The 109,559-nt window shown below is 36.5% G+C and overlaps 3 protein-coding genes and 1 long non-coding RNA gene across 7 annotated transcripts; 3 read left to right on the top strand and 1 right to left on the bottom strand.

Moving 5' to 3' along the window:
• Positions 1-1,404: 1,404 nt before the first annotated feature.
• On the bottom strand, positions 1,405-92,375 carry ttv (exostosin glycosyltransferase 1 ttv). 2 transcript variants are annotated; one of them, XM_018010617.2, is made up of 10 exons: positions 90,511-92,375; positions 52,546-52,698; positions 38,028-38,102; positions 37,717-37,843; positions 35,124-35,243; positions 7,316-7,419; positions 6,982-7,132; positions 6,279-6,608; positions 5,890-6,206; positions 1,405-5,761 (listed from the first exon to the last, which is right to left on the bottom strand). In XM_018010617.2, the coding sequence occupies exons 1-10, from the start codon at positions 91,308-91,310 to the stop codon at positions 5,653-5,655; spliced, it is 2,286 nt and encodes a 761-aa protein (XP_017866106.1). In that variant the 5' UTR covers positions 91,311-92,375; the 3' UTR covers positions 1,405-5,652. The 2 variants fall into 2 exon arrangements, with proteins under 2 accessions (XP_017866106.1, XP_089327290.1); XM_089471164.1 differs by lacking the exons at positions 35,124-35,243; positions 37,717-37,843; positions 38,028-38,102; positions 52,546-52,698; positions 90,511-92,375 and adding an exon at positions 14,960-14,978.
• Positions 17,787-23,005, top strand: LamC (Lamin C). Of its 2 annotated transcripts, none has more exons than XM_018010620.2 (4): positions 17,787-18,424; positions 20,890-21,484; positions 21,552-22,274; positions 22,431-23,005. In XM_018010620.2, exons 1-4 carry the CDS (start codon positions 18,021-18,023, stop codon positions 22,575-22,577), a joined length of 1,869 nt encoding a protein of 622 aa, XP_017866109.1. In that variant the 5' UTR covers positions 17,787-18,020; the 3' UTR covers positions 22,578-23,005. The 2 variants fall into 2 exon arrangements, with proteins under 2 accessions (XP_017866109.1, XP_017866108.1); XM_018010619.2 differs by having other exon boundaries at positions 21,552-22,357.
• On the top strand, positions 59,708-64,723 carry LOC108615820 (uncharacterized). Of its 2 annotated transcripts, XM_018010622.2 has the most exons (3): positions 59,709-60,745; positions 60,806-60,885; positions 61,805-64,721. In XM_018010622.2, the coding sequence occupies exons 1-3, from the start codon at positions 60,731-60,733 to the stop codon at positions 63,285-63,287; spliced, it is 1,578 nt and encodes a 525-aa protein (XP_017866111.1). In that variant the 5' UTR covers positions 59,709-60,730; the 3' UTR covers positions 63,288-64,721. The 2 variants fall into 2 exon arrangements, with proteins under 2 accessions (XP_017866110.1, XP_017866111.1); XM_018010621.2 differs by having other exon boundaries at positions 59,708-60,885; positions 61,805-64,723.
• Positions 88,924-90,887, top strand: LOC149268587 (uncharacterized). The gene is made up of 2 exons (XR_016270475.1): positions 88,924-89,620; positions 89,692-90,887. It is a non-coding gene; the product is annotated as an uncharacterized LOC149268587 (long non-coding RNA).
• Positions 92,376-109,559: the final 17,184 nt, after the last annotated feature.

The raw sequence follows: 109,559 nt of genomic DNA, 5'->3' as shown, positions 1-109,559 counted from the left end.
ATAAAAAACCTTATCGAAACCCAGTTATAAAATTATATCTTCTACACCTTTATTGCTAGAGTCTCCAAATTTTTAATGTATGCTTATATGCAATTTATACAATTTCGGTTTTTGTTAAAATTTACCCCCCACCTCTAAATTCACCCCCTCACCCTCACTTTTGTAAAAAGCGTATTTCAAATACTAGAGACTTGTGCTTTGGCAATTACATGTATATTCATGTTATAATCATAATCTGAAAGTTTCATGAAGATCGTACGTCCATAAAAAAAGTTATTAAGCAATTAAGTTCTCATAGTAAGCGCACACTGCAGCCCATGCGTGTTTATGCGTGGGTGCTTGTGTGTGTATGTGTTTGTGTATGTGTGTGAGTATGTGTGTGTGTATGTGTGTGTGTGTATGTGTGTGTGTGTATGTGTGTGTGTATGCGTTTGTGTGTGTATGCGTGTGTGTGTATGTATGTGTGTCTGTATGCGTGTGTGTGTATGTGTGCCTGTGTGTGCGTACGTGCCTGTGTGTGCGTGTTTCTTGTGTAAGCTGAAAGACGCGAAAAATTATTGAAATATCTATTGCTCCAAGGGTTCAGGGGATCTCGTAGTCGAGCAGTCTCGACTAGAGCTTTCTTACTTGTTTACTATTAATTTAAAACAAAACAATACAAAATTTAAAGAAATGAAATACTAAAAAATATTCAATTTATGCATATCAAAAACATTTTTATCCCACCAAGGCATCGTCTTCAAGTTTGCGATTCCACCTTTGCCATGTCAAAGGTCTAATTAATATTCACGAAACGTATGCATATTTTGTTGGCATGTGTAATTAGCTGCACCGCGACGAATGTTGTGAATGTATTTAAAATGCATGTGCAAATTGATATGCTTCTCTGCAGGCGCCATTTAATGTTATTAATGAAGTTCATTGCATGTCATGCCATCTCGCTTCAGCTCGTTCGCTGCACGGGCAAAGCCATACGAAAACCACAAAATTTTATTGCATGCTTTTAGGCGCCGCCATTTTGCGAGTGTCGCAGCGGCAGAGGCAGCGGCAGCGGCAGAGGGAGCAGCAGCCGCAGCAATGCAATTTATTAATTTGCAGGTGCAGAAATTGTTGGGCAAAAAGTTTCAGCTGTTTATTTATGTACATGTACATGGGTGTGTGTGTGTATGTGTGTGTGTGAGTACATGTGTACTTACATTGGGCATGTCTGGAAACTGCTTGAAAAACAATTTTGTGTCGAGGATGAGGGAGGACATGTTTTGTTGCTCAAAACTTTGCTAATTCCTTTCGCAAACTTTTTCTAAGGTGTTGAGTTTGTCATCTAGTTGTTCCAGTTGTTGTTGTTGTTATTGTTTACCCGAATGTAGTTGCTATGCGTGTGAGGGAATAAAATTGCATTGAAAGTCTCATTTTCATTTAATTTTTATTCAAAAATCACATTTTTGTTTATTTATTTTTTGTTTTGTTTTGTTGTTTTTGTTTTGGTTTTCGTTTGCTGTTTCGGCGCGAGCTGCTGTTCAATAATATAATATTAATTATCATTTTATATTTATATGTTATGCTTACTAGATTGAAGTTTCCATTTATGTAATTTACATTCTGTTTATGTTTCTGCTCTGTTTTGTTTATATATATATATTGTTTTTTTGTTTTTTGTTTTGGTTTTCTTTTTTTCTTCTAGTATGACCTTCCACTGCGTTTCTCTGTTTTGCCTTAAGCTTTAACAACTTTTAACTATGCAATAAGCACATCCACATTAAATATTCTTATTCTTTCTTTCTTTTAGCAGCTGAACATTTATTACAAGTATTTCAAATGTGTGTGTGTGAGTGTGTACAAAAGTTGCATTAATTAAAAGTAAATATTAAATAAAATAAAAGTTGCATCAATGGAGATTTGTCACCTCAAATTGCAGATGCATTCAGGGCAATATAAAGTTTAAAAAAATTTAAAAAAAAAATTGTCAAATTGTAATTAAATCAATTTTTACAAGTGACGCAAACATGTTGTGTGCACAAAACTTAATTGAAGCCGCACAATCGATGGCCAAGTGAATAGGTTCAATTGCGGCCAAAGTATATATGTATATTTCCCTTATTAATAATAAATTATTATGTATTAGACTTTCTTTGCACTTGGAAATAAATGGTTTGCAAAGCATTGGATTTTATGCCTGATCAAGTTATTGTCTGCTGTCTCTCTTTCTCCCTCTCCCTCCCTTTCTCTATCTCTCTGCATTTAATAAACTCTAATAAATTAAATAAATTAAAATTTTTTTACACTTTTTTTTAACCCTATTTAACCAAAAATACAATTTGAGCCTCAATACTTATATAACTAAAAATAATTGTTATTAAACATCAGAAAATATTTTTATTTTTTTATTTATTTTTTTTTCCTTTTTAGAAAATCGAACTCTGACTCTTAATGAAATAAAAGTAAGAATATATATTTTCTTTCTAATTAATAGATATATATTTATAATAGCAATTATTTATTCAAAATGGATTGCAAAAATTAATTACCAAAACAATTTTAGCAAAAATAAATATTGTTTGATCTAGGTTGGCATAAGTGAACCTATTCACATGTGCATTATTGTGCAAATATTTATAAAAAAAATTAAATTATATATATTTGTATTGAATGTTTTTCTCTTCGTTAAACACAGGCGCTGATTCAATTTAAATCTGAAAATGCAGATAGCGGCAAAAAAATGGAGAGAGTGAATAAAAAATTGAAAAGCTTTTTGCATCTGTTAAATGTGGCAAAATAATTGATTATGCTCAATTATCTTTAAAATGCGAAAAGAGAAAAAAAGGAGAGAACTGAAAATATGTACACTTTACGAATATACGAGGAGTATTTGCTATATGCTATGCTATGTTGTTGTTGTTGCTGTTGCTTATAGCAATTTACTATGTCAATTGTATCACAACATTTAAATTTCGCATTTAATTTAGTTTTTCTTCATATTTTTTAATGGCATTCAATATTGATTAAGATTGTGTTCTTTTTGTTTTTTTTAGTAGCTGCGTATGTAATAATTTTTTATGAGTATTATTTATTTTCTTGTATTTTTTTTATTCATTAAATTTTTTATTTTTTGGCTTTTCAACAATTTTTTGTGTGTTTCGTTTGTATGTTGTGTAAATGTTGGATTGTAGAGTTGTTTTGCTGTTGGTCAATTTGTTTGTTATTTGTTTTGGTTTTATTTTGTTTTGTTTCATTTCGTTTTCAAACATTATTAGTTAAATATGTATAAAAAGTGACATAGTCTGTTGCTTGTTTGTGTCAAATACAAATGCACAAAATACGAGTATAATACAAATAGTTTTACACACAGATACAAAAAGTAAACACACTGTACAAAAGTGGAATAGAAATTTATGTTATATTTTCTATGTATGCTTGTTCCATTTATAGTATATTTCTCTCAATCTTTGTATGCAAGTGTATGAGTGTGTCTGCGTGTGTGGGTGTGTGTGTGTGCATGTTGTCAGACGGGAATTTTTGATTATTATTTAGTCGTAAACGCAGAAAATATTTGAAATATTTGATTTATGTGCATGCTGATGTCTGATAGGGCGCATTCATTGCATTCGAGTCTGCCCAAGTCAGACATTTGGAATTTACATACAAGTTTAGAATATTGCATACGTGTTTGTATTTCTCTCCCTCTCTCTCTCTCTCTTTCTCTTTATGTATATGTATTGTATTGCAGATAAGCATTTGGAATGATAAATGCTAAACAATTGGCATGGCAGTCCAGAGTTGAGGCAACGTTCCAACCAGATGCATAGCTCTTCAGTAAGTGTCTTCGCTTCACAGTCGCAATTCTGACTTCGTCGTTGCCAGCTAAATCCATTTGATATGTTCAGGCTAAACATTATTGCTACAATTTATTTATATTTCGCATTTCATTTTCATTTTATATTGTTGTTGTTGCTACATTTTACGTAGTTAGTTGCGTGTGTTTTCTACTCTTATTGCCCTATGCACTTGGTTACCAAAAGAAATAACAAAATATATGAAAAGTAACCCAATGTTATACCAAAATAAAATTTCATAAAAATTAAACAGAATGTTTGTTTTATTCTTTTTTTTCAATATTTTTCGTGTATATTTTTGTAAAAATATGTATATTTACGTAATATGTAATATAATTTTTGTTTCTTTTTTTATTTTATTTTATTTTTGAACACATCTATTGTAAATTAAAATTAAATATAAAAAAGTAAGAAATCTGTCATATGTATGCATTTGATATGCGAGCGTATAGCTTATAGAATTGCATATGCATTATTCATATATATATATATATATTCATAATCGATTGCTAGACTTTACATATGTATATTAAATGGCTGCCATAAAAGCTAAAGCTAAAGCCGAATTACACTCTTTTTTCAAATTTCTCTTGTTGTAAAAACACATGTTGAAATGTAAAATGGAAATTGCACATTTAATATAACAGAGTCTAGAAGTAGTTGATTGTTAAGAAATAATTAGGAATACACAATTATACGAATGAAATGAAGACATTTACTAGTTTATATATAATTCATTTGATATCCTTGCAGCATCCTTGACTTGACTTGAGTACATTTACATAGAATTTATGGAGCAATCGGAATAGCTTTACAATGTGATATATGACATATCTGCAAGGGTATTAAATATTCGGCACACCGAATACTCTTACTCTTACTCCTGCTCTATCTATCTCGCTTTCTGCATTGTTTGTGCACATTGTACGATGGCTGTTGAGTTCGTAGTTCACTTGTAGCTTCCTTTGTTTTGTATTGTTATTGCAAAATAATGGCCACAGTTTTCAATTAACTTCTTTAATTATTATAGATAAGGAATATCTTTGCAAGCTTAAGCCTAACTAACTGCCATTAAATAGTTAAACATAAGAATGGCTACAGACACACACACATCAATAATAATAACACTAACTAACTATACACATATAGACTTATTTATCATAGCGATTCCATATCATATCATATATCATATATCATATAATCATGTAGAGTTATAACAATTACAGTTCCTATGCGGCAGACATACATACATATACAAAACATTTACACACATACAAAAATCAAACGCGTACAAAATCAGCTACTTATGCACATATAGGTATGTATATGTAATTATGTGTATATATATATCTATATATCGTATATATGTATATCGAAAACTTGCAGCGCTAATTTGAAATTAGCAAAAAATGGCATTCCGCTCGCTCACTGCGCCCGGGGCAGGTCGCACAACTTAACTAGGCCTAATCAGAGTTCTTCTATTTATGTACATATACAAATCTGCTGTGTGGGTGTGTGTGTGAGTGTATACAATATGCATTATAAATATATATATAATTGCAACGCTGAATGCTATTTTGTTACATATACATAAATATATACGCTTCATAAATCCTAACTAATTTTTGCTACTAATAATAATTAACATAGTTTTTGCGGCGCTTCGCAGCGTCAATAAACAGCAGTTTATGAAGTCCGTATGTATGTGTGGGTGTTTGTGTGTGTAGGCGCGTTTTTGTTTGCTTGTGTTGGTGTGTACACGTGCGGGTAGGGAATCTCAGTACTCTTAACGCTTGTAGCTATTGCCAATTTGCATATACCGCTAGCTGCCAACCAACTCGATCTGGCGATACTTTTTACGCAAATTGGAGACTGGATCACGATATAGCATGGGATCCATGCGCAAGTTGGAACGTATGAGCGGCATGTAGCTGTGAATAGAAAGAGAAAGAAGACAGGGAATATATAAAACTGCTTAATACAAATCTTAGATCTAAAATGGAAATTCTTAGATGAATTGAGTTGAGCAAAGAGAGAGCCAGATAACGATTCTACTCACCCAAATACCGCTGCGAATGTGTTGAGGCAGCTCTGTCGCTGTATGAAATGATCGGGATCATTCCAGGGCGAGCGAGCCGTCTCATGATCCTTGTAACCCTTGCGCTGTGTCACTTTGATCGGCGGTTTTCTGGTCACGTGCGAGACCAGCAGGTTCATTAGGATATCCTCGCAGTTGGAGGACTGCTGTACAGTCTTTAATAACAGCAACGACAGCCAATTGGTGTACAAGTAGTTGTAGTAGCGATGATAAAACGCCGCACCCGTCAGTACAATCGAATAGTAGTTCGTCCACTTGGACGTATAGCCCCAGGCATTCTGCAAATTCCCAAATCCAATTTGATTATTGAAAAATCCAATCGCCATCAATCGTGCTGCCACACAGCTCACCTTGGAGTCATCCCAGAAATGCGCTCGAGCCGGATAGCCTACAATGCGTTCCGGAAAGTCACGCCAGACCGTGTAGGCAAAGTCCAGTTCATCCGTGTTGAGTATTGCATCCTCGTCGAGTGAGAGCACAGCATCCGTTTGGATTTCCTCGTAGGGCAGAAATCGCTGCGATATGCTCGGTCGTGCCTCCGGCCCCGTTTGCCCCGTGGGCGACGCTGCCGCCCCTCGACTACTGCCCCCCAGGGCAATCACGTGCAGAGGTATGTGATAGGTGGGCGGCCAACGTTTCTTAAGTGGAAGCGGCCGATCGGCTGCCCACAGGATAAGTATCTAGAGGTGAGAAAGTAAATGGATTGATTAATTAGTGGTAATTAATATTTCCGATTTAGCAGCAGCAAACAATTTACTTCAAGTTTTAAATAACAGCGCAATATCGATAGCTCGATTTGCTTTAACAGTGTTAGCGCTGTCGATTTGCTTAATTTATTCAATTTAAATTCGTGAAGAAATTATCGATAAGTGTAATTGAATTGGTTTGTCGAATTAGTTCTTAAGGAATGAACTAATTTAAGCAGCAGATCAAGCGATAACAATGATAGCAGCTATCGATGAACCAATTTGCAGTTCACTCATCTCTATGCGCTCCACTTGAGATTGGCTTGAAGTTTTCCATTATGTTGCGTGTTACCATGTTGATACTTACTCTATCCACAAATTGGCTCTTCGTAATGGTCCTGACTAGTTTGTAGAGCGCCGCATTGGGGCCGAGGGCGGCGCCAATTTGCACATAGATAACGGCCGTGTAGTTGTGACGCGGCTCCACGCCCATCGCATTCAACAGAAAGGGCATAAATCTGAAACGGGAAAGGCAATTAGGTTAATGGCGAAACACTTCAATGCACGCCCCCGCTCCCGTCTTCGTCTACAACGACCCTTTGCCCCAAAATGGTTGGGGAATGTAAATTTAATTAGGCACACTTTGCCGGCCCAACGCAATGGCCACCACCATGGTGCTCAAAGCATCGCTGGCATCTTACCTCGAACTATCGGCGAATGTGGGCAGCGTGAGGAGGGCGCCGGGCGCCGAGTTCCAGACGAGGCTGCTGCGCACCGGATAATCGGGAAGTCGTTCGCGAATGATCTGCAAAGAGGCACAGAAAATAAAGCGGGATATTCAAACGGTTGTTTAATGGCCAAAAAGAACTCAAGTGGCAAGCCGATTGCCGATTGCCAATTGATTGCTTAATGAACGGTTCTGCACATCAATTGGCATCCAAATTGCGTTTTCAATGGCACTCGACGCTAGCCGCTTAAGCTGTCAGTCAGTTTGTCAGTCGGTGCGCCGTGTCAGTCCGTCCATCCGTCTGTCAGTTCCTCACTGGGATTTTGTGTGCATTAATTCAAAGGCCGCCGCCCAAGCTGTTGCCTAATTTTCCGCTTGACGCAGCTGCCAGGCAGTCTCCCAGCGGAGCCGCTGGCCGCAGCATCCGTTGCGCAGAACACAGGAAGCTCAGCTAACCCACCAAAGCCCCATTTTACACCACACAAGTGTTAGACAAAGCAGCAGCTGGCTATTGGCTGAGTCTGTGCGGGAGTTAGTCTGGGCCGGAGGGTGTTGTGTGTGCTGGCAGCATTAACGCCCATTAATTTGTCGCTCAAAGTGAAAATTATGTATATAACGCCTAAAAGTATGCCACGCTAAATTAGTCCTACAAATCTCAGAGCAACAGAGAGAGAGAGAGAGAAAGTAGGAGTTAGAGTGAGAGCGAGCAAGTTGCGAAATGCTGGCCGAGCTCAGTATTTAGTTAGGTTGGCCATGTGCCACTATAATTGCTAGTCCCGACTTGGACCAACAGCGAGTTACGAGTGCGACGTGCACGCCATGACGAGCTGCACCTGCTGAAGCTCGAAGGTAAAAGGTGAAAGGAAATGCAGTTTGCAGTTGCGGAAAATCACAATATTCTGGCACGCGCCACGCTCCCTCTGTGTGTGTTTGTGTGGGGCAGGAAAATGCGGATAAAACATATTTGAACGGAAGAAAGGTTGCGCTTAAATGTCGAGGATTTGGAACGCAATCTAAATAACAGATGCGCTTCTATAGATAGTTGATGAAGGAATTAAATGTATACATATGTATATAATATATATAATATATATGTATATTATATAAGGTATATTAAAAACTTTGAAGAAGCTACTTAAATTAATTAATAAATTAATAGTTCTTACTAATAATATTTTTAAATAATTCGAATGTCAGGAATAATTTAAAAGAGAATACTAGTAATATATTATTTTATATATATATATATTTTTTTTTATTATTAATACTTATATTTTTAATTAATTTATTTTTTTATTATTAATAAGGTTTATTGTATCCATTCCAGGTACTCCAGTAATATCGAGAAAAATAAATTTAAATAAATTTATAAAAATAAGATAGGCTTGCAATAATAATTAATAATTTTCCGATTGCCTAAATCCAACAAAAGTTTCTTGGAAACATTCGACTTACTATTGACATCAAAGCTTCGAAATTTATGCAAATCGTAAAGCCTTAAAGTCAACATATTTTTGCCTAGGCAAGCCCTTAATGAGAAACATATTTAACAGAAGCTGTCAGGCTTATCAGCATAGTTAACATCAAAACTAACATCAAAAGCCGATACTCAAACAATTTAACAGCCGATGACAAGACAAATTTCTCGCCCCAGCCCAGTGCGATTGTTGAAATGTAAACTGTAAAAATGATTATAATTAGAATTTTGCTCTGCATGTGATGAGCGTGTGTCCTCGCCAGCTATACAACTTCGACTCTTGTCGAGCGCCTGCTCATTAGGCCACGTTGTCGGCCAACTTCTCACATGGGCCAACGCAGCTTGCATTGCTGCAGTCGCAACTGCACGCGTCTCAAGTGCCTGTTTTATTTAGTAATTATAATTTCTGCACTATTCTGTCTCTCGCTCCATCTTCGTTTCTTTCCTCTCTTTCGCATTTATTCTGGGTTTTGTTTAAGTTTTATCTCGTTGCTTGGCATAATCAGAGGCAGCGAGCTGAGTTAGTCGCCTAAAAGTCTGCGAGGCGCGTGTTTGTTTACTTTTCAGCTCGAGTGGGGTTGGATGAGGATGGGAGAGGGGTTGGGCATGTGTGAGGCGGGTGTGTGTGAGTGTGAGTGTGTGTGTGTGGCTGACATAATTAAGTCAATCTGGCCGCTGTTGACGTTGCAGCATAATTGAGAGCGACTGAGAGCAAGCAAACAGGTAACAAAGAGCGAGCAGGCCAGCAGGTGCATAGCTCGACTCGACTCAACTCGACTCGACTTGCAGCGACTCGACTCGTTTTGTCTATGATTCAATTATGCAATGTGCATATATGCGCAGGCTTAGGCTCCCATGCCCGGGTCGTTTGGGCTCGGTTGGGGTCCTGCCCGGTCAGGGAGCTCATACAGCAAATGTTGGCGTGCCATTTTAATTGGCTAACAAAGTGCTTTAATTGGCTTTAAGCTCGCTGACTTTTGGTAGACTCAACGAATTTTCCATCATTACATATATGCCGGAGGGGGGCGTGGCGAAAAAAAAACAAGAAGTTTGCAGCCAACTCATTTCCTTACACATGTCAAGCAACTTAACTCCTGCTCCTACTGCTGCTGCTGCTGCTGCTCCTACTCCTACTGCTCCTGCTGCTGCTGCTGCTGCAACTTGGGAAACGTTTGCTTGAGGGGCAGCGCGTCGACTTCAATTTTTCCAGCATTTTGTTTTTCGTTTTTTATTTTTCTTTATTATGCTGCAACTACTTAAGCAACTGAGCGACAGTCTTTGGCCAGCAGGCACAGGCAGCAGGCGCCCTCACCGACCGACTGTCTGATTAAGCCCGTCTGGCAGCAGGAGGCGTCTCTTTGGGGCCAAGTGGGCGGAGCCAGCAGCCTGGGCGCAAGAACTCAATAGAGCGCATAATGTGTGCAAATAAAACAGGTGAATGCATTTTGGGCATGGGCCGTTGGAATGGGCGTGGCAGCAGCTTATGCAAATACACATACACACACTCACACAGAGATACTCGCATACATGTTTTACAGTAGCTGTTGCTATAAGGCCGGCTCATCCCTTTTAGCCAAGTAAATTTCATTTGCGCCAGCCTTAAAAGCAGGCCATAGAAATTTACAAACTCTGCATGCTAAGCTAAAAGGAAATTTACTTAAATTAATTGCACACTTGCATACATATGCACATGTACACCCACATAGCTGATGAATTTTTGGCCAAAAAAATTCTTTGCTAAATTTAATTTTTTTTTTTTGTCTATGCCAATGCATTTAACTAAAGCTGATTAGAGTAGATTCAATAAAGTTACATTTTAAGTTATTAGTTACATGGTGAATGTTTTAAGTTTATAAATAAACTAAAATATGTATAATTTATATTTTTTGTTTTTTATTTCATTTTTTTTAAATTATATTAATTAATTAATAATTGTCAAAGCTGAATAATAACTATATATAATATATAAACTTTATTATTTTAATTAAATTTGTTTATATTATTTTATAAATAATTAGTTATTTTATTATTTTATTTATAATTATTTTTATTTAATTAATTAATTCATAATTGCCAAAGGGGAATATAACTGTATATAATATATACAATTTATACAATTGTATATTATATTATATTATTTGCAATTCATTTTATTTTATTTTTATTTTATTAGTCAATTAATAATCTTCAAAGTGAGTGATTGATAATAATGTGTAAAATCTAATGTTTGTTGGGTAGTCAGAAATTAAATTAAATCGAAGTCTAAAGCAAGGTAAGTTGGCATTAATACGTAAAGGGAACAAAATGTAAAGTTACTGTTAATTAATTTAGCCTTGCTTAAAATAGACAATGTCCTATAAATAATCTATTTGTATACAGTGAAGCTGCGCCTGACTTCAATGATTGCTGAGCTGTCAATGAGAAAAACTGACTAGTAGATTAATAGGAAATGATTAATAGAGAATGCTTTCTTTGGAATCATTTTTCATTTTTGCAATAAAAACTGTTAATAAACTTTTCATGGCAGACATTGAAAACTGCGCATTAAAATCTAAAGCAAATATCCTGGCTTAAATATAATACTTTCGCAATGTTTGAGCACATTTTGGCATCATTTATGCTCTGCTGTCTCTCTCAGCCTCTGTCTCCCTCCCTCTCTCTGTTTGTTTGCTATGCCATAATTCACCAACATTTAACCCTTGTTCGTGAAGCTGCATTTTTGAAGCTGTTATCGCGCTTTAAGTGGCACGCATAAACGCAAATCGCATTCACGTTCGCATTTGAATTCGCGTAAACACGCAAAAAGAGAGAGAGGGAGAGAAAAAGGGATAGAGAAAGAGCAAAAGCGTATTTACTGATGTTTTGCAGCATAGTTTTTGGGGCGCAAAGTTCAAAGCGTCGACAGCTGCATACATAAAATGCCAAATGTAAAATGTAAAATGTAAAATGCAAAATGCAAAATGTGCATGAAGCAAACATACAACTTCCAGCAGTTGCAGTTGCAGTTGCACTCGCAGTCAACGACACCAAATAGCAAATCTAAAACTTGCACGAGTTGCTGCTGCTGCTGCTGTCCTTTCAGCTACCACCCACACATATACATACACCCACACACACACACAACAGCAACAGCAAGAAAATCGGAGGCAGAAGACAAACATTAAATTAACTTATGCTGAGTAGCTTGAGGAGAAAACAGGAGCAGAAGAAAGAAAAAGTAGAAGAGGAAGAAATGTAAATGCTGTCAACTTTTGCCAGCTGCCGATGCCAATGCCCATGCAGTTGCAGCAGAAGTTGCACTTGCACTTCCAGTTGCAGTTGCTAAAACAAAACACCAAACACTCAAATTGTGCACAACTTGCAGCTGCTTTGCTTCTGCTGCTGAAATTAACAAAATCCAAACGAAAACTTAATGCCAACACAACGTGGCGTATGCGTAATGCGCTGCCCTTTGCACAAATTTACATGCAAAAGCCAAACATGAGACAGAGATAGAGAGAGTGTGAGAGAGAGGGAGGAAATAAGCAACGAAAGAGCGTGCTGTATATATAATTTTAATTATAAAATAAATACTGAACTAAATATATATAAATAGTAAATCCTTTAAATGGAAATGCGAGTGGGAGTGGGAGTGTATATGTGTGTGAGTGTATATGTGTATATATGTATGCTGGCATTACAGCAACTCTACATACATGTAATATTAACGCGTATCAAATGATTTTCAATAGCAATTGTTATACCCCAAACGGAACTTAAGTAAGGTTTAACCAAACTAAATTAATTATATGCATATATTTAGAAAAATAAATATATATGAATATAATATTGAAATGATAATATGTTTATAATATTGAAGTATTCACCATGAATGGAATATTCCATATTGTAATATTCGGATAAATTTGCTTGAAATAAATATTCAAAAATTAAAATATTGTTCAAGCTGATTAAAAATTAGAGCAATGATTTATCAAAAATCAATCAATCACCCTAGTAAATTTAAAACTATATATATTTTTAAATAATTTTATTAATTTTATTAGTGAACATTTTACAGGGTACTTTCTAGTCAATTTCTCAATATATTTGTCATCCAATATTTTTTATCAATATTGCATACAGAGTATCTTATAGTCGTGTCACTACAGCTACAACTCCAGCTATTTTATTTATTGTTTATTTATTTGCAAAGCGTTTTTGGTAGATGCCAAAAACATTTAAATACCGAAATAAAAACTTACCAACAAAATGAGAATAAATAAAACGATAAAATAGTACAAACCAAATGCCAAACGCATTTGTGCACGATTGCTTTTTTTTTATGTTTATTGCTTTGCAAGTGATACCCTGCAAGAGAGTCGCTGCGCTCTAATGTGAACTATGGAACGCAGTGAAGGAATATATAAAACATTTTCTATTGAAATGAAATACAAAATAAATTAGTAAAAGTAAAAATGAGACCAGAAGTAAAATATATTTCAATTATGGAACATCGATAAACTAAAGTTAGGGCATTTGCACAACAGATCTCTGTGAATTTTTCATTCGTTTTTCATTTCATTTTCATATTAGAAGTTTCGTATAAATTCCATTGAATTGAACGCAATGTTAATTAAGTGTGCTATCTATCTATATAACGATGTGTAAATGGCAGTTGCATAGCCAAAATCGATAATCCCCAATTTGCAATTTTAACTTTGTTCATTTTCGTATAACATATTGCTTAGCTTTTCTTTATTTTTTTTTTTTTTTATTATTTTTGTTTTTGTTTTGTAGTTTCGCAAACATTTTTATCTAACGCTTTGCCACTGCCATTCACTGTGGATGCGGCTTATAGAATGAAGTAAACGTCATTTGCCATGAATTCCTAAAGTTTAAGCTTGCGATGATGTCATTATTGTTGGCCGAAAGTCGCGACCGGCAAACTTCGCTGTTGTTTGACTTCAGCAACAACAATAACAACAACAACAACAGCAGCAGCAGCAGCAACAACAACAGCAACAGAGAGAGACACTGAAGTTATGGAAACTGCTTTGACAAATTCGTTTAAAGACGACAAACAAGTTTCGCAGAGATACAAACTGACAAACTGTGAACTTGACAAACTGACAGAATCGCTGAATGAGCGCATAGAAGACGGCAAAGCAGAAGAAGAACTTGGCTTAAATGCGCTGCTGCTGCTTCTGAGTCCAGACAGTTTCTTTCTCTTTTTATTGACTGTTGATACAAATGACAAATTGACATAAATCATCTGGATAACACGAAGACAATGCATTCAAATTTATGCATAAATATTTGGAAAACTAACTGTACCGAATATGATTTCATTATTCTTTACATATTTCGTTTGTGAAGCGAGCGACAAACAAGTTGAAATGCTCTAGCTGGGGGAGTACTCGACTTAGAGTTACCCAGCAAGGGTAAAGCTACGTTTAATAATAAATTACATTGAAGGGAAATTAATGATTGTAGTGATTATTATTGTCATGATTAGCTTGATCAACATGAACATATTTATAGATTCATACACTCAATCTTTCACAAATTAATTTTTCTAGCCTTTTGTACCAAGGAATATTATATATATAATAAAACTAATTATCAGCATCATTAACACTATAGTTTTTATATTTAAATGATCATTAACATAATGAATATTATAACTACATTTTAAATGATTTAATAATTGTTTTCATAATGCTTTTTTTAATGATATTGTTTAATTAATGATTGTTTCTTAAATGATCAATTAGTGATAATGATGTTGACAGCTATTATGATTATTATGCTTAAACTTAAAAAAAGTAATCCTGTCAAAATATTTACGATAAGAGGATAAGCGAGCGCTGGAGGATGAGCAATCACACAAATCAATTAAATCCCGCTCGCCAATAAATTCAATTCTAAATGCTGCTCATATTTTAAATATTTAAAATCTGTTAAAGCACTATACCAACGAGTACTTATCAATTTATTATTCAAGGGCAATTTATTTTACCTTTACATTAGCTCAAAAACTCAATAAACAATGTTCAACAATTATTAGCTTTTATAATTATTATTAAAACATTTTACTTAAAGTTATAACTAAATATATGCTACAATTAATCAAATAATATGAACTATTGAAATATTTACCATTCCACGAAGAAGAAGAAGAGCCCTGCACTGCACTGCTCCACACTGGACGACTACCACAGAGGAAATCGAAAATGCAACTGAAGAGACGTTGCAATTGGCTGCCCTTTATATAGGGTGAGCTCAGTGCTCACAACATCGAACTTGAAATAGTCGGACATTTCGGTTGAGCTCGATCAGTGGGTGGCCAATGAGAGTGATACTTGCTGCCTATTTAGGTATTCTAGTTTAAGTTTCTCTTGACACCTATACATACATAGGGATAGGATGAGCGCAAGACTTAGAGACACGAACAGCTCATAATCTATATATGTATTTATCTACATATATATGTATGTATACATTGTCAATGCTAAATGTACGAAATGCAAACATTCGGACAGACGGATAGACAGACAGAAAGCTAGGCGGGTAAATAAGCAAATATACATACATAGTTAGATCTGCTCATCACCCTATATAAACTATAAATATACATAGTTCAAAGAGACCTTGAGTTAACTCTTCTTAAGAATGTTTTTGTCAAAAAACAAAGTTGGCTTTGAAATATTTCTCAATAAATTAACTTTTTAGCATTGTCTTAGTTTTTAAAGTTACATTGAGCTTATAATTAATTACTAAAAAATATACTGTAAATTAAGTTATAGCACTCAAAATATTTATAATCTTTCTATGGGAATTTTATACATTTTTTATAAAAATTATAAATACCTACACATAAAATATTCATACCTTTTGTTAACTTATAATTGTATTAAATAATAGAGAACTTATAAAAGCCTAGTCAAAACGTGTTTCTATGTTGCTAAGGCATTTAATATGCAAAATAAGTTTTTAGTATTATTGCCTTCGATACAATAAAATTGTGATAAAAACATTGTACAAATGCTAGCTGATTGAATACAATCACGTCTATTTCAAACCCTAATGTAATTATATTTATGTATAATGTAATGTAATAAATGCTTATCAGTAAATGGCCTTAATTTTTACAATTAATCAAGCTAAACGGCATATAGACGCCGCACATCAAAAAAAGAAAAGCTTGAGTAAAAGCGTAGACGGAAACACAAAAAAATTGTGAGCACAAAACCTGACAACAAATGATAAGTACAAAGCAAAATAAACAAGAGCACATTAAGTGAGGCGGCATAACAAGAATAAGTATATTCCAACAACAATTTAACACCGGTTTCGCTTAACGTTAATTAAACTTAATTAGCCGAACTGTACCCGCATTATGCACACTCCAACTGAATTATAATTTGGCAAGACAGAACATAAAATATGTTAATAAGTATTTCTGAAGCTCCTCTCAGAGCAAAGACAACGGCGACGCAATAATTAAAAATAATTTGATGACGTCACGCCAAGCGCGCATACGTGCGAGCGAGCCAAACAGCAAGGCGTCCCACATTGTCGAGGTTCGCGTCATTTTTATATTGGAGGTCAGTTGTTGCTACTTTTGCTTTTGCTTTTGCTTTTGTATTTATTTTGTTTCCACTTTAAGTTGATGACGTCACATAAGGCGGGCACATACGCGATAAGCCCTTCTGTTGCACTCGATCCAACAGCTGGCTCTAACGGTTTGCAACAAAAACAACAATGGGTAAAGAGAAACAGCATGACACAGGCAATGCCGATGTGTGAATGCCAAGAGCATGAGAGAGGCGGCATGCTCTTTTCTACATGAGTACACAGACGCACACACACACATATGCATGCATATTCGCATTAGCCAGTGTGCCTCGCAGGTGTATCTGTATGCGTCTAGATTGTGTGCAAAAAGTTTGCCGGCTATAAAATTTTTGCGGCCGCTGAAAACAACAGAAACGACGAAAATATAGACATAGAAAAGGGGAAGAAGAGAGCGAGCAAGAGAGAGAGACAGTCCTATGGAAATACAGAAAGTTATTCTTCAAAGCATGCAATAACTGTTATTGTTGTTCTTGCTGTTATTTATTGTTATTGCTGCTGGCATTCCCTACGAAAACTAATGGGTGGGCGAGCAGCTCTAACCTACAACAACAACACAATCCTGGCACATATCAATAAATATTTCATTTTTGACAAGTTGACATTGTGCTAAGCACTTTCTGCCCAACGTTTTCCCAATGGGTGGGAAATTGACAGAGCTTGCCAAGCGGATGGCTTCATCATAACTGCGGCAACTAATTGAGTAACCGCTTTGGTGAATAAGCGAGCGCAATGTGTACGTGCGAGCAGGGCAGCAACAGTCCGAGTTCTTGTAATTGTATCGTTTATCGATTTGCCCTACTTTATATGCATTTGCATTTGCTTTCTTTAACACCTCGACGAGTGCGTACATTAGCCCAAACTCCCCAAGAAGAAAACTTTTCAATTCTATGTATAATCGGGCATGCCAGCCCACACGCACACATGCACACACGCACGCATACACGCATTAACATATGCTAATATGAATGTTTGGTGAACGAGTTTTACGCTTTGACATTGATTGCTTTGGATTTTCGTTTCGTTTTCTATTTGTAGCTCTCGTTCTCCAACAACAACAACTGCTACGCTGCAAATACAACGGCGTTCTGAACAACAGCGAAAAGAAAGCAGCAACTAACCGGGCAGCCGCGGCAGTGACAGTGAGAACTCTGGCAGCGCTGTCGCCATTTGAACATGTGAGCGAGAAGAGAGTGAGTGTGAGAGAGTCAAACGCTGGTTCTCAAACTGACGTTTTGTTATTGTGGCGGTTGGGTTTTCTTCTTCTTTTTTTTATGACTGGCTGAGACGCTGACTGCGACTACTACTAATTTCGTCGATGATGACGTACGGCGCTTTCGTGTGAGCGGCTAGCATGCTGCCACTTACAGTAATTTTTCAGCAGTCGAAGCAATCGGACGTGTTCAGCCAGCAAGCAAGGAAATAAAAAAGTTTCAAAAAAGTTTTAAACCAGTCGTAGCAAATACAATTTAAAAGACTAAGAAAAACAAGCTGCGTACTTAAAACGTTCCTCAGTTTGTTGAATATTTATATTAAATAACTTAATAAAAATAATAAAAATAATAATTAAATAAAATAATAAAAAATGGCAACACGCCGCGTTACTGTTAACACACGCGTCTCACGCGCTTCCACGTCGACTCCTGTCGGCGGGGCTTCTACGTCCGGTCGTTTGGGTGGCGCTACCAGCCCCACCAGTCCCACACGCACCACACGCTTGCAGGAGAAGGAAGAGTTGCAGCATCTGAATGACCGTCTCGCCTGTTACATTGATCGCATGCGTCATCTGGAAAATGAGAACGCACGCCTAACACAGGAGGTGCATATGGCACAAGAAACCGTTAATCGCGAAACCTCCAACCTGAAGGCTGTGTACGAAAAGGAATTGGCTGCCGCACGTAAGCTGCTCGATGAAACAGCCAAGGAGAAGGCCAAACTGGAGATCGATATAAAGCGTTTGTGGGAGGAAAATGATGATTTGAAGCAAAGGTAATAACGAATCGGGAAAATGAAAACACGAAAACAAACTCGAAGCTCACTAATCAGCGCACGCAGTGCGAGCGAGACCCACAGACACACAGACTACAGACATTGACAGAGAGAGAGCGAGAGAGAGGGTGAGTGCGAGAGAGCAGTGCAGGTATTTGTACTGGATTTGGCTGATGTCATCGCACATGGCAGAGTTGCTCTCTCTCTCTCATACACACACACACACGCGCTCTCTTCTTGGTTTGCTTTTGTTTATTTTTTGCATTTACGTTTCGAGAAACCTCCAATGCGAAACCGAAATAACAACTAAAGCAACACCAAAGAGAGCGAAGGCAAGAGCAACAGCAACAAAAGCAACAACAACTGTATTTAAAAACTTGGAATCACATTTTTTACATTTTCGACAATTGGCCAGATTTGAATTTATTTTTTGCGTCGTGTTGCTAATAGCCAAAGCAAATGTCACTAAACTTCCAGAGTTTAATGCTTGGCATATTGCGTATACGTAATGCCTAAGCCCTCTTCCAAGGTTGCTATGAAAACAAAAGCGAATATCATATACCTATGTATACATATATAAATATATGTGTACATATATATGATGTCATTCCGAACCAAAAATAACACACACATTTGATTGTAATGCCGCCATCAGGCCGAGAGCAGCTCAACATGTAATACCAGTTTTGGAGTTATCGAGGGTGATATCTCAGGAGGCCCACCTCTTCCTCTTCTCTATGATGTCAACAAATTCCAATTGTTGCGTATTTCAAATTATTGTGTTTGCTGTTATCATCAAAGACAATATTTATTTTTTGGGTTATTCATTGGGTTCAGGGTATTAGGCAAAGTATGGAAACTATTTGGGAGCTCGTAATGTTTGCATATGCGTGCTGTAGGCACGAGCTCCGGTAAGGTATTTAGGCCCGGTTGTTGATATGAGTTTGCTTTGGATAAGGTTGAAAATGCTGTTTAAAGATTTAATTTATGTTTTGATTATGAATAGATTTCGTTGCGATGCAAGACATTTTCAGTTGAAGCTGGGGCAGTTGTTGAATAGTTGTGAACAGTTGTTGAATAGCTGGGAACAGTTTTGAAATCCACTTGTACTACGAGTGGGCGTTAGGGAACGACATTTCAATTAAGAGTTTGAGCTGATTGGGAACAGTTAGGGAAAAAATCGTTAGGAATTAGCGGGGCAACATTTTTCATATATTTTGGCTAAATGAGTTTTCAATTAAGAGTTGTTGCTGAGAACGCATTTTGAAATTCATAAACTAATTCCCAATTCCATTTAGCGCCATTTCCTTAGCTTCTTTGCTACTAGGCCAGGCCTTCAATTTCTTTGAACAATTAACCCAGTGCCTGCCTGACGTTTAAATTCATAATAAAACATAGAATTCGCTTTCATAAATTAGGTCGCTTGGTAGCATATTCATTTATTTTCCCTCCAAGTGGAGAGGCGCAGCACGAGGTATACGAGTCACGCATGCCATAGAACCGAAAGAGAACCTTGGGATTTCGTCTATTTCTGTGAGACGTTGTTGATTAGCTACACACAAATTGTTTATTTACTTATATACATTTTTTTTTTTGTTTTTTGTGTAATGGAAATACATAAAAAGGCAGCAAAAGACATAAAAATTATGTTAGCTGATGGCAGTTAAATTTTGTAAAAAGGAAAGCATTTAATTGGGCCATGAAGAACTACAGAGATCTTTGCCTCAGATGCTGCCTAATTGTAGCTACTTAAGAGAAGGTTAAATAGCATAATTAGTACTAAATTTGTTTGCCTATGAATAAGTACACTGAAATATCGCTCTAGTTGATATTGGCGCTAAATTTAGTACAGCTCAAAGTATAGACGGAAAGAAACGTGCACGAGAAAACCACGAGAGTCGACGTTGACGACATTTTTAATGATTTTTTTTTTTTTTCGAATAGATTGCGGAATTTTTGTTAGGCAAATAAACAAGTTTGTTTTTAGCCACATAGAGAATATAAAAAACAAAAAAACGTTTGAAGTAGCTTGGTGAACATAAATTATGTGTGTGAGGGAGAGAGGGAGAGAGAGAGAGTGTGTTTGTGTGAGAAGAGATAAATAGATAGATATGTATTGGGCGGAAAATAGCTTGGCTACTTTATGCTAATGACATCTGAAGATTTCAAGGCAGCAACCAAAAGAAACTCAAGCGATGAATAATAAATTATAGAAGAGTGAAAGGGAGAGGGAGAGGCGGTGAGAGGGCGGTTGAGTAAGAGAGTAAAGCAGCAAAGCTTTGATATGCATGAGATATTCTAAGCAAGAAAGAGAGAGAGAGAGAGAGAGAGAGAGAGAGAGAGGCATGTATGACTGCATGACGTCATCAATTGGTGTGCACATGTCTAGTGATAAGCATTGCGCCATATTATTATTAGTAATCCCTTACAACATTCTAAAACATCTCGTTTCATGCCGTTCGCAGACTTGACAAAAAAATTAAGGAGGCCAACGTGGCTGAGAACAATGCACGTCTTTATGAATCTCGCTACACCGAAGTCAATGGCAAATACAATCAGGCCTTGGCCGATCGTAAGAAGGCCGAGGATCAGGTGAACGAACTGTCGCTGGAGAACGAGCGTCTGCGCCGCCAGCTGGATGATCTGCGCAAGCAGCTCGAGGCCGAGACATTGGCACGCGTCGATCTGGAGAACCAGAATCAGAGCCTGCGTGAGGAGCTGGCCTTCAAGGACCAGGTGCACTCGCAGGAGCTGACCGAGACGCGCTCGCGTCGCCAGATCGAGATCAACGAAATCGATGGCCGTCTCTCGCGCCAATACGAGGCCAAGTTGCAGCAATCTCTGCAGGAGCTGCGCGATCAGTACGAGGCTCAGATGCGCGCCAATCGGGAGGAGGTCGAGTTGCTCTACGACACCGAGATTCAGAATCTGAAGGCCGCAGCAAATCGCGCCGCACAGGGCTCACTCCATGCCTCCGAAGAGGTGCGCATGATGCGCACCAAGATCGATGGACTCAACAACAAGCTGCAGGAGCTGGAGAACACCAATGCCAATCTGAATGTAAGCAACGGAGATTAGCTCTTGGCAAATTTCTTTTCTATTAATTTGGGTTCCTCTTGATCATTAGGCACGCATTCGCGAGCTGGAGAATCAGTTGGATTCGGAGCGTCTGCGTCATAACCAGTATATTGCCTCGCTGGAGGCGGATCTGCAGCGCATGCGCGATGAGATGACACAGCAGCTGCAGGAGTATAAGGATTTGATGGACATCAAGGTCTCGCTGGATCTGGAGTTGGCTGCCTATGACAAGCTGTTGTGCGGCGAGGAGCGTCGCCTCAACATCACCTCGCCCGGTCGCCCCGGCACCGATTCCGGCATCTCCAGCAATGGCACCAATCTGACTGCCAGCGGTGGCTCCCGTTCGGGCCGTGTGACGCCCAGCGGACGTCGCTCTGCCACGCCCGGCATTTCCGGCTCGAGCGCCGTGAAGCGTCGCCGCACCGTTATCGATGAGAGCGAGGATCGCACCCTGTCCGAGTACTCGGTCAATGCGGCCGCCAAGGGCGATCTAGAGATTATCGAAGCCGACACCGAGGGCCGCTTCATCAAGCTGCACAACAAGGGCACCGAGGAGATCAACCTCACCGGCTGGCAGCTGACCCGCATTGCGGGCGATGAGGAGCTCGCCTTTAAGTTCTCGCGCGGCTCGAAGGTGTCGGGCGGTGCCAGCGTGACCATTTGGTCTGCTGATACTGGCGCGTCTCACGATCCGCCAAACAATTTGCTGATGAAAAAGAAATGGCCGGTGGCTAATTCAATGCGCTCGATCCTAACCAATGCCGACAAAGAGGTGAGAGTCGTGTCGCTCTATAACATGTGCGGCACATGCGATCCCTGTTCCAACTGCAAGCAACTCGAGTTCGTGCTTGACCAGTACGCTATATTCTAATGAAAATGCCGTTAAATTTAAAGAAAAAAATTAATTGTTCCCAACCTTCCCTTACAGGATGTTGCCAGCTACGATCGTATCCGTGAGAACACTTCCAGCCATATCTCCCGGCATCGAAGCAGCGGCACGCCCTCCACCGGATTTGCCCTCGGTTCCGGAGCTGGGTCCACTGGCGTAAGAAGTCTCTTCTCGATACTCTTCTAAAAGGACAATACTACTCAACACACACACATACACACACACACTGACATACACAGCAACACTCACACACACACATACATACACTCACCCACTCATAGAGACTTAAAGGAAGGAAGACAGGATGGAGTATTTAAGGAGCTGAACAAGAACTGCAACACGCGCAACATTCACACATCCAAACGGATTTTGATGCATATCAAACTTAACAAAAAACAAAAACAAATGCAACTATTTAATGTACAACAACAGCAACCAGATTATTGGCTGGCTCTATAGATGGTCAAGATGCTTAGCAGAGATGTTAAATGAAACTTGATTTGTAAACTTTGTTTATAAATGGCGAGAATGCATTTTATAAAAATATTTAAAAATAAAAAACACTCAAGAGTTGAAAATAAAGAACAAAAAAAAGAAACAGACAAACAAAAATACATATTTAGTTTATATGGGAACGTGGCTAAAACTTAATAGTAAATTCTCGCAGACATGGCCAGAATTCAATTAATGGCTCAGCCAGCATTTGGCCAAGTTTTGGCGAGCAAACTTAGCCAGCGCCCCAGAAAATCAGCTTAGTGCGCGCTTGCCAAGATTTGCAGAAACTTCTTTAGTTGCTGCTCCTGCTGCTTCTTCGTCTTTCTTTTTCGCGGCATTTACCCCACTCGAGCAAAATGGACAGTAAGCAGGTGAAATTAACTACAAGCAGCTAGCAAAGAGAGCGAGCGAGAGAGAGAGAAGCACTGCAGACAATGCCGCCAGCCACGTGCACCGTGCGAAAAAGCATCCGCAAGGAATTGGGTCAAGCGGCTTAAGCCAACGGAATTTGCTGTTGATAAACCATTAATGGATAGCTCACTGTACTCGTCGAGTGTTGGCCAAATAACGTTAAGCTAAGGGCGTAAGCCATATGCAATATCCATATGTTTTTCCTTCATTCTCTCTTAAGCAAGTTTAACATTTCATTCAAATAGATTGCTCAACAAAATTAATTTAAGGTTTTCCCTTATTTTCTATCTAATAGTATTTTCTACTGTCCATCTTCAATCTATCATCTATCAGCTTCTATTTTCTATATTTTATACGTAGCTAAATTAAAATAAATATATTTTATATTATATGTACATACATATGTATGTTTTATATTATATATACATATATGACATCATGATGGCCAACTGCAGTGGTATTAGAGAGAAAGTAACAGCTCGTAATATTCGAGTAAGTTGTCATCTTTGTGACAATTGAAGGAAGTATTGTCACCGAGATAGACAACGAGAGAGAGAGAGAGAGAGAGAGAGAGAGAGAGAGAGAGAGAGAGAGACAACTATAGCCGGTTATTGTTGAGTCAGAGCATAGGGTTGCTTTCGATATTCAAGAGAAATGCAACCAGGAAGAAGGAGATTGACAGAAAAACTCAGAAAATAGACTTGGACGCGACTAAGAATACTAAAATTACGACATACAGTGAGTAACATTAATATTCGGCTTTTTTAGATTTCAACTATTTTTTCCGGTATTTGTATAATCTTTGTTAGTTATTTTAAATATACTATGTTGATATATAGCTCATCGGAAAGGTTTTTTTTTTTTTTGCAATCTACTGAGCATTTACCCTATTTTAATTTTAATTATGTTTTATAGACATTTCAAAATGAAAAATAAAAAACCGAGTATTATTGTTACTCACTGTATATGTTGAAATTAATTAAAAAAAAAAAAAAATAAAATAAAATAAAATAAATAATATATAAATATATAAATATATATATACTTTGGTATTTTTATATATTTATATTTTTGTAAACAATGACTTGTAAGTTACAAGTTGTAACCTTATTACTATTATAAACAAAAATAATGTGAACGTGAACTTTAAAATTTAATTTTTTTTTTTTTTTACATATACAAATATTTATTTCTAAAAATATACTTTAATATTTTATGTGTACATTAATTTTGTAAAAATATAATAGAATATATATATATATTTAAATATCTTAAATATATAATTTATACTTATACTTTGCGTATTAAAATCGAAATAAATTTGTTTCTTAATTTCTTTGCGCGAAACAATTTGTACATATAAATAAATATGTATACATACTTTTTATAGTTCGCTAATTAAAAATCTAATGAATGTGTAGTTATTTTCGTTTGAATTTGTTGTCAAACCAACAAAAAGCATACATCAATAGAATTGGCACAAAAAATTTACTAAATATTTCCTTTTTTTTTTTTTTAAATAAATTGACACAACTATTCTTACTCTATGTCTCTTTTCCCCTTTCTCTCTCTCTCTCTCTCTCTCTCTCTCTCTGTATATATGGCTGTCTTAAATTCAAAATTCAATTTCAATATTAATTTTAGCGCACACATATTACGACATAACTGTGAATTTATCAAATGAATTTAAATTATTTTTTTTTGGCTTTTTATTTCAACGAAATTTATGCGATTTTAATCTATTTGTGCTGCTAATACAAAAATAATGTGTATTTATATACATACGTCTGTATATATACAGTAAAAACATTAGCATTATTAGTTTTAACTCAATAGCTTCACTGAGAGCATTTATACGGCTGCTGCTGCATCAACACCTTCTGAGCCCCAGATAGGTTCCAACTATGGAATTCGACTAACAAGAGAGGCCAGGGATCTTTTGTTGCAAAAAAGAAGACTTCGTAGACGCGCAATCAGAACGCAGGACCCATGGGACCGAATCTTATGGAACCGGGCTGCTAGGCAACTACGAAATGTATTGAGAGAACTTCGAAGCAACTTCTTTGAGCAGAAGCTGGCTTCTTTGGATTATACAGTTGATGCTGGATACTCGCTTTGGAAGTGTACCAAGTCACTTAAGAGACAACCGTTTAGGCAGGTACCAATCCGGTGTCCTAGCGGTGATCTAGCTAAGAACGAAGAGGAGCAAGCGAATTCGTTTGCGAAGCATCTAGAAGCCAGGTTCACACCCTATGAATTTGCCACTGCTGATCAGATCGAAGAGACCACTGATAGTCTACAGACACCTCTACAAATGTCCTTACCCATTAGGGCAGTTAGGGTTGAGGAAATTGCTGAAGTCATAAAGTCCTTGCCGAATAAGAAAGCACCTGGTTATGACAGACTGAGCAATGCAACGCTAAAAGCCCTCCCTACTCGGGCGATCATCTTCATAGCTTTAATATTTAATGCTATGCTGAGGGTGGAATTCTTTCCTAAGCAATGGAAGATGGCAGCGATTGTAATGATCCACAAACCAGGAAAGCCAGAGGATGACCCAGAATCGTACCGCCCAATAAGTCTGCTGTCGTCACTTTCCAAAGTATGGGAGAGACTTATTGCCAATCGACTTGGCAATATCATCAGTGAACGTCATATCTTACCGGACCATCAGTTTGGCTTTAGAGAAGGACACGGAACTGTGGAGCAGGTTCACCGGTTGACGAGGCACATCCTTCATGCATTTGATGACATGGAATACTGCAACGCAGTTTTTGTCGATATGCAGCAAGCATTTGATAGGGTCTGGCATACAGGGCTTCTCAGCAAAATCAAAAACCTCTTCCCAGCACCTTACTTCGGGATTCTACGATCGTATCTGGAGGGACGGCAATTTATTGTCAGAGTACGGAACACATACTCGACTCCTTGCCAAATGAGAGCTGGAGTTCCTCAGGGCAGCGTATTAGGGCCGCTGCTTTACTCCATTTACACGGCCGACCTACCCTCCCCTAGCGTGCGCCACATGGAGAATCCTGGCAAAGCCCTTCTCGCTACTTACGCAGACGATATAGCGGTGCTCTACAGCTCAAAATGTCCCACTGAGGCTTCGAATGGAGTGGAGAGCTACCTAAACACACTAGTAGCATGGTGCAAAAGATGGAACATGAAAATCAACCCACGCAAGACCACCAACACTTGCTTCACCCTAAAAACCTTCATCAGCCACACCCCGCCTATACGTTTAGATGGCGAAACACTTGATCAACCTTCGCAGGCAAAGTACCTTGGCATCACCCTTGACAAGCGTCTAACATTTGGTCCTCATCTTAAGGCAGTGGCTAGGAGATGTGGGCAACGCATGCAACAACTGCGGTGGCTGCTCAACAGACGCAGCACCATGTCACTCAGAGCTAAGAGAGCGGTTTATGTCCACTGTGTAGCCCCAATTTGGCTCTACGGTGTGCAGATTTGGGGAATATGCGCAAAAACAAACTATAAACGCATACAGGTCCTGCAAAATCGTGTATTGCGGCAAATTACAAACTGCCCATGGTATGTGCGCGGCTCAACTCTACATCGAGATCTGAAACTGTTTACTGTGGAGGAACAGATTGGGAGACACACTAGCCGATATAATGACAGACTGGCTAGACACCGGAGCAGACTAGCGAGAAGATTGCTTCCTGCGAGACCACTAAGGCGATTAAAACGCTTGGGTTTTGCCAAAAATATGAGATAAGTCGTTTAGGGATACTTGTAAATATATATTTGTAAGTCCTCCTGAATACATCAGAAGGTTAGGTGTTATATAAAAATTCTAATTGTGTTGTTAAGGTACTAAACTTGCATTGTACAGATTCAGCGCTTAAAATATATATACAAACAAAAAAAAAAAAAAAAAAAAAAAAAAAAAAAAAAAAAAAAGTTTTAACTCAAACTCTAGCTGAGCTTTGTTTTTTTTTTTGCAGTGTAGCAGCAGAAACTGCTAAGACAACTTAGCGACGCTTGAGTGAGCGCACGATTCAATAGAATGAATGGACAGGCAGGTGGACAAACAGACAGTGAGAGCGAGAGAGAGAGAGAGAGAGAGAGAGAAAGAGACAGTAGGAGACAGTTAGAGTGAGTAAAGTAAAGCTGAGTAAAGTAGGTGGATAGTGACAGTCACTGAGGCGTTCAACTTCAAAGTAGTCGTTGCAGGAAAAGTTCTGGCTTGTCGCACGTTTGCATGCGCATAATAGGATTAGTCAAAGTAATAAGTTGTTGCCTCTGTGCAGGTGTAGTACATACATACACCTCATACACCTCATGCACCTGCTGAACTACATATTTCGCTTGCAGCTGGGCGTGACAGCACGCCCACGATGCTTTGAAATGCAAATCTCGGTGACACACAAAACTTCAGCCTGTGTGTGTGTGAAAGTCGAAAAAGGCGAAGCAACACATAGACATTGATACATATACATATATATAAATCTATATATGTGTGTGTGTATAAAACTCTCGGCATGAACTTTTCGACAGCTGCCTAGAAGTATGCAACATATTTTTGTGCAAACTAACTTAACCCGCAGCTGGACCCGGACATTGGGCGTTGCCCATAAACACAATACCAACAACAACAATGTCAACAACAACAACAACAACAATTTCAGTTTCGTATCTGGAGATGTTTGAAGTGGGACGTAATCTTTGGCTTATTGTGGTTTTCTGACCAGTTTCGAACTTTAACATTCGGCTGCGTCCCACTGGCCTGGTGACTGTGCAACTTAAGTGCACACCACACGCTTATCGGTCACATCCACACACACTCTGCAGCAACAACAACAACAATACACACACACAGACTGCCAGCAATCCAACTCAATAGCGACTTTTAGGCTTAGGCAAAGATTTTGGGCATGAGGAGCGAGCGAACGAGCGAGCGTCTGGCTAACTAAGTTGGTAAGTGGACTTTGAGTGACCTCTCTGTGGTGGGCAACATTGCGGCTATGTGTGGGTGCCATCACATATATATATATATATATCTATGGGTGTGTGTGTGTGTATCTGCTCGAGGCTATTGTGTATTCAGCTTTCTGCTGCGCCACCAAAAGTTCAACACACAATAAAATTATGCAAATCTACAGATCAGCCGCACAAAACGGACGTCACTTCGAAGCCATTTCGCACAAGTTTCTATGGGGTTTTTTAGCCATCGCACATAATTCGATAAGCCTATATGTTAATCACATAATCAAATAAAATTGAGCTCGAATTCAGCTGTAATAACAATGCATATCAAATTCTCTTCTAATACGGCTCTGGAATAACTGTGCTAGTTACTGCATTTAAATGAGTCTGTGCACTTAGTTTAGTGTAAATGGTCAAATTATATCAAATAAAAATAAGAAATAAATAAAGTACAAAAAATTAAAATGTATAAATTAATACTTTTGTTTATTATTGAATTTTTAGAATCTTATTAATAAATAAATAATAAAAAATATATTTAATTAATAATTCAATATTTAAAATTAATAAATTTGCAGCCATATACCTCAACTGCAAATTATCAATTTTTGAATATTTAATTATGAATCAGTTTATATTTTATTTCGTATTTTTTTTTAGTTTATACTAAACTTTAAACTTTATTTAAAATTTATAATAAATTAACTGTTTGTTTTTTAATATTTATTTATTAATTAGACTCATTAAAACTAAATTCTAACTATTTAGATTAGATTTATTTTTATTATTTATTTATTAGACTCTAACAAAAATCTAAATATTTATATATATATATATTAATTAGACTGTTTAAAAATTCAATAATAAACAAAGATTTAATTTATACATTGTTTTAAATTTTTTTTTAAATTTAATTTTTTTTTTATATATACAACTTTTATAATTTTATTTAGGGCTTCGTCTTAATAAGACCAAAGTTATGTGAAACTGATTAGAATTTCTATAAATCAATTAAATTAATATTTTTTTATTCTCCATTTTCCTCACAAAAAGAGAAAACTTCTCTCAAGTAAAAAGCCTACATGAAAATTGCTCAAAGACAATTCCGAAAATAGCTTAATTATGTCTAGTTTTAATGACTCGAGGACAACTCGTATAAAATACGGCCAACTCATGCGGTATTATCAGTCGAGTCTTTAATGAACGACGCCTTAATTCCCCAAACCAAATAGCAAGGCTAACTGCCAAAATGGGTGTGTAAGCTCATAAAGTGTGTGTGCGTGTGTGTGTGTGGGTGTACGTGTGTGTGAGTGTGACGACCAAAAACCCCAAATAACTGCTTAATTTGTTTTTCGTCCAGATGTTGGGCATCCACTCAAAGCGACCCCAAGCATTGGGCAACCCTTTGCGGCACCTTTTGCCATTCCGTTGTTGCTATTGTTGTTGTTGTTGGTGTTTGCTTAGCCAGCAGTAGAAGCAGCAGCCTCAGATGTTGTTGTCCTTGCACTTGTTGTTGTTAGTTTGTTGACTTAAATGTGTGTGGGGAGAGAGAGGTGAGACGTGAAAGCTGTGATCCCTAACCCAAATCGAAATCGTGCCGCCAGCTGCGGTTCAACGCCCACGGAAAAAGAGTTGGACTCCCAAATATTACAACAATATTGGCAAACGGATGCTGATTGAGGCGCCGTGCGATGGCCCCGACCCAAACAATATCAAATTCGGGCAGCAAAAATTATATGGCACTCTCATATTTTCATGGGCCGGCAGCTTGTTTATGCCTAAATCAATTTGCCGCATGAATGAGTCTTAGGCGTAAAGGATTTGCCGTGAAATGTAAGGCCGGTCACACTGGGACGTCCTCTGTCCCTCTCACTCTCCCACTCTCTCACGCTCTCTCTCGGTCTGTGTGTGTGTTTTGGGTTAAGCTATTAGACTAAAAGGTTATTAGCCGTCGCCCGACTGTCTGCTGGCTGTCGACGTGATTTGCCTGTCTAAAGCGAACTGCGAGCTGCACGTCGCGTCGCCTCAAGGACGCCAACCTCCTGCTGGAGTCGCAAAAGTTGCCCGAGTGGATTTTGCACTTTGATATGCGTTTTATTAATAAAACAAATTGCCAGGCATATGACTATAATTTTAGCGCGCGCCCCCAATGTTTAAATTGAGTTTATGTTCATTTGGGTGACGTTTGGAGCGGGCTGAACGGACGTGATGCTCCGGCGGGCATCCTGCCAAGCCACAGCCAGCAGACAGCGGACGGCGGACAAGAGACAGCAGGCAGCAGACGGCAGGCGGGCAACACACGTCAACTATTTTTCAACAAATATGCGCAAAAGTTTTTTCATATTAAAGCCACAAAGGACGAGAGTGAGAGAGAGCAAGAGAGAGAGAGAGAGCGTGAGATAGATGGGGCAACGTGTGGGTGCATGCGGTGGCAGCTGACCATAAGCTGGCACAGCTTGCATTTTTGGCATATGCAAAGAGGGGCTGAGGCTGAGCATTACGTGCCGCACGTGCTGCATGCAACAACAAAATGATGGGCGGGGCGTGACCATTTTCCCTGTCGAAAGTGCCACAATTCATTTTTTAATCGCGACGCATAAATCAAAGGTGCAAGGGATGCCGCGGGCAGCCCAGAGCCCGGGCTGGGGTTCGGGTGGCTGCCAAAAGGTGCCACAGCAGCGCAAACAAAAAGTGTTGCATGCTTTGCGTGTGGCATTAGCTGTAGCTGCTGCGGCTGCCACTGCCACTGCTGTCGTTGCATTCGACATTATGGCTACACAGCGCACATTCCTCAAGCTAAATAAATGCGTAAAAAACTTATCAAAATTTATGAAATCGTTTTTCAGCTGAGCTGCGCTCGGAATTGTTGTGTCACATTAGTTTTGGAATATGAATTTAAGTTTTAGCTTTTACTTTGTTTAATGAACAAAGCAATAAAAGTTATGGCTAGGCAAAGGCAGGGCTAAAGAGCTCGACAAAAAGTTGATTAGAACTGGGGCACAAATATTTTCTAGAGAATGCATCATGGGGAAAAAAGTAAAAAAAGAAAATATTGACTCTAAACTTATAAACACTTTTTGATAGAGGAAGCATAGATGAGATAGAGAATGGTTAGAAAAAATAGGTGAATCATAGAATAGAAGAGCAGAGTTGGAAATGCTTGAAGTGATGCAGCGGCTGTTGACATACGGAAGCACAAGGGGATTTATTCTCTGCTTTTACTTCCGACGATAACGAGTTAATTTTCTGCAAAGGCAAATGTAGTTCTGTGCCTGGACTCGGCTATGTCAAAAAAGTAGGAAAAGATTGCGTTGAATATTGAACTATTAGAGAGGTGGAAAACATAGAGAGGGGAACAGAGAGATAGAGAGAGGGAAAGGAAGAGCGAGAGAGAGAGAGAGAGAGAGGGAGAGAGAGAGAGAAGGATAGATATAGAGTGACATAGACGGCATGAGAGTGAGAGAGTAGAATCCGATTATAAGGAAGCTCAAGAAACGGTCGTTATACTCGGATGACGGTATAACCATATATTTTCGTCACAATAAAAAAAAACTCTTTTAAATATATCAATATATACATACATATATATTATATTGCCTCCACTGCTGCAGCAGTTCTTCGCTCTATTGAATGTCTAATGCCTTTATTGTGCTTCTTCCGTATTTCCAACTTTATTTTTATAGAGCTTTACAAGTTTCAGAGAGCCACAAGAAAGATTCTTTTAAATATTTATTAAGAAGAATGGAATGGATTGCCAGGCACAGAGAGAGTTTCAGCACCTGCCCTTGCTTCCACAATATTATATCATCATGGGCATTACTCACATTTCCCATAAATCACATTGCTCTACTTTATAATAAAATAAACAATGCGAATCAGCTCAATAAATGAAATACGCCTTAATCTTTCAGCTGTTCGAAAAACAATTCATAACTTGTTCTTTTCCTGCCCCACATTGCAAGTCTTTCAAGAATAAAAACACGTTGGTTGCCGCCAATTAACGCATAGTTGATAAAAGGTCAAGATAATACAAATAATGGAGTACAAATGAGTTGGCCATAAATCAAAGCTCTGGGCTCACCTGTGCGAGTGCGTGACGCCAGCTGCCAATTAGAGAGCCGATGACCTGATGGCCCGTTGGCCCATTGGCTCGTTGGCCAGTTGGCCAGTTGGCCAGTTGGCCATATCATAAGCCTCAGCAGAGAAGCAACAGCTGTAGCTGTTGCCTGACATGTTAACAATATGTTCTCCTAGCCGGTCTGGATGCGTGCTTGGGCCACTTTTTGGGGATTATCCTATTGTTGTTGCGGTGCCATTGGATGGTCACGTTACATGGCAAATATTTGCTTTTCATTTGGCTAACACACACACGCACATACACACCGATACAAATATATGTGTATATGTACATATATATAGAGGAACACACACACTCACACAGGTGTAAGCTGTAAATTGATTATTGTCAGAGTGAGAATGGAGAAAAAAAAGAGAAAAAAAAATAGTAGCTGAACTGCAACCACACAACAGCATCCAATCTCTCTCTCAGTGCTGCTGCGGTTGCTGCACGAAGCTGCTGAAGTTTTTGGGCAACAGCAGCCACATGCAGCATCCTGTCATGCCATCGTCTGTTAATGTGTCTGTCAACGCAAAGAGATTCGACACATCGCGACCTATAGTGCCAGCCTCTGGCTTCCTCTACATGCCTTCCTCTCCCCTTCCCCTCCTGTCAGCCGCTAGCCTTCTCTATCTCGCTACAGCTTCAGCTGCTGTTGCGTTGCCTGCACGATGATTACACAAAATTGAATGCTCCACACACTCGCATTGAATGTAAATGCCTGGGTGTGTGTGTGTGTGTCAATTTGAGTGTTGAAAAGTGGTCTCCAGTGTCGGCGGTTTGGTTGAGTTTGGTTTGGTTTGCTTCTCGGCTTCATCATCAACGTCGTCGCATGTCGCGTTTGCTGCTTGCCATTTCATTGTGTATAAACAACTTTTGTTTGACTGTCTGTGTGTGTGTCCGTGTGTGTGTGTGTGTGTGGGCTATGCGCATGTATTATTTATAGGAGTCATCCTCGTTATTGTCTGTATCCCCAACCTGATCATCGCCGTCATCGTCTATTTAGTTTTCCTGCTCCCCGGCTCTATCCACGCAAAGCCCTCTAAATTCCTCTTTTGTCGCATAGCCAATGCTCCGCCTCCTGCGTCATATTCAAATTCAATAGTCAGCAACCGCTGCAAGTAGCTAGCAGATACATTTCGGCCTCCGGCACAGGCGGCGATAAACAGGCGACCAGGCAACGGCAACCTACAGCACTTTTGCTTCTTCTTCTTTCTTTTTTGTTGCCCACGAAATCAGAGCGAATTTTGACAACGTGCATAGACGGTGGAATGAGCTACAATTTGACTGAGTGATAACTTTTAAAGTTACTACTGTACTAACTATGTGTATCAAAAACTGTAGACTAGATATTAGTTTTTATTATTATTGTAAAAATTATATTTTAACTATATTCATTTTAATTTTCAGAGCAGCTAAAAGATTTAGCTAAACCATATATAGTATATAAGTCCTTGATAGGTAAGCAAATGGTGTATTGGCTTTAGTTGTTTTTATACATTTTATAATGAATGGACAAATCTTACATTCACATTAGCATAAAGTTAAATGCTTTAACAATGCCATGGAGCACATTTAGGGCAGTAGATAGGCTAAGGGCTAATGCTTATGAATTAAGAGCACAGTTATTCATTCTCTTTGTTCCACAAGCTCTCATTCATTTTCCCTTTATCTCCAGTTTCTGGTTCTTTATTTTGTTGGCCTTTCCTCGTTCCCCTTCGCCTTTAATTTCCTCTACTTCTTTTTCGTCTTCCCCTCTTCTCATCTTCTTCTTCTTCTTATTTATATATTCTTCGCATTCACCTTCCTCTTCTCCATATCCCCTTCGCTTTTTACCCTACTCCATATCCTCTTCCCACATTACCCTTCTCCATATCAGAGGATCTCTTCTCTTCCTTTATATTTTCTTGCCTTTCGCTTTCTCTACCTAAGTTTTCTTATACTTCTTATTCTTCTCTTTCAATTTCTTGTACTTCTCTTTCTTCGCTACAATTTTCTTGTTGTTCCCCTCCATCATCTTCAGCTTTCTTCTTCCCTTTTCCTCAGTTTCAATTTCTTCCACTTTCTTCCGCTTTCTTCTCCTTCTATCTCTCTCTTATTTCTCTTTCTCCGAGACATTCTCTATTTTACTCTCCCAGTATATTTTGAGTTCTCAGTTTTCTTATTCAGTTCAACTTCATCTTCATCTTCACTATCCTCCTTTTCTCTCAGCAAATTCAAATAATTCAAATTCATACTTAAAGCTGAGCAGGAGCAGCTATGCAGGAGCCCAAATATAACGGTTTGTCAAACGAATGCAAATAGTAAATGACGAAGCTGAGCTGACGTAGAACCTTAGCTCTTCGACATGCTCGATGAGGACAAAAGTGTTGTCAATTACGTAAGAAACTTCGCATATTTATAGAACTGTGCAGCTGGCGTTCCGTAAAAAGTTCGCGACAAACTTTGAGGGCGGAGGAAGTGCGGAGTGGGGAGCAGCGAGCATGGAAGTGGAGGTAAGCTGCTGCCTACTTAAGTATTGCAACTAGTTCAGTTTCGTGCGTCAGATCCAACATGTGCACGTTTTTTCCTTGTTAAAGAGTTTCTGGATAATTTTCTTCTTGTCATTTCTTTTTTCTCATTTTATCCATTTTTTATTTTTTTTTTTTTTGGTTGATGAAGCTTGTCGTCTAAAGTCTAAAGTATGTGGGCGTGTCAGCTTATGGCAGCTGAGCAACTCGAGAGCATGCAAATAAAATCAAATCCGGCAAACTCACCTCGAATGTTGTGAAGACGATTTTCTCTATGGAGCCAAAGTAGCGCTCCCACAGGACCTGCGTCTGTTGTCGCAGGGCAAAGATGCGTTCCGCTGAAATTGAGCGAACAATATCGGGTACCTGCAAGCAGAGAGGGAGAGACAGAGAAAGCGAGAGTTGTGTAAGTAAGAGATGCATGTAACAGATTATGTGTGGCAGCCGCAGCAGCAGCAGCAGCCGCAGCAGCAGCAAATCCCAGGCACAATGCATTAATTACAAGACTGGCCAAAACCAAGTTGGCTGCCGGCAGAGCAGAGCAGCGCAGAGCTGGTAATTAGTTGGGGAATTGGCCTGCAGGATATACATCATAATTATGCCAGCCAAGCACACGCACACACACACAGATGCACCCAAGTCGACATTCAATAAATGCAGCAAATTGAAACAATTTAAAGAGTCTCGTGGCCAAGTTTCCTGCTCAAGTTAACTTAATTAATTGCATTTCCTGCCAATAAACTACAAAAGCAAACATGCCAGCGATGAAGTCGCAGGGCGGACGTGGCTGAAAGGCAGACAATGCAATTGGCAAACAATGCGACAAGACTTTGTCGCGAATGAAGACGAACAGAAGCCAACGCCAGCAGCAGCTGGAGACATAGAAATTGCAGCAGTAGCAGCAGGAGCAGGAGAAGGACAAGGAGCACAACTTTGCGTGCAAACAAATGCCAGAGAGCGAGCACAGGGCAGACCCAGACACAGTGAGCCACCCAAGTGGGCGGGCAGGTGGGCGGCCAGGTGGACAGTCGCACAGACAAGCCCGGGCACAAAAAGTGTTTTATGTTTCTGAAACCAGGTGAACATCTGCACAGGACATTCAGATCCAGACCCAATCGCAGCGCACAAACGTTGCCATTTTTCATGCATCGCTTGCAAATGGCAGGCAATTTTTGTGACCAATGCTTCAGCATCGAACTGTCAAAAGGACCAATTATTGTGCTTGTCAATAATTTTGAAACGCATTTTTCAGCTCAAACTAGATTCGAAACAGAGTTTCGTAAGATTTGGGGTAAACTTGAAATGTATTGAAAATTAGATTTAGTAAAAGAACTTTTAAATAAAATATAAATACATTGAAGTATCTAAAATATATAAAATATGTAAATATATTTGTTTTTCGCATAACAAAAAAAAAATAAAAATAAAAAATAAAAAATTAAATAATAATAATAACAGCAATATCAATAATATTAATAAAACATAAGTATTTTTCAATATATATAAACAATGAAAAATTTAAATATTTCAAAATGTTTGGCACTTAAAAAAAAAAAAATAAATAAATAAATAAAATACACTAATACTGAAATACAATAAGTATATGAATATGTAAATGAAAAATTAATTAACGATTTATTAATATAAATTAATAAAAATAAAATATTAAAATTTGCACATAAAAAAATAATAACAATTTTATTTTTATCTACTTTGAAATATTTTTTTAAAATTAAAAATAGTTATTTTCGCTTTAAAATATTTACATTTTTCTTTTATAATTTTAATCTAAATCAAAAATTTTAATTTAATAAAAAAAAAAAAATATTTTATACATTTTATATATCAGCGAAAGATATAAAATATATATACTGTAGACAATAAGTAAAATATATTTTATCATATAAAATGATTCATAGAAGGAAAAATCATGAATATGAAATATAACATGATGAATCAACTGTACAACAACATAGCGTAGAATTATTGGAGTTGTCTTGGAGTTGCTACTCAAGTTGGCAGCACGCTTCTTAGTATACTCAAATTGGCAGTCCATGAGAGTGAGTCAAATATAACTGCTGCCGAATGTGATGTCGGGTGTTGCTGAGAGAGACTGAGATGGCATGTAGGCCTCATGTCGAAAATCAGTGTATGTGTGTGTTGTCTGTCGAAGAAGAAGCTGCCAGAAGCAGCTATTTTGTGGTGATATTAACTGAATTGTAGAACAGCTACACATCAGTCGCTCTTAATAGAGCATATTTATACATTGGAATAAATATGGAAAGTGAACATCGTGAGCATTCCATATATTTGCTTACTCTACATAGACTACGAAATTCCAGCCGTTGACATTTTCATAAAGCCCCAACAAATATCAATACTCAGTTGTGCCAAAAGTTGAATTTAAATTTATATTTCTGGCTCGCAGCGTGAATTCCTGAATTCCTGAGCACAGTTTCACTGCCAGAGGCAATATGAGCAGCACAAAAAATGATTATGCAACGCGTTTTGTTTGTTCCTTAGCTTGTGCAGCTTTAATGAACATTAAAGCGTCAATAAATGACAATGTTCCACTGACAGCGGACAGGACATCGCACAGGATTCCCATTACGGATGCTGGTTAGTTGGCAAAATAACAAAAACTTTTAGCCAGACGATTCGGGTCACATTTGAGAAGAACCCAAAAAAAAAAAAAAAAGAAAACTCACCATGCGTTTTCATATTTTATGACAACATACAAAAAAGAAACTGATGTGCCAATATCTCTCTATATGCATATATAGATTTATATATATATATACACATATATGTATATAGTTAACGCTTTTGGCCAACTCACCTGGAGCAGCAGCCGTTCATCGGCCCAAATGGCGGCCTGTTTCCAATCGATTTTCGATTCAAATGGCAATACCCAGGCATTGGACAATAGCACCGGGATGCAGCCCGCCTGCAACGCTTCGAGAAATCTACGAAAAAAAAAAAAAACAAATGATATAAAAAACACAATTTATATATACATATACATATGTGTGCAAGACAGAGAGAGAGAGAGAGTGAGATGCAGAGCGAGGGACACAGATTAAAATGAAATGGGCATGAACTGCGAAATGAAAATTGTTTTTCATTTTGTTTTCCTCCCGCTTGTCTCACCTGAAGGAGCCCAGGCGTCGTCCCCGTGGCACCAAGCAAAACGTCGAATTCTGGAGCAGCGTCCCATAGTCGTATCTGAAATGAACAAGGCGAGAAAAAGGTCAGTAAGGAATGGAATGAGAAAAGCGAGAGAGGGAGAGACAGAGAGCGGGCGAATACGGGCCGAAGACAAGTGGAAGAAGAGTGAGGATGTAAATTAGTGCGAGTCCAGGAGTTGTACATATAATACCATTGTGCAGCAATTAATTGAACAATGAGCTTGTCGCTTTTGTGTGGCACGTTAAATGGATGGTAAGCGAATGGGGGCAGCTGTTGAGGAGCTGCATTCATTTAAATAGTCAAGTGAGCATGCAGAATGCTTCTTGAAACCAAAGAGAGGCGGGTGGCCAGGAATATGCAAATATTCACGAAAGACCAGACGCTGAATACCCTTCAAAAGGGTTTTTCTTTTAATTTTATTTCACTACATTTTTTTAAAATAAAAATAATTACTAAATATTTTATATTTTTATTATTTAGTTTTATAATATTTTATCAAGAACAATATTTTAATACAAATAATTATAAAATATTTTATATTTTAATTTTAAAAAATTTTAATGTTTTAGTTTTTTAATTTTATATAAATTCAATATTATAATAAAAATAATAATTAATTAATAGCTAATTTTTTATTTTTCAAAAAATTTAAATGTTTCAGTTTTTAAGTTATTATTATAATTAAGTATTATATTAATATATAACTACAATTTTGTAATTAAAATAATTATTTAGCATTTTATATTTTACTTTTTTAGCATTTAATATATTTTTATTTATAAACATAAATTTCACATTGAAACAAAATTCCCTTTCATTAAATAAAATTCTTATTTAAAGGTAACAAAATCAATATTTTATTTTAATTACAATATTGTAATATATATTATGTATTTCATTCTTTAATTTCTTCGCCCTAAGCTTCTTAGTTTCTGCACGAAAAATTGAATAAATACCTATTAAATATTGTAACAACATTTGAGTTTATATAATACCTCAATACCATTTATCAACAATTGAAATTAAGAACATGAGCTCTTTTGGGCCTTACATCTCAATGCTTTAACTATCAGTTAAGCATCTAGCATTAATTTGCATAAATTCAAACGTATTTACTTCTGTCATTATATTTGCCAATTAACTAGCTTAATATATATGTATAAATGCAATGCAATTAAGTCGCATTAAGATAGACTCTGCTATGGACATATTATAAGCCATTTGCAAGTCTGGCAGCGCGCTATCAATAAAGCACAGTTATATGTATACATTATAATCTGAATTGAGTACAATAGTATTGCGTGACTTATGAGCTGCAGTGTGAGTATTTATTTATAAGGGCGTATGCTTAACCTTTGCCCCAATAACTCATGCTCTCGGCACAAAACACAATTTCAACATCGAATTCAAGTGGACAATGGCGCAATCCCTGCTTGCTGCTGATTTCAGCTTTAATTCCAAATCAAAGCAGCAAAGCTGCATATTAAGCATACGCCATGTAGCTCAAACAGTGCGGCAGGTACTGTGCGTGTGTACGAGAGTGTGTGTGCCGATGGATAGACCACCGCAGTTGTTGCTCTTCCCCGTAGGCCCCCTCTGGCCCAGCCAGCGCGCTTCCCCTTTCATCCGTTAACAAGTTAAGTTGCGCGTAAAATTACATGTAGTGAGGCATGTTGCCACGCCCACTCTAGCCCACCGGCCAACAATTGAAAGCAGTCCAACTGGTCAGCAATTTGAGCTTCTCCATTGGCGTTGCCGTTCCTGCTACTGCCGTTGCTCCAGCTCCAGCTACAATTTTAAAGCGAATTCAGCAGAAAGTTTATTTAGAAAAGTGCAGGCGCAGCGTATTCGTATTGCATTGACAACAGCAAACATAATGGAAGGTTAGGGTAACTGTTCGTACCATCGCCACCAAGGATGGCCGCAATCAGCAGCACTCGTGCTTGGTGGCCCGGAGCGGGGCGAGGGCGAGAAATAATGCACAGCCTGTGACCTGGCCACGGCTTATGAATAATCTTGAGTAAACAACATAAATTGCATGCTGCCTCTGTTTTTACGCTAAAAAATTACATAGCCAAATGCATAGGCGGTCCGTTGCCCAGCTGCCCGGCCAGCCAAGCGCCTAGCCACCCAACCACCCAACCACCCATTGGGCAAAAGTCATTTGTAAGCAACAGACATTGGCTACAGCAACAGGAATAGAAAACCAACCGGGAATTGCAGAAGATGGAATGCTCTTAAAACGTAAAAAACAAAAAAGGTGAAAACCATTTTAAGAAAAATAAAAAATACCATAAAGAAAACTTGAATATAATATTTAATATTAAATTGCTTTAAATTATTAAAAAAAAAATAAGTAAATAATAAAATAGTATAAAATAATTATTATTTTTATTCAGAAAAAGGAATACCTTAAAATAATTAATTACTTTAATTGACATTTATGACATTTTATTACTTAAATATTATTAGTTAATATTATAAACAAATTGAAAAATAATAATTTTTAGTGATGAAAAATAAATACCCTTCTTTTAATATATAAATTAAATTAAGTAAGAAAGTTGAGCCTTTGTAACGTTATATTTTATATTTATATTTATAATATTTTAATTAATTAAATTGATATTTACGACAAATTATTAAATTAGTTAAATATTATATATATTTCACGACACGATAGTTAATATAACGAAGTAGTTAGTCTAATTAACAATTTGGCGTTAAAAAGAAAAAACACATAACACTGTTGACTCTTCTCTTGGTATGTATATTATAAAAAGTTTTAGCTGATAGCAAATAATTTGAAATTCTTTTGGATCATTTTTCCATTTCTTGAACATCAAATCAAATGGCAAATCCCCGCACATCTTATACATATTTTGTTAGGCTCTGTGGAATAGAGCGTGTTGTTAGAGTATTCCACGCATATTTCTATTTACATATTCCCTTGGCTTTACTCACGTTTTCTGGCTGAAAATAATATTTCATCAGGCTGCTGCGTTGTGAATCACGAATCATTTGTGAAAATTGCGTGCATTCGTTAAGTTAACTTGAATAATATTTAAGATATTTTTGCTCAAAAGTCATGCACAGCATGCGGATGCCCCTGAGGGAATACACTTGCTCTCACGTTTTCCGTGCTTGCTGTGACTGATATATACATACATACATATATATATGAATGTGTATATATGGCATCTCTGCCTATGGTGCACAGGTCACTGCATCTCCCTGGCAGCCAAACCATCAGCTGCCATCGAATTCCCCATCTACAGATCCTTCTTGTTTGGCTCTGCACTTGTTAGCTACTTGTTTAAGCAATTAGCAGCCGCTAACAGTGCCTCATGTTGCACAGTGTTCATGTTGCTGTTGCTGTTGTTGTTGTTGTTTTGTTGATGCTCGCCGAGCTGAACTTTAATTAAATGATTTTTAGCTTCGCCAAGTTGAACGAATTGTTTAGTTCAGCTCTGTCCATGTTGGACACCATACGAGCTAAACTTTTGCTATTTACACGCATTGTTGTTGTCGTTGTCGTTGTTGTTGTTGCTGCAGCCAAAGTTCGCTGAACGTTCGTTCGTTTTGGCCCCACAGTGGCGGCCACTTCATTAGCCGTTGTGGCGCCAAGCCTTATGCTAAGGCAAACTGCATCAAATTAAATTCACTGCAGTTCTTTGAGTTAGGCAACTGCTGCTCATAAGCTTCAACTCTAATTTATAGCTTCAGGTTATCGAATAGTTGAAATTAAACAATGTATTGAGTATAAAGTGAATGTTGATGGTGACTGATTTAATTTGATGGCATTATGCAAAATAAAACCGGAAAGAACTGTGATTAAATGTAAAAATATTATTGAATATATGTAGATATTGATGTAGTCATTCGATATTTAGCTTTTATACTGGACTCACTCTCTATGTGGTATGTATGTATGTATATATAGTATATAATAAGTGAAAAGTGCATCAGTAAAAATTCAATTATATATTAATTTATTTATTAAAATTATCGCAAAGCGAAGTATTTGAAAAAGAATTTTATGTAAATATATTTAAAATATATTTTAGAAACAATTGCAAATATACGTTTTATAAATAAATTTATAAATATAAGCTCAAGATTTACTGTATTTTATATAGAATTAATACTTTAATTAATTGGAGTTAATACACTAATTATTTGCATATAAAGGACAGGGAATCTTGAGCTTATATATATATACATATATGTTTATTTTAAATATATATATCTGGCATTGTTTTTATTAAAATATTGTATGTATCAAGCTCGTTTATCATACTCGCATTGCTATTTTCATAAACACAGCTATACATAATCGCAACGATGAGAGCTCCCCTCGATAGAGTCAACATCTATAACAGCTAAAGGTGTTAAACATATACATATATGTATATACATATATATGAAGCACAATATTTCGTCTTTGGTTTTCTTTTCAGCTTTAGCTTTTCAAATGCTGCAGCTGGTTGCATGAGTTAGGGTGTATCACCCAGTGGGCAATGCCCGCCCAGAGCCACTCTTAAAAGTTTTATGAGAAAATATGAATGCGCATAGGTGAAAAATCTGAATGGGCGCACGCCTGCATACACGAAATAAATATTTATTTGCATTCATGTTGATATATGTATATACTTTAAAGTCAAATAAAACGAAATAAAAGCGAATATTTCAAGCAACACTTTCTATAGTTGAATTTGGAGTTGAAAATAAATTAAGATATTTGACATTTCAATTGAAAATCTGAATACTTGACATGAATATGAATAGTGCATAAAATCTGATAACAGTTATTTGCAATAAAAACGTCCCTCACACATTTATATTTCATTCTCAGACACCGTTCCCTTTATTTATTTTATTTAAATTTCCTGACATTAGCTCTAACTTTTGTTTATTTAAATATTTGTCTTCAAACAACAAACATCTTGCAAATCCTATTTCAATAAAGAGAAAGAGAGAGTGAGAGAGAGAGAGAGAGAGGGAGAGAAAAAAGCGAGAGCTGTTCACACAAAACACGTAACCTTTATTACTTTCTCCACTCACCTTGACTGACACGCTCACACACATTCTAACTTCTAATTAATTTGCCAACACTTTGCATAGCATTTCATAATTTAAAAGCCAGCCCACAAACACATAAAGCTCACAACATATTCAAACACTCATACACACATACACTCCCACACACACACACACACACATACAAATGTAGCACGAGCTGGGCGCTCAGTCTCTTCATGTCAATTGCTTTACTTTGCTGCTGTCAAGGCCAACAAAATTAACATAACGAATGACAGGGAGTAGCAGCAGCAACAGCAGGAGGAGGAGCAGGAGGAGCACCTCTTCGAGCTGTGAGTCCAGTCCAGTTGCCAACTGCACAGCGGGCACATAATTTGAGTGGTTTCCAGCTGTCAAAGCTGGCTCTGGCCAGCGCCAGGTATGATAATTTTCCGCTACTCCTTACCTATATATATAGGTATATATACATTTGTTTGTTTTTGCTGTTTGCAAAAAACCAGGTAAAAGCCCATTGACTGACAGACCGATCCACTGACTGGCATTATGATTTTAGCATTGGCCAACAAAAAAAGGTCGAGACACTTGATCTTTGACAGCTGAGCGCTTAGATTTTAGCCATGAAAAAAATTACAATATATATAGCTAAAAATCAAAGTTGAACACAGAAAGAAAAGTAAAACGAAATTGTAGCAAATATATTCATAGCAGTTTTAGAGGCTGACCAAATAACAGCAATAGGAAATAAATTTACAATAAGATTAAGTTGGTTTAATACATTAAATTGTTTTTTTTTTTTTTTTATTTATTTATTTTTTTTTTTTTTTTGTTTTATTTTGAAGCTACATCTATGCCATTATGTAAATTAATCTTTAGCTTTTTATTTTTATATGACCCATCTCAATATGTGAAGTGTCTTTTCAGCCTTAGCCACGTGAATTGTGGAATCAAGATTTTTAGCTTAACTTAAGCTTTAGCTAAAGAACTTACGCCGGACTTGCGCCAAAGAAAGTAATCGAAGTGTGTCAGATATCAAGCCAATTGATAAGCCCACTTTAAGAAAGCTAAGCTAATAAATTATACCTTTCAGCGCTGTTTTGTTTGTGGAGCCTTAATTTCACTCAAGTTACTTTCATTTATCAAGTCATTTGCTTATGCTTCATGTAATTTATAATTAAGGGCAAAATTCGTTTTCTTTTAAAAATAAAACTATTTTTTTTTTCATTAGGATTTACCAGCATTTAAAGATATAAAGAATGCAACATAGAATTGCTAAATAATGATTTACTAAAATATAGTAAATGACAATCAAATTCACCTTAATTAATCTTGACATATAAAATATATATTTGCACAGGCAAAAATGCATAAGAAACTAATTTTAAATGCCGATAGTAAATAATAATTATAAAATCTCTGCAAATGCCAGCCAAGACTTTTATTTAATAAAATTTCCTTAAGCAGCATATATTTCAAAGCAATTTGATACATTTATTTAATGAATTTTCTTTAAGCGAAATCTATTTCCCTCACTGTGTGCTTTGTCAAGCCCAGGCATCACTTACATCGCCAATTGCTATGATAGGTTTCTCAATTTTTCGCTCCTGCCTCACCTAGCTGAACGTGAGTGTTCATTGCTTTTTGGTCTGTCAACAGCTCAGTCAAAGTGCGTGTTCGTTCAGGTTTGCATCGCAATTCCTTGATTGCAATGCGAGCTCTAGGCCGATTGCTTGTCAGCTGCAGCAGCAGCAGCGGCAACGAATGCAAAATTAATTAAAAACAAAACAAAGAGAAAACCTATATCCAGCAAAAGGAAAAATTCACACACACATACACCCACACAACTAAAGTGAGTTCAGTGTAACTTGAAGCCGAAGCTTCACGCGCTTTAACTGATGAAAAATAAGTGAGTGGCAAATGCATGCGCGAGAGGGAGATAACCGAGCGCAAGGAAATTGCGATGAATTTCAATGAAAATTGCATTTTTAAAAGCAGCGTTTGAAATAAAGACAATTTTGTCGCACAGCTTGGGAAGTGGCGGGCAAACCTTAAAAACAAACGAACGCGAAACAAACAAACAGCCCAGACAAAAAACCCAAACACAATGGCCCACAGCAGTGAGTGCAAGGGAGCTGCAAATACGGGAGGGAAAGCGCTGCAAAAGCAGCTGTAAAAAGTTACAAATGCCATTGTTTGTGCAAGGAGCAGCAGCAGCAGCAGCAGGAGTAGCAGCAGCAGCAGCAGAACAAGCGCTGCCATTAAATATGGCGCATTAGTTACAAGAGCAAAGCGCAGGAAGGCAGCTCTCTCTCTTTCTCTCTCCCTCTCTCAGTCGCTATTCAACTCTATAGCCATTGCTTGGCCGCCTGCCTGCTCTTGTCGCCAGCTTGTGATAATGGCTCATAATGAATACAGTAGACCGCACTAAGACGTTTTTTGGGCCAGGCTACAAACTAAAGACCAAGTCAAGGCATTAAAATGCAGCACACAGTGCGTATGAGCAATGCTCGCAGAGCTGCGAAGGGCTGAAGGAAATTTGTGAAAATTCGCAAGGCACGAACATGCTCAACTTGACACAGTGAATATTTATTAAAATAAATAAATAAACAAGGGAAATTGAATAATAAAAGGAAATTAGTTGTAAAGAAAATAATTGAAAATTGGTGTTTAAATATATAACAAAAATATATATTTATATTATTTCATTACACTTAATATTTATACATTAATTATTATACATTTTTAAATATAATAAAATATATTTTTTTTAAATTAATTAATTGCAAAAAATGTAAGTCAAATAATATTTTAATTTTTTTTATTAATATACTTAAATTCATAAACAAATATATCAAAACTATTTATTTTTAATAAAATATTCAAAAATTATTATTTTACCATATTATTTTACATTAGTATTTATTAAGTATTAAATAATATATTCAATCATTTCGTTTTTAAATATAAGCCAATATGTATATTTAAAAAAATAATAAAAGAAAAATGAATTTAAATTATTTTTTTGTTTTTCTTATTATTATTGAAAACAATAATTTCATTTTATTGTGTACAGGGTATCACAGCACACAATACTTCTTCATTATTGTAGTTCATGAATTTTTAAGATAAAAACTTTCTTGGTTTTCATTTATTATTAAACATATTTAAAATTTGTTGTTTTGATCCTAGCAACGAGTTCCTTGAAAATTACTTGAATCCCAACTTAAACGTCTCGGGCAACTGAACATTTGGACAACAACATGACCAGCGATTTCCAGGAATATTTTATGGTCGACTGCGAGCACAACTTGGCGACATCCAAAAAGGTAGAGCCGTATATACATACATACACATATACATATATATGCTATAGTTGAGAGCGAAAGCGGCGCCAAAGCGAAGAGTGTAAAAAATGGAATTGCCACTCAAAGAAATTGCAATGGGCCACTAGCACAACGTGCTGCTACCTGGACCCCATTCTGGAGCTGAACTACCTGCCTACCTACCTTGCCTGGCTGGCCTGCCCGGCAAGTGTGTCGCCTTTAAAGTGATTTATGTGGAAATCTGAGATTAACGTGTAAAGTGCCGGGGGTAAGAAGCAAACGCGCAGATGGCAAAGGCAAACGGGCGCCAAAAGTTTGCCAGGACCAAGCCGAAGCCCAAGCCTGGCCTGCCTCTAGGTCTACCACTGCACCCTGTTGATAATGATGATAGTGCTGCGTACAAAAATTTATTACTCTGGAAATTGCATTATGAAAAATGCATAAAATATCCAGGCAGCTCACGAGCCGGCTTGGCACTTGTAATTATGTGAAATGCCCATATTTAAATTAAATTAAATGAAAATCAAGTGCTTTGGCCATTTAGCAATGCATTTTTTTTTTTATGTTTGTCATAAATCAAGCAATAAACATTAGAGATTTATGAGAATTTTTAGTTTTTTTGTTGTATAAAGTTTAACAATTTAAAATATTTATTCATAATTTTATATAACATTTATTAGTAAACATAAATGTAAACCAAATTATGACTGATTTTGTTCTATATTTTTATATATGTGTGTGTTAATGCTATATAAAGCTTTATTTCTTCTGTCCATTCTCTCGTGTTATACTCTCATAACTTTAATATATAGTAGTTATTACAAACTTTCGCAATTATTTATTAAACTTATGCTTGCTGGGATAAGCTTTTAGGATCTGAGCAAACGCAACACGGTCTGGAAAAGAGCACACATTACAGAGGCGCTTAAAATGTAGTTACTACTACAGTTCAGGCATGATATTAACTAAATAAGAAATTTTAAATATAAATACATACTTATTTACATACATAATATGTGTATATTTATTATATTTACATAAGTATATATGAATGTAGAATGAATTTCATTTTCTTGCAAACTCAATTGGCATCACAGAGTCATTCAATTTTCTCTTATTTAATTATGCTCTGAATGCAGAGAGTCACAAATTACTTTTATCGTTTCTCTTTTCATAAGCAGATTAAAAGTTTTTGTCTCTCGCTCTGCCCCTACGCTCCTGCTTTAGGTTCGGTTCGATCTAATTTTGATTGCGCCACATTCCACCGAAGTCTCTCACTCACTCACGATCTTCGCTCTCTGCACGACTTTTACGATTACCATTTGCCGTTGTCATTGGCTCCTTCATTCGCTCTCCCACGAAACTCGCTGCGAGCACGATTGGCTGTTGCTCTGAGCCTCTCTTCCTTCTGCACATCATGCTACTTTACAGAGGCTCAAGCTAATGTTATGATAACATTTAATGTTAATCAGTCTTCGTCCTCTGCAAATGGCATGTTAAGCTACTCAATCAACGATGCTGCTGTCCGAATGGCCTAAGCAGCCGTCTCGTTCTCACTCAGTAACAACCGAACATATGTTCGGTAAGAGAAAGCACTGACTCTCTCTCTCTCTCTAACTCTCTAGACGCAAACGTAGTCAGATTATGTTATCTTACTTATTTGCTACAGCTGCAACTAGGTATTGGCAAACTTAGAGAATAAATACTTTTTACAATGCAACATATACTAAATTATAAATATATAAATAAAATATATCTACTCTAGTCACATTGACCATTTTCATAAATAAACAGCAGGGTATTATAATCAATTCAATGCGCAACAATCTTGAAAAACGGCATTAAAAAGTCTGTAAAATTAAAAACTTGGCAAATTGTTCGGTCAAATTAAAGAAACGAAAAGCCAAAAAAAAAAGAGCGAAAAACTTTTTGTGTATGACCTTGTTAGGGTTGCAAGCTGGGCGTAAGCCGTTAAGACATACTCACACACACACAGAGAGAGAAACGTCTTACATGCTGCAACACGTTGCCAGCGTCGCGTCGTCGCCTGCTGCTTCCAGTGGCAGTGCCAACATGTCGTATACGTAATGGCAGCGGAAACGTTTCATCGCGTTGCAATTCGCTACGCTGCGCTGCGTTGCGTTGCGCCTGCTGTCAAATTGTGTGCGAAAATAAAATGAGGCAAAAGAGCAAAGGAGAGAACAAACTCAACTTTTGTCAAGGACATTTTCGCCATAGTGTCTCATTATTTTTCATATTTCCTTTTAGCGGCCAAACACCGAAATAGCTGCCTGAGACATGCGCCCAAAAGACGCATAGTATCAAAGCGCCCCAAACTTGTTTCAGTTGCCAGCCACGCCCACCCTCATCATTGGAATGATGCACGCCTTTGCCATATTAGTAGCCAAGAGGCGTCTCCCAACACCAACAACAGAAACATGACAACTTTCGTCATGCCATAAGCGAACCCAATCCTAAGCCCAGCTGCAGTGATGTGCTCCGCGCCCGCCACATCTGCCTCGGGCGCCAGTGTTGCATGGAGTTTTTTTTTTTATTTTTATGTTCTTGTATTTGCTTTGTGGTCGTAGTTGCCTGACTTGCTGTTGCCATATGCTGCACGGCAAAAATATCAGCGCTTACCATTGACGCCTTAGGCTTATTATAGCAACAGAGGGGCAAAGCTGCGCTGCAACGTCACATAAATATAACAACAATAAAAAAAACCAAAAAAAAATGGTAAAATTTCATTAAAAGCAGCTCAAGGTCTGTGAATGCAGTTGTCAAAGTTTTTTCGTTTATTTTCTTTTTATAAATTTTTTCTGCGTTACCAGCGACAAAACTTTTTAATGGATTTTGCGATAATATAGAAAACCAAAACTTGAAAATTGTTCAAAAGCTTTAACGAAGTTCAAATACACTTAAGCAATTTTGGGTCCTGGCATATTTGATTTTAAATTATCAATTATAAGTTGCTTAGTGAATAAATGAAATATTTATTGTGCTCTATAATTTAAATGTCTCAATTTTCGAATATTCTTTGGCTGTCTATTTTTCATTTAATAAATATTAAGTTTTAATTATAAATAAATTATAATAAATTTCTTATTACAACTAACTAGGAAATTAAAGTTTATATTCTCAATTCAAGTGAATTGTAATAAAAATATTTATGTAATAGCTTTATACTAAATACCATATCTCTTAAAAAAAAAAAAAAAAAAAACAAGCATAGAGACATATATATTTTCACAATGTGCGCTGTAGCACTTTTCCCATTTTGTGGCAATTTATATGAATGTGTAAAAAATGTGTGAATTATGTGACTGCTGAGTACACAATGTCAATAAACAAATAAATCAATTCAATTTCATTATAATTCCATTTATTTTGCGCTGCTAGCAAATTTATTGAATTGCTAACTCCTTTATCGGGCCATAGAATAAATTTAAATTTGCGCGCCCAGTGGAAAGGGCATAAATTTATTTATCAGTCTGCAGTCAGTTCAATCAGACGACAATTTGTAGCTTTTAGGCGCGAGCTGAGGCAGACTTTGATATGATTGTTATGGGAAAGGTCTCACCTACATCAAGTCTACTTCAGGGCAAGCCAAATGGAGAGCCAACTAAGCAGAGTTTTGCATATTAATGCCGTTGCCAGCAGCATAATCACAGAAAACAGAAGCATCAGCTCAGCTCAGCCCAGCTCTGGCCTGCTGAGGGGAGATGTGCGAAATATGCGAAAAATCTTTGCAGGCAGCTAAGGTATTATGCAATTTTCTCGACATTTATAAATATGCGCCATATTTGACAGGTGCATTAACGAAGTTTCAGACAGGCGCCCAGACAAAGGGCGTCTGGATAAAAAATGATGTGAGTAGGAAAGCAATTTGCTTGATTATGTAGAACAGTTGACTGATGGCATGGCGTGGCCGGGCCATAGAGAAGGGATAAAGAGATAGCACGCCTCGCTTGGTTGAGGAGCGTAAGAAACCGGGAGCTTCGAACTGGGAATTGCGAACTGGGAGCTGGTAGCTGGTAGCTGGGTAGCTCGAATTGGGTGCGCCCTGGGAGCAGGCGGAACGGAACCGCATCGAATGAGCAGTGGGCTGCATAAATCGCTGACGCTTGACGTTCCACAGCTGATCTGTCGCATAAGTCATGTCAAATTACACGAGCATCAGACAGTTAGGGGCCGCCAGGGGTCAGGCACTGTAATGCGCGGCACTTCACTAAACCTCACAAGAGAAAAATGCTGAAAAATCAATGGAAACCAAGGAAAAATCACAATCAATTAAAGGTAACAGGTAAATGTTGCGTTGAATTTCTTTAAACTGTTATGCACTAACAGTAAATTGGAGTCTGTTGAACTAAGACGAGGCAACATCAATTTATGTGTATGTATGGGAGTATAAAGATATGGGAGTATATATATGAGACTACATATATATATGAGTAGATATATGGGAGTATTCATATGGGACCATCTGTATGGAGTATATATATTGGAATATGGAAGTATTTCATACATTAGTTATTAAACACAAATTGTCAGTGTTGGAAGAGAAAAAGAGAGAGATAGATCTAGATATAGAGAAATTAATATATATTATTATAATATTAAATTATTTTTACATTAAATTATTTCTAAAAAAAATATTTTAAATCATTAAAAAATTTTTTAAAATTTTATATTGGTATTGAATGTTATTACCATTATATATTATAATTTGAATATTCGATGTAAAAAACATATATTAGTTACTTCATTAATTGATAAATCTCTCATTCATTACTTTTCTATTTATTTTTTGCATTTTCTTCCCACAAATTGCAAACAAATATCTCACATATGCGAGTATGAATCTATAAATAATATATACATATATGTCAAAATATATAATATAGATACGTTCACACTCATACTCAAAGTGGATATCGACACAATTCTATTATATATTCTACTGTATATAGACAAAAGTTAAAATTAACTCTTTGACACTATATACATATACACATATGTAAATAGAAATCTATCTAACAAGAATACATACAAAAGGCTAAGATTATACAGCTAATCTACATGTGTCAAAGGCTGACTCTGGCATTCTTGACATCTTTTGTGTCGAAAGTGTTTTATTTCATTAATCAGCTGAAATAACGCATCAGTTGAAAGTGAAAAGTGAAGTGTAATGTTGTGAAAACGTGAAAAATGTCAAATGCCACGGCTGAATGCCAAAATACAATGTATTTATTGTAAAGCCTTGTTTCGCTATGACAATTTGATATATAACCTTAAAATACGACTGACGAAGCGAAAAGCTAATTATGTATTTACCATGCAAATGTTATTTACATATATATAAATAAATAAATATAATATAAAAAATTATATAAAATAATAATAATAATATAAAATAATATAATATAATATAAATTTATATATATATATTTAATAATAATATAATTATATATAAAATATATTGAACGATTATTTTTGCTACTTAATTCTGTTTATCCTTAAATATATTTATTCATTAATTTTACTTTGCTCATTTTTCAGTTTCAATTAAGTTTAATTGTAAATATTTAGTATACACATAAACCAATCTCTCTTGATTAAAAGTTTTCATAATTCGAGCTAGTGTTAAATATAATTATATTTATATTAATTACTCTCAAAATAATTTTACATATTATATTATCTTTGCCAATTTATTCCACTTTCAATTCAGATTAATTTCTGTTGTCATTTGATAAATATTTCGAAATAAAGCAATCGGCTTGATTAAAATGTTTAGCCGTGTTAAACCTTAAAGTTCACGCAACTGGACAGATGCTACATAAAAGGCAATCGTTCGCGCTGTAAATGCTGCCAGCCGACTGAGGTGTCGTGCCATTTAAATGAGCTTGTCAAGTTGGATTTTTGAACATTAATCACATGGCTGGAGGGGAGGTGGGGAATGGGAAGGAAGCTACTCGCTGGCTGTTTGGGGCGGGTTTTTCGATGGGTGTGGCAACTGCTATTAGCACGCAGCAACTAAACAAATTACATTTGGACCCAATGACAGCTGGAAAACAATTTTTGGTCGACGCATTTATGCTAATGATGTGCCCACTTACCTATCATACTCGCGATTATCCTCGTCACAGCGATTATCCTGCAGTTCGCGCCAGCTCTTGCCGTGCTTGCATGTGGTCACCATAACCATATCGCGTCCATTATGCAAATGGAAGAGCGAGTTGCGCGTTTCCGAGCCAATGCCATGGACGTAGCTGCAATGATATCGAAATAAAATAGAGAAAAACAGTTAAAGATTAAATTCAAGAGAGAATCTGAAAAAACGAAATGAAAAGAAAATGGATAAAAGCATATCTTGGACTTATCGATGTGGCACATGTACACGATGCTTAGGTCATATTAAGCTGGCAGATTGCGGCGCACATAAAGAGCGGTGTCAAAATCAATTGCAATAAAGCAGCTTCAAATGGGGGGCACAACTGTGGGTCCGCTGGGAGCAGCTATGGCTGAAATGCCTGGCGATGGCGATGGCGCTGGCCAACGAGAGTTGAGCTCAAATCTGCGCTGGGCCGCAAGCAAAGCAATTGAAACAAAAGATACTTACAACAATGGACGCGCACAAACACACACACACACACACATACACACACACTCACTGATATATGTATAGCTAACGCTCTCAAGTGTATGGCCCAAAACAAAATGGCAGCTGCTAGAGCCAGCAAAACAACAATAACAATCGCAGCAGCAGTCGAGCAGAAAAAATGCTAAGGCAATGCCAGTCGCCTTAGAAATACACGCATACATGTATACATAGATATCCCCATCTGTGTGTTTGTGTGTGTGTGTGAGCAATTTCCTTCTGCTTGGCTTGCAGTTGAGCAAATTTCATAGACAATGAAGTACCCGCCACAGCAGCAGCAACCGACTGGCCACAGATTGGGCAACGCTGATTTCCTGCGCTGAATGCTGACCAGCAGCAGCAGCAGCAACAACAACAACAATAGCAGCAGCAACAGCAACAGCAACAGTCACATAGCGAGTTCACTTTAGTTTGCTGACTGCTGCCATTTGGGGGGCTTTAAGTGAGCCAAAGCCATAAGTTATTTGATTTAATCAGCGTGTCATTGAGGTTAGCTATGGATTTGGAAATGATACAAATGTTGCGCCTGGCCTAACCCACACAAGGTACAAAATTGTTTTCCTTTCACAAAATATTTTGCCATTTTAGTCAGCTAAATGCTAGCCATAAACCAAGAATTTTCAGTTGGTCTAGCCGCAAGCTAAAACTTTTCATTTCACATGAAATTTATCATCGGGATTTTTGTCGAAACTAGAAATTCTCTTTGCATAAGCCACATATGTATGGAAATCTTTAAAAGCCTAAAAGAGCAATCAAATATCTATTGAGCGGCAAGCCTATTAAAATGGCTTAAAATATCTAGCCAAACAGCTTATAAATTAAGAGAGCGAGAGACAGAGGGAGAGAGAGAGAGAGAGAGAGAGAGAGAGAGAGAGAGAGAGAGAGAGAGCGAAAAGAAATTTGCAAAAATTTGTTCTAATCAAACTGTCAATTTGTACTGTCAATTCATTTGCATAAACAGCAAACTGATTGAATGGCCATAAAGACAGCAGCTAAACGGCTCATCATAATCATGTAGCATGGTCCGTCCGTCTGGCTGGATGGCTGGCTGGCTGGCCCGTTGTAAACGCGTCAATTTAATGGCATAACATTTTTATTAGGCATCTGGGATTTCGTGCAGTGTAAATTAATTTGTGCCCGCTCCACAAACAACGCAGATGAGCCAGCTAAACAGTTGCAGTTCTGGTTTATGGGGGAGACACACAGAGAGAAAGAGAGAGAGAGAGAGAGAGAGGGATAGGGGGTAGGGGGAGTGAGTGAACGGGCCACTGACGATGACAACATTAATATAAATTAAACGCATAGGCTGACATCACAAGGACTTCGCCCGGGACACATTGTGGATAAATAACGAATGCTTTTAGCAGCGACAAGAAACCAACGCCGACTGCTTAAATGTTATTTATGCTCCTCCTGATGGCTAAATGGGTCAATTAAACATTGATTGGAGCCACCGTTGTCGCTCGCCCCACCAATCGAACTCGAATAACTGAGAGCATTGGAATTGAGTGACGCACTAGCAAGATACCTCTTGAATAAACACATATATTAATCATGTTTAGTTTCAGTGTATTTGGTCTTTTATGAGATATAGATTATGGGAAGTGATTTAGAGCATAATCTGTGTGATTTCTGTTCGATATTTAGGAAATGAAGTAGAGACTAGAGGGAATAGCACTGTGATCAACTATTTGTATATCTATCGACACTTAGCCATATCGATGGCTTTGATACTGTCGATAGTTGGCGTGAGCGCGATAGCTTAAGCAGAAGAGGAAGAAGCGAAGCGAAATTTTAATTAGAAATCGAAGAAGTTTATAAGCATTAGCTGCCGAAATAATTTAAGTGAAGCCTCCTACAAATATTATAATCAGGTTCATCATCATCTCTGCTTAAGCTCATCATCATTATTACTTTTAGTTTTATTCACAATTCACAGCTTTTGCTCTCTGGGAGCAGAAGCAAAACACGACCAATCGTCTCGAGTTTCAATTTCAAAGTTTTTCTATTCTTTCTCCGTGATTAGAGAGTATAGAGTGCGCTAATATGCTCGCTCTGTCAAATTAAAAATGAGCTCAAATACAAGTGCCGCTCTTCTTGATCGCATGGCCACAATTCGCTCAGATGCCTCAACAATCTTTATGCCTAATACTGTCAAGCTCAACCCACAAACCCATATACCCACATTTATCCCATTTATAATAAACGTAACGTTGTACAAAAACTAAAAGCCAGAACTCGGTTCGCGGTATTGTTTCAGCGGGCACATAAAGTGCAATAACCAGGCGTACATTGAACCAAGCGGCGAGTCATATGGCCAAAAGCTCGGCTACACTTGGCTAACATACACTGACCACTAATCCAAACCTAATCTAAAATAATTGAGTATTGCACAGCGTGGAGTCCTGGCTTTTTCAGCGGCACTCTGAATAATTTATGCGCGCATTAAATGCGCTTAAAATGTAAGTGTATGTGTGTGTGCGTGCGTGTGACCATTTGTGAGTGTGTGTGGGATAGTCAAATATAGTTTGAGGACATCCCATGGACCAGGGCTGTCGGATATAAAATCTAATTCTGTCATTTCAGCTCAAAGAGGAAACATTCAAATGCGAAACTCTTTGTTTAATATTAAAGAAAGGAAAAACGAGTCCTTGAAATAATAGTATTAAAGGATAATTCATAAAAACTCTAGAACATTATATAAAAAAATCGTTTTTATTATTATTATGCTTCGCACAGCCATGTGTGGCGCAACCCTGGAGTTAGAAGCGTATATCCCATGGATTGCGCTGCTGGCTTACAGCATCTTGCCACAGTCACTGGGGCATCTTATGACATAAGTTTATGGACCGTTTCTTGCAATGCCTTTTAGCGGCGCGCATTGTCCAGTAGGCGGCCATTAGCCTCAAGTTATGCAGCACAACTGCAGCAGCAGCAGCAGCAGGAGGAAGAGGAGGAGGAGCAGCAGCAGCAGCAGCAGCAGCAGGAGGAGGAAGAGCAGCAACAACGTGGCAACAACGAGACGGCAAAACTCTGCCCGGCTTATCTATGGAACTTCAAAGCTTTTGTGACGGCGCCAACATGACAGACAGACAGACATTGGACATAAAGCTGCAACGTGGCGTATGCGCAATATCTTTGCCTTTATATCGTCACTAACTATGTGTGTGTGTGTGTGTGTGTATGTGTCTGTGTGTTTGTATAAAGAGCGAGTATAAAGCAAAAATTGTGTCGTCAACAGTTGCACAATGCAACAGCCAGTGCGCCCCAGGCATTAAATCACTAAGGACAACAAGAACAACACCAGCTGCGCTATAAAACAGGTAGTAGTACTTCTGCTTTACAAAATATACATAAGTAAATATATATTTTAAGAGCAGCACAACAATAGCTGCTGTATAAGGAAAACAGCAACAAAATGGTCTGTGAAATATGTGCAAAAGAAAAACAAAAGCAATAAAGAGTTATGGATCTGTTGGCTGATGAAAAGATATCCTATACGAAATTGACCTAGGGTTGAGTTGGTAAAGTTGTTGCTTTATGGACAATACTGTAAAAGCTACAGCTAGAGACGAGTAGATACACTTGGCTAAATCCTTATAGCAACCAAATATACCCTTTGCACATTTCGTACTCCTTCCAGGGTATTCAAATATGTTTTCAAAGTAAACAATGGCTGGATGGTATTTATGGCTTGCCAATAATTAAATATCCTTGAAAGTATGCAGCTCAAAAGAAATTTTATCATCTATTCCATAGCCACACATCAATTTAGAGCAAACAATAGCTCAAATGTCTATTGTGGCATTTCTTTATTAAGATTTCAATTCAAAAGGAATTCAATTAGAAATACATATAAAAGATTTAACTCAAGTTGCCCAAGCCAAATGATTATTGCAACAAAAAAAGAAGTCAAAGAAAAGAATTTAAAAATGTGCGTTTGGATTTATATTTCACATATAAACAATATAAAAAAATTTTTTTATGATAAAATAGCAAAAATTTATTTTAAATAAAATTAGTTATAATGCAAATTCATTTAAATTCATCATTTAAATTAAAGAAAAATAATAATAAAACAAATTATAAGAAAATAACAAAAATAAATTAATAATTAAAATAAAAGGATAAAAACCAAATAATAAATAATAAAATACCATAAAATAATAAATGAATAATAATAAAAAAATAAATAAATAAAACACAAAATTAATAATAAAAATAATAAAATATTAATAAGCCGTTGCTTGAAAAATAATACAAAAATAAGCAGTAAAGCTCTTTACGAAATTTCATCTTTTTTATATAAAAAAATCAAATCAAAAGCACATAACAAAAGTTTATAATTTCATCAATTTATTTAATAAGTAAAATCAGCATTGCCAACCAAAAATAAGCGAACTTTTTTTTAACGCATCTTTTACAAGCAAAACTAATACCACACAAGTATTCGCGCAGCCCTCGCTGCACATATTTATTAAGCGACGGCTGTCACAGCAAATTCAAAAAAACCTGAAATGCAAATCCCAACGTTGTTGCAACATTCAAATGGTCAACAGTCAACAGAGGCTGCATTTCGCATAACTCAAATATCACATGCCCCAGTGCCAGCCCAGAGCACATCGATCCGCATTGTCAGGCTGCCTGACTAGCTGCATGTTGCCCGGCTGCCAATGTTGTCAATGTTATTGTAGCTAATGCTCAGCCTTTGTGTGCGCTGCGATAGGCAGCTGAGTAAGTGAGGCGAAATCTGTGCCACAAATGCGATGTTATCAACATTTTAGATACAATTTGCAGCGCTCTGTTGAGGCTCCTGCTGCCTGCTGCCTGCTGCCGGCTTTGGGTCGACATCGCTTCTTACGTCTCGTTGGCTGCTGGCTCGCTGGCTGGCTGGCTGGGCTGGCTTACAGGCAAATTTGAGCTCATACAATTTGCAGTTAGCCGCCTGCTGCCTTACGCTTGACTAACTGCCTGACTTGACTGCCTTTGCGTCAGTGGCCTCGCCTAGGATTCTCCAACAGCCCTACCCGCCCCTCGCTCCTCGCCCCCTGCTGAGCAACAACCGACTGGGGAAGTGCCTTTCTGCTAGCAACTTGTAACTTGGCGCCCTCTGACTGCTGTTGCTCATTGTTGTTGCGGCTTGTTTGGTTTTATTGTGTTTATATTTGGCTTAAGGCATCAATTTGCTTTTACTTATATACATATCGAGCGCGACGACTACCAGCGCCGAGCTGAATGCCAATGTTGAAGCAGCAGTAGCAGCAGCAGCAGCAGCAGCAACAACAGCAACAGCAACAACTGCGTATCGTTATCAGCCAACCATGCTTGCCAGCAATAATACAAATATGCATTTAGTATATATGAATGTGTGTGTGTTTGTGTGTGTACATAGGGGGTCACACACGCACATAAGAGCACATCCAATGGCAAATGCATCGATTACATAATCCATTTACACAAATGGCATTTTAAATACATTATATTGACAACAGAATGGTATTGAGTGCAGCCACGCGGCGTATGCGCAATATTTGTATCCTGCACAGGCTCTTGACAAATACGCAAACGCCTACAAACACTCACACACATAGGCCAACCCCCACACAAAGGGCAGTACTTATGTGTATGTATGTGTGTGCTAAAGTGCATTTGCGTGCAAATTAGTTTTCATTGTGTTCTACTTAAACTCTGTTTAATCAGTGCGTCTAGCAAGTTTTCAACCTTATGTGGGGATAAGGGAATTACAATCGCTTTAGGCTCCGATAAGAGCCTTGACCTATGAGTTAATGAATGTGTATATGCGTATAAATAAATATGCATATAAATATATATATGTATAAATGATTATTTGCAAGAATTATTGAAACCTCTTCTCTTAAGTTCTTCGGTCGTCATAATTTTTCTAAAAAAATGTTGTTAAAATAAATATTTTAAGTATAAGTAAATCTAAGAAATTTTTTAAAATAACAAAATTAATATAAAGAAAGCCCTCAAAACACAGAACAGAAATTGAGAAGAGTCAAAGTAAATTGATAATTTATATATATAGATTACAGATTATAAATTAGATATCAACGGAACTAAGATACGTAAGTAAATATATTTTGATTTCAATCTACTGAATTTATCTACCTATATTTAATTTATTATTTACCTATATTTAATTAAATTCTCTGCAAGATATTTACTGAAAACTCTTTCAATTAAATTGGTAATATTTATTTGAAATAAAAATAAATTTATTTGTTTTATGCTTATTGTAATTTAATTGATTTTCTTTGTGTATTTGATTGTATTCTCTGCATGAAGTTTAATTAACAAGCCTTTAAATAAGCTGATAATATTTATTTAAAAACATTTTCATTAAACCTCATGCAGAGAATGCAATTAAATAAATTTACTATAATATTTATTCACTTACATTCTGAATATGAAACATGCTGAGTGCAAATCAAATAAAATCAAAATGCACGCTTCACATGCAGTTTGTATTTGGTATTAAATGTCATGGCAAATAGATCTCATTACAGTCAAATAGACGTCAACGACACACACACAACGAGCCATTCTAAAGCGTTTGCCAAGTGGCGCCACCTGTCGCATTTCCAGTGCAAACAGCAATCATCAAGTGGATGCACAATGTGCAAACAAAATACTTGAACGCCATCAACTTCATAATCATCACAGTCATGAACATTACTTATACCATCATCATTATCATCATTACTATCATCATCATCATCATCATCATTATTATTGATTGCTATCTGGCACCGCACGCCACAAAGTCATTTGCCCAAAGCCCATGGACCAGACTCATTTGCCGATTGGCCGGCCAGTGCACGTTTCGCTCGCCAGATGGCGCTGCTGCTGCCCATCAATTTTATGATACAATTGCCGATGAGCCGTTAATTAATAAAAATAGCGCAAAAAAAAAAAAAAAATGAAAAGAAAAGAGTAAGTAAAATGATGCAAAAAGAAAAGCCTCTCCTCCTCATTAATAAATATTAACTCATAATTGGGCACGAATCGCGTATTGAATATGTTGCAATCTTGTGTTCAGTGATTTAACGAAATTTAATAAAAATTTTAACCATGCTCAAGTGCCGCACGCCAGGGCAGGTGCAAAAATCAGCCAGCAAGAAAATAAAATGCATACGGAAACAACCAGCTAAAGGAAGGAAAAGCCAATAACAAAGAAAACAACAAGCAAAAAAATATATATAAATTACAATAACAACAAATATGTTGTAAAAGCCACAAAACCAGTCAGAAACTAATGGAACTAATTGTTCGACGAAAGGCGGCCACATGAATATGCATAGCAGGAGGCGGGGGACGTGCTGTTAACAGGAGTGTGTGCGAGAGAGAGAGAGGGAGAGTGAGAAAGAGTGCGAACCATTCATTGTTTAGCCGAAAGTGAAATGCCAATGCCAAGCGCAGGCCGCCGCTGCGCTCCATAATTGGAGCAACTGCAGCGCTTGCCACGAGATCGTGTGAAGTGTATAAAATCATGTGCTTGGCGCGCAGGCGCCGGCAGTCAATAGTGGCGATCGCAAGGCAACTGACGACGATTGCCAGCGTACAGCGAATAAAGCAGCTCTAACTTGGAATACCTGAGCACAGACCCAACTACTCTCGACATGAGGAAGCATTGCGTAAGTAAGCCAGAAACCAATTCAATGCAAATGCCATTCAAGTCCCGCCCTGGCCTACAGATCTCCGGATGCTGCATTTCGTTGCTGCTGCTGCTGTTGCTGCAGCTGGTGAGCGGCGAGCAACAGGCGGAAGATCACAGGTAAGTGAAGTGACCAGGAAGTGATTATAAAGTATAGAAAATAAAATGAGAATTATTGCTTCTGTTTGCCAAGGTTGTTAAGAAGAAAACGTAGCAAGATTCAATTTGAATTTCAATTTGCAAATAAAAAATCTAATAGAAATTTAAAAAAAAATTTGAAATTTACATTAAAAACTTAATCAAATATTGAAATTTATATAAAAGCTCATATTTAATTGCAAAATTCAAGGTTTAAAAATACAAAAATCAAATTTAAATAAAAATTGAAAATACAATAAAATAAAAAATAAAATAATAATTAAAAATAAAAAATATTAAATCTAATTTAAATAAAAAATATATAGTTAAGTAAAATAAAATAAAAAAATATTCATTCGCTCCAAAAATGTATGATAAAAATTTTTAATTTGAATGAGAACTCATATATTAACGTAAAAAGTTAAAATTTTAAAACAAATTTATACCTTGATATAAATTTAGTGTTAAATTTATAAAATCAAATCAAAATAATAAATTAAATAATAAGATAATAAATAATAATAATAACGAATAAATTACAATTTTAAATTTTAATAAAAATGACGATTAAATAGTCAAGTTTAAATACAAAACTCCTATCTAAAAAGTAAAAAATAAAGAATACAATTAACACAATTATACAGCACTGAGCAATCAAATCAAAAGAGGTTTCCATATAAAATGATTCAGGAAAAACTCTAAGAGCAAACTCAGATATTTTATAAATAAATAAATCAATGCCAAGCACAGAGATAAGGTGAGATGAGGAAGGAGAGAAAACTCTGAGAGCAAACATAGAACTATCAACTATAATACAGAAAAAAAAGATTAATAAATAAATAAAATAAAACTAAGAAAATTAAAAATTAAAAATCTAGACATTCCTCCCATTTATTTGCAGAATTCAAAGACGTTTCATGTGGCAGCAAATGGACATGGGCGGCCTTATGGGCCGCATGTTCGGTGGGGCACGGATAATGAAGACCATGTTCGGTGACTTTATGCCCAGCACAGCGAGCTATAGCAAGAACATGATGGACTATATGCCAACGGAGACGACGCGCGTCAAGTACATCATCCGAGATCCGCATACGAACAAGCCAGTGAAGATAATCAAGATGCGTGGCTCGCCGAAGAAGGTGGTGAAGCTGATAAGGCCACTGCCCAAGCCGAAGCCCATGGTCACAGAGTCGACGAAGCTGCAGTACGAGAATCGCATGCGGCAGCTGGAGAAGGAGCAGGAGCTGATTGCTGAGGGCAAAGTGCCCGCTAGCAGCGATGAGGCGCTCATGGATAAATATTTTAAGTACAAGCCGCGCACCAACAGCAACGAGATTGTCTCTGGCCAGATTATGGAATACCAGAGCTGGAAGCCAGTTTACAAGTCGGGTGAACAGCCCACGTCTTATGTCACGCTGCGTCCTCAGGCCATGACACAGCTGCACACACAAATTACGGCCAGTCACGACAACAAGGACTATGCGCCTTCTGGCGAAATGCTGCCCAAGCCCGAGAAACTGGTGGGCCGACGTCCAGAGCTGGACGAGGAGGACGACGATTTCGAGCAAGTCGATGACGATAATGAAAATGAGCTAGCCAAACCGCCGGGCGGCCATCAATACGAGGTGACCGAGCACACGGGCGAGGCAAGCGGCGAGGTGCAATCGCTGGCGCCCATGGAGGGCGGCTTTGTGCCCTCCAAGCTGTATCACAGCCAGCCAAGCGAGCAGGCCGATAGCCAGCCAAGCAGTCACTCCAGCAGTCACTCGAGCAGTCACTCCCACAGCCAGCCAAGCAGTCACTCCAACAGCCCGCCCGACAGCCATGCCAATAGCCAGCACAGCCACAGCGGCAGCCACGCGCACCGTCCACGTAATCGTAGCAACAACCTTGCACCATCGACCACCACAACCACCGAGGTGCCCAATTATCCGCCAGCGTTTCTGAAAAAGTATCGCGAGCGCGAGGCCGCCGCAGCCAACGCAAGGCCCAGCAGCAGCAGTAGCAGCAGTAAAGCCCGACCGAAGCACCACAAAGAGCTGGTTCTCGCCGAGCCGCAGAACAGCCAAGCCCAATCCAATATTAGCTTTGCGATGAGCAGCCTACGCGCACGCCTCCAGGAGCAGCAGCGTCAGAGCAATCAGCAGGAGCGCGACGCCGAGATGGAGGCGGCCCTGGTGGAGGCCATGCATGGCGACAAATGGCCAGCGGAGGTGCAGCACGGCGGCAGCTATCTGACCAGTCCCATTGGACCCAGTGCGGTGGCCTTCGACCAGGCGGTGCAGCCCTCGAAGAAGCAGCGCAGCGAGTACAAAAGACAGCGGGCCAATCTGCGACAGCGCGGATCCGTCAAGTTTAGCGATAATCCAATCGAGGAGGTATAGCCCAGTAGCAAGCGGAGCAGCGGAGCAGTAACCAAAGCATAGCCAAAGCGTCAGTTAAGCGTTTTAATTGCCTAGCTGTTAACATAGTTTTTAAAAGGCCTGAGTAAAAGCAAGAGTTTAACACACCCACACACACGCACACATACACACACACACACACACACACACGCAAATACTTTGCGCAACAAAACAATTTCATTTGGGACTGACTGAAGTCATTGGACCGAGCGCACGCAACGCAAATGCAACTTCATTATCGCGTTGCTGTTCGTTATGCCGAATGCACTTTAATTATTGTAAAATATCCCAAGCTCTTCCCCGCCCCTGCAAGTCGTTGGCACTTATCACATTCCCTCGTTTCATTTGACAACCAATTTAAAGCTTTGAACTGCCTTCAAGTTGACCCCAAAAATACAAAAAAAAAAAAAAAAACCAACACACAAGCGCAGCTAAAAGTGGGTTAAACCTGCTATAAATTCCAGTGACAAACCAGAACAAAAGACAGCCATAAGACATTCTAAGCTTTAACATTCCCAGAGACGGCCGCAAGGCCACTTCTTCTCTTCACAAAACAGCTAAAATAGTAGAAGGAAAAAAAAACACACACACACAGCAACAACAACAACAACAACAATAAAGAAATGCAACAAATGCGGTTTTTAATTAAGTACCTAAAGCAATGGCGACAACAGCTGAATTAAGAGCCAAACTGGCCAGAGCGAATGGCAATGGAAAATGTAAGCACAAGGCAGAGTGAATGAAAGTAGAGGAAAAGCATGCAGCACACAGCGGGAAACCAATTTTCCTCCATTTCGTCCAATGACTGCCATCCATTCGATTCACTGAAAAACTTCTGACAAAGCCACAATTACTTTAAGCAAAGCAGGATTTTAATAAGAGATAAATACAAATTTCAAATGGCTCAATTTGTGTATTTAATTTATTGTTTAATAATAAATTTGTAATATTTTTATTCTATTAACCCAACAAATTTTAAATTTAAATTTTACTTTAAACTCTGCTTTCACATTTAATAAAAATGATTATCTATTTTTTAGAGATTATATATAAAATAAATTTCACAAAAACGTAAGCCAATATATTTTTTAAATGAAATTGAAACTCACTTTCAGTAAAACAAATATTTTGATAAAATTATGTTGAGCTTGATAATGGAATAATATGAATTTAATTAATTTAATATTGATTTATTAGCAAAATATAATAGAAATATGTTTGAGAAAACTGATCTATGAAAAGTGAATGAATAACGAAAATTAATATTGTTGACCGTTTCTCGTCTGTCTGCAAATTGTGTTTCATTCCCACTTTGAGAAAAAACTTATTTATTTATATTATATTAGTATTTTATTTTTAAATAAATTTCAAGCATTTATTATTTGATGCTAAAACAACGTATTAAATTGTAGCCGTAATTATTTTACTACTTTTTTTTCAAAGCAAATATACAAAAATAAACTGAATAAAATTGTAAACAAATAAAAACAATAAATGTAAAAAATTAAAATCAATGAAAATATAATACATTACTTTAAATATTTCAACTTTATAGCAATTAATTGTAAAATATACAAACTTTTAAATCAAGACTGCATTGCTTGCACAAGTTATACATAAACAGTCCTAATCACTCTATTTAACCTACTCATTAGTCTATGAATCATTTACTCGCTTCTAATCTGTCTGACTAAATGCTGCTATACCCGATAATCAGTCAGATCAAATTAAAGTGCTACTACTTATAAAACTATCGAAAAATATTCTTATTCTTATATTATATATATATTCTTTTGTGGTCTGTATCAGAAGTGCCAACCAAATATGAATCATTCGATCAATTCTGCAAATTCAGCGAAGTTACCCACATGAAACCAACAAAATTTCACTTTAAGCTACTAATTAGTCATGTTCGATTCCGGTTCATTCACAGCCCTATTAAAGGACGTCAAGCGGCCATTTCCCGACACCTGTGAAAGGTTGTGCTTATCGAGCCACTACAAATGATTTCTAATCGTTTCGTTGGTAATGTAGCAAGCGAATGACACTTTGCTGGGGCTCCTGCGGCCTTGGCGTTCCATTGTTCAATGGCCACCATTTACACGTCTTCTTCTGCTTCGCTTCTGGCTGGAGTCATTAAAAGCGCCAATTGAGTGGGCTATGCAAAGCGTCACCAAAAAACGCGATTAGGATTGCAGCACCTAACTAAGGCAACAATAACAAATCGCTGGGACACGCCCCAAAAGTTTCAAGGACATTATTGGGCACGTGGCTTAATGCTGGAGGAGAGGGGAAATGGGGAGGGGGGTTAGGCCAAAGAGCTGAAGCGAAGCAACCCTTGTACCTGTCCAAGTGCCCGCTGGCAGGAAGCGTGCTCACCATGTCCCCAGGTCCTGCTGTCCTCGACTCTCTCATTGTCGAGTGCGGCAAATACAAATTAGAATTTAAATGAACAATGCAACCAGAGCGGAAGTGTGTGTGTGTGAGTGAGTGTTTGTGTGTGTAGGTGGGTGACATTCCACGTAACGAACATTGGACAGCGACAGCAACAACAACAACAACAACAACAGCTGACTGGCAATAATGTCATGCAGCAATTTTTTTTCTACTTGTTTCAACTTCTTTAGCGCTCTTTGGGGTTATTTTGCACACAGAGCAGCAGCAAAAAAAAAGTCTGGAGATATTTACGCTGTATGGCAAACTAGGTCGCTAACTCAACTGCAAAATGTCAAAGGGATAATGGAATTTCGCATAGAAAATTTGTTAAAGTGCGTTTGAGCACAACAACAACAACAACTGCAACAACGAGACGAATATAGCCAAGCTGAGAGCTATCCATCTAAAGTGCAGTGCATGTAGCTTCAAATTACATAAGAGAAGCTGGAGTTGGCAAAGAAAGTTGGCTAACAATAAATTAAAATCATTAAAAGCTATTTAATTTGAGAATTTAAAAGAGACTGGAAATTTGCAGAGAGAAAGATGATTTATGTAATAGGTTATCTAGAGACTCAAATATGGTAATAAAAATAAAAGGAAACAAATTAAATTAATAATAATAAAATAAACAAATAAAAATAATAATAATAATAATATAAAAAATTAAAAAAAGGAACTAAAAATAATTTAAAAAAATTTTTAAAAATAATAATAATAAATAATAAATCATAATATTAAAAATGATGAATTAAATAAATAATAAAAACAAAATAAAAACAAGTAAGAACGTTGCAGTCGGGCGTTACCGACTGCGGAATACTCATTCACATCCCATCAACAATTTAGTAGTTAAGTTTCGTTCTAATACTGTAGAATATACAGGTTTTTCCGATTTGCCACGCCCCAACTGGGCGTAGACACCTCATTTTTGGTCAGTTTTTAGAAAGAGATAACGTTACCCTAACTGCAAAGTTTGAATGCTTACCCTAAAAAAATGTGAAAATTACAGGGTATTTTTCGGTATGCCACGCCCCTAAAGAGGCGTAAAAATTATTTTTGGGGAATCGATAGAGGAGGCTACCAGTAACTCAACTATCCAAATTTGAAGCTTCTAGCTATTATACTTTAGGAGATATAAACTTTTGCGGTTTGCCACGCCCCCTGTGGGCGGACATATATCCGACAAAACTTTTTGGTCTTGGGTGATCAGTCCGAGTATATATACAAAATTTGAGGTCTCTGCCATCAATAGTGTCCAAAATATAGGAGAATTTAAAAAATCACTATATCTTCAGGTCCGATTTGCCACGCCCCCAACGGGCGTAGACTTATAATTTATCTTCAGACTTTATAGAATCATACCATTAGCTGACGTGCAAAATTTCAGCATTCTAGGTTTACAACTTTAGGAGATACAGTTTTATCCGATTTGCCACGCCCCCAATGGGCGTAGATATATCCGCCATAGCTCGTGATCTTGGGTGGTCAACGCGGACCTACATACCAAGTTTCAGCTTTCTAGCTCTTCAACAAACATGATTTCTGGTATATCGGAAAATGCATTTTCCGATTTGCCACGCCCCTAGTGGGCGGATCGGGAAAATTTTAACACTTTATAAATCGGAGATATACACGAGTATGTGTTCCAAATTTCAAGTCTCTAGCTTCAATAGCGCCGAAATAGATTGCGTTCATACGGACAGACGGACAGACGGACAGACGGACAGACGGACGGACAGCAAGACGGACATTGCACAAAACCAATATACTGATTCACTTTCGTGAATGAGTATAATAATAATAATAAATTATATTAAAATATTAGAATATTAATATTAAAATAATAATAATAAATAATAATGATGACAATTTTAATAAGCAGATAATATTATTAAAATTAAAACAATAATAATAATACAATAGTATTAATAAAATTACAATAATAATAAAAGACAAAAATTTATTAAAATAATAATAATAAAAGAAAAATTTTAATAACAACATTAAAATAATTATAATAAAATAAAGATAATAATAATGATAATAAATTAGGCAGGTCACCTGTATAGCTGTATATGAACAAAATCCTTGTTCTATTATCAGCAGACATTATCTATCGACGAGTGGTCTTTCTTTTACGAGAAGTGAATACCACAAAAGTGTGATTTAGAAATTTAAAACATACAACCAAGCTTCTTAGCTCTAATGCGAATATTAAATTTTATACATATTACAAAATTAATAGCTCTTATAGCTCTATTAGGAACTGTCTTAACCATTAACATCTCTTTCAATTTCCAAGCAAGTGCAGTAGAATCTCCCACACCAAGAACACATGAAAACCCATTTCCAACTCATAATATGAACATTTTGAGCATTTATCATGGAAGCTTTGCTGCTCAGCGAAAGGAATGAATATTAACGACGGAAATATTTGGCTCTATGACGACTCAATTATATATTTAAGGCCAGGTAATTGTTGCGTGATAAATGCCGAACTGCCTTTTGCTTTGTCGCTGTCAAAGTGAAATTTATGAAAGTGAAATTCATTTAATTATAAGTGACAGCCTGCCCAAAGACAGTTAGGCAAAGGAAGGAGAGGACCAAAAATGGCGCCTCTGCTGCAAATGGATGGTGGGCGACAGCTGGTGGAAGGCAGGGGCGTGGAATGTCAGCCCACGTTGTGCCAAAAATGATATTAATTATGGCTTGCGACGCGACGAGCGAAAAAACAAACCAAATTGCAAAGATGACATCGGAAAAGCCAATTTGGAGTGTTTTTTTTTTTTCTTTATTTAGTAACTTTGAAAAGCTTGTGGAGCGCATTGAACTCACAATCAACGCGAGAAAGAGAGGGAGAGAGCGCGAAACGGAAAGGGACTGCTGCTGCCCATTTAGCAGAGAAAACATTTTGTTTGCTTAATAAAACACACACACAGCTCGCAGACACACACACACACAAAACATACACACGACAATCCTGGAAAATCCAGACGGGAACACAGGGCGAAGCTGGCGGAAATGCAGGCAGCGATGAACGTTTAGCATCAGTTTAGAAGTGCGAAATGTGCGCTGCATGCTAAAAAATTAAATATTCAAATACAGCTGAAAGTGTGCTAGGAAGAGGGAGGGCACGGAAGGTAGGGTGGGGCAACGCTCTATAGAGATGAAGCCAGCCGAAGCACTCGAACTTGAAGAGAAACTCCGACAAATTTATGGGAATGCATATGCAAAAGCCTGCACAGGCGACAAAATCTAAATATTTTGCTAAATGAACTGAATTTATACAAGGACTTATGCTTGAATCAAAACAAATAAAAATATTTCGAATTCAAATATTGCTTTAATGATTAAGATGTTAATGTTATTGTTGACTTTTGAAATGCTAATGTTAATGTTGATTCAAAATTTTAGTATTTCAAATATTAATGCGAATAGTGAATTAAAATATTCTGTTACTGTCGGAAATGTTTATTTAATTCTTAGTGTAAATATTCTATTAACATTTAAAATGTTAATATTATTTTTAATATTATATATAATGTTAGTTTCAATGACTAACATAATTATGTTTATGTAGAGTCACATATTCTGTTAAATAGATTTAAAATGTTAATGTTAATGTTGAGTCATAATATTCTGTTAGCGATTTCGGAATCAGCACATTATGTGAATTGTTAATTCTTCATAAAATATTCTGCAAATGCTTAAACTGTTAATGTTAAATTTCAATCAAAACATCCTGTTATTGTATAACAATTTTTTTATGCTAATGTGCAATTAAAGCATTTTGGTAATAATTATAAATGTTTAATTCAAATTTTCTCTTCATAGTTAAAATGTTATTTTCCACCAAAATATTCAGTTATTTCTAAACATTCTGTTAATGCGTCAAAATGTGTACATTTGTTGAAAAAGTTAAAAATCCATAAAAGGTACTTAAAGCGAATATCTAAATTTTTAAATGAATATTTTCAAAGTCTTAATTCAATTCATTTCAATTTAAAACAGTCATTTTATAACAAAGTTTCGCAACTATTGAAGCAGTTCATAAAACACAAACATACTAATAAATCAATCATAAGCGATTCATAATTTCTAAACTAATTATCCCTTTGCAGACAGCTGAAGAGCTCGATGAAACTCAGCGCTTAACAACAAAAACCACTCAACAGTTCAATAGAATCAATTAATCGTTCAATAGTTCAATTGAATGAACTCAATGTAAACATTGGCGATTGAACTCAAATTGAAATTACTTTAAATTACTGTTCTAATATTTGTTATGCTCTATTGTTTATGGTACAATTTGCCTGGTCCCATGTGGAAATATCTGGCCTACTTTACTTTAGTTGCGCTATGTTTATAATGAAATCTTCTAACGAATCATATTTATAAAGCAATCAATTTTTGTTATAAACAAATTAATGAGAACAAAAATACTTAAACAAATTTAGAAACCATGGGAATATAGAAAACTTATTTTGTATACTTAAAATTGCTGGAATTTTTATATTAATTATCTAAATTGCAGAGCTCATATTATTTTGATATTCACATTAAGATATTAATGCACAGTGTCATGTTTGTCGGTTGACTGTTTACTTATGCATGTGTATGCAAGTATTTGTGGCTGTTTTAGCTGAATCTAGAACAGTTAAAAGCCCAGCGGTCCTATTGCCCGAATGCCGAGTGCGGCTGCATAAGCCAGTGCCACAGCCGCAGTCAGAGCCAGATCTGATGCCAAAACAGAATCTAAGGCTATAGCTAAAGCTGGCTACGATGTAAATCTCTCTCTGTCTGTGTGAGTGTGTGTGTGTGCTGCTTTGAAGGCGGCACAAGTTGTTGGTCGTTCATCTGCGTCTGTATGTGGCGGCTGTTGAAGTGTAATCAGCGGCACGGCGGCAATTACTGCAGCATATGCATGGAGTACTCACAGTTTGTAGTTTGCACTTGGGCTGCCGCTGCATGTCTGCTGTAAGTGTATGTATGTGGGTGTGTGTGTCTGTGCATAAAAGTTGGCAAAACGCAGCGCAATTTGCAGCACTGAGCGGATTTTGAAAATGCTAAATGCAGCAGCTGCACCAGGAATAGCAACAACAACAACAGCAACGACGACGACGACAACGATGAGTACAACACAGCTCAGTTCAGCTGCAGTGCATCATCAGTGGATTGCGTCGCTGTGCCGCTGTGGCAGCCACCGCGGCGGCGGTTGCAGCTGCGGCTGTTGTTGACTTTGATGCACTTGTACCTACGGCGGTTCGGGCAACATCATTTTAATGAATATTACGCTTAACGCGTTTAAATTGAATTTGTTTAGCCGAGCAGCGCTTAAAAGTGCCAAGTGCGATCCACTCACCAGCGGGGCAGGGAGGAGGGGTATCAGGGAGGTAGGCGTGGTGAAACTAGAGTTGGCTAACCGCAAGCCACAAGCGCGAACGGCACTGAGATAATAAACACGCTTTATCGAAAAATGTTACGAGCATAAATCAAAAACTAATATTTAAATTTATGAATTATCTAGCTAGATTAAGAAAACCAATTCAATTATTATATAAATTTTATTAAAAAAGCATTAGAAAATTGCCCATAGATATTTTCTGCAATAAACTAAATGAAAATTATATCATCAAATCTTATCGAATGTTTCAGCAAATAGATGTTATCGATAACTTAAAAAGCTGCCGAAATAGACTGAGCAGATAGCGTATCACTCGTGTTTGTTATCAAAAGGCGAATCTTTTTGAATGTTTTCACAAATTAATGTTATCTATAAATGAAATAGCTGCTGAAATATATAGAAGGAAATCGTATCAGTTTTATCTGGTCACCCAAAAATAAAGCATGTCAATAATTATTGACTTACTTATTTGTGATATGTATAAATAAAAATAAAATTGAAAATAAAATAACTAAACTAGTCGGCCTCATTTCTGACTTTATACAGTTAAAATTCACCTATTTACTTATGCTGAAACCACTCCATTCGCCTTTCGATTTTCATTATTTAATTTAGATCTGATTTGACGTCATATGCACACATAATTTCGATTTCCAATATATATGTATAGTAAGCAGTTCATAAAATAAGCGGCTCTGCTGAGTTCCTTCTTCGTCACTCGCTGCAATCGCAAGAATTTGTTCGCCAGAAGCAATTCAATTTTTATTTTATTGAATAACTTCGTGCATGCCAAATGTTTGGCTCTCTCTATAGCGAAGCAAGCGAACAGTTGAGAGCTGTTGGACAAGAACGACCTGTCGTCTCGTACTGCAGCAATTGCACTGTCAATAGCAGCAACAGCAGCAGGAGCAGGAGCAGGAGCAGCATCAGCAGAAGCAGCGAAACGATTTTTATAGATATGCCCGGGCAGCAAATCGCATATTATCGCATCATGTTGCACCGGGTCCGGGCCAATGGCTGGTCCAACGGCTGCGCTGATCATTAATCTTTACAAGCTGCCAATGTGTGCGCCTTTTTCGGACTTCAATTGCCGCTGCACGAGCATTGGCCGTGCAGGATGCTATGTACTTCAGTTTATGCCACATGTGTATGTGACCATCTGACTGTGAGTGTGTGAGAGTGTGTGTATGTGCGAGAGTGTATGTGTGCATTAAATAGCGGATGGAGTCCATTAGAAAGCCATTGAAGCACATTCTGTCGATTGCAGCCAGTCCATATCCTGCTCATACGGATGTGCAGCTGCCAAAATGTTGTTTAAGTTCTTTTTGCTTTAAAGCACACACACATACACACGCACACTTACACAGTTACACTTACAGGCACGAGCAACCGCATTTTGACTGCTTTGTGCATTAAATAAAATTGAAATAACATAATGAAAAGAGATTGCCTTTTCTTTCAGCCAGAATTTTACCCTTTTTGCTACCCGTTGGTATTTTGTTTAATTATCCACATGAAGAGTCCCCAACAAAAAAAAAAACGAAAAAAAAAACCTCCGCATACCGGCCACAGAGACTTGACCCCACACACACACACACACCACAAACAACAACAAATGGAATCAAATTAACAGTGAAATAAAAGCAAAAATGCGTTAGAAATGCTTTTCGAGTCCGAGCGAATGCGAAGTGCCAAAATAAAGCCAACTTTTAGAGGATAGCGAAAGCGCGCAAAAAAGAAATAATAAATATAAAATAAAAGCTAAAAATAAAACAAAATAAAGTGGTATAGAAGCAAAGATAGCGAACTCTGGTATTTGAAGTGTCATACCAAAGTTGCAGCACATTTCTCAGCTAAGGAGTCTTGACTGGAGCCAAACCTCACTGAGCTCTCAACAGCTTCAACAGCTTTGCGGTATTTTTAAAGGAATATTATTTACTTTGCTACGGTTCATTTATTTTGTATAGCTTGGAGCAATTTAATGAAATTGTATTCAAGTATGAGCGTTTTGGTAGATAAGACAGATATAAATATAAAATATATATGTATATATACTCCTATATATATTCTAGAGCTCAACTTTATTTCTTATCGATAAGCATCTTCGCATTCATATATCAATTACATGCATTAAGCTATGTTTAGCCCGAATAAGGAGCATTAATGAAATTTTTGATTAAAAAGGGTTATCAAAGGATATTCTTAGAATGCGTGCTCAAGCTGTTTCTCAGAAGGCAATCCTAATGGAATATATTAAATAAATACATACATAATTCATGATTATTAAAGATACAAAAAGGAAGCCGCCGGTTGAGTTTTGTAATTTTAGATCATTTTAAATTTATTAAACATTTACTATTTATATATGTTAAATATTTTATAAAATAAAAATTTATTTATCTTGTAATTATTGGTTTTAAAGAATGTATATATTTATTTATACATATTTATGTATATTTGAATAATAATAAATTATTTATTTTAATTTGAATAAACACATATATTTCTCATTTATTATCAATCAATTTAATGTTTTAAGTTAATTATTCTAATTCTTTTTAATATAAAAAGTAAGTAAATAAAGTTTATTTATTGTTGGTTTAAACTGAAAATAAATTATCATAATATAATTATTATTAATAAAATATTTTTTTTATTATTCATTTTTAAATTTTATTTTTATTATTAAAATTTTTATTATTATTAATTATATTTTATGAGTTTTTACTAATTTTTATATTTTGAATGCAATTTTCGTTAAATATTTTTGACCCCCAAAATTGATCAAATATTTTAGTATATATATATATTTTTTATTTTTTTACTGATATTTATTAAAAAGAATTTAAATTTCCGGATTTATTTTTTAATTTTAATTAAATATTTATTGAGTATGGTTTAAATATTTTATCGTGCTTTAATAATATTGGCATCAACGTTTCTTCCAGTCGACTTAATTATTCTGCATAAGCTGAAGACAGGCATTAAACTTTATTTTTGGTAATTGTATAAATACGATGCATAACTATTCCAGTAATACGTTTTTTAGCATCTACTGTGCACTCCTTTGCCCTGCCCTTATCGCACTCCAAGCCACAAAGCTAAAATATTTTCACAACAGAAAACAGCAACAAAATAAAAAGCGAAGAGCAAAACAACCAACCACATCTTTTTAATCCTTACTTTTTTGTTGTTCGCTTGCATCTCTTTACGTCTATTGACAGAGATATATAAATTTTACTTTTTTTTGTTTTTTGTTTTTTTTTTTTTTTTTTTTTTTTTTCTGGCTTTTGCTTTTGGCTTTCTGCTTCCTTACGGTTCATTTGCTAAACGAGCAATCCGGCAAAAAAAAAAAAAGCAAATAGAGGGAAAATTTAATTAAATCGACTCGCGTATGTCTGCCCCGTATTTGCATAATACAAAAAGTACTTATTTATGCAATTATTTATGTACTTAAAAAAGTGTGCCTTGAGTTGCTTTTTAATTTGATTGCAGAATCCTTTGGCATATGGTTTCTGTTGCTGTTGTTGTTGTTGTTGTTCGACTAGCAGCAACAAGAAAAATGTTAATGAGATTGAAGAAAGCAAAGAGAAAATTCAATTAAAAAGCGCTTCTCAAATATTCATTACGCATGTTCTAATGTTGTACTCGCAGTGGGGCTTTCGCTTGAACTGTGGCGAATCTGTTAATTAGCGCACAAAAATCAACTGCGGTTTTTTGTGTCTTGGGAGGGCAAATGCTTGTGTTTTGGCTTTTATGAGTTTTGTATGCATAATAATAATCATATCAAGGAGACCAAACAGGAATAAAACTTGCCAAATGCCGCAGCTGTTGTCGCAAATGCCACAAGCGTTCAGCTTTACAGATAGTAGTTAGCGTAAAAGAGATAGATAGAGGAAGAGCGAGAGTGAGAGAGAGAGGTGGGGAGAGAGGAGCAACAACAGCAGCTTAGAGCAAGACAGAGAGATTGGCAAAGTTCTGCCATGTTTTATGAGCAAAGTTGTTGCTCAAAAACCACTTGAAACAGCTCACAAATTGTGGTTGCTATTGTTGCTGTTGTTGCTGTTGTTGTTGTTGCTGTTGTTGCTGCCTTTTGTGGCATGATGAATTGTCATGAAATTTAATCAATTTATTTGAAACGTGCGACGACACGAGACGTTTTAGCCCATAAATAACGCTGGCTAAACTAAAAATGTGACAATGCCAAAGTGCCAAAGTAAATAACAAACAATGAAAATGCAATAACAACAATAATATCAACACCAGAACAAAATACCCTTAAATACGGAAGAAAGGCAAAAAAAAAATAGCACACACACACATGAAGACAACGAGATCAGCGACTAAAGTTTCATTGTTTGGCAACCACACACACAGACATATACATATACACACCCACACACACAGACACATAACACGTTTTCTTCGCACACATCCGGCGAAACCATTTTGTTACTCACTTTGCAGTGTATTATTTCTGGAAAATGAAGTCCAGAGCAGATAATTGAGACACAGACAAAAGGATACTCTCTGAATTTTTATAAACCAAATATGAAAGTAGTTCGGGTATGGATTTTTATTTATATAAATATATTATATATTATATCTATAGATATTCGTTTATATATTTAATTTATATAAATCGTTTTCATTTAATTTCATTAAAATTTGGATTAATTCAATTGACGTATAATTTTTAAAAATTATTTATATTTATTATATAAATAAATCCTAAAACCTTATGTACAAAATGGAAAATGTACTAAATCTGTTAATTCATCATAGCTAATTATGATGTTTATGATGATCATAGCGAATTTTAATCGCTTTCATTTATCCTATCAAGTACTATTTAAAACTTTTTTTTTATATATATATAATATGAATAACTCTTCTGGCAAAGATTGAAAATAAATAACAAAATGCTGCATATGATAATTTTTTTTTTTTTTAGTTTGTTTTTTGCTATTTGTTTACTTATAAATAACAATTTATGATTTAATATAAACATTTTGTATAAATTAAAGCACAGTTGCTGCAAACGTTTAACGGATTAAATTAAATTTGATTAGGCAACAAAAACAATTCATGGTAAAACTTGAAAATAGAGATAAGCCAGCTGGTCCCAAATTTCTACGTTGACAAAACAATTAGAAAATATATGTAAATAAAAGTGAACATGAGAAAAAGATTTCAAATTGAACTTTAGAATTAAAGTGATAAATGAGATTTCTACTCAAAATTAAAACTAGAGGAATGCACTTAAACCGCCTTTTTTATGCTCTTTACTTCTACTTGAACAAAACTTTTATTAAATAAATAAATACGCAAACAAGATTTATATATACTTTTATTATTATTTTATATTATTATATTATTATTTATATATTTAATAAAATATTGTTTAATATTCCTTTTACATTAATTTAAGTACAAATTACATATAATTTAATTTCAAATAGTTAGCCAGCATTTCTCAAGTATTGCATGTTTCCCAGACTCCCCTCATAGAGAGTGTATAAAGGCATTTGAACACTCATACGCAAAAGTCGAAACCCAACGAAATACTTTACAAACTTCCTTGCTGTGCACGTACACACACCTCTTATTCTCTTGCTCGTTTACTCAGTGGCGCCACCTCCTGCCGCCCACTCGCCTGCTCCGGTTCTAACTGCCCACCCGTTCTGCCACGCGCATTTGTCAGGCTCCCCCGTTGTGCGTCTCCCTCTCCCGGTCGGCCCATTCCTCTCTCTGCTCCCGTGGCAACATTTTGCGCCATTATTGTTGGCAACTCAGAGGCAAAGCGTTTATAAATTTATTGTTTTCTACGCGTGTACTCAAGTGTTGCTGCGTGTTTCTGGCAACAAATTGGCCAACAACAGGCGCAACAAAGACTGGGGGGTGGAAGAGGGTGGTGGACAACGAGAGGAAATGTTAGCTTTCATTTTGGCTTTTGGCCACTCAACTCGTTGCGGTGACGCATTTTATCATAATTATATTAACACGCCAAGAGCATCTATAGTTTATGTTCATGGGCTTTCCGGGCGCATAAATTTAAAAGCCCCCAGTAAGTAGGCAACGTTTTTGCGCTCCAGCTTTAAGCTGTATGTGTGTGTGTGTGTGTGTGTGTGTGTGTGTGGAAATGTGTAAAATATGTTAATTTAAGCTACATGAAATCTACTTTAAATTATATAAATATTTGCATTTTACGAAAAATTAATGCAGAGCAGCAGCTGGAGGAACAACTGCCAGCAAGAGTTAGTGAGAGTAGGTTCAAAAGTGCATACATGACATATTATTATTATTATTATTTCAACTGTGTGTGTGTGTTGTTGTTGTACTTTTTCTGCACAAAAATTCATTTCGCGCCATATGCGCATTTAGCACGGACACAGACCACAAGCACAGCTGAAATATGAAAATGGGCAGCAGCAGCAGGTGGAAGTCACACACCCACACATATACGCACGCTCACATATATGGGCATAATTAAAAAAAATATTTTTATACCCCAGCATTACAGCAACAAATGCAAGCAGCAGCTGAAATCTCTGTGGGGTTTTTTTTTTGTTTTTTTGGCTGGGCACTTGGGCCAGCCTCGGCTCATATTTAGGCCAAGCATATGTGAGCAAAACGTCAAGCAACAGCCCTACACACCTACCACAACCCACCCCCACACAGAGAGAACATAAAATTAAATTACAATTAAATTAATTTTATTTTATTACAACGCTTCCTTTTTGCCGCCAGCAAGGCTGACTGAATGAGTGAGTGGTCCAATCGGAGTGGTGGGGGCGGGGCCAAGCATTATGTGGTAACATAATCACAAAATAAAATGCGAATTATTTCTAGATGGTTGTGGCCTGGTGGTTTTGCTGGCCACTCCGTCCACTGGCCGCACCACTCAATTAAGCGCAATTGAATTATAATTTGTTTGCCGTTACATTCTAAGAACTTGTTAGTGGTGAAACTATGTAGTTGAGTGGCGCGCTGGGTGGCTCAACTTTTTGTGTGCCACTATATGTGAAGGAATGTTAATTAGCCTGGGAGAGCCCGAAAGTTTTTTTGTGAATGTGGGACGAATGGAATTCGGGAGCAAACCAACAGAAACCAAGCAAAAGGTTCTGGGCTTTTGCATAAAAGCAAATTATTTTTTGGTATGTATAAGGCTTAAACTTCATTATGAAATAGTTTCTTGGTTTTTGCATAAAAGCAAACTATTTTTTTTTTTTTTTTTTTTTTTTTTTTTTTTTTTTTTGTATGTAATGCTTAAATTTTATTATGAAATAGTTTCGTGTTTATTGAGAGTTTTTACATAAAAAATGTACTTTGATACCGCAAACCTGGTTAAGAAATACATATATTAAACGATTATAGCTATATTAAGCCATATGAATGCTCTCCCGACATAATCTTGGCTAAAGAGAAAGAACTGCTTCAACAAATGGCATGAAAAAAGTTTTAATATAAGCTTAAAATTTTAAGCATGCAACTTTTTTGAGGCAATAAAAAAGTTGCCAAACATATTTCCAACATTTTCGTAATGCGCAACAGCAACACACAAAAAATCTGAACAAAAAAACAATAATAATAATAAGGGAGAATATTAAAGCAGGCAGAATAGCGAACTGGTTCAGGTTTTAAGATATGCTCAATGCCAAAATGCCTGAAATTGATTATGTGCGGGGCATTGAGTGTTTGGATGCCAATAACCAGAGAAGTGGCAGGCCGTAACCTTATCTGCCCCAGGCAATGACTCGGGGCAACTTGCCAAACCCGAGGGGAGACCCAGTGGGAGAGCGAGTGGAAGAGAGGGGGAGCAACAACAACAGCCGCGTTGGCACTTTTACTTATGACGTGTAAGCGGCTCAAACAGTTTATGCGATTTATTTCCTTATTGGCGGCACGTGCCGCCGTTGAAACCACTAGAACCACTGAGCCACAATTTTAAGGCCGCTTCATGCAGGGCTTCTCCCACTCCCACTCCCACTCCCGCCCTTACTTTGCTCAAAGCGTGTGAAATATTGCCAACTACCACACGCAAAGCAAAAATAAAAAAGAAAAAACTCATTACGCGCCCGACGACTTATCGGTGACTTGAATGTGGGTTTATCTAACGATAAGGCGTCGTCCCATTTGATGGACATTGAAGCAGGCAGCGAGCTGGACGGACGAACGTTCGCCAGCAATTTCAAACTCTTGCTAAATTGTCTCAAATTTCAGCTGCTGTCGTCGGGGCCATTCTCTGAATGACATTAGCTCGCATTTTTCTTCTTTCAGTTTTTTTTTATTTTTTGTTATTTTTTCTTTAAGCTGTGCGTATTCTTATGCAGATTTGGCGTCTTAAGTGACAGTCTGTGTGAACTGGCATGCCAGTGTATAGCCCCACATAAAATCAACTTGAGCAGCATAAATAATCTTTTATGTTCTATACGTTTCCAAGTCAACGTGGCGTCAAATTAGCTTTATCAACATTTTGCCAAACAAATGGCTAAAGAATATCGAAAAGTTTATTAGACCGAAAAGCGATTGATGACAGTTCAAGGCAGGCTAATATAATGATGGCACATAATTGGCCAGCAGCAGCGGGGTGTCAAATTTATGGCCTTAGCTTTGCACTCTAGGGGCAATAAAAGAATTTCAGAGGGGTTGATTTATATATAGAGCAAGAAGTGTTTTAAATTTAAAACAATTAGAGTTATTTTATTGACTGAAAGGGACCTAAGTGCCTTGTTAGAGGCAAGTGTGGCTTAGACAGGCTTAGTGATTTATGTATATGTAGATATTTTCGAGTGCGTCGATTCGAGTAATTACTGGGGGTGGGAACATTACATAAATAAGATTCAACAATTAGGTTAATTACAAAAAATATGTTGCTTTTAAATGTCTTAGGCAAAAGCCAACATTTTGAGTGTTTTCTTGCCTGGAAAACAACAACGTACTAGAGAATATGATATAGCATAAAGTTAATAAGTAAAAGAGGCGAGAGTTGGGCGTGCCCCATTGGAAGATACCTAGATACTAGATCAACTCAGCTTAACGACCTGCTCAAGCATATTTGTACTTTATTGGGTCTGTTACGCCTACTTCTGCCTGTTACATATATAAATACATATACACATACAAACACATACATATATATATATATATATATACTTAAATACATAAATACTATAACAGTGCAATACTGATTGCAGGGAATAGCACTGTCGTTTACTATCGATGATTAATGTTATTCATGTTATCGATACTTCAGTATAGTGACATCGATACACAGCTAGAATATCATTAGAAGAAGAAGACTATTCAATTCGATAGGCAAAGAAGAACACGTCAAAATCAGAAGAGTGCAAATAAGTAAAATAAAATTGATATTACGACTTTAACAATATCAAAAGTGAGATACAGACAGCAGGATAGATATTTGACATAGACGAAGTTCAGCTTGTGCAGCTAAAAAGATGATTAACCGTTTTGAGTTAACCGAATGCAAACGTGAAATTGTGGCACAGGCACAAGATGAGGCAGCACAGACAAGCGGGTCCTTGTAGATGCGGCAGGAAACATATATATGTACATACATAAATACATGTACATATATATAAAAAGGTAAGATATTGCAATGTTTAAATGACAAATAGACAGAGACAGCAAGAAATGCGCAACAAAAACTTTACACAATACGAAAATATTTAAATAAATTAATGTTTTAATAAATACACTCACTCATGCATACAAAATCAATTTGCCGCAAATTTGCATTTTCAAGCGGAAACTCAGAGCTTAATTTCAAAGTTTCCTTCATGATAACAATTAATATTCATATTGCTTATCAATTAATAATCATTATTGAAAATTTTCATACAAAATGAGGAATTGAAAGCTTCAAACTTCTGTTAAATGCAATTACAGTGCTTCGCGCTTTTAACCTTTTCAATGCATTTATTTCTCGGCTCCTTCAACTACAAGAAACTGCCAACGGCTGCCCTTAAAACAGATTTGCGAAAATAAATTAAGTCAATGGCCGGAATGGGAAACGAACAATGGGGGCGTGGCATGGTGGCAGTTGAGTCTCGGCTGCGGGGTGAGGCGGTGTCGAAAGCCAAAGCTGATTTTGGTAACTACAACGAAATGCAACCGCACCGAATTGATTTGAGCAATTTGAAAGAGCGCAAAAATGTGCACTACCCAATGCAATTGGCATTGAATTCGGCTCGAATCCCTGAGCCACCCAATGGTCCATTCAACCAATGCCCAACATTACCAGCCTGCCCTCTGCTCCACCCCCTCCTGCTCCTCCTCCAGCGCTGGCTGCATGAGCCGCATACGAAACACGAAACAGAAAGCCCAAAGCAATATTCAACTCACAGCTAGCAAATATTCGGGTATATTGTAGAAATGTTGCGACCGCTGGAAAACATTTTTCGCCTCTGCCTCCAGTCCATCAAATCGCTCAACGAATTCCAAATGCTCGCCCATTCAACCAGCAGCCGAGACTGGCTGGGATGGGCCCATCTTGGCTGGCTTTTGTTGTGGGCAAAAGGTAATGAATTTCTATTTTAGCCAAGCTGCTTTTAATAAGCAGCGAGAATTTTAACGAAAGCTGCGCCAATAATATTGCTGATGGAAATTCTACTATTGGCTACGAGAAAAAGAACGAAATTGGTGTAATTTGAAATTGTATTAAATGAGCATGAGTGTATTGGTATTATTTAAAGTATTATAAGATTATATATAAATTTAATATTTTATATATATTTTTTATATTCTATTAATATTAAAAATATATTTAATTTTTGAATGTTTAGCAAATTTTCTGCATTGGCTAAAGCCAATTTATTTTATTAAAAATTAATATAATATAATTTTTTATTTGTTTATTTTTTATTTTTGTTTTTAAAAATATCTCCCATTTCTAACTAACACTACAAACATTTTGTATATACATACATATATACATATACATTAAATATACATACATCAATATGAACCTCTACTATGATGGAAAAAGCTGGAAAAAAAAACATTGCAAAATGCAATAAACATATCTAAAAGTTCTAACTAAAAAAAGAAAAGTTTCATAATAACATAAGCAACATAAAAACTAGATTCCAAGTTGTTGTGTGCTGGGTCCTTTGTAAATGCCAGAAATGGCGACAAAAAGGTTGGCAAATGTGGAAAATAGATGCTGCAATATGTTTCTATACTTTATATATATGTACATATATACATACATATATATTCACACATCATGAACTGAGATACAAAAAGAAAAAAAAGTTAATAAGAAACTGGGAACGTGACAGGATGGAAGCTTTGGGACAACATGCGACAAGCTGTGGCAAGCATTCAATTGGAAGTCGCGTGCCCGCAGTTTGGGTGGAAGGTAGAAAAGGTTTAGTTAGCGCCAGGGATAAAAGTGAAATCAAAAGTCTTTGGAGGGAAGCTGAAATAAAAATGTAGCTCCAATTGATTTTCATTTAAGTAAATAACTCAACAAATAACTCACAAATTTCTGTTCGCACACAGTTGAAATTAATGATAAAAAATAGTGAGCAAACAGGTTTGATGAAATAACAATAAACATAAATTAATATTGTTAACTAAAAATTAATAATCGAATTTAAAGCTAGTTTTTAGTGAATTGCTGAAGAGAAGAGACTGCTTAAGCGAAGAGACAATTCTAAAAAAATTTAATTATTTATTAATTTGTTCATTAAGTGGAACTTATATAACAAAATGAGAAATTATAAAAAAAATAATAATTTTATTTATTAGTTAATGAAGTGAAATTTAAATAAAATTATGAGCAATTATTAAGAATTATTTAATTAATGCACTAGAATTTAACTAACAATGTGGGAAATTATTAAGAATCATTTAATTTCATTTATTATTATTCTTACATTATATTTAAATTATAATTTTTAGTTTTATTTATTAACTTTTGTTTTTTTTTTTTTATTATTAATATTTTTTTAGTCAACTACATAAAATTATTAAAAATTTTTTTTCTAAAGATAAAGCAATACAAACAAGAGCAATTTGTCATAATTTTCAACAAGGCGCCACAGAGCTAGAAAACGAATGAAAACAAAACTTTTGACACATTTATGACTTCAAAAAAAAAGCAGATAAAAATTTATAGTAAATATGAGCATAAGCAACATGCACAGTTTTGGTCATTGAAACTCTTATTTACATTGGCCACATGTGTTATCACTAAACAGCGCTGTCTATGAGTTCGCTTAACAAGCTGCCATTTGCGCTAATGAAACGTCGACACATACATGAGTTGATGCTCTGATAGTCGAGTCATTTTCAGCTTGATTATCAGCAGCGTAAGCTCTGGGGATCATCAAATTGAGGGGCCGGCCATGCAGGGCTGTCAAGTGCCAAATGCAGCTTCACAACCACAGATTAACTCTCAGCAAGCTGCCATGCAATGACGAGAGAGAGGGAGAGAAAGAAAACTAGCAGAAAGGATAGAGAGAGAGAGGGAGAGAGAACAAGTGTATAGCAAGGGCGAGCAATTAAACGGAAAAGCAAAAACTTTTCATCGTTACACAGAGCAACAAAGTCGCAAAGGGCACCCACGCACACACATACGCACTCATACACACGTTTATGTATGTGTGCACGTGTGTGTGTGTTAATGCTTTTATTGTGTTTATGCACTCACATTTGTATTACTATAAATAATTCTTTTTAGGACTATATAAATGCCAGGATTAGTTTGGGATGAGAAATGTTTTTGACCTTTAGCTAACATGTCAAATTATGTAAAATAATTGATAATATTTAAAGCTCTGATATATTTATCATTTAATTTCGTGCTGTGAAGCATATCAGAGATAAGGCAGTCTTTGAAAATGTATTTAATTTAATTAAATTTCTAATTTAATTAAATCTCTATTTTAAGCAAAATTGCTTAAATTAGCTAAAAAGCTGTAAAAATTTTTATTTCTATGAATTAATTGCAAATTCCTTTGTTGCTGTTTTTTTTTTTTTCATAAGGCAATCAATTGTCTTAATTATTTTAATCATCTGCCTGAGGGCCTTTGTTGTTCTGGCTTAAAACTTGTTATTTAGAATTAATTCCTTGTAGCAATAAATAAATATTTATTTATTCTTTGCACTACTTTGAAATTTTCAAGAAATTCTCTATTTGTATACTTAAGTTTCCCAATATAAATGATAAATTTCGGGGTACCTTTTAGTAGTGGTGCTTATTATTATACACAATATTAAAAAAAAAAAGTTATATATTTTTGCTTCCATAAAATTGTGTCATTTTATTTTTTATTTTTTTTTATCTCTTAGTCGCTGGGTATCTCTTAGTCGTACCATTTTCTACACTCAAGCTTATAGTTCACAATGTGAACCATTTGACCACTCCTATTAAGTATCTTTTAGTCGTGCACTTTGCCATGTTAATTACAGCCTTGCTTCACATTTTCGTATAGCAGCTCCACTCAGCTCATGCCGTTGTTGCTTTCGCTTTTAATTGTCCATGTGTCCAGCTGACTTCATGTTATGTGTGTGTGTGTGTGTGTGTGTAACTTATGTATGTACGTGTGTGCGTAAGAGTGTTATTAACAACTTTAACATCACTTTGGTGTGCCCTCAAACGAATTCCAGCTGCTGTTTGCCTTTGTCGTCGCTTGTTCTTCTTCTTCTTCTCGTTGGCTGTTTGTGTTAATCTTATGGCGAATGTCGCCTGGGCTGCCACCCAACCACCCCCACCCACTCACACACACTCTCACGTATACACTCTTAGCATGCTGATGGCTTCATTTTAAATGCTCTGAATTAATACATAAGCTAGCCAGAGCGATGCCGATGACAACGCCGTATTTCCATTGTCTCTCTTTGGAAAATAAATAAATTTATTAATTGCCACCACTCGGAACGCCCTCTACTCCGTGTCTTGCGCCTTGTGCCACTTCAATTAGTCAAGTCCCTTAAGAATGGTCAATCCCAACAACAACAACAACAACAACTAGCAGGAAAATACATTTTACAACTTTCCCAATTGAAGTTCTAGATGTGCGAGGGCAAAAATCAATTTTAAATTAGAGCACAATGAGCTCATGTATGAGGTCCTAGGACAACGGCAACGGGGCCCACTCACTGCTGACCGGGGCTGCTTGTTGTCGTCGGGCACAGGTGGTGACTCCCACACATGACGGCGGCAACAACAGAAAGCGACAAACAACAAGCCAGGGGCCATACACTGCTCAAAGAGAAGTTGTAACTTGCTTCCCCATTGAGTTCGAGTTGAAGTTAAATGTGTGCAGAAAAAAGTTGATCAATAATATACAATGTACTAGCTGGCCCGGCAAACGTTGCATTGCCCTCTATATTATTTCTAGGTAAAAAATTGTTGAAAGCTATGTTGTTCAGGCTGGGATACACTGATAAATTTATTAATCGGATTTTCATTCAAGCACCTTGTTGTAAACGACATTCTTCGTTTTTTGGTCGGGTGCAAGAACAAATAATGCGGATCGTTTGCCAACACGTGAGCATGCCACGTACAATTGACCATGAGAAAAACACGCATTTTCTAGATTGAGGCCACAAATAGTCAAAGATTGGCCCTGTGACTTGTTGATCGTCATGGCGAAGGCAAGACGAAGCGGGAATTGAATTCGTTTAAATTCAAAGGGCATATCTGTTGAGCTCATCGGAATCCTAGGAATAAGAACTTCCTCATCTTTAAATTTTCCTTTGAGTATCAACGCGTGAATCACATTGCTCATCAGTTTTCTTATCACCAAACGCGTTCCATTGCACAGTTTTGGTTGGTTTAAATTACTAAGCATGCAAATCATGGAGAATTGCTCTTTTCATAGCTGTGTTCATTTCTTGACGCCGGTCAAGTTATTCTTCCATATTGCCCATGAAGTATATTTGCAAGAATTTTTGCTGTGCATCTTCAATAGGTTGCAATGATCCAATGCGATGGCAAATCTGGCCTTGAATCTTTAAATTCAAAGCCATAGTTATAGTTATATTTACAAACACTATTTACAGAAATCTAACAAACTACATTATTCAAAATTTTTTTTTGGCAGTCATAGAAAATAAAATTTTTAACGTAAATTACCTTAAATATCCGTCTCCAATATTTTCCGCCCCAAATTATGTCATTTGGAAACAGGCATTGTATTTTTGAGTGTTCGCTAGAAAATGTCGTGATTCTAGTGTTTCGCCATAAAGCAGGGAACGCAATGGCTATGGTGACCGCTAATGGCAATGTCACTTTACCACTAAGGCAGCACAAACCGGGCGTTTCACCAGCAAACTTCAATGCGCCACAATGCTAGCAAACAACGTCCATTGGACCAATGCAAACTAAACGATTCAAGCTGTAATCAATGGTGCAATCATATCGAAACGCTGCTCGATTCAAATCAATCCTTGAACCATTTCTTATTGCCATTTCACGGGCTGCCTCTCTTTGAGAAGCACGAATTAAGGCCCTTCTTCCCTGGGTACTAACGCGGAGCCTTTCTCGGGCGATTTCTCGCTCTTCGTCAGATAATTGACTCGCGCTATTCCGTTGCCTAATTGCATTATGGGTCCGCCGGGAAAGATTAGATCTTCTAGGACGCGGCATTTTTATTAATAGTAATACTGCCCTCGCACAAAACCATATAAAACAATCGAGAAATATAAATATAAATAATTTACTCAAATTTATGTTTGAGACAAACAAATACCTGAACTTTCGAGATATTTAGCTTTTGTAAAAGTCCAAAAATACAATTTTTAATAATTAACTTTTTTTTTTTAATTTCGAATTTTGAATTTTGAATTTTTTATTTATTTTTGATTGTTAGGTTTTAATCTTTTGATTTTTTTTTTTAATTTTTGCAGATTTTTGATTTGAAATATTTATAAAGTTTAAAAGTCCGAAAATATAAAAAGCCAAAAATACACTTTTTAATAATTACCTTTTTTTTTTTTAATTTCGAATTTTTAATTTTTTATTTATTTTTTGAACAGTCAGGTTTTAATCTTTTGATTTTTTGCAGATTTTTGATTTGAAATATTTTTCCTTTTGATTTGAAAATTTTTTTTTTTTTTTTTTTTTTTTTTTTTTTTTTTTTTTTTTTGAATAGTCAGGTCTGCTCGAGGTCAGGAGACCGTAGACTGACTGACTACATTTGTTTATTTACTTCTACACTATTGTCAAAACTGTCACTGTTACCAAGCCTACTGGGTATAAAAAAAAATTTGAACATTTGGGGAAAAAACCGCGTTTTTCAAGTATTCGGCAAATTTTTTCAGTATTTTTAAGACCCTATACTAAACTCGTTGCGGAGACAAATCCAACAAATCAAAAACCATGAAAATTGGTTCAGCCCAAATCAAGTTATAAGCAGTCTTCACTTTTACACAACTTTCTTTTATATATATAGATAATAATATTATAATATTTAGATTTGTTTTTATCAATCTCTTGCTCTCTAAATCTCTGTCTTTCTCTCACTCTCTCTCTATGGCTTATTCCCTCTTATTCTTCTTATTCTTATCCTTGTTCTTTTTCTTCATCTCTCTCTCTATATCGCTCTGTCTCCGTCTCTTTCTCTCTCTCTCTCTTTCTTTCCGTCCTTATCTATTTATTTCTCACTCACTGACACACTTTTCCCTCACTCATTCCCTCACTCTCTCTATTACTCTATCCCTCCTATTTATAATAACACCTTTGTTTCATTAAATATTAATATTCTTAATATATGAAAAGAGTTTCTTAATTATTATCTACCAAAAAAAAAAAAAACTCCAATTAACTTCACACTGAGATTTAATATTAGCTCCTTCTATTGCTTTTTTTTTCTCAGTGCACGCAGCTCACTCACCTTGCCCTGCTGCTCCTCATTGAGTTCGATCAATAATATACAATGTATAATAATATTATAATATTTAGATTTGTTTTTATCAATCTCTTGCTCTCTAAATCTCTGTCTTTCTCTCACTCTCTCTCTATGGCTTATTCCCTCTTATTCTTCTTATTCTTATCCTTGTTCTTTTTCTTCATCTCTCTCTCTATATCGCTCTGTCTCCGTCTCTTTCTCTCTCTCTCTTTCTTTCCGTCCTTATCTATTTATTTCTCACTCACTGACACACTTTTCCCTCACTCATTCCCTCACTCTCTCTATTACTCTATCCCTCCTATTTATAATAGCACCTTTGTTTCATTAAATATTAATATTCTTAATATATGAAAAGAGTTTCTTAATTATTATCTACCAAAAAAAAAAAAAAACTCCAATTAACTTCACACTGAGATTTAATATTAGCTCCTTCTATTGCTTTTTTTTTTCTCAGTGCACGCAGCTCACTCACCTTGCCCTGCTGCTCCTCATTGAGTTCGATCAATAATATACAATGTATAATAATATTATAATATTTAGATTTGTTTTTATCAATCTCTTGCTCTCTAAATCTCTGTCTTTCTCTCACTCTCTCTCTATGGCTTATTCCCTCTTATTCTTCTTATTCTTATCCTTGTTCTTTTTCTTCATCTCTCTCTCTATATCGCTCTGTCTCCGTCTCTTTCTCTCTCTCTCTCTCTCTTTCTTTCCGTCCTTATCTATTTATTTCTCACTCACTGACACACTTTTCCCTCACTCATTCCCTCACTCTCTCTATTACTCTATCCCTCCTATTTATAATAGCACCTTTGTTTCATTAAATATTAATATTCTTAATATATGAAAAGAGTTTCTTAATTATTATCTACCAAAAAAAAAAAAAAAACTCCAATTAACTTCACACTGAGATTTAATATTAGCTCCTTCTATTGCTTTTTTTTTCTCAGTGCACGCAGCTCACTCACCTTGCCCCTGCTGCCCGTTGCCGTGTCGACTCTGACTCTGGCTCCGGCTCGTCTTTTGGCCTGGGGCACTGTTATTGAATCGAGTTACATGTCAAAAGAAGCGCCTGTGGCAAAAGTGGGCGCTACAAGCGAGTAAACAACAATAAAGCGAAGACAAACAAAAGCGCAACAAAAGCTGGACACAAGGTGAAAGACGAGCACGAACTCACACAAGTATGAGCCAGAGTCAGAGCAAGAGTCAGAGTCACAGCCAGAGCATGAGAATGGGGACATGATGAATGGAACGCGTTGCTAGACAATTTTTCAATTTGAATGGCATCAAAAATTGGCAATGGCCGGCCAGCTCGCTCTCGCTCTCTGGTATTGCAATCGATCGCTGCAACCTGCAATTTGCCGCCTCACTGCGCAGCCCACAACAAGGACAACGCAAAATCAACAAACAAATTGGAATGAAATGAAGTTTTAGGGTCGCAGGCAACAACATAAAAAAAAAAAAAAAAAAAAAAAAAACAAACAATCCAACATCCATTGATGAATTTTGCAAGTTGCAAGTTGCATTGCTTCGGATAGTAGCAACATTTCGTTGCATGTACAAGATACCCTTTAACCAGGATATGCTGAAAGGTATTTATAGTGCTTAATATTTCCGAACATTAAAATTATGTAAACATTAATATTTCAGCTTTAAATTTGAGCTGCAAGTTAAGAACTGTTGAGCTTGTTATGCCAGTCTATGAAATCTAGTTAATAATATTTATTTAATACAGTTAGGTGGAAGATAACATAAGCTACCTTCAATACAATTTAGCTAACTATGCTAATTTGTTATATTTGATTTAAATTGTTGAGTAAATTGTCAACTTTAGTTTGTCGTTTCAATAATTAACTTCGATCTTCAAGCATTCCATGACATAATCTTTATAATATATTTTAATAATTAGCAGGAACTTATAAATGTATATAAAGTATACATTCCACTCTTGATTTCCACTTTAATTTAAATAATAAAATAACAATAGAATAGAATAAAAAATTAAAAAATTCAAGAATTTCCGTTTCGATAAGAAATTTTAAATTTCTTTGAATACAAGTAACCTTCCAGATAATTCAGGTAACAATTGTAAGTGATTCTCATATACTATTTAACATTTCAATTTATTAATTGGAAACAAATCAGTTTCATTTGAATAGATAGTTGGAGAACCTTCAAAAAAAGTCAGATAACAATGCAAACTTTATTTTATTTAAATTAATATAAATATTAAAAATTTTTATTTGTTGTTTTAATTTCCCCATTTCAAACTTCAATCGTTCCATGGAAAATTTGCATAATTTTCTTCCATATTCTAGCAGCAACTTCAGAATTTTCCGCTAGAAATTCACACGCAGGTAATGCCAATTAGATTTACTTCATGTTAATTGTTATTTTTTCAATTTCCTGGTATTTTTCCGTTATTATTAAATATTATTATATTACATGCTCAGTTAGTAAATTAATTTCTTGCTTCTCTTACCGTTTGCCTTTGAAGGCCAGCAAATACTTTTTGTTGGCAGGAAAATTGTTGGACTGCACGGAGCCGGTGGCGCCGGCGCGCAACGGGAACTGTTTGTGGAAGAGCGGAATGCTGACATCGAAACCGTGACGCATTTGGAGTACACTCATGCTCGCCTTGGCCAGGATGGCTTCGCCGGCATCGAAGCCCAGCGAATGCTCGGCATAATCCGGCCAGGTGCCCGAATAGAGATTGAATATGATATGATTGCGTCCATTGTTCCAATGGGGCAGCCGGGCCAGACGCGATGGCACATTGCGCACATAATCCTCAGAGAGCGAATCGCGGTCCAGCGTATCGATGCCCAGCACAAAGAGGCAGGCGGCGGCGGGATCGCTGGTATGATATCGCGACTCCTGTATGGCAGTGAGAATCTTCTGATAATTGGGCGAACTGGGCGGTGCGGCGCCCAGCGAATTCAACGGCTCCGGCGGGTAAACATAGACCAGAAACTGATCGTAGCATTTGGTGAAATCGAAGCATGTCTCCATCCGACAAGCAGCCACCGGTGGCTTCCGCTTGCCAGGCGCAGCAACTGTCGCCACAGCGACCGTCGATTCATTGGTCAGTGGCTGACGCTGCTCGTAGCCCATGAAGCTGGGCAATTGTGCGTACGGTTGGACGCCCCCATCTTTGGCCGATTCATGTTGGGCGCGACGCGGACGATGTGGCGCCACTTTCAGCCGATAGCCGCCAAAATAGCAATAGGCCAGAAATGCACACGAGACGAAGACCAGTATATAACGCTTTTTAGCCTGCATTCTGATGGAGGAGGTCCAGCTGGTTGGCTGACTGGCTGGATGCTGTGTTAACTGCTGGGTGTAGCTGGGTCGCCCAGGGGTCTAGGGAGCTATCCACTAGAAGTTGAAGTTACTAAATTGGTTGCTTTGCAGGTGGGTCGGGGTGCAGGAGGAGTGGGAGTGAGTGCTGCTACTTCGTTTTCGTTTCTAATTTAGTCTAAGCGCATTTTGTGCTGCTTCTTATTTGTTATTGTTGTTGGTTTTGTTGCTGTCGCCGCAGAGGCAGCAGCAGCAGCAGCAGTTCCTCTCTCTCGCTCTCTCCCGCTCACTAGTAATGTTGTTGTTGTTTTTGTTGTTGTTGCCTGCGACGTCTTTGCGCGCAACTTTTCCATACACATTTCACTTGCATGTACTAAACACTCAGATATATATTGAACGTTTGACGCAACTTTTTTCGGTTATTTTGTTTTCATTTCTATAATATATTTGTGCATTTTGCTTGCTGTATATTTTTCATTTGCTGGTGCGACGAGTTCTCGGCGTCGACAGCGGCAGCGGCAGCAACGAGCACAACAGCGACTTGGAGGCAAACATTTCTTATGCTCGCACGCATTTGCGCAGCGCGTGCGACTGCATTGCACAATTCACACCACTTTTCCACTTAAACTAATAATAAATATAATTAATTTGTTTTATAAACAATGCGAACGCGACACAAACTCAACACGAATCATTTTCAGCAGCGGAGAGCCACTGACTGAGAGAGAGAGAGCGCGTGAGAGCGTTAACCATCTGTCAAAACATTGCCAGAGTTGCCAAGCGCTGCCAGAGCCAGACAGACGTTAGCATTTAAACAAAATGTACAAAACTATTAAAATAAATATTATTGATATTATCATTTGTTTATTATTATTTATATTTGACTTATAAATTAATGATATTACTTTTACGCAATTATTCCCGAATTGTAGCTAAGTTTTTATCACGCTATATTGCACTTTCAGACAATTTATATTAATTTTTGCCGCACTTTTGATGCGCGCTCCCCTTGGATACGTTTTGAAGGCTCGGCGTGTACTGCCAGTGACATGCTAGTGTCTTTGGCCAATGAGCCTTGCTTGGAAATGCATTATTTTAACTCCTGGAAAGTGAAGACATGCGCACAGCGAACGCAACATTGTGCGTGCCAATAGGTGGCAACGCCAAGCACATACAACCGATCAGCTGTTCAGCAGATTCAACAACTCATGCTATTTTATTGTTTGTAGCGTGAGTGTGACTGTGAGGGGAAGTGTGAGAGCGAGTGTATTTGGGTGAATGTGTGTATGTAGGTGTGGGCAGGCGTAAACGTTTGCCCTCAAGCGAGGGGAGTTTGTCAAATGTAATTATACAACTACAACTACAACTACGACACAAATTCAGTTGCATTTTATTTATTGTATGGTCAAATTGATTACATTTACAAATACATGATTTTAACAACCGAACGAACACCCATACATATATACATGTGTAAATATTTAATTGTACCCTAGAGCAAATGATTGTTATTTGCATAAAATATATAAAAATAATTTTATTTATTAACGCAAAACATAATTAGCCCAAAGTGCAAACAAATACAAATACAAACAGAGGCTGTCCGCAGTCGGTTGCTCACGGCTGAAATTGCCAAAAACAAAAATAAATTTTTTTGGTCACGGCCTGGCGCATCCGCATCCGGCTCCGTCTCCGGGTCCGGCTCCAGCTCCGTTCGTCCTTTTTGGCCGCGCAATTTCCCGTTACAAACGCGTTTAGGCTGGAATTTCAATTATGCACAGGAATGCCGTCCGCGACCCCGCCCCATCCGCCTGCCTGCCCAGCAGCCTGCCACAGCCGCAATTATGATGTGCCCCACATAGGCAACAACCCCCAACAAAATATGCCGGGCAGCTGTTCCAAACCACAGCTTCTGCAACGGCTGCCACTGAATGTGCCTCTGCCACCGCCCACACTCCTGCTCCTGCATTGGCTCCTGCTGCTACTCCTGCTGTTACCTCTGCTTCAGCCTTTATGGTTTTATAAGTTGCCTGTTCGGGTTGACTTGCATGCAAATCAAATCAGCGCCATACTAATAAAAAATAGATCCTGCTGCACAAGCACAAACACAAGCACTCCCAGCATCCTGCCTGTCATCATATAAAGAACTCAGAGCTAGACGGCCGCCAACTCAAAACAAATTGCAGCCGCACTCAACTTTTGTGTGTAGAATTTAATTTTGTTGTCACAGCCTGCATAGAGACTCCGCTCTGCACTTACATTTCTTCACGTATACATATACAAAGGAAAAGTGTGTGTGGGATAGGGAGAGAGAGACAGAGTGAACATATGTGTGAGTGCATGAAGCAGATGCTCCTAGAGATGTGCAAAGCAATTTCAACTTTGAATTTATTTCTCATAAATAAAGAAACAAAAATTATATAGTCAATTAAAAATTATATATATATATATATATTTTTAAATATATTATAAATTAATAAAAACAAATAAAAATTAATAAAATAATAATATTGAAAATTGCTAACAAAAATTAATTAATAATTATTGACTGAATTTTGTTGCACAAATAGATAAGCAATTAAAATTTATTTTAAATGCATATGAAAATCTAAATTAAAAGGTTTCTTTAATTGCTCAAAACGGTTTTTTATTAGCATTTTCATTTTAGCTTCAAGCTTCACCACAGTTTTTTTCCCCATCTCCAGCAGGAATTGCATATGACAAGCTGCCCCTTGTGCCATGGTCATGCACTTCGTTTCCGTTTCCGGCAGCTCTAATTAAGTGTCAGACTTCCTGGTCGTCAGCGTCCACGTCGCCTGCTGCTATTCGCCTATTTCCCTTTTGCATTTTTTAATACCCTGCGAATGAAAAAGAGAAAGGACTTGCCAAACAAAAGTCGGATAAAAGTTGGGAGCGGTTATGTAATATCTTACATATACAAATTCCATAAAATATTGAAATATTATGTAGTTAAATAAAGTTAATAATAAATGCAATATATGTATATACATATATTATTATTAAATATTAAATGATTATTCGTGCGGTCTATTATTTAGATTATATTATAAGAGCAGCATTCTCAGTTGGAGTTGTGAGTGGAGCATACGATCGTATAATAGGTAAGTAAAAGGAGAGCGAGCGCAGGGAGGCCCTTCGAATCAGACTTCGAATGCTGCTCTCACAACTCAAGGTCTCAAGTGCCACTCTTATTGCTTTTAATTACTTTTCAATATACAACGCACTGAAATGGTTTGACAGCGATGTACTTGGCATTAAAATCTGAATTTAATATTAAATTTTGTTATTTTATTAGCATATTAAACTTAAACATTTTTTAATTTTTTATTTTTATACATCTTATTTGTAAAAATGAAATTAAATTAAAATTGTATTAATTCACATGTTATATATACTTATTAAAATTGCAGTTAAATTTATTTTAAAAAATTAAGCTACAATAAATTAAATTTAATACAATTAAAAAATAATATAAATTATTCTTAGAAAATATATTTTTTTTTTTTTAATATTAGTATTTTTTGTATTACAATTAAATATGAAAATATTTTTAAATATATATAAAATGTATATTAATATGTATAATTTAATTGTGACATAAATAAGAAAATATTATAATTTATTTTAGTTATTTTTAAGTTATTTTTAATTAAACTATTTTTTGTGAATATTATATTTAACCATAATTAAAATAATATATATATATATTTATACAAATTTTAAATTAATATTTAAAGTTAATATATAATATTTTAATTAAACTATTTTTTGTGCATATTATATTTAAACAAAATTAAAGATATATATATTTATAATAATTTTAAAATGTTATAATATTTAAAGTTAATATATAATATATTAATAAAACTATTTTTTGTGCATATTATATTTAAACAAAATTAAAGATATATATATAGCTATAATAATTTTAAAATGTTATAATATTTTTATAGCTAAAACCTACTTGAGTAATACAGTAACCAATCCGAAATTTCTGTTAGCTATGCGCACAGAGTATAAACTAGTCCAAAAGGCAAACACTGTTAATTCTAGCTGCCAGCTAGTTTGTGGTGCTAGTTCTTGTGCATTTGTTCGCCGCTTGCTAAATTACAGGATAACGCCCAGCAAAGTTAATCAATCATGCACACGCTGAACTTTTTATATAATCAAAGCATACTTTTAGGTGTTCCGCAGCTGTTGCTGCTGCTCCTGCCGCTGCTGCGAATTGGCGTCGTGTAGGAAAACTTTGATGAATTGTGCGCTGTAGTGCTGCATGCTAATGAAAGAATTCGATTTATTTAGGCCACGCCCACATAAATCTGTTTTCGGCAACTTTGTGGCTGCTCTTTGCCATAAGAACGAGACATAATAGAGCGTGCTCCAAACTGAAACTGGAGATGAAGCTGGAGCTGCCTTGGTGGCTGCGCTGCCATTACGCGCCGAGCTCGAGCAGACCACATAACAATCATGACTGTTCCTTAAAGTTTGCAGCAGCAGCGGCAGCAGCGCCAACAACAACATAAATTCATTAGTTGCTAGACAACGGATTGCAGCGAAGGAGCAGCATCGCAGGACTCTGCATCAGCTCCTTGTGCACTTATCCCCCCGCTCTCTCTCCCTAAACCCACTGCACTGCTCCTTTAAGTAGCTACAAAATTTATGACGTCACTTTTAGTTGGTCGACGACTTTATTTCACTCGTAGAGGAGCAGCAGAAGAATGCTGAAAATGGAGCATTCAACTTATTTCTTGTTTTACACTTCGCAATCGACCCAGCAGCGAGCCGCACTGTGGGCAGCGTAGGATGCATAAACCATGAAGCCTCCAGCGACCTGATAAGCAAAAGACTTTGCTTACATAATGAGAGTTTCGCTGAAATAGGAGCGCCATCTGTTGGAAATTATTATTTGTCATTTGAAACTGTAAACTGCAATGAAGTGGCTGGGAAACCTAAGCTGCTGAAGAGCTTAGAACTAACTGAGCTAGTTATGTTCTATAAGACAGTTTTCCTTAAATAGCATCTTTTTCCATACTCTCTTCTTTTTTTTTTTTTGCATGGTAATTTTTATAATCCCTCCCACTAGTTCCCTTCAAGTCAAAGAGTTTGCAGCAAATGTGCGATATTTGCGATTTACGTGTCCATAAGTCGGCTACTTGATATATATCTACATACCTGCTGGCATTTCACTGTTGTCACACGCACCCAACCGCATGATGGCTGGGAGTTCGTCCTCCGGCCACATGGGGACGGACACGCCAGACACCATACAACGCTCGCTCTTTGGGGAATATAAAATGCTTGTGTTATGTTCTGATTTTGTCTTTTATGACCCCGATGTGAACGATTATGGCGGCAAATGGAGCCGTAGCTGTTGATGTTGATGTTGATGTTGGGGGCGGGTGGGCCGATGTACGCTGTTTGTCAGAGCCAAGGTGTTAAAAGAACGTCATGCACAATCTCTCTCTCTCTCTCTCTCTCTCTCTTTCTCGCTCTCCCTCTTTTTTTCTTAGATGCATTTACCCATAACGGTGTGCCGTGCACACATCTACTGTCAGCTGCCACAGCGTGTCAGATTTGCTTTCGCCTGACAGGCGTCGCGCAGACGTGCCAAGGATAACGCCAGAGCATAGAGAGTGTCACACAAAACTTTGTCGCCCAAGGAAGAGGGGCTGTGCGCGGCGGGGGCGGTGGCAATCGGGGCGTGACAGCAGCTGCTGCTGCTGCTGCTACTGCTCTGCTTTAAATACAAATGATTATTATATGCAGTCGTTCGGTCAGCGTGGACAGCGCCAAATCCAATCAACGCTGCGTATACTTGATGGCGACAGTGGCTATGAACCGTGGCTCTTACATTGCGGCAAATTCGATTTGCCAAGATCAAAGCAACAAGCAAACAGCCACTTGAGGCACGCAGCAGCAGCAGTTGTTGGCTTGCAGTGGCTATGATGGAATGAGACATACCCTATTTTAATATAAAAACTCCAATGAGGAGGGGGGCTAAAGATATGTGAGAGTTTTAATGTATGCAGCCGAATTGCAGCTATATTTTCAAAGCTAAAATGAAATACAATTGAAATGTGAAATATCCTACCTTTTTGTCCTTTTTAGTCAAATTAAATATATTTCACTTTTCAGCTCGTTTTATTTATTAAATTATTATTATTTTTATTTATTTATTTATTTTTTTTTTTTTTTTTCAAACAAAATTTCACACATTTTCCTTTTACCAGGTCGTTATATTTATTAAATTGTTATTATTTTTATTTTCATTTTTATTTATTTATTTATTTTTTTTTTTTAATTTCACACATTTTCTTTTTACCAGGTCGTAATTTTAAAAAAATTTTGAATTTGTTAATTTGATCCTCTAATTACTTCGTAACACTTTTTCCACGCAGGTAATTTTTTTAAATTATTTCACTTAAATTACAGTTAATTTTATATCGGCTTTCTTGTTTTCTTATTGTTTTCCATTAGTCCAACCATTTTTTTTTAATGTCTTGTAAAAATGCCAAATAAATGCATCAAGCAAAAGCGCAGCACAAATTTAGCCATTGATTGATCCATTATCAATGGCTGAATTGAAATGCCAAAACATTGAGATGGCAAAACAAAGTGAAATAAATCTAGCAACAATCATATCAGTTCTACAAACGTGTTTTTTCTCTGCAAATATGCTCAAGAGTAAATAGAATGTGACAAGCACACTGAATAAATACCCTAATGTAAATCAAATTTTTAAAATATTTTAAATGAAATACTTTAAGAGACAGATGAATCTCGAGAAATGAAAATCTCGGCCAGCAATAAATAAAAATTTAATTCTTACAAAATTAAGTACAATATTTTCGGAACTCTACTCCATAATATTAATAAATTATTTTTGAAATTCTATCAAATTTACAGCTGTCTGCTACCTCTTACACTGGCAATTTACAGGGTATTATTCATTTGGAACTAACTTGCAAAACTACGCTTCAGGCACGTGGCCAACGAATACTCAAATTCCAAGTATGTGCCTGACATATATACATATAAATATATATTTATATAGATGTGTGCTTCTGTGTCTGTGTGTATGTATAGACTTGTATGTATTTGTGTGTGTGTGTGTGTGTAATTCAATTTGTGCGCCAAGCCAAACGCATAATGCGAAACATAAAACAGTCGAATGTTTCGTTTTCAGATTTGCTGCTTGCAAGCAAAAACAAAACGAACCAAGAACAAGAAAAGCGAAAAACGAAAATTTTCTGTTTCCGCTTAAATTTTATGCATAATCCTTGAAGACGCACCACATCCGGTGAGCTAACTTGCTGACTGTTGCCTGTGTTTGTTCAGCCGGCAAATATGTTATTTTATGTGCAATGTGGCTTAAAGCCAATGCTGTCAACGTTTCAGTTTCATTTTCTATTCGAGCAGCTTTGTTGGCCTTAAACTGCAATGAAATTAGCATAATTCTCAACTAAACACAATGTAATCGATGTGTGCTACAACAGCAACAACAACAACAGGATATTCAATTTGCAATTTGCAATCTATGATTTGGCCTTTGGTTCTCAGATTTGCTCTCTGTCTTAAATTTGTTCTCTTTAAGTTCGCCAGTTTGACTCTCCAAATGCCATGCAAATAAAATTTAATATTCTCTTCGGCGCACTCAGGCGAAAGTTCTCTGCTTGCTTTCTTTTTTGCCTTCGGGCGAAATATTTCCAGAAAATGTTTGTTATTGGCTGAATGGCTGAGGGTTTTTCTTAGAGCTGGCTGCCAGTTATGCATGGCCGTTAAATGCTATAAATAAGCGATTTATGTTAAACATTAATACGATCAAAAGAGCCTCGAAAGCCTTCGAGCGGGATTAACAAGATTTAAGAGTGTAAACATTTAAGGCTCACTGACTCACCTGGCCATGTTGCAGGTGCGCCAACAGAAACCGAAAAAAAAAGAAATATCAATTAAGTGGATGCGACACAAACATAAAATCCAGCAGATTAAGGAGTATTTGACATTTCAGTTGAGCCCAAAACAAGTTGTTGACACACACTTACAAAAAAAAAAAAAAAAAAAAAAACAAACGAGAAAATATGTCATGAGATCATAAAAAAACATTTAACCAAAATCCCAAACTCTGGCAATCATAAAGATGCTAATTTCTTAAGCGTATAAAATGCCTGAAAATCGAAAAAGCTTATATAAATAATTGCAATTAAAGTATACAGGAATTGACTAACATTGTTTGGTAAGCGAGTATTATAAATATTATACTTGTTATTAGGCGAAACAATTTAAACAAATGCAAAAAGATTTTCAATTTTGAGATATTCAAAGAATTAATATCAGGAAAACAGCCCATAAAAAAGGAGTAGTAGTAGTAATAGTAGTAGTATAGTATTATTATTTTATTTTTTATTTATTTATTTTATTTTTTTGGGCTGAGGTAGGTAAAAATGCTTTATGCAGCGGAGAGTAGTAGTAATAATAGTAGAAGTAGTAGTAGTATTAATAGTAGTAATAGCAGTAAAAATAGTAGTAGTAGTGATAATAGTAGTAAAAGTAGTAGAAATAGTAGTAATAGTAGTAGTAATAGTAGTAGAAATAGTAGTAGTAGTAATAATAGTAGTAGAAATAGTACTAATAGTAGTAGTAATAGTAGTATAACTCATATCTGTCTTCTCCTTTTATATAGCGCTCTCATTTACTCGTGATGCATACTTACATATAAGAAAGCTAACCTTCGGTTGCTCAGCCGTAACTTCTACTCTTTTGGCTTCGTAATTGTCTCCCAGAATTGTCTACAAGCTCATCGCAGCTATTCTAATTGCTCTCGCTTTAACTTGAGCTTATTAGCTTTGCCTACAAAACACCAAAACAAACTGAAATAAATGACAATCAAATAATATTTCACAAAATAAATAAATAAATAAATATGAACTAATATTTGAAAAATACCGTATTTATTGTAAAGTAAAAAAAAAAAATTTATTATTAGCACTTTAAAAAATATAGCACCGAGACATAGATATGATAGATATTTATTTGGAGTATATATTTGCAATACTTGCAATAAATAAAAATAAATAAGTAAAGCCTGCAATAATTTACATGCATTTCTCACTTGTAAATAATAATTTATAGAATAAAAAAATTTTTCTATGCAGATATGTAAACGAAAATATTTTTTTAAATTTACATAAATACGATTCTCATTTCTAAATTTGAAAAATAGAACAAAAATTAAATAATTATATAATTTATATTATATTATTTATTATTTATTATTTTATTAATTTTTTTTATTATTTATTTATTTATTTTTTTATTTTTTTATTTATTTTTTTTTTTGTTATATTTTTTTATGCAATCTCTTACAATATAAATAATAATAATAATTTTTGGTATTCGTTTAATATTGAGTTACCTGGAACTCAAACCATCCAGCTATATCATAATTAAAAATAAAAAAATCAAACTTTTTCCCAGCTGTAAAGGTGAATGAATACCCCTAACTATAAAATGTCATGTACTCCCTTGCCCTTTGGAAGCAACTAAAACTGCAAAACTGCCCTACTGAGCACCCTTAAAAAAATCCCTTTGCCAACGACTGGCACCTAAATTCGTAAATCAAACTCTTATTTGCAAGAAAGGACTCGTATTTTCCTTCTTAATTCGAATTAGCATAGCTTTAGCCACATATTTGTCAATTTAATTAAAATTCAAAGTGAAATCAAATCAAAATGAAATATGCTGCAGAAATATGGATGCCCAGCGCATGTTGGGGTCGGTAATAAATTTCGAGTCCAGATCATCAGCAAAGTCAACAGTACGAATTGAAGCTACAGCCAAAGGCAGGACAGGACATGGAAGGCAGGCAGGACAGCCAGGACAAAGAGGACTGGCAGCCAGGCCAGTTCGAAGCCATTGGAGTTCGTGGACCGGGCTGGGCTTTTAAATTGTCAATGTTTATACTGTGGCCATATAAACATTTGCCTTATGCGCATTGCGTCCAGCAGGAGCTGGAAAATTAATAGCAAGCCGCTTATATGCTAAAGGGGCAATGGCGCCAAGAGTCAGAGTTTGCTGCAACATATTGCATTTTAATGGGAATTTCATTTTCATTGTCAACACTGTTTGAATTATGAGCTGCACTTGCCGGAAGCCAGGGCCGAGGCCGAAACGGAGGCCGAGGACAAGCTCGTAAATTTCTGGCTTAGATTAACAGCAGCTCGTCGAGCTCTGCTCTGCAGTCTCCATTCAATTCAATTTAAGCTCTTGGGCACTTGACTGTGTGTGTGTGTGTGTGTGTGGGCATGTGTGTGTGACTGTCACTGGGCATTTGACACTTTTCAGGTTTAATGATGCAACCAGGCGGGCTAAGCAGCAGCAACCCGAGCACTGTTATCTACGAGTTCTCTGCCATTGTCTTTGGTCTCTTCCCGTAGCCGCACATTTGCGGACGACGTGTGTCAACGCATTGTGCGGTGTAAATTGCTTGTCCTACTCATTGCAACAGGCCCCGCCCCCACCCTACCCATAAAACAATATACAGTACAGTCCGTCCGTCTTGGCTCGTCTTGCCGCCACCGACCTGTGTGACAAGTTGTGTGCATAAATTGCCGAGCTGCCTCGACTGCATCTGTATACAGAGCACGTGAAGGATGCGACGGCGTCTGCTGTTGATGCCGTTGATGCTGTTGATGCAACTGCTGACTCTGGGTATGAGGAGCATCATATCCTTGACGTTTTGGATTTTGTTTGATGCTTAATAAAGGCATAAACCAGAGCGACTGCAGCAGCAACAAAACAAGCAGCCCATGAAGTTTCAATGCTGGCTCCCTGAATTCACCTGCCAGTTCAGTCTACTGCCTCATCCCTTCATCGCTCCCCGTCTCTATCTGCCACGGCAATCCAATCCCAAGCATGCCACTTGTGCACACTTGCTTCCGGTTGACGATGATGTTGCATGAAGCAGCAGCAGCAGCAGGAGTAGCAGCAGCTTAAATTGCTGCCACAATTACACATGTCGCTGTCTGCAGCAGCTGCAGGGTCAATGCTGCCACACACACAACTCAGCTTCAATTTTTGATTTAAAGACGCCGCAATTTATAAACTCGCATATGGAGATGGTTGGGGAAATATTGCAGGCGATTTATGACGAGCAGCAACTTTGAGTGAAAAACAAGTAAATGGAAATGCATTCAATTATGCCAGCAGCAAAATAAATAAATAAAAAAACATTTAATGCACAAACTTGAAGTCAATAAAAACAGAATACGTGTCTCAATTTGCAACAAGCAGATACTCCTTGGAAAGTAAACATTGGGTATAAAAAATATTTATAATTGTGCATCGACCTGCGCCGGCCGATGTTTCAATTTTCGATAAGTTTATTCAAATTAAATTTTTATAAAATTTAACCAAGTCCTTTTAAAGCTATCGAAATCTTAAAGTTTATTATTGAAATAAAACTTATATAATTTTTATTTAAATTTATTAAATAATTTAATTTATTATTATTAATATAATTTATTAAATTTTTTTTTTTAAATTAAACTCTAAATCAAAATTATTTGTAATTATTAAAAATCGTTTATAAAATTCTTTATATATAATATAAAATAATTTTTATATCCAAAATAAAATATTATCATACGTATGCATATGTAAAAGTTATACAAAAAATTAAATACAAATATTTTTTTTAATTATTATAAAAAAGTTATTGCCTTTAATCAAATATAAATTTCGTCAAGAAAATCCAATAAATTTTCATAAAGTAAATTTAGTCTAATATTTGTCAATAAAATTGTGGGTAGTAATTGCTTTTTAAAAAGCCAATAAAAACACATTTTATTAAAATCTTCAAGTTTGCTTTAGACCAACCCATGAATACTCAATTTAGTTGCCAAGTGTCTTTTCTGTTGAAAGTAAATAAACTTGTTTCTTCATCATGTCAAGTATACAAAAAATAAATAAAACAAGTAAGAAAGCTCTAGTCGAGACTGCTCGACTACGAGATCCCCTGAACCCTTGGAGTGCTAGCTATTTCAATAATTTTTCGCGTCTTTCAGCTTACACAAGAAACACACACACATACACAAACACATACACATACAAGCACCCACGCATAAACACGCATGGGCTGCAGTGTGCGCTTACTATGAGAACTTAATTGTTTAATAACTTTTTTTGTGGACGTACGATCTTCATGAAACTTTCAGATTATGATTATAACATGAATATGCATGTAATTGCCAAAGCACAAGTCTCTAGTATTTGAAATACGCGTTTTACAAAAGTGAGGGTGAGGGGGTGAATTTAGAGGTGGGGGGTAAATTTTAACAAAAACCGAAATTGTATAAATTGCATATAAGCATACATTCAAAATTTGGAGACTCTAGCAATAAAGATGTAAAAGATATAATTTTATAACTGGTTTTCGATAAGGTTTTTCATCGATAAAAAAAGATCGGGATGAGTTATCGAATTTTAATGATAAACTCGATATCCGCGCTGTAATTACGAACATTTTACAAAAAATTTGAAGTCTCTAGCTCTTATATCTTCGGAAATCGACGCGTTCAAACATACGGACAGACGGACAGACGGACAGACGGACAGACGGACAGACGGACAGACAGACAGACGGACAGGGCCAAATCAACTCAGCTCGTCACCCTGATCAAGAATATATATACTTTGTGGGGTCTGCCACGCCTCCTTCTGCCTGTTACATACATTTCAACAAAACCATTATACCCTGATTTCCCATTTTCAATGGGTTCAGGGTATAAAAAGGAACTACAATATTAAAAATAAGATAACAACTTTTTTGACTATAAACTCAGTAAAGGTTTAGAAAACCCATTAATAAATGGAATTAAATTTATTTTAAAATATGCTTGGCTTCATCTCCAAACAATTTATTTCGCACTAAAATTTTATATTTATTGCGTAGCTGAGATAATTGTTGTTGTTCACGATTTGTTAACGCATTTCAGTTTTGTTGGCATTTTGTTTTGTTCATTTCATTTCCCTTTTGCTGCTGGCAGTGCTGACCTACCTCACAGCTCATAGCAGCACTTAACCTAGAATGTTGACAAAAAAAAAAAAAAAAACTAAAAACTGAGTGAAATAGAGTTCAGCTGTGGCTCTGAGTGTGGCTTATATGCTTGCCTGCTGATAAGCCCCATAATGGCTCCATATGCAAGTTCGCCAAGCACACACAAACAAACAACAAACGGGAATGAAGTTGCTAACGCTGAACTAAAGCCGCGCCAACCGACATAAGTTATCAAAAGTAATTATCAACCCAACAGCAAGCGAAACAACAACAAAGGGAACAACAACAACAATAGACAGGCAGACAGCGTGAATTCCAAAACAAAGCGCAGTTCACGGCTTCTGTGTATGTGTGTGTGTGACTCTGTATGTGGTAAGGTTTTAAGGGCGTGGTCCGTGCAACATAAGTAAGTTAGCGTTAATTAAGTCGGGCAACAAATGGCCAAATGGTGCCCGAAAAAAAAAAAAAAACGAGAAGCTGGAATCTGAAATGTGTAATTTGCATAGGCATTCGTGTGGCTAAGGAACATAGCAAGAAATAATGAAAGACGCTATTAGGAAAGACTTAAAAGGCGAGATATAAGAAGACAGAAAGAGAGAGGAAGATATCAAAATGGTTGAAAGAGAGAGAGAGGGGGAGAGAGACTAAAAAAGAGAGATATACTTACAAAACAGGGAGATTATAAATGTACTAAGCAAAAAAGTTAAAGAGGAAGATAAAAATATGTTTATATAAGAAAAAACTAAAGCGAGGAGAGAGAGAGAGAGAGAGAGAGAGAGAGAGAGAGAGAGAGAGGAGCGGATATAGAAAGAATTACTAATATTTGTATACAGAAATAACCCATAAGAGTAAAGAAGTAATAGAGAAGGAGGGAAGGAAATACAGACAGAGAGAAAGAGGATAGAGAGAGCAGGAGTAAGTGAGAAAGTATTAAAGTAAAATATAAATACAGATATAATATAGAGAGACACAGAAAGAGAACAAAGAGAAAAAAAATGATATATATATATATATGAAAAGAAAGAGAGAGAGATAGAGAAAGATGTATATATATAAAAAGACGTATAGCAAAATTGTAAAAGACAGCAAGCATTGAGCGATTGAAAAATATAGATAGATACATATATAATTTTAAATAGAGAATGATTGATGAAGAGAAACAGCGAGAGGAGCAGAGTGAGAAGCAAGATAACCCAAAAGAGACAAAATATGTATTTCTAAATATATGTTTACTAATTTTGTTATTTACTTCGAAAATACTTTAATATATACTTTAATATAGGTATATTCGACTATACTTTTATATATATAATACAAATTAAATACACTTTTACGATTAAGTAAAATACGATTAAATAAAAATTTCCTACAAAGCTTCACATATTAAAGAGCTGAACCTGAAGCACTTTTCCCCTTTTTGTAATACTGATATAATTTGTGTCATTAAACCGCCGCTCAGCTTAAATATATTTGTTAATATGTTCACACGTCGCCGACATTCGATAAGATTTATTATTTATTTTATTTTATTTCATTTTATTGACTTGCTCGGTGCCGAGCTGAACTGGGCCAATAAAGTATGCATTTACTGGGCGCTATTATAGATTTATATGCAAACGCATAAATTTCCAGCTCAGTTGACACTTAAATAGCGGTCCGCACACTTGGCAACAGAAGCGGCTGACGTTGACGTTGACGATGGAGCTGACGATGGAGCTGACGATGGCGCTGACAGCACGAACCCATTTCAAGGACAACGCGGCGTATGCGTAGCCCAAGCTAAGCAGCAGCTCCAACTGCCAGCTGTGCAGACCAATGGATAGCTGTCTGAGACTTGGGACTTGGTGCGTGCGTGCCAAAGGAATGCAATAAACTAGACACCACATTATGCGCAGCCACACATTTGCATATAAAATGGCAGCGATTTTCACACCACTTTCCCCCCCTTTTTCCACCACTGTAAGAGCTTGAAAACGGGCTGTGAAAATTGGTTGGGCTAGTGCGTTCTTCGCCTGCTGCCAAATGGAGTGCGCAAATATTTACTCAAAAAAAAAAATTGCCAGCTAATGATATGCGAAATGAAATATTGAAACATAGCATAAAATAAATTTATTGTAAACAGTATTAAGAAGAAATGTTGAGTAGAATGTATTGATTTTTATTGTCATTTAAAAACGATTATTTTCAGTTTTTCTTATTTTTTAAATCAATTCTCCAAATGCAAAATAAATCAATGTGTCGTCTTACTAGTCTAACATTGCACTGTTAAACTAACAGCAGAGCGCCTGTTATCTAAGCTTCTCAATTCAGCATTGACCTCTACTGTTACAGTAGTGTTGGTGTGAGGCTGAGACCTTGTACAGAGAGAGTTCTGAATGTATTTTCCACATGAGCTTGTGTCGTGACTCACGCTAGAGAGAGTGACAAAGAAAGCTGCTGCTGAACGTAGTCCCGACTGTTGCTGAGTGAGAGTGAAATGGATACTACTGCTAGGCTCTTCGAACAGATCGTTATGATGCTCAGTGAAAGAAGAGAAGTGACTAGAAATTGTAAATTTTAAGCATCAACAAAGTTAGCGCCCCAGAAATTCTTGATTTGTAACTATTGTAAAAGTGAAAAACAATTAACAATTATTAAAAAACAATAAATCAGATAAATAGCTATATTACTGACGACTTATAAGACTCCAGCTAATCCCAAGTCCACTTTAAAAACGATCTCTTCAAGCGCAGCTCTACTGTTTTTACCCAACAAATCCAGTTGATGTCCTCATGTCACACTTAAGCAATCTAATTTGCAGCTGCTCCAAATAACAGAGTAACCGCTAGTCGAACATCTTTGATTAAATAGCTTCGAGCGCTTTATTAATGCTCAGCCCATTTAACTATTGCCAATTAGCTTTGGTTGGCGCATAAATCAAGCAGCAACAAATAAACAAATGCGTATATGAATGAGTCGATGTAAGGCGGAGTGGTTATCAGAAATGGGCTAAAAAGCCTCAAGCTGCTGCTGTACAAAAAAAATAAATAAAAAGCTTTGCCTAACTATAAGTTATTAATATGTATTTATTTGTTTTTTGTTTGCTTCTTTTTTGTCCAAATGTCAAATTACTTTAACCCTGAGCCAAATAAACCACGGCACAACAAAAATTTGCATAAAAGCATAGTGAAGCGAAGTCGAGCCGCGTCCATTTGTCAATGTAACAGCAAAGAAAGCGAGTTTTAGCTTGGTCCGCATCCGAGATGCAGATGCGTTCGAAATATGCAAATTAGCGTGCTAATTTGTGAAGGCAATCTTTAAATAGAGCCATAAATTTAACACAGTGTGCGTTGGCGTACATGTGTGTGCGTGTGTGTGAGTGCAATCAATCAAAGCGATGGCGATGGCCAACGAAATGATTTATAATTAAAAAATTATCAGTAAAATGCGAACAGAAAATTTTAATGATGATTATTGCATGAGGATGAAACTGACGAAGCTGATGATGACGAAGTCGTCGCTGTTGTTGTTGTTGTTGTTGTGGGGCGTTGCGTGTACGACAAGTTGATGCGGTCTCTCACCTTGAGAGGTTTATATTGATTTCAACTACAGTCAAACTTGTCTTGATGGGTTTTTTTCTTTATTTATTTTTTTTTTTTTTGCTCCCCGGTATCAAACGAATTCATGCCAGTGCAGCGGTAGCAGCTTAAAAATTAATAAAAGAAAAACATAATGAAATAAATATACATAAAAAGCAAAATAAAATAAATAATGCCTAGCTCCTCTATTAGTTACATATACGAAACCTCATGCTCCATTGCAAGCACAATAAACATCGCAAAGCCCACAAAACTAACGAAAGAAAGAAAGAAAGAGCGCAACGAAAGTGGAACGAACGGATGTGCCACAAAACAGTGGGGCGAGCTATGCCCAAAGTGGGCAGCAAATGCAATCAGCATGTTTGGCATGCCAAACACAGCCAGACAATTAAAATTTATCGAAAACCCAATAAGAATATTCTAATTGTAATCAAAGTCACGTCTTGGCAAGCCCAAACAGTTTTTTATTTACATTTTTAATTTCACTAATATTACTTTCTAATATACATATATAAATATTTTTATAGACGTAAACCCTATTTAAATAATTTTACAAAAAGAATTTTTTTTTTTTCAGTTCATAATTTCATTTAATTTTATAATTATTATTATTTTATCTTATTTAAATTTTTTAAATTATATTTTTAAGTAGGTAGTTTATTGTAATAAAATAATTTCCACTGATTTTGTAATCAAAATCTCATTTTTATTTCTAATTTTTAAAATATTTACATCATAAAAAAAATTTATTTTTTTATTTTGTTTAATTTAATCATTTGTTCATTTTTTATTATTTTTTTTTTTTATTCAAAGCACATTTTATTTTAATTTAATTTCTATTAATTTTTAATTTTAATTATTTTTTTTTTTTATTAATTAATTTTTTTTAATTTAAAAATACCTATTTAAAATTTAATAGTACCTTTATTTTTTATTTTTTTATATTTTTTTGTACTAAAAGTATAGCTTGCTTAACTTTTTTTATGCAATTTATAAATTGTTTTGGTAATGGCCAATGTCAAGATTTAGACGGAAATAAATTATAGTTATATTAAGTAATTTATATAAATGTACAAAAATGAAGACATAACCTTCCTGAGTTTATGCACAAGCTAAAATTTAACTCTTTTAAAAACAGTTGGCAAAAAAATATATATATTAAATGCAAAAAAAGACATAAAATAATAATAAAAAATTAAAGTTAAAATGATTCTGTAAACCAATTTAAAAAAAAAAAGAATTTCACATAAATATTATCACTTATTCAGGTCATGAAATTATGATGTCGTCTAACCAGAACTGGCATCTGTTTAAGCCACATTCAAATGTTAATCGTCTTGAGCTGTTTCCTTGCCAAAATAAAACGCCAAACTCGTTTGTGTCCACTGTGCGTGGCGGGCACTTAAAAGAAAATTGCATTGCTCGCCTCTTTCAGCACCAGATCAGCGCACCGCCCCGCCCCGCCCCCACCTGAGACTCCGTTGAGTTGTTATGGCGTCGCAGTTTGAAAAGGGTGGCCCACAGTCAACGTAATGCTCCGCTTACTTCCTCGTGAGCGCAAAGAAAAAGGCCAAGACA

The sequence above is a fragment of the Drosophila arizonae genome, chromosome 5, assembly GCF_054131065.1.
Source record: "Drosophila arizonae isolate 15081-1271.41 chromosome 5, UAZ_ARI_1.0, whole genome shotgun sequence".
Taxonomy (NCBI): domain Eukaryota; kingdom Metazoa; phylum Arthropoda; class Insecta; order Diptera; family Drosophilidae; genus Drosophila; species Drosophila arizonae.
Note: the sequence above shows the minus strand (reverse complement) of the source record. Positions and strands in the feature narration are given on the sequence as shown.

Coding starts and splice junctions, on each gene's coding strand:
- LamC (XM_018010619.2), top strand. CDS start 18,021: ATGGCAACACGCCGCGTTACTGTTAACACACGCGTCTCACGCGCTTCC. Junction 18,425..20,889: donor AATGATGATTTGAAGCAAAG/GTAATAACGAAT, acceptor TGCCGTTCGCAG/ACTTGACAAAAAAATTAAGG. Junction 22,358..22,430: donor CTCGAGTTCGTGCTTGACCA/GTACGCTATATT, acceptor CTTCCCTTACAG/GATGTTGCCAGCTACGATCG.
- ttv (XM_018010617.2), bottom strand. CDS start 91,310: ATGCAGGCTAAAAAGCGTTATATACTGGTCTTCGTCTCGTGTGCATTT. Junction 38,103..52,545: donor GATAATCGCGAGTATGATAG/GTAAGTGGGCAC, acceptor TGTTCATTTCAG/ATACGACTATGGGACGCTGC. Junction 35,244..37,716: donor ATGAACGGCTGCTGCTCCAG/GTGAGTTGGCCA, acceptor CTCTGCTTGCAG/GTACCCGATATTGTTCGCTC.
- LOC108615820 (XM_018010621.2), top strand. CDS start 60,731: ATGAGGAAGCATTGCGTAAGTAAGCCAGAAACCAATTCAATGCAAATG. Junction 60,886..61,804: donor CAACAGGCGGAAGATCACAG/GTAAGTGAAGTG, acceptor ATTTATTTGCAG/AATTCAAAGACGTTTCATGT.